General features: G+C 49.7%; 1 protein-coding gene across 1 annotated transcript; it reads left to right on the top strand.

The window, feature by feature from the left end:
• The first annotated feature begins 54,157 nt into the window (after positions 1-54,157).
• SYT6 (synaptotagmin 6) lies at positions 54,158-114,518 on the top strand. The gene is made up of 7 exons (XM_049616521.1): positions 54,158-54,320; positions 65,556-65,904; positions 67,430-67,988; positions 100,723-100,843; positions 105,470-105,641; positions 106,858-107,008; positions 113,019-114,518. The coding sequence occupies exons 1-7, from the start codon at positions 54,158-54,160 to the stop codon at positions 113,088-113,090; spliced, it is 1,587 nt and encodes a 528-aa protein (XP_049472478.1). The 3' UTR covers positions 113,091-114,518.
• The last annotated feature ends 28,593 nt before the right edge of the window (positions 114,519-143,111 follow it).

Genomic DNA, 143,111 nt, shown 5'->3' on the forward strand with positions numbered 1-143,111 from the left:
GCAGGTTGTAATCAACCAAAGCCTGGGAATGGGTGGCCAGTGAAGTAGGAGGAAACCAGGGAAGTGTAGACCACCAGGAATCAAGCGAAGAAACTGTTTCAAGAAGCGTTGCTATCTCACTTGGGGCAAAGGCTGGGAGACATTAGGCAAGATGAGCATTGAGAATTAATTGCCCATTAAACTTAGTAACATGGAAGTCAACACTGAACTGGACAAGAACAGTTTCTGTGAGGCAAATGACAGCTTGACTATTGAGGGTTAAGAGAAAACAGGAGGAAATGTAACCGGTGAATATAGACAACTCTTTTTAGGAGCTGGATGCCAAAGAGGGTGAGAAAGGAGAGCGTGTGGCTTGAGGGGGCCATCAGTCAAGAGAGGTTTCTTTTTGTTTTTTGTTAATTTTTCTGGTTTTGTTGTATTTATTGGGGTGGGGGAGGGTGAGAGAGAGAGAGAAAAGAGAGAGAGAGAGAGAGAGAGAGAGAGAGAGAATCCCAAGCAGAGATTCAGTGCAGAGCCGAATGTAGGACTCCAACTCATGAACCCTAAGATCATGACTTGAGCTGAAATCAACAGTTGGATGCTTAACCTACTGAGCCACCCAGGTGTGCCCCCCCCCCCCCCCCCCCCCCAGGAAGCCAGGTCATGGGCTGAAGTGCAGGGGAGAGGAGTGGTGCTGGAGGTATTTGAAGAGATCTTCCTCCCAAGTCTGTTGTGGGGATTACCTGGCCCATAGGAGAGGCTCATAAACTGAAAGGAATTCCTGTATCTTTGTGATTGTTGTTCAGAGCAATTTTTTTGAACATTACATATATTGTTTTTATTATTATAGTAATATTTCATGTTCAATATAGAAAATTACGGAAAAGGCAGAAAAGTATAAAGAAAAAAGTCATGATAATTATTCTCCAAAGAAAATAGCTATTAACAGTTGGACGTGTATCCTTCCAGCCCCTTCTTCTATGAATATACATTATGGATATCCTGTTTTGTATGTTGCTTTCTTCGCTTCACATTGTATTTCACTGTTTTCTCATGTCCTTTGGTAATGCCCCCAAGTATGATTTTTTTTTTAATTTTTTAATGTTTATTCATTTTTTGATAGAGACAGACATGAGTGGGGGAGGGGCAGGGAGAGAGGGAGACACAGAATCTGAAGCAGACTCCAGGCTCTGAGCTGTCAGCACAGAGCCCGATGCGGGGCTCGAACTCACGGACTGTGAGGTCATGACCTGAGCCGAAGTCGGATGCTTAACCGATTGAGCCACCCAGGTGCCCCCAAATATGATTTTTAATGGCTATGAATTCCATAAATGGCCGTAAGCATTCCATCAGGTGGCTGTTCTACCATTTACCTTGAAATTTCCCTATTTTGGACATTAAAGTTAATACCAGTGTTTCACATGTGTAATTAATGCTGTAATGGACATCCTCGCAGATAAATCTTTATGCTCTGGTGAATTCTTTACACTAACCTCTTAGAAATGGAATTAGTAAGTCAAAGGGTAGGAACAGTTTAAAAACTCTTGATAGATATTGCCAAGCAGCCTTCCAGAAAGGTTACACTAATTTTCATTTCTTCCAGCAGCATAGGAGAATGCCCCGACATGATCCTTTTAAAAACCTTTGCAGGTCAGTATTGATTTATTGGTTTAATTTGTACTTTCTTGATGACTTGCGAAGTCCAACTTCTTTTCATTTATTTACTTCATTTGCATTTCTTTGGAATGCCTCTGTACAGGGGAGTTTGGCTTGAGGAAAAGCTTCTCAGTGGAAATACTGTTGAAGCTGCCGAGAGTTATCTGGGCTGATCCCTTTCCATGACGCTTCCCTGGACGACAGGGACCCTCAGCTCCAGGAAGCTAGTGTGCAGCCGTGACCCAGCCAGCTATCATTGCTCTGTCCCGGTTCTCGGGGAAGGCCCCTCCAGCCCCTTCCTGCCCCGAGATGGCACCTCCACAAAGAGCGAATTTCCTCCCATCCGTGACCTGGCAAACAGGAGCCATCACAGGAGTGAAGACACATCGACGGAGGGCGGCAGGCACTTGTTTCATCTCCGTGTTGGTGCAGTGCCTGAGACTTGACTTGTTTTAAAATTAAATATTTTAAAACATTTAATTTTAAAATATTTAATTAAAAAAATTTTTTTAATGTTTATTTATTTTTGAAACAGAGAGAGACAGAGCATGAACGGGGGAGGGGCAGAGAGAGAGGGAGACACAGAATCAGAAGCAGGCTCCAGGCTCCGAGCCATCAGCCCAGAGCCTGACGCGGGGCTCGAACCCACGAACCGTGAGATCGTGACCTGAGCCGAAGTCGGACGCTCAACCGACTGTAAAATATTTAATTTTAAAACAAACCAAAGGAAACTGAAACCGCCGCATTGTTAGCATTGGTTTTTAAAAAGTTCTCCCGGGCTGCCTAGGTGGCTCAGTTGGTTGAGCGTCCAACTCTAAATTTTGGCTCAGGTCATGATCCCAGAGCTGTGGGATCGAGCCCCATATCAGACTCTGTGCTGAGCATGGAGTCTGCTTAAAAGTCTCTCTCCCGGGGCGCCTGGGTGGCTCAGTCAGTTGAGCATCCGACTCTTGATTTCGGCTCAGGTCATGATCTCATGGTTTGTGGGTTCAAGCCCCACGTGGGGTTATTCGCTGTGAATACAAAGCCTGCTTGGGATTCTCTGTCCCCCTGTCTCTCTGCCCCTACCTCTGCTCGTGCTGTCCCTCTCTCAAAATAAATCAATAAACATTAAAAAAGAAAAAAAGATTCTCTCTCTTTCTCCTTTTGCCCCTCTTCCCCACTCGTGCTCTGTCTCTTAAAAAAAAAAAAAAAAAAAAAATTAGTGAGTGAGTTGTTGGTGAGGCAGTAGCTTTAGTCCAGAGCAAGCCTTGGACTGAGAACTTCTCCCTGCCTGCTCATTACTATGGCTCATGGAACTTGCAATCTGGAATAAATCGAGTCTAAGGCAGATGGTCAGGCCAAGACAAAAGAACCTTGAAGCATCTATCCTTCTAATTTCCCTCCACTTTCCTCATTTAAAGATTAAGAATTTTTTTTTTTAAACAAAGTCTCAGTGGTATGGAGGAGCTACAACCATACAGCTCTCCTAATTAGAAAGAGCAAATCTAATCAACTTTGATGATCAGCTTTGCGGATTATGTGGGATAAAATTTTCATGCCACAGCAGTTCCTCATTTCTGTCCCCCACCCCACCCCCTTCAGAGTCATTGCCTCTTCCACTCAGAGTATTCTCAGAGACCAGGGGCTATTTTTAATACTTGCCATGGAAAAACATCATTCAGAAGCAAATCTGCTATAAACTATCCCAGTTAGGTGGTCCGGAGCCAAATCTCAATGACTTCCTGCATAGTCAGGGTTACCACCCCTGTCCTTTCCATCAGTTTGGATGATTGCAAGTTATTCCCTTCTGACTAGAGGTGAACATTTCCACTGAAAATTTCCCAACTTGCAGTAGAAGTAGTAGATCATAGTTGTTGAGACCTTGGGCTCCGGGTTCAAGTACAAGACTGTTTGAATCCCAACTACACTGGGCCTAGACCCCGAGCCTCAGTTCACAAGTCTCAAGGATAATGCAGGATTTACTTCGTGGGGTGGGTGGGGAGGATTGCGTGAGCTGTTGGTTGCACCGTGCCTGACACTTATCCTGGTGTCTTTCTTTCCCAAGTACACGCTATTATTATGAACGTGCTCTGAGTTTCTGCAGCTAAAATATCTAATAGATGGGCACATCACAACAGAGCTTTACTTGCCCTCATAATGCCCTGCAACAGGAGATAAGGAAGGGAGAGTTTAGCTGCACATTTTCCAAAAGATGGACTGTCATGTCTTAGCTGCAGTGAGAGACCAGGGGGGTGTAGCTGGTGTTTTATCCTACCTGCTCCCGGTGTCAGTGGCGTGGGGTCACCATAGTGAGTGGCCGGGTGTTAACCGTGTCCCTGCCCTTGCCATAGCCCCTAATGAGAGCCTCCTTGAGTTTGCTCACCCCTTTGGAAAGAGGTCTCCCTTCTCCTTTGTACTAAGTTGGCAAGTCATTATTATAGTAATAATACCTGTTATTACCAGTCAATCTCTCTTTCGATACTAAATTATTATTATGTACTTGGCCAAAAAGGTCTGTGCTATTGTAATTTGTAAAGCCCAGACTAAGCAGGACAATAAAACTTGAATAACGACATCTTGCATTTATTTCCATGGTGTGTTTATTTTTCTAGTACATAGTGTGTCAGCAGGCTGCTCCCTGACCTCCCTTGGCCAAGGAATCCTGGCGTTTGCCTTTTATACTGTTCAGAACCCCAAGTTTCAGGGCCACACGTCCCTTTGGAAATCTCCAGGCAGTGCATCTTCGGGCCGTGGCGATAGCTGCATCAGGCAGGGCCGGACCTGGTGGGTGGCTGTTTTTCTGCAAACATGTGCTCCTGACCTCGAAGAGGCAGCGTCTTTATTATGGCCATTTATTATTTACAAAGCACTGCAGGTGTACACAGCATTTTATGAGACACAAAGACAAGGTCCTGCCCTGTGCACTGAGAGGTTTTATCCAGCACTTCATCTGTCTGAGCTGAGCTGTGGGGACGCAAGGCAAGCAGGGCTAAAGGGCTGAGAGCTGTGTCTGGGATGTCAGGGTGGAGGGAAGGACTTCTGATGAGGAATTTTAAATGCGGGACATCAGGCGTGTGATACTTGAAGCGTCACTCTGGGGTCCAGGAGAGGTTTTGTCATGACCTGTGTTGCAACACCACGAAGAGAAATTCTGTTCGTGTGCCTCGGAACAGTTTGTGGGTGGGAGGAATAACTGAAAGACTCAGAAGAGACAAAGACCTTGTCGGTCCCAACAATGTTTTATACCAGCCTGTACCTCCCCACCCCAACTTTCCAGCAAGTTGTCTTGTTTTCTTCTGTTTTGGGGAGTGATCACTGCAGGCAGGAGGATTAGTCACCCTTTAACAAAATGTATTGTTCTTAATTCACTGTGTAGCCTTTAAGGAGATTCAATTTCCTCCTCAAGAAGGGTAGATTTCTGGGTATTTGGACCCCTAATCTTCAGCCATCTGTCCGTTACTTTTCTTCTGTCTGCATCTGTCTGTCAGGGCAGCCCCAGTGGCATCTCCCAGTCTGTGTGGGTTACCATCACCTGCCTGTGTCGTCCTTCTGTCTGACTAAGCAGATAGATACTCATTGAGTGCTCCCAGGAACGGATGCTGGGGTGAAGAGCTGAACAAGACCTCGTCCCTGCCCCCCAGAAACCATGGACTATCAGGACCGAGATGTGAAAAAGCAGTGAGATTGGGACCAAAGCTGCCTCTCCTTCGGGAGGAGACAGAGGCTTGGCCACACGAACACAGTCACTCATCTGGAGATGTTCCTGGGCTCCTACCCTCTAAAGCAAGGGCTCACATTCGAAGAAGGTGCAGAAATACAGACTTGCTCTGGGCTCGGGACAAACCGATCACGTCCTTGGCATGGGATTCTTCCTGCTCAGAGCTCAGGGCTTAGTCTAATACCAGGCAAGTTTTGCAGCCAGAAACAGATATAAATTTGGCTGAGTACCACTAGTGAAAACAAAATAGATTCTGTAATGTACCGACTATGCACCAGATGGCTCTGCTTCCTACCAGCCCTGTAAGGCTGGTTAACAAAGCCTACTGCCCTCCATTATCGCCATCATCATCATCATCACCACCGGCTTCACCAAATCCGATTAAAAGCCCTGTGGTACATGGCACTCTACAGAGCCCTCTGAGTCTGGATGTTTAGTTGAGAATATTTCCTGCCTTCCCTCCCTCCAACACCTCCCTCTGCCTCCACATCCCAGTGTGTTGTGGTCTGGGTTATCATTTCCTCCACAATCCTCCCTCCCCATTCCCCGTCACTCACTCTGCCACTGCCTGGATTCAAGTTAGCATCCCTCCTTCATATTCCCTTCCACTTTTACAGCCGATGTCAGAATATGGACCTCCTGCATAAGAATCGTCTGGGGAGTGTGTTAACAGTGCAGGTTTCTGGGAGCCCCTCTGCCCCTTCCAATTAATTCAGACTGTCTGATGGTGGCCTATGGGCATTTGCATTGTAACAAGCTCCTTCGGTGATTCTGAGTTTGAGAATGCTGCCTTACACTTTCTCCTTTCAGCAAAAGCCAGATACTTAGCCTATCAGCTTCCTAGTTTAGAGGGGCACATACCAGAAGCCAGCTGTGGAAGGGACACCAACAGCCATATGCCAGAGCCAGCCTGTACGTGATGTCAAAAACAACATTTTCAGGAAATTTGCAAGCTGATTGTTAAACCATAGGTTGAAATTGACCATGGGGCAAGTATTTACATCACAGAAATCACCAAGCACTTGTGTGTGTGTCTGTGTGTGTGTTTGGAGAATCAGGTCACCAGCACACCCTTGGACACCAAGTGTCAACCCAGCACTGTGATTTTCACATAAGGGCACTAAGGAGCAGAGAGGAAAGGGACCCATCCAAGGTCTTTGCAGTAAATAAGGTGGAATCACAGCTAGAATCGGAGTGTCCTGTCCCCTGTTCTGGTTTGCATGAGAGCCCTATTCCTTTTTTTTTTTTTTTAATTTTTTAACATTTATTCATTTTTGAGACAGAGAGAGACAGAGCATGAACGGGGGAGGGTCAGAGAGAGGGAGACACAGCATCTGAAACAGGCTCCAGGCTCTGAGCTGTCAGCACAGAGTCCGACGCGGGGCTCGAACTCACGGACCGCGAGATCATGACCTGAGCCGAAGTCGGCCGCTTAACCGACTGAGCCACCCAGGTGCCCCCCTATTCCTTTTTCGTAATGACTTTGCCTCTGTGGGGAGAGTGGTTTGTAAGGATTCTTACATAGAGTTCCCATGAGTGTTTATCACTCTGTGAGTTGGTTGGGGTTCTTCGATTACAAGCCGCAGATTCTAGCTGTCCTAAGCAGAAGAGAAATTCGATTGAAGAGTCTCATTGAGTTCACAGAACTGGAAAGCAGGCTTGCAGAAGGACTCAGCAAGGGCAGCTGAGGACTCCACGCATCAGGGACTGATGGACCGTCTCCTGAGGGAGATGTTGCTGGATTGAATCAACTCCAAACTCTTCTTTCCAACCTAGCTTTACTTTGTTCAAGATACAAACTCCTTAAAGAGAGTGATATTGCCCTGGGACCCCATGCCCCACCCTTAGCTCAGGCTGGACGGGACACCTTGATTGTTCACTCCCAAGACTGCATACAATGGGTGAGAGATAATTCCCCCAAAAGAAATCAGGCACCTTTCCAGTGAGAAGAGGAAACTGATGTCAAGTAGCCAAAAACCCACATGCCTTCTCTGCACTTCAACCAGACAAACAGCACTAGGAAGCTTGGATCTATATCTCCCTCTTTCCATTGATACCCTGTGCGGCGCCTTATGCCCTGGGTACATCCTGCCTTTGGCCTGGTGCTAGGATTGGGAATCAGACTTGGGCATTCTAATGCTTAAATGTGCGAGTTTCCCGTCATCCTCTGCTCTCCCCCTGTGCCCTCTCTTATTGTACTGACTACCATCTAAATGCTAATGATTCTCGACTCTGTGTCTCTAGACCCATAGTTTGGGTTTCCATTGGACGTATCCACTGTAGACGTATTTCCCAGCTCCAACTTCCCCTTCATTCCTGCTGCCGTTGCCTGGATTCAGGTTAGCATCGTGCTCATGTGTCATTTGCACCACCTCTGATCTCTTTCTCTATCGTGTTCTTTCCTATCCAATCTACGCTGCATGTTGTACTGTTTACTTCTTAAAAGCAAGAGGATCTTACCACCCCCATCCTTACGTGACAGGCAATGACTGTTTTTTATGCAAAGCCCCCACTTCCTACCTTGCATACAAAGCCTTTTGTGACCTGCTCTTCACTTGTCCCTCTCAGCCCCTCTCCTGCTCACTGCTGACACACAGCCTTCACCTTCACCACGTGGACCCTCTCAGCAGACATGCCAGGGCTTTCCACTCCTGGGACTTTGCACCTGCCTGCTTCTCTGTGCAGTGCGCCTCCTCAGGATCTTTCCCCAGAAAGTTCTTACTCGTCCTTTATGACTCAGAGGACAAGATGGAAAATGTGGGCAGAATGATTGCGGTAGATGGATGGGAGAGGCAGGGATTCCCTGGTGATTCTCAGTGAATCTTGGTGAAGATCGGCCTTTGCTGACCAGCCCCATTAAGTTTTACTTCTCTGTCCGCTGTATCTCCACAACTCTTTGTTCATATAGTTCATAAAGCACTTACTCCTTTAGTGTATGAACTCAAATGCATGTTTTTCACCTCGTCATGAACACTTATGAGTTTTGTGGCCACCCAGGACCTTTCACATCCTTCCTGTGTCCGGAAAATTCTCTGTTTTACAAACCCCCACATCCTATCGCGGGAGGGATGGCCTCACTGTCCCCGGCTCCCTTGCAGCTAGGGCACAGCACATGACCCGGACCACCAACCACACATGAGCATTCAGAAGCTAGTGCTGCAAAGCCGTGAGCACTGGGGGAATCCATTCTGGCAAAGGTGGCTTGTATCTTCCAGAGTCTCAGAGGGAGTGGCAGCCAAAGATCCTGATGGGAGCCTCTGAGGTCGTCAGTTAAAGCTGCATGTCTGTGTAGACAGGAGAACCAGTTCTGCAAAGCATTTTGGGGTGTGATTTCTAGCTGTGTAGCTTCCCAGAAATTTTGTGATTTCACGAATATTCTTTAATAAGTCTATTTTCTGCTTAAAGTAGCCAGACTTGGCTTCTGATTTTCGCAACTAGAAAATTTGACCTTTTAGTCTGAAAAACCTTCAAGAGCAGGGTCCACTGTTTGTTTATTTCTTCATTCCTCCCCCGCAGCACCCAGCACTGAGTAGCTTTCGTGTACGTGTTTCTTGAACAAACACTTGCTTTCCCTGGGAGGAGGTTGCTTTTCCACAGTGCATGACTTTAATAGCTACAGGCTGGAGTTTCAGAGCTGAGAGCTTATGTTACTGGCCTCAAATACCTGGGTTCTGTAACCTTTTTCAAGGAGCTCAGAACTTCTCAAAGTGGAATGTTAAGATGACATTGACTTTCTTTTTCTTTTATCTTTTTTTAAATGTTTATTTAGTTTTGAGAGACAGAGCGTGAGCAGGGGAGGGACAGAGAGAGAGGGAGACACAGAATCCGAAGCAGGCTCCAGGCTCTGAGCTGTCAGCACAGAGCCCGACCTGGGGCTCAAGCCCATGAACCGTGAGATCATGACTTGAGCTGAAATCAGATGCTTAACCGACTGAGCCACCCAGGCTCCCCAAGATGACTTTGATTTTCATGTTGAATTTCCTTTTCTCTTGACTCTCCCACAAAGCTCCTTGTCTTGGAATTTAATGTGATTTCATTCTTTCAACTCCAATGTGTTCCTGCATTCTCTTTATTTCTTCCCCACACAGATTAAAGGAAGAATGGAATGAATTTCCCTGCCCCAAACGTGGAACCATTTTTCAGGGATAATGTGTGTCATCTTCTTACAAGGCCCCGGAAATAAGTTTATGTGTGTGATAGGGTTCCTAGGCCAGCAGGAGAGCAGAACGCTGGAGGCCTTCACTTTCATAAGGCATTGGGTAGCATCTCATTTTATTTCCTTGGGGACAAGATACAAAATGTGGACTGAATGACAATGCATTTGGTGCATGGTGGAGGCGGAGCTTGCTAGCTGTCCACCAAATTCCCATCTTCGCCTTGGGAACAGGAGCAGAGTGGGTCATGGGTGCCCAGCTGCCCTGCATTTCCCACCTTCCTTACCGTATGGTGTACCGTGCATCTACATTTTCTCCACTGGCATGTGAGCAGACGTGATGCCTGCCCCTTCCAGGCCTGGCCCATAAACCTCTCCCACGTGCTCATCCTAGCTCGTCCCCTCCCCGCTGGCTGGAATGGTGACCAGCACAGCAACAGAGTCACATGCTGAAGACAGGAGAGCTTCCCCCAGCCTAGGTCCCTGACTAATGGCAGGAGGATGGCCTCCTGCCAAAGTGGAGCCTCTCCATACCATTACATGAGAGAGAAATAAACTGTGTATCTGCGAAGCCGCTGAGTTGTTGTGTGGTCTCTGAATACTGAATGCACTTTCTTCCAGTGCCCCGGGATAGCTGGTTGAACAGCCATATCTAAAAAATAGTAACCAATGCATCAACATCAGCTTGGAAGGAGAACACCGGGTGATGTGCCACAGGGCTCTGTCCCGGATGCTGACGCGGGTTATTTTAGGTAACAATTCAGATAAAGCTGTGGAAGCCACACTTACCATATTTAAAGATGACACAATACGAAGAGTATGGATAGCTGGTCAAATTAAAAAAAGATCTCAAGAAAGCTAAAAATAACAGGTGATATTTTCTGAACACTTAATGTAAGCCAAGCTCTGGGTTTAATGCTCTCCACACATGATCTTATTTAATGCCTATGATAATCCTACAATGTAGGAACATTATCTCCCTTTCCAAGATGGGAAAACAAACTTTGAGAGATTAAGTACAGAGCTGGTAAATGGGACCGCTGGGATTTGAAACTGGACTCTGTAGCCCTGACCACTATGCTGACGCAGCCTTGTGTCCAGGCTTGTCGGGGACAGCCCCGGGTATGCCTGCTGTCTCAGTGTGATTGTTAATAACAATGGCAGCTCACTTTCACTCCCAAAAGTGTCCGGATTTGGATGGTAAATTATAGGGTCACCTTAGTGATTCTGCCCGGTCTGAAACTGACAAGGTAAGGTTTAAAGAAATCAGTGTAGAGCTCCATACATCCAATGTTCAAATATCAAAAACGCAATGGGTCTTTGAAATTATGTTCCATTGAGCCAGGAGTGTGACGGGGCTGTACCAATGGCGCTGGAGACTTAGAGGTCTTCACTAGTAGGGGTGCTGAGTCCGGAACAAGGTGCAGATGGTTCTATGGTACTTGGTGCTGGACAGGCCGCATTTAGACTGTTTGAGATGTCTCCGAGGAGCCCTGCTTGCAGAGGGACCACCACAAACTGGAGCACATCCAGAAGATGATGTGCTAGGACAGTATCGGGAGACTAAATTATGAGGATTGGGTGAGGACCATCCCAAGGCAGGCTTTGCCTGGAGTCAAGCAGAATTTAGGGACATGTATGCTGTCCTCATATGTCCCAGTGGCTGCCATGTGGGGGAGGGATCAGGCTGATGCCAGGGACTCCAGATGGCAGATCCAGGACTAGGTGGAATGACAAGGAAACAGATTCCAGCTCAATTTCAGGAAGAACTTTCTAACAATCTGAGCTGTCTGACAATATGCCTGCTTCACAGAGGATGGAGCAGCCGGTCCCTGGGCACGTTCAAGCCAAGTCAGAGACATAGTGGTAGCACGTGCCCTGGGAGTGGGGTCAAGTTAGATGACCTCTATGCTTCCTTCTCAGATTCTGTGCTCCCAAAAACAGGAATAGAAACAGATTGCGGACAGAGAGACAGGGCATAAGATTTATTCAGGGTGTGAGTAAAGAACCCATCATGGCACGATTTTTTTTTTTAAGGCAATTAGTGCCTTAATCTGTGTTTTGAGTGGCCCCATGGTCCTAACCAGCTCTGAGTTGATAGACCTGCTAAGGCAGACTAGGGGCTGGGATGAAGCTGGTCAGGAACGATACTCTTAGTGGGACCAGGAGTTGGGGATTGTGCCTTAGCCAGACAGAAGAGCTCCTATGTCTGTAGGGCTCAGAGGAGTTGCAGGGAGGATGTCTGACCAGCCCTTGAGTAGAATAGGGGAGAAAGAAGTAGACCCAGCCTCTTCATGTACTAGATTAGAGAGAGCTGAGTGCTTTCTAGTCCCTGCTCTATGCCCACCTCCATACTTACTGGTCCCTAGATAACAGAATCTGAAGCAGGCAGCGTAGAGCCTCATGTGGGGCTCAAACCCACAATCTGTGAGATCATTACCTGACCCGAAGTTGGACGCTTAACCAACCGAGCCATCCAGGCTTCCCCCCTCCTCCCCACCTCCCTGTCCCTAGATTTCTTACCCAGAGCAAAGAAACTTCTTCATTCAACCACAACTAAGTTCAAGGCACTGTGCTGAGGGCTGAAGGTACAGTGGTGATAGGCCGAATTTGAAATTAGGGTGTTTCTTAGTTGCAAGTCATAGCACCACCACCAACACCAAACTTTCAAACTGGCTTCAATATAAAGTGGATTTTTATTGTCCACATAACTGACAGGTCTCCAGGTAGCTCTGGCTTCAGGCAATGCTGATCTAGAGGCTCAAATAATTGGGACCAGGAGACTGTTACTTTCTCCCCATTTCTTCTTCAATAGCTCCATTGCTGGCCAGGCTCTCCCTCCATAAACCTCACCCCACCGGTCCTGGGTGGCTTCCAGTATCCCAGGAGGCTACAGGTCCACTAAGGGAGAAAGGCCAGGATGCATCATTTCCAGCCAGAGCCCTAAGGTTCAGTCTGGTTGAGTTGGCCTAAGTCACATGTCAGCCCTGAGCCAAACACTGTGACTGGGAGAATGGAGGGAGGGGGTGCCGGTTAGTTTAGGCTCCACAGCTGAAGCTGGGCCCTGGTCAGTCCCACACAAATCACCTGGCTGAAACAGAGAGGGAGGTTTCCCCCAGGAAATCTGATAAACTCTTACTCAGAGGAGGGGCTATAAATGCTGGGCTGCAAACAACAGATGCTCCGCAGCCATGGTCCTTAATCTCAGGTGACATGTGAATCCAAGGTGGTATTCTCCCATTACAGAGGAGATCCTGGGCGCCAGGAGAGCAATCACCTACCCCGGACAGGAAATGAGGTGGTTAGGGAAGTCTTCCCGGAGGAAGCGGCATTTACAAAGACCCCCCAGTGCAAATAGGCTTTAACTAGGTGGTAAGAGGGAAAGACTGCTGTAGGTAGAGGCCACAAGCATGACCTAAGCCAGTGGGTGAGAGAGCACCGCAAGTTCAGGGACTGGGCTCAGTGTGGGGGAGGGAGTGAGGGGTACCGGGAGGCAGGGTGCTTGCCGGGTGCTGTTGCTGTCCAATGTACCCCAGAAAGGAGGCAAGGCTAAACTGAGGGCTGGGAGCTCCATAAGGCTGCAACCAGCAGCGGCACTGGAGGCTGGGCATTCTCTGCACTGGGGGGCAGGCCTGGCTTGTCCTCTCACCGTCCCTGAGGGACAGCCCAGAACCCCGAGGGAGGAGGCCACAGCGTGGGTAAGTGTGGGGGGAGGAGGGCAGAGGCCCATGGCCGTCCAAGCCTTAACTCAGTCTCTGGGTGGCTCCACGCTAAGTGTCACAGTTTTGTCTAAAGTTGCCTTGAGATGAAATAAACGTTCTATTACAGACTGAGGGAGGCGCTGCACTAATATTTTTCATTGGATCTTGAGGTGCGAAAGAGGATTCTTTGGAGAAAAGGCTTTGATCCCAGCCTGCATGTCAGGATTACCCAGGGAGCAGTGTTAGCAACAGTCCCATGGTATCAGCCTGTGGTGGCAGGGCCCCACCCCTGTGGGTAAATACCTCGGTGGTGACAGAGTGGGCTGTGGAGGCAGACAGCCCTGGGTTTAGATCTCAGCTCTTCCTTTTACCGTGTGATCTCCAGTAAGTTTCCTGACTTTGCCAAGCCCTCCTCTGTAAATTGAGGATGATAGTACCTACCTCATGGGATATTCGTAAGAATTAAACGAAATTATATCTCTAAATTGCCTAGGATATCATAAACCCCCAAAAGGAAAATATTATTCTCACTGTGTTAGAGATGATTTCATCTTTACATACATTCAAATGCCATCATTCATTCATTCATTCTGGCAATATTTACTGACAATCTCCTAAATCCCAGGCACTGGGAATATAGCTGTGGACAAAACAGACAAAAATCCCTGCCCTCATGGATCTTACTTTCTAGTCAGGAAGATGGACAGGAAAATCAAGTAAAATAAAGGGGAGAGGAGGAGGTATAGGAGAATGTTTTATTTTATTTATCTATTTTTTAAGTTTATTTGTTTACTTTGAGAGAGAAGGAGCACATGCTCATGCAAGCGAATGGGGGAGGGACAGAGAGAGAGGGAGAGAGAGAATCCCAAGCAGGCTCTGTGCTGTCAGTGCAGAGCCCGATGTGGGGCTGGAACTCATGAACCGTGAGATCATGATGTGAGCCGAAACCAAGAGTTGGATGCTTAACTGACTGAGCCACCCAGGCGCCCCTAGGAGGATGTTTTAGACGGGGGTGGTCAGAAAAAGCCCCACTGAGAAGGTGACAGCTGAGCAGAGACCCAAGGGATGAGAAGGAAGAGTACCATTGTGGGAAGCGCTCGAGGCAGGAGGAACAACCAATGCAAATTCGGTATGTTCAAGAGAGAGCAAGAAGGCTCCTGTGGCCAGCACAGCATGGGTCAGGTGCGTGGAGGAATAAGGGCGGGAGAACCAGGCAGAGACCAGGACTTGAAATGCGGATGTTAGTCTGAGACATGATGGGGGGTTTCCTAGCAGAGGCTAGTAAGATACTCTCGCCTACATTTTATAAGGATCATTCCGGTGGCTATGGGGAAAATTGACTGGGAGGTGTGGTCCAGGTGACTACCAAAGGGTGTTCTTGCGTGGCTTTGTTCTATTCTTGGGGTGGCAGGCAACCTCTGAGATGCCCCCAATGATCCCCGCCTCCTGGTATTCACACCCTTGTGTCATCCCCTCCCCTTGAATGTAGCTGGGCCTAACGATTCCCTTCCATCGAATAGAATATGGCAAAAATGACAACATACTACTTATAAGATTAGGGTATAAGAAGACTGTGACTTCTGTCTTGTTCACGCTCTTGTTGGCTTGCTATGCGGTGAGCTCCAAGTGGCAGGGAGCTGAAATCCCCAGATGACAGCCAGGGAGGATCTGAGAGCTGCCAACACAACCTGAGTGATCTTGGAAGTGGGTCCTCTTCCAGCTGAGCCAGGGGGTGACTGCAGCCCTGCCCAGCATCTTCAGTGCCGCCTTGTAGGGACCCCGAGCCAGCCATATGCGGGTGCCCGCCCTACAGTAACTATGAGGCAATAAAAAGATGTTGTTTCAAGTCGCTGCGTCTTGGGGTGAGTTGTTACACAGCAACCTATAACTAATACGTGTAGCCAACCCGGAGTGTGAGAATGACAAAGAATCCCTGTGAGTTCTTCCCTTGGATCTGTCATGACTCACTGACCCCCTTCCGATCTTTAATCAATGTCTCCTTGAGGGCCTTCTTGGCCACTCTGTAGGAGATGGCAGCCCCCCCCCCCCACACTGTCCTGTCACCATCGGACACGCTGTGTACAGTTACTTTGTTTATGCCTGTCTCCCCACCGCCCCCCTCCCCGCTGACCTCTAGAATGTAGGGGGCACAAGAGCAGGGCGTTTGGGCTGTTTTGATGACCACTGTATTCCCAGTGCCTAGGATCCTGTATCGCGCCGGGAATGTAGTTTGTGCCCAGAAGGACCTGCTCCCACATGTACTGCTGTGCTCGAGCAGTGAAGGCAGGAACCCAGGACTAAGTTGGCTAGAGACTGTATTATTCTGTCAGCAGCACTCCACTGACACACAGAACAAAGAGCATCAATCAAAGCCAACCGCAGTGTCTGGGAGGCAGTGAGAATTCCAGAACACAGAACACGAGCAGCAAGAGAGGATGTGCAAAAGACGAGGGGATGAAAGGAAAGCAGGACCGGAGGGCAGACATCGCTGCACTGAACAAAGCCCTCTTCTGCTGTGCGCCGGCCTGGCACATCGGGGCCCTGGCCGCCTTCCCTGTGGCTGAGTGTAGTCAGTCCTAAGAGTCACTCCACTGGCTAAGTAGGTGTTACGTGGGGCTGTGGTATCTAGAGCATCTTTGGACGAGCTACTGTGTTCTGTGGTATTTGTTGCCTTACCTAAGCCCTCTTTCTCCCAATTTCACATAAGAAAAATTGGCTCTTACTTTTTTTTTTTTTTGAAACAATGTAGGGGGAGAGGAAAAGAAAGAAGTCAGGTTGGGCAAGTGGGGCATGTCCCCATGGAGAGCCCACCAGGGACCAGAGCTTTAGACTCTTAATCTTTGGCCTGTTGATTGCACGCTGTTAGCTTCCGTTAGGGAATGAGCGTGCTGACTTTTCTTCCATTCACAACCGTGGTAAACTTCTCTGTACGCTCCTTAAAAACCCAGTTTCCCCATCCCACAGCATCTGTTTCAGGGAAGGCTGCTGCCAGCCTATAAAGTGTGTAAATTCTAGAAGGATACTCCTTCTGTGTGGACACACTCCACTAGCAGATGGCTTAGTGGAAAGCTGTTGTTTTTGTGCAAAAAAAAGGCATCCCTTCCTGCAGGACTGGAATTCAGCCCTACCTGCTTCCTTGGCTGGGTGTCTTTACACTGTGTATAAACTCGTGTCCATACACACTGGCTGTCTTCAAGTCCTTCCTTGCCCTCATCTACACGGGTGAAGTGTATAGAGGGTAAAACCCTAAACCATCTGAAGGCAAAGGAGGATGTTGAATGGGTTGTTCACGACGTGCCCTAGAATTTGCATGTCTTTCCAAAGAGAGAGAGCACATTCAGTCTGGAAGTAATTCTTGATACCAAGAATTCCACTTCCCACCCCAGCCCGCCATAGAGTCAGCCGAGCAGAGGCAGACAGATGCTGACGATGGAAGAGAAGAGCATGTAGCAAGTAGCGAAAGGAGCCATTTGTGGGTTATAAATAACCAACAGTAGGCATTTTGCAGAACACATTGGAAAAGGCAGGCTCCCTAGACATCGATTGATATAACCTTTGTTATTTAAAAGCGGAACTTTGAAACACGACTAGCAAGGCGTCGATTACAATTATAAATGAGGAAAAAAAAATCTGAACTTTGAGCGATGACAGATACAGAGATTGAGAATTCCCTGCAATTAGTAACAAGAGGCTTGATAGGAGAAACGATCACCTGAACCTGATCCAATAGGAGCCAAGAATTCGGTGGAACGGAAGAAGCAAATCAGCTCCCCGGACCTGGAGAACATAAAATCCATGGACTCCTCAGTTCCTCACTTCGGATCGAGGGGGAGGTCAGCATCGGAGCCCGGCTACAGTTTCCCCTGCTAACTCTACAGTGAATTGTAGATGGCTCTCATTACATAATGTGAGACTCAGCCATTCTCAATTAACCTTGGTCTTATCTTTATTGAAATCTAAATTAAAGAACACTTCCAAGGACTTGCACAAATGGAATCCGACTGGGAGAAGAGCCTTACCTAACCACTGCTGACGGGATCCCGGTGTCCGGAGTGGGCAGATCAAGTGATACAGCCTCGCTCGGGGAAGGCTGCCTTCACTAGGCTTCTCCCAGTCCGGAAGGACTCCACATCAAAATGACACGGCGTGTGGCTGCTGGCCACGCTGCCTTTCATGCAGCCATGTGTGTGACGGGGCTTCCACTAAGCTGTCGTGGTGCATACCACATCATGGCATCAGTAACCCCGCACCTTCCTGAGTGTGCCTTGTGGCTAGCCTCGGGTGTGGAACCAACTTCCCGTGGCAAGTCTGTCTTTGCCTTGTCTCAACCCTCTAGTGTCTGTAGGGATTAGGCGGGGAAGAAGGCAGGGACTATGAAAATTTAAGTAAAAACCATGTGTTTCTAAAAAGGAGAAGGCAGAACCAACTTCCAGCAACTTCTCTTCCTACTGATAAAACTTCCTTCCAGTGCCTTGCTGCTACCTCACCCAGTCTGTCAATAATGCCCCCTTCACTCCTGTCCTACAAACCATCCTTGACCACCCAAACCCCTGGCTTTGGCCTGTTTATCTTCAGAGGGTTATATGCCTTCAAATTGTTCTTTTTTAATTAAAAATTTTTTCAATGTTTATTTATTTTTGAGAGAGGGAAAGGGAGAGACAGAGCACAAGTCAGGGAGGGGCAGAAAGGGAGGGAGACACAGAATCCCAAGCAGGCTCCAGGCTCTGAGCTGTTAGCACAGAGCCCGATGCAGGGCTTGAACTCATGAACCACGAGATCATGACCTGAGCTGAAGTCAGACGCTTAACTGACTGAGCCACCCAGGTGCCCCTCAAATTGTTCTTTATCTCCATTCCATTTTCTTATGCTTAAGTGTGGGGAAAGCAATCTGATTAAATTCCAAAACTCTCACCATGGTGATGGGTGAGATTTTATTTCAGTTAGCCATAAGCACTCTTGTGGCCAGCAGCATGAAACATTTTTATACCTTGTACAATGCTGGGTATGGTATGGCTGAATTATTTTTGTTATTTTACATATTATTGCAAATAATTCCTTTTTTAGACTATAGCTTCTCAGAGTCGTGCTTCTCACTGTCCCTTCCTCCCTTCCTCTCCTCTCTTCTCCCTTCTGAGTGTTTCTTTTTTGAAATAAATTACTCCATATGGTTTTTTTTCTTGTGACATTTATTCTGCCAGAGAGGGGGTCACTATCACTTTTGACTTCCAGAGGTTCCTAGAATTCCTGCCTCCCCCTACTTTTTTGTTTGTGTTGTTTCAAAGAATGGAATAGCTCGGCCCTAGTTTTCTGGTTGTACCTTTTTTTTTTCCTTTTAATATTAAAAAAATGTGTAGAAAGCACATACCATAAAATTTATCATTGTAATTATCTTTAAATGTACAGCTCAGTCATAGCAACTGCATTCACAAAGTTGTGCAACAGATCCCCAGAACTTTGAAAATCCATACCTGTTAAATGGCAACTCCCCATCCTCCCCCTCCCTCTAGCCTGTGGTGACCATAGTCTACTGCTTTAAATACCTCATAGAAGTGGAATCCTATAGGGACGCCTGGGTGGCTTGGTCAGTCAAGCATCTGACTTCAGCTCAGGTCATGATCTCGTGGTTTGTGAGTTCGAGCCCCACGTTGGGCTCTGTGCTGACAGCTTAGAACCTGGAGCCTGCTTTGGATTCTGTGTCTCCCTCCCTCCCTCCCTCCCTCCCTCCCTCCCTCCCTCTCTCTGCTTCTCTGCCCCTCCCCCACTCATGCTCTGTCTCTCTCTTTCTCAAAAGTAAGTAAACATTAAAAAAAAAAAAGAAGTGAAATCCTATGGTATCTGTCTTTCAGTGACTGGCTTATTTCACTTAGTACAATGTCTGCAAGTTTCATCCATGTTGTAGCCTGTGTCAGAATTTTCTTCCCTTTTAAGGCTGAATAATATTCCATTGTAAACACACACCACCTTTTTATCCATTGATGGACATTGGGGTTGCTTCCCCTCTTAGCTATTGTGACTAATGCCGCAATGAACATGGATGGGCATCCGGCTGTCTCTTCTACTACAAGTACATTAAAATTATTTAAAAAAATTTTTTTAATGTTTTATTCATTTTTGAGACAGAGAGAGACAGAGCGTGAGCAGGGGAGGGACACAGAGAGAGCGAGACACAGAATCCGAAGCAGCTCCAGGTTCTGAGCTGTCAGCACAGAGCCCGACGCGGGGCTCGAACTCACGAACCACGAGATCATGACCTGAGCTGAAGTCGGACACTCAGCCGACTGAACCACCCAGGCGCCCCAGGAGTACATTAGAATTATTATCCAGAAAGCAAAAAGAGCCGAAAGCATAAAGCTCCACCTTGCCACAATGGCAAAAAATCTGCTGCCTACTCTGTCGCTCACTCTGGAAGCTGCTTGCTAGTGTGAAAGTTATTTTGCATAAAATTATCTATTAACTCAAAGCTTTCAACTTCTATTTAAAGCTCCACTTTAAAGTTTGATTTTTTTTTTTTTTTTTTAGTCCTTCAGAAGTTTTTATTATCTCAAAGTACTCAGAAATGTCTCCATTCATCTGGGATCTCTAGAATACTTTATTCTTGAGCAAGGGTATCCTATAATTCACACTAATATGCAAGCGACTGTTGAACACTGTCCCTACCCAGCCTTTGCTTTTAAAGCCAATACATCTCTACTTGGTGGGATTGAAAGTAGGTATTAAAAGGAAATCTGTGGGCAGAGGTCCTTCCTTAAATCAGTAATTCCCAGCCCCTTTTCCAGTAGGGCAGACAAGTAAGAAAATCGCCATGCCAATCCCAGTTAATGACAAATGTCTGCTTGCTTTCACTTCTCTCTCCCACTCAAGAACACATACAATACGAGTGGATACAATGGGCGTTGTTATAGGGATAACCTTGAATTTTCTCCGCTCTATTTTTTTCAAAAAGGTAAATCGTTTGCAAACTCCAGTATTTTAACTATTACTAAAACAAATCACCCACAAACCACCTTACAAATGATTCACTCCACCAGTATGAACACACTGTGGTTGAGAACTTTTGCCTTCAATGGTGATACTGCTGTTCTGGGTATTGCGTGTTCAGCCTTGGAAGGGGTAATGAGAGGTGAGTTTGTGGTTCCCCAATTCCTACTTTCCAACTGGGGAAAGGCAGAGAAAGAGCAACAAGTTCCTTGAGACATCAGGGGTCTTGAATTTACTGTCAGGCTCCCTACAAGTTCAGTTATTTGGGGAGCCCTGAATGACAAGCCCCAAGTATCTGGAGCAGGAATAATGGAACTCCTGGAGATTCTGGAACAGTTTAGATAGAAGAGTCTAGGGGTTAAAACATGCACTTTGGAGGCAGACAAATGTGGCTTCAAGTCCAAGCTCTGCTACTTCTGAAGTTTGTGAACTTAGGTAAGTTAGTTAACCGGTCTGATCTTCAATTTTCTCATCTGTAAAATGGGCTTCAAAAACAATCGACTTGAGGAAATCTGATGTTCTCATCTGTGTAGAATTCCTTCTTTAGTCCCTTCTTTCCCGGGGGCAACCCATGCTATGGGGTTTGAGTGGGGTTCACCTCCTCCCAGCTGGGTGTATCCACTCAAAGAATTTCATCCCCTGCAGGACGGAGTTTGATTCAGGGAGAAGCAAGTGACTCCAACTGGCCAATCAGATCTTTCCGATGGGGCTACTGAGGAAGACAGATATTTCTTGTCTGCTTTAGCTACTGTGTAGATAGGAGTATGGGGGAGGGGGGTGGTAGCCATTATCCTACCATGTGGGAATAAGCTGTCCAAAGCATAGAGCCTAGTAGAAATAAGCAGAGGTTAAAAAGGAGAATGCCCCAATGAAATTGTTTGATTCCTGGTTCCAGCCACGTCTGGTTCCTCAGTTGCCTGAGTCCATAAACTCCCCTGTTTGTTTAAAACTAGTCTGAGTTGGCTTTCTGACATTCGTAATCGGAAGTCTTGACTAGTAGGCTACCTCAGGCTGTTGTGGGACTAGTGCCTGCAAGGGGACCTGAGGCTGGGTCATGGTGTCACCTCTTCATCTGGGTCTCGGTCATCACGAGTCTTAAGGCCCGTAGAAGCCAGAGAGCCCCTCTTTTTGTGTGTGTGTGGGGGGGGCAGGGCAGCAAATAAGAGCCTATACGACTTTCCTTTCTCCTCTCTCCTTGCTCCATCAATGTGAACATGACTGGGGCACCTGGGTGGCTCAGTCGGTTGGGCAGCCGACTTCGGCTCAGGTCATGATCTCACGGTCCGTGAGTTCGAGCCCCGCGTCAGGCTCTGTGCTGACAGCTCAGAGCCTGGAGCCTGTTTCAGATTCTGTGTCTCCCTCTCTCTGACCCTCCCCTGTTCATGCTTTGTCTCTCTCTGTCTCAAAAATAAATAAACGTTAAGGGGCGCCTGGGTGGCTCAGTTGGTTAAACGTCCGACTTCAGCTCAGGTCATGATCTCGCGGTCCGTGAGTTCGAGCCCTGCATCGGGCTCTGGGTTGATGGCTCAGAGCCTGGAGCCTGCTTCCGATTCTGTGTCTCCCTCTCTCTCTGGCCCTCCCCCGTTCATGCTCTGTCTCTCTCTGTCTCAAAAATAAATAAACGTTAAAAAAAAATTTTTTTAAATAAATAAATAAATAAACGTTAAAAAAATTTTTCTTTAAATAAAACAAAATGTGAACATGACTCTTGCTCTGGAGCGAAAAGTACCGCCAGGTGCAGCTCTTTGAATGAACTGCTGACTGTTCATACAGTTTTCAGGAACTGCTATGAGCATCGCATGTCTGTACAGGGTTGGTAAGGTTGTAGGTTTTACATGATTTTTTTCATTAAATTCCATTTATGGAACCATAGAATATTAGAGCCGGGAGGCACCCAACAAGAGGAGGTGTCTGGATGGACCCTCAGGACTGCCCCCTGGCGACCACCCATGGCTGGTTTGGCCACCAGCCCCGGGCCCCACGGCCAACCGGCTGAAGGGGGTCTGTCCTGATTCCCAGTTCTCTGGGGGTTCCACCCTCAAAATTGATCTGGGCCTCTTCTCAGCTGGATATCCAGGCCCCTCCTCCCTCTTGCCGAGCACCCATCTGGGGTGCAGCCCCCAAGGGGCCTGCCTTACTCACATATTAGGTGGGGAGCTGACCCCAGCCAGGTGTTCTGAGTAGCACGGCCGAGCCCTTACCTGCTCTAGCAGTGGACCCCCCGCACTCCCCCCTCCCATTCCTCTCCTCGCTCTCTGTTCTCTACCTATCCCTTTCTCCCCATTGTTCTGTAACTCCATCCCTCTCTACCCCCCTTCATCTCCTTGCCTTCTCCCTCACTTCTTTTTTTCTCCGTTTGGACTCCCACCTCCTTCTCTCGGCCCCTCTTCTCCTCCTTACCTGGTCTGGTTGGCCCACTGCTCCTGGGAGCTTAAGTTCTAGATGTGGGGGCTCATGTTCTGAAGCCAGAATTTCCCAAAATGTGATCCAATGACCAACAATTCCAACAGCTGTTAACAGAGACATTATGTGTTTAAAAAAGATTTGTTATCAAGTTTCATGCGTAAGAACTTAAATTCAAACTTGGGTGTGTAAGAACTGTCATATTACCTTACTTAAAGTCAGTTTGACTCTGAACCTTAGCCTCCAACCCGACAGGCTAATGGGAAATTCTCCTTGTTGTCACTGAGAGTTCTTCCTGATCCTGCCCTCCCCCTCCAGGGTTATGACAATGTCCTGAGGTATGGCCTAGAGCAGGACCCTTAGTGTAGGCACCCATGGGCACATGATGGAAAGTAGTTTTGTGTGCCTGTGCCCGGCTTGGGCATGGAAAGCTTAGCTGGGGCCAGAGTCTCAGTATCTAGAGCACCCCTCAGGTCCTGACAGTTTCTATTGGGCCCTGGTGTCAGCTTCTCCAAGAAGTCTCTACCCTTGCTCCCCTTTCACTCGGGAGAATTTCAAGCTGTTCCCTGTTTTGGCCTCCTCCATTTCCACCAGGCAAAAACACTTACCTTTTCCCTCCGCTTCTGAGAGGATCAGGCAGAATTTCTCCCAAAGTCAGGAAAGGCTGTGTCAACACCTAGCTCCGGAGATTCATTCCACAAAATAACTTTCCCCTCAGTTAAGAGGGAATGGAAGGCTGGTTACTTTCTCAGGGAGAAGGGGTTGGGGGAGGAAAACTAGGGTAAGAACAAAACGCAAAAATGTTATCTTGGGAACTTGCTCTATCCTCGAAGAGAGACAAGTCCCTTCTCGGAGAACTTTGCAAGGCCGCTGCACATTGTGAACCTCCAGGAGGCCGAGAGAAGACCTCTCCTATTGTGTTTGACCTGGGAGTTTCTCTGTCAGCATCTCAAAGGCTCGCTCCCCAGAACACACCTTGGGAAATTCTGCATTAGCAGTTCGCTAAGGCTTCCTAACTCTGGCCTTGCTCTCAGCATGGACCAGTTTGTGACACTGCCTGGGGGACACGTGGAAAGAGAGAGACATTGAAGTGTGGTGGCAAGGCGTGGGCTGAGGGTTCAAGTCCTGGCTCTGCTACTTTCACACCATCCCCTAGGGGAACTTAGCTTCTCTGAGGCTCAGTTTTCTCATCTGTAAAGCAGGGTCAGTGATAATACCTACCTAGTAGGATGGGGTGAAGGTTATGCGAGGTAAGGCCCAGAAGCGTCTAGAGCAGCTCCTAGAATACAGCAGACAGTCAACATTGGGAGGGACGTTGTCCTTGTAAGCACTGTTGTAAGTCAGCCTGAATCCGAAGCGTCTGTGGGTAGCGAAGTGACCATCCAAGTGGGCTTTGGAGAGGTTCACTGGAACCAGACCCTGCCGTCCCCAGCTGGAGGAACAGGGCTCGGGGGAGTGTCATTCCTCCCCAGCATAGTTTGTTAGCATGGCGCCTTTTCCTCAGCCCGAAGAAGTGTATTAACAAGGCTGCTTCCAAGACTGTGATAACAAACAAACTAACAGAAGCAAAAACAGAGATCAGAGACACTGACCTGTCAACTTAGAGCACCGGCCCCAATCCCCATCTTTTCTCCTGCATTAGAACATGGCGCCCCTGCTGTGAGGGGGCCCTTGTGACCAGAGGACTTGTCGTGACCTGAATTAGGGCAGTGTCAGGAGAGACGGGAGAGCGAGGAGAGCTATCCCCGATAATGTGGAACGAGAGCCTCTCCACCAGCTTGCCCTGCCTGCTGCCTGCGCTGCTTTTCTTCATGGGGCGCAGGGGTGTCCATCAGTCTCCCATCCTCCAGCTGCGCCTGACAGGTAGTTCCTGGAGGCAGGGATTGGGCCGAGAAGTGGTTCAAAGCTGGTGTTCAGAGGGATGGGGAACCTCATTCATTTCTGCATCCCTTACACTCAGCACAGGGCTTGAGTCAGTCTTCCACGGCCCCTCAGGAAGGGGTGCTAAATGAACAGAAGCATCCCCTGCTTCCTCATGGCCTCTGTCCCCAGGGCTGCAGGGCTGACAGGCAGGGATGTGGGCGCCTGACACAACACAGCTCCCACCGTCCCCTCCACCCCGTCCACCGCTGGCTAAGGAGCCTGAGAAGGGGGGTGGAGACCCTGAAGCAAGGCGACAGGGCTGTCCCCGCCCCCTTCCCCCCCTCCCCTCTCTCCTTGCGCTGCCTCTGACCCCTTAGCTTCTTTGCAGCCCAGATTAACAGCATACGAAAGGAAGCTTGCTTCCAACATGAAGCCATTTCCACAGGCACAGCTGGTGTTGTGTTTGGCCCCTCCTAACATCGCTTCGGGAATGAAGTGATTTCGGCGGCAGTATTAGGAACAGGCTGTCGAATAGTAATGGCACATTAATTTTGAGCCTGTGCAGAGGTACAAGTGGCAGTTCTGGGCTTAGACATTTTGTTTGTGTAGAATGGAGGCTATGACAGCTTCCTCCCTCCGTCAGTCTTCACTCACCTTTGGTTTGTGGAGCAGCGCCGGGCTGTCTTCAACAGCTTGGTTCCCCTTGACAGGATCTACAAGACACAGGGTTCTGCAGGGTGGGAATCGTGGCCTCACAATCATCAAATCGTAGACGGGCTTTGAGTATCCGTCTAATACCAGAGCCTTATTTTATGATGTCACTGCACCCGAAACCCAAAGATGTAAAGGAACTCAGGAAAGGACGGAGTTCATGCCAGAGTAAGGACAAGCAAAACCCAGGGCTTCTGACTCCCACCTAAGTGCTTCCCCTGCATAGAATCTCTTCCCAGGGCCTGTGTGGTCTGGAATCCTCTTACCTGAACTCTGCAGAAGGGCTGTCCCCCGTGAGTCAGATCTCCCTTGGGCTGGGCTGCACTGAGCCTCCAGGAATCCAGTTCTGGTGAATCACTGCTCTGACACGTTTGGTGCAGCCCTGTTCATACACGGGGCCTTGCTCACTGGATGGCAGGCCCACATCTGCCCTCTGACCCTCCTCCCCTTCATCTGCTTCTCCAGCCTCTTCTTCCTTCTCTTCCTTTAAGAAAGCCATAGCTCCACTCTTGGGGGGCTGGGCTGGGGCCTACCTCAGAAGCCCCCACTCTTGAAGCTGGAGAGAGCCCCAGTGATCATCTTGTCCAGTGCCCTGGGAGGAAACTGAGGCTAGAAACACCAGCCTAAGGCCACACAGCTAGGGAGCAGCTGGCTGAGGTTAGAACCCAGGACTCTGGACCCGGTCTTAGTACCCTTCCCTCCTGAGCCCACCACTTGAGAGAGAAGACCCGCATAGCCTAGGCGGGGTTCCTCAGAGTGGGGCCTGTGGACAAAATGGCCTCAGACTCACCCGGGAAATCTGCCTACAAGGCAGGTTTCTGAGAGCCACCCAGACGGGGAAGATGAGGAGATCAGAACCCTTGGGCAGGGGGCCAGGAATCTGCTTCTGAAACGCCACATCCTTTGAGAGCCACTGAGGCATATGTTACAATCGGTTGTGAAGGGTGTTGCAAGTAATTTGCTACTAATAATACTTGAAGCTTTGAATAGAACGGATACAATAGCAGTGCTCTCACGTACTTGCATAATGATTAGCTTCCTTGACCAGCAGAGAAAGTTACTGAGCTGCAGCCAACCCTCAGGGAAGAGGCAGGCCCTGGAGTCTGCATTTTTCTGCACCCCAGGAACCAGACCTCTGTGTTCTGGCCTCCCCTAAATGGATATCTGAGGGAGAGATGAGCACACAGCTTTGGAGACAAGACAGGCAGAATGAGGTTTGATTCCAAGCTGCACGGCTCACTAGGTGTTCATCAACCCCCTTGACTTCGCTGGGTTTCAGTTTCTTCATGTGTAAATTGGGAATAGTTCCTACCCCTGAGGGGTGTTGTGAAGATTAAATGAAAACATCCCAATGTCTGTGAGTTGGAGCAAAATGAATGTGCAGGGGTCCACAGCTCCCCCCAGCCTGCAGCCAGGCACCTGGGTGTGGCCCCTGGCTTGTTCCTCTTCCCCACTCTCAGGACAAAGGACCCTCAGGGTTGGGATTCCAAAAGAACTGCATTCCCGGAGGCACCTGAGTGGCTCAGTCAGTTAAGTGTCCGACTTCTGATCAGGTCATGATCAGGCTCAAGTCTATGGGTTTGAGCCCCACACCGGGCTCTGTGCTGACAGCTCAGAGCCTGGAGCATGATTTGGAGTCTGTGTCTCCTCTCTCTGCCCCTCTCCCACTTACGCTCTGTCTCTCTTTCTCTCTCTCTCAAAAATAAACATTAAAAAAATTAAAAAAGAAGAAGAAAGAGAACTGCATTCCCGAGGGGGCGATGCTTAACACAGTGCCTACCCCTGAAAAAGGGCTCACTAAATGGAAGTGACAGCGTTAGTCCCTGTCACTGTTATCTTTACTGCTTCCCACCTTGCCTCTTTGGCCTTTGGGGACTGTGGCCAGAGCTGGGATCCCCTTCCTCTCTCCCCGCTCCTCCATTGCAGAAGCTTCTGCCCCAGCACTGAATCCACTTGAGAGAGAACAGACAGACGCAGGGCTGGGCGTCCAGCAGGCGGCTAGCTTTGTAATAAATAAAAGTCACGCCCCTGGCTCTTGAGAAGCTTCCAGCAAAGGAGAGATGGAATGCTAAGCCCAGGGGATTTTTTTTTTTTTTTTTTTGATTCTTTGTACCCAATTCCACCCTGCTCTTATACACTGCCTGCCCCCTTCTAGGATGGACGGGAAGGACAGAACACAGAAGCAGCATGTTGGGGATCCCAACGGGCTGTCTTATTCCCACACAACCCCCTTGATCTTACTCTAGACTGTGGTTACCTCCAGATCTGAGCACTCAGTGGGCTGCTTGGGTGCAGTTTCAATGTATCAATAGGCAACCTTTCACCGATAATGACACCAGGCAAGGAACTAATTTTCTTATTCACTGCACACCAGCCTCATTAAGGCCTGGAGTACATGAAACATCTCAGGAGGACAAGCTCCAGGGCGGGAGAGCTTTCTCAGAGTGTCACCTCCTCAGGGTGTCGCCCCAGTAGGGGCCAGGAGTCTGGTCGGCCCACTTCCTGCACCACAAACAAATTCTAAACAAGCTTCAAAATGGAAATAATGAGAGATGTCGATGCCAGATCGATACCCCTCAGAGCACGCTTGTGAACAGAGGCTATGACAGCCGCCGAGGTGCCCAGGATTCAGGTGTGACCGGGTCCTGGGTGAGCGCCAGCTTCGGTTTCTGGTTGCAGACCCCAGAGAAAGGCTTTGAAAGAGCCTTTGCCCCTTCTCCCCCTATTTTGCAGACGGTGACTGACTCCCCTGCTGGAGACCTTCTCCCTACTAGTCCGGCAAAGGCAAAGGCGCTCATTAGTGCTGGCCAGGCTCACATCAAAGGTGGCTGAAGATACAATTTGTAGGAATCTGGTTACCTTTAATTATCTATACCCTCGGGGTGGGGGCCTTGGGGACAGGATCATTTTTTTTAACTGCACTTTACCCAGAAAGGACCACGTGACTGCAGACAGTCTGAGATGATTAAAGATAAGATTGGTGGTGGGAGGTGAGGTTGGGATAGGGTTAAAGAAGGGGTGGATTTCTAATCTGTTTTAGCTTGTTTGTTCTTAAAAATCCCTTGGATGCAGACAAGCTCAGAGGCAGAGGCAACTCAGATAGGCCCTTGCTATCCATAGGTAACTGGACTTACAGTAAAACCTTGCAACCGACCTGTGCGTGCACAGGAGAGAGGTCCATCCTACTTGGGGGCATTTAGAAGGCTTTACACCTGGCTCGGATTGGGCTTCCCCTTTTCTGGTGACATTTTCCCTTGCAGGGATGACTGTGGCTCAGCCAGGCTAGCCTTCTCTCCGTGGCCGAAGGAAGAGTAGAAGACATGATCCAGAGGAATCAAAACCCCTGCCCCATCATCCCCACACCCCCTCTAACAACATACCACGTATGCCCCTGGAGAACCCTGGTGTTTTGTCCTCCTCAGCAGCTTCCATTCAATTACAACCACAAGACTCTAGGAAGCCTTCCTGACTGTCCCTTCAGCTTCTGAGCGGGTGTCTCTCCTCTGTGTGTCCTTGGCACTCTGGGATCACTTTTGATAATTTTATTTAACAAACACTTATGCAGTGCTCGCTAGCACTTTAGGAATACCTACTCATTGAATCCTCATAATAACCAATAAGGTAGTTACTGTTATTGTGCCTATATTATAGATGAGAAAACAAAGGCATCGAGAGACTGGGCAACTTGCTCAAGGTCACACAGCGTGTAAGTGGCAAGGCCAGAACTCAGATGCAGTGTGGTTGCAGATTCTGGGCTCCTAACTGATATAAGGTGTTGGGGTCCAGGAGCGAATGGTCAAGAAAGAATTCTTGAGCCATCTTCAGTGCAAAAAAGGTGGTTTTATTAAAACACGGGGACAGGACCTGGCATTGTGAGGAGTGACTGATTACATATACTTTCAAGTAGGGAGGGGGTCAGGGATAGTGAAAGTCTCTAAGGAATTTGGGGGCAAGGTTTCCAGGACCTTAAGGGCTAGCTGTTGTTAGGATAAGGTCATTTATTACTGCCTAGTAAACCCTTAGTCATGAGACCCTTCAGATGTATATCAGGGGATCATATGCTTGGAGGATGATTGCTAACATATATCCTGGGGGATGGGGGTGGGGGGTGGGGGTGATAAAGGAAGTTTCCAAAGGGATTTTTATATATTAAAGAAGACTTATGGGATCCTGGAGGTCAGGCTAATGTCAAGCTAAAGTTGCCTTTTGTCTCTAACAAAGTGTTAACATCAAGGCAGTTGAGTTCCTGGAGGAAGGTCACCCTGCCTGTCTTAAGTACTTGTCAATGGGCTGCAAAGGGAATTTAATTTTTTCTATATTTCTTTTGCCTTTGTTCTCCACATCACTAAGCACTTTGCTAAACTGCATTTACACATCTGCAAATGCCTTGTTGAATGGTCCATTTATAGATCTTTGCCCCTCACCAGCCTGTGAGTTCTGAGGGGCTAGATTTCACTGCTGGGCATAGTTGATGTTCTAGACCCTTCTAGGATACCATGCCCTGTGTAGAGTCCCACCTCAAATCGAGGTGGAGCACCCAACAACCAGGAATTGTCTCCTGGATCCAAGAAAGGAGCTGTTATAAGTTGAATTGTGTCCCCTGTCCTTCCACCAATTCTTATGTTGAGATCCTACCCCCCAGTACCTTGGAATGTGACTTCATTTGAAAATAAGGTCTTTGTAGAGGTAACCAAGTTAAAATGAAGTGATTAGGGTAAGCCCTAATCCAAAATGTCCTTATAAAGAGGGGAAGTTTGGACATGGAAACACTGATAGGGGGAGACAATGTGGAGATTCAGGGAGAAGATGGCCGTGTGGAAGCCAAGAGGATAGCCCTGGGACAGGTCCTTTCCTCACAGCCCATAGAAGGAACCAACTGTACAGACACCTTAATTTTAGACTTCAGCCTCCAGAACTGTAAGACAATAAATTTCTGGGTTTCAAGTGGCCCAGTCTGTGATACTTTGTTATGGGAGCCCTGGGAATCTAATACAGGCACTTAAATGAGGGTCAAAGACAGCAGCCCCTAGGATCAGCAGCGTTACCTGGTGCTAAGGATCGTCTGCCCACCTTATGCTGCCTTGTCTGGCTCCTCTCTGCTGCCCTCACTCGGGCACCTGATGTATGTAGGCTTAGCCAGGACCATGTCCTGGCACAGGACCAAGCGACCCCTTAGTCACCCCCATCCTTGGCCCCGATGCTGGTCTTACCCTTCCCACGCACCTCAGTCCCAGGCACTAGACTCTTACTGGACCACATGCTGTCCCACAGAGACAGTACCAGCTTCTGCCTGGTACCACCCTGGGTTCAAACCCCACGGCCGGCGCTTATTATCTCTGCAGTCAAGGGGCAAGTTTTCTAACCAACCTGAATCTTTCTTATCCGAAAACGGAGATAGTGCTACCTGCCCATAATTGACATATGCTGGTTTTGACCGCTCATTTCTATCAGCATTTGGATTTCCTTTGCGAAATTCTTTATTTCTTGCTGGGTAAAATTTTGACAGGATTGTGAATGGAGGTGATCTGTCTTCCCCCAGCCAGGGAGGGTATGGACCCCAAGTTAGGCCAATCAAACTCTTTTCCTGGGCTTTGAATCTGGAATAGTCTGGCGTATGAATGGAAACATGCCTGCCTGTTCCCTCTTGCCTGGTCTGTGTCCTGTCTGGATGTTTGGACTCCATGTCTGTCCATTAAGCTTAACACTTTAGACTCCAATGAACTCGCACTGCCTTTTATATGTACAACTGCCCCTGAGAAGTGACACTTGTTGTGGGTGACACCACCTCCTTGCCTGCTCTTGCCCTGGGCCTTCCATACCCAGCACCTACCTACACCCTCCCCATCCTCTCTTCTAGCAAGTTTCCTGTTTTCTCTGAGCTCCAGGGTGCTACCCTTGGAGAGAGAGACCCTAGAGGCCAGGGGAGAGGCTGAGCCAGGGAAAGCTATTGGTGCCACTTTGTCTGTTTTATATACTCAAGTTCCACATGAGACTTCAGTTAAGAGAAAAAAAGGTCATCTCCTGAAAAAAAAAAAAAAGTCATCATCTTAGATCTTTCTATTGCTCTAACGTTGAAGCTTTCTGTTTGTTCAGAACTCAGTTATTCATTCACTTACTATTTACGTAGGCCTGCTCTGCGCGAGGCACTGTGCTGGATGGTTGGGATGCCAGGTGAGGAGACTCGGCTTCCGTCCTCCAAGGGTTCATGAGCTAGAGTAGTGTCCCTCAAATGCAGTATTCTCACAGGGCACTCAGGGAGCTTATTAAAATAGATCTGATTCAGTAAATCTGAGCTAAGGCCTGAAGGTTTGCATTTCTAACAAGTTCTCAGATGATGGAATCAGGAACACAGTGCTCCTTCATGCCTTCTGGACGCTTCTAAAAATCTTAATGCATGAGCCATGATGAGATCAAGCATCTATAGTTTTTTAAATTTTTGATGTGTATTTATTTTTGAGAGAGAAAGATAGAGACAGAGCATGAGTAGGGGAGGGGCAGAGAGAGAGAGAGAGGGAGACACAGAATCTGAAGCAGGTTCCAGGCTTTGAGCTGTCAGCACAGAGCCTGACGTGAGGCTCGAACTCACAAACAGTGAGATCATGACCTGAGCCGAAGTCGGACGCTTAACCGACTGAGCCACCCAGGTGCCCCTAGTATCTATAATTTTTAAATAGTCTCAGTGAATCCAGTGTTTAGCCAAGGTTGAGAACAATTGATCTATAGAGAGAGGCAGACTGTATTAGTTTTTTATGGCTGCCATAACAAATTGACATAAATTTAAGTATCTAAAACAACCCAAATTGAGTATCTCACAGTTCTGGAGGTCAGAAATTCAAAATAAGTCTCACTATATCAATCTCACGAAAATCAGGGTATAGGTGGGGCTGCGTTCCTTTCTGGAGACTTCAAGTAAAAACTTTTTTCTTGCCTTTTCCACTTTCTAGAAGCTGCCACATTTCATGGTTTGTGGCCCCTTCCATGACTCTGATCTTTCTCACATTGCATCACTCTGGCTTGCTGCCCCTCTCTTTGATTTGTAAGGACCCTTGTGATTATATTCAGCTCACCCAGATAATCCAGGATAATCTTCCCAGCTCAAGGTCAGCTGATTAGTAAAGTAGCATAACATATTTATGAATCCTTGGGATTAGAACATGGACATCTTTGAGGGGACCATTATTCTGCCCACCAAACAGACATGGAATAAGATTAAGTCGTACAATGTCGTTCTGCCTTGAAGGGGATAATGAACAGGTGGGGCGGTTCTTACCCAGGCTTGGAAAAGGGAGAGGAGACATGGTCTGGAAGGATTTTCTGGGGGAAAGCACTGCAAAGATCTGTACTGGCTCTAGAGAGCTGATTGTCAAATGGCCAGGAATACCACCCAAAACAACTATCAGCTTGAAATTAGCCATGGGAGGAATATTTACATCATGGAAAACAACGAATGCTACCAATTAGCCATGTTTTTCCCTTCCCCAGAGAATCTGTTGTTAAACATTTACCAGCATACCACTGACGAGGTGTCCCAGAGTTGACTCTAAAAGAGTAGACATGAACAGATAGGTAAGACACTTAACCTTTGAAGTATGTCTGCTCTTATCAAACACAATATAAATTCCCACTGGACAATACCCAAATTTCAGTGCCTCTAGAGCAAGGCTTCTTAGACCTTGAAATGCACACAGATCACCTGAGGATCCTGTTAAAATGCAGATCTGATTTAGGAGTTCTAGGTGAGGCCAGAAAAGAAAAGTCTGCTTTTCTAACAAATTCCTGGGTGATGGCTGGAATGCTCGTCCAAAAAGCATATGCGTAGCCAGATTCTAGAGCAGTGGTGTCTGAAAGTGATCACAAAGCAATCCACTGGTAGAGAGAAGATGATTCTAGAATTTCTATTCACACACCTTACCTACTGATGATGCCACTGATCGTTATTTTATGTGCGTTAGGGAAAACTTGTAAACGCTACCAATTAAACTATGACATGCTATTAATTGTAAGATGCATCCTAACTCCAGAGATATTACAATGTGACAAAATGCATGTGTTTAAATCGATAAAATGCAGTATCTGTACTTAAAATTTTTTTAAATAAGAAATTACACTTAGCAATATTCACTACATGGACTGATGTCAGAACTCCTCCTGGCCCACATGTACGGTTCTGAACGTGTATAGTCCAGAGAGACCCAGAAGCAAAAGTAGGGGTCCCACACCCAAAGGGAGTGGTACCCTCGCTTGTCAATGCACTTTTGTTGTTTACCCATTATTTTTAGTTTTTATTGAGTCAGAGATTATGTTACCTCGTTTTAACTAAAATAGCCTTCATAAAATAGATGAGTGGTTTAATAGGATTCCCGTGGTTTGAAGTTAACACCAATAATATAAGCCTCAGTAAGCAATAAAAAAGGCAGAACTGACATTTCTCCTCTTCGTGCGAGTTCTGCATCTGCCAGATTATGCAATAAAAACAATGATGGTCTAATCAGACCTGACAAGACATTGGGGGGAATAAAAGAGAAATGATCAGAAACACTTTTTGAAATGTGGCTTTACCTCCATTTTTATTATGGATGCATGTCCCCCTTGGGACCATGAGTATTAGTTATTATGGTGGGACTTGTATATAATTCACACACACACTTAGGGAGAGCGGTCTGCTTACTGCAGGTACCCAGGGACCCTTGCTGATGGAGGTTCCACCAGCTTGAATGCCCTGGGGGTGCTCACACCAGCAATTAAATGCTCTGCTCTGAAAGTGGCACATGGGGTTTTTTCTGTTTGTTTACAATTCATTGGCCTAAGCCAACCATATGGGCCCAAATACAAGGAGACCCAGAAGTGCCACCTGGCAAACAAGACCAATGACAGCCCTGAGTATTTTTTCTTCACGAGTTGTGTGTCTCCTGCTCATCTGGGGTCATGATCATTGCCAAATACAGACAGCGCGTGATGCCCTATGTTAGAAGAAGCTGCCCACATAAGCCTGTTTAGCCCAGAAAAATCCTGTCTGGGCTTTGCACGGCATTTGACTATGAAGATGTCTAATATTTGGAGGAATTGTCCAGTTTATGAACAGATGATAAAGCCAAATCATGAAGAAATCACCTTGAAAACTTGTCTAACCCTCTTCTGTTCTGGAAAGTGACAAGATTCCCTCTCAGCCTTGTGCCAAGAACAGAGTTAAGGAGATCTCTCCTCCTGGCTGCAGTGGGCGCGAAGACAAAACAAATTTGGACTTTATCACCTTGAAGAATGGATTTAGTCAGTGGGGAGGATCATGCCCAGGAAGATCTGGAAGCAAGGGTCATTCAGAAAAACCAAAAACCAAAAACCAAACAAACAAACAACACCCAGGGCAGATCATCTGCTCTGAAGAGAATCCAGAGTTATAAGGAATGTTTTCCACCTACAAAGGTTATATATACGTCCTGATTTTTAAAAAGAGCTCCCAGTGGTATAATAAGCCCCCGAGGAGAGACACTTTGGGGCGACTCTGGAGGAATATGTCAGAGCTGAGTCTTGCATGAGGCAAACTTCATTCACATGCAATACTGAGCAAATGAGTGGGAAACAAAAGATGATGTTGAACTAGGATGTAATTACTCATCTGTAGTGGGCTCCCAGCCTGCATCCTGTCTTCATCAGCAACTGGAGTCCTGTCCCAAGTTTCCCTTCCTGGGAGCAGGTGATGTTTGGAAGGAGCAGTAGCTGGGGGAAGTCACCACCGCGTGCCCCAGGGAGGAGACAGCATGCTAGGCAAGAAGTCATTCTTGGCGTATTTGCTGTGAGGCTGGGGGTGGGGGGCTGCAGCCCTGGGAGCAGATAAACAAGGGAGTCTGCTCTGGAAAGTTGTGCTGTCCTGAAGCTGTGGCTAGTTTGGCCTATTGAATTCATATCAAAGCTGGGATTTTAATAAATTAGCTGAACATGAAAGTTTTTTTTAAATGTTTATTTATTTTTGAGAGAGAGAGAGACCAAGCGTGAGCAGGGGAGGGGCAGAGAGAGAGCGAGACACGGAATCCGATGCAGGCTCCAGGCTCTGAGCTGTCAGCACAGAGCCCCATGCAGGGCTCGAACCCACAAATCACGAGATCATGACTTGAGCTGAAGTCAGACGATTAACCGACTGAGCCACCCAGGCGCCCCTCTAAATATGAAAGTTTCAAAGGGCTTTGCAGTTTCTTCAGAGAAGTCTTACCATAAACTCGAAGGCCAGGTTAGGTGCCTCACCTCTGTGCATGCCATGGTCTAGCATGCTATCACCACGCTAGAATAATTGTGTACATGTAATTGTTGCTCTCTGCCCACTGGACTGTGAGATCCGAGAGAATGGAGACTGTATCATCCCCCTGATGTGTGACACATAACATGTGCTTGGCATATTTGATTGAAAGAATGTGTAGATGGGATGACTCATTTCAAGCCCTCAACTGAAAACACTATTGAAATCCCTTGGAGGGCCTATCGCCATGTAGGTTTTGTTTACAGCAGGGCTCCTTAGCCTGGAGTCTACTCCATGCACCCCGTGGTAGGGGGTTCAGTTCAAGCACGGGATTCAGTGTGGGTTGGGTATGTTTGATGAAACTGAAGGCAATATTTTATGTGCGTGTTCATTTTTCTGGAGAGAGTGCCCACCACAGCTTTTTATCAGCTTTTCAAAATGACTCATGGCCTCAAAAAAGCAGAAGAAATTCATAGGCTTGTGTAATGTTTGGCCTTGGCCCTAGCGGAGGAGGAGGGATGGGAGTGAGTTCTGGTTTTGCAGGATAGCCCCTGCCGTCTGCTGGAGATACGGAGAGGCAGACAGTCATTGCTAGGCCCTGCCTAGTGCATGCAAATCCATGCCTGAATTTGAGTCTTGGAGTTTTGCCATTTTGGATTTTAGAAGGCAATGAGCAGTGGAAGAGACCTTGGACAGCAGCAATCCCAAAGAGAAGCACTCAGAGATGTTGAAATCAAGGAGATAGGGAAGTTGCCTCGTGATACGAGAATTGGGGTGTGCAAGAGACTCTGGAGACCAGAACTGGGATAACAAGGTGAATGTGACAGGGAGGCCATTTCTGCTCTTACGGAGGAAGATCTTTCTCCCAGTTAAAACTGCTTGGAAATGGAATGGTCTTTTCTCCTAAGGTAGGGAGTTCCTCGTCACCAGAGAAATTCAAGCAAAGGCTGAATGAAAAAATAGTGGGGCTACAGTGGAGCAATATCCTAAGGCTCTGAGTTTTCTCTTTTCAGTGTCTCCTTCCCAGTAAGTCCATTCATCTTGAAAGGCAAAATTTCACTTTTCTTCATTTGGTTCCTGTAAGAGACTCTCTTTCACCAGCTTCACCCACGGTGTGTAAGCTTTTCGTCTTCAAGCTGAAGTCAGAGGGGTGTGCAGGCAAGCTGATTCTAAATAAATGGGTGAGATTCTGAGCAAAATCTCTCTGAATAATATACTGAAATATACGCTTCTAAAATGTGAAACAGATAAGCAAAATCGCTTTTTTTCTGATGTACTCTGTTTTCTTGAACATCCTAGAAGCAACCGCTCTTGAAGATTGAACTGTCGGAGCCAAAGGCTCTGAAATTAATGGAATGCAATTTTCTGCCATTTGTGATGAATTTCTGGCCTCTTTATGCACATGAAAGTCTTAGGGATGAGCAGAAGCGAAGCTACTAACCAAGAGGTTATTTCGACAAGCTTCTTCCAGCCATCCCTCTATTGTCTTTTCCTGATCACAGCTTTTTGTTTTGCACTGAATAACAATAAAATAAAAAATGAGAACAAGTGAGAGAGAAAACCAACGACGCAATGTTCAGCCAACAATGCAAACAGAATAAAAATGTTCTTCGATTTTAGACAAAAGGAGAAGAATTTCGTTAAGGGCCAAAAAAAAAAAAAATCGTGCAACTTTACAAAAAGCAGCATTGGGAATACCATAACTTTTCTGAGCCACACAGAGTTTCATCTAGAATGTTATTTTCCGTTCTAATACATCCTTGGGCATTGTGGACAAACGATTCCTGTTTAGATCCTTGTTTCTTCAGGGCTTTGCTCAGCTAAGTTCCTCTTTCAGACTCAGCGCGCAATCCCCTGTCTGGAGGAATCTGATCTTTACTGATCTTGCTTTAAGCATACCATGCTTTTGAACTTGTCTTTGGCCTTCCTCTCCCTCTGCCTGGGATGTCCAATCCTGTGGCCAGCTCGCTTGGACCGCTGGAACTAAAACAGCCCCACCCCCACTCCCACAGCCAGATACTATCCATGCTGTCACCCTTTCCATTGTTGTCATGACACATCTCGTGATCTCGCATGCTTACTTATTTGCTTGCATATTATCTGTCTTCCTCAACTGAGACATAATCGCCTTCCTCCGTATAGAGTTTCTCGGCTGCTTTGAAGCATAGGCTGTCAAACTGTACCTACCCAGCCTCCTCCCTTTTTTTGCAATTATCTGATGTTCTCCTAAAGACTTCTCCATTCACAGGCTACTTCGTCACCTGATTTACTGTTCCTCTTTCTACCTGTCAGAATTCTTGGTGACTTCCACAGCCATAGAAAACATCTCTGATGTTTCAGTTCCTTGACTTGCTCATTGCCCCTAAGCTTACCCGCCTCCTCCTTAGCCATCCATGCCCATCCGTTCATCTTTACCTATGTCATTGTGTACAGAATCAGGACCTCTAAACCACTGACCCACTCACCCCTCACCCTCTTTCCCCGGCTTGTGCCTGCCTCCCTCCTTACCCAGTTCAGACTCCCACATCCACCTGCAGACTTGCTGCTTTGCCTCATTATAATAAGCTATCTCGCCCCTGTCTCACTCTTGGTAGTTGCCTGGAAAAATTCCAATCCTGATTAGATCCAACTCTTTGCCGGCTCCTCACCTGCAATCATGGCTGGAAAAAATACATACCCAGATTGATTTGTCTCATTTTAAATTCATGACCACACACCTCCAGTGAGCCCTCGGTGCTGGCGGGCAGCGAGTGCTCCACATTCCCCTAGTTAATTCACTCTTACTCTCCAAGAGGATTATTTCGTACATTCTCCTCTCTCCTCAAACCCCTCCATACCCATGATCCCCTCACTCTTGGCTGCTAACCTCACGTGCCCTTTCACTGAGAAAATAGGAACTCCCACTGGCATGTCCGCCTGCCTGCCTGCACATGAAACCCACACAAGGATGTGTCCATGCCTCCGTTGAAGGCCAAACCTTCCACCTTAGCACTGGATCTCCTCCCCATTCCGTCCTCAAGGACACTGTACCTTTTTCTCCTGCATCCTCACTTTCCCCTCCTGGATCACCCTCATCAGCACAGACTGCCGTAAAATCTGTCATCTTAAAAATAAAGGGATCCCTTGACACCACAACTTCCTCCAGCAACTGCCTCACTTCTCTGTGCCCCTTTCTAGCAAAACTCCTTGAAAACTTCACCACACTTGTTAGCTCCACACGCTCACCTACTGCTCTCTCTTGCAAGCTCTCCAATCATGTTTTTCTCCCAGCCTTCCCACAGAGCCATGGTCAAGGTCCCCAGATGTCTTAGCTCAGGCTGCTATAACAAAATGTCATGGACTGGGTGGCTTACACTACAGACATTAATTTCTCATAGTTCTAGAGACTGCAAAGTCCAAAGGTGCTGGCCAATTGCCCTGGCTTGTAGACCGACACTCTCTGCGTCCTCGCATGGCAGGCAGAGTACTCTCATTGGCTGTTCTTACACGGGCACTAATCTTATCATAGAGGCCTTACTGCCATGACCTCATCTTAACCTAATCACTTCTCAAAGGCCCAACCATCAAAATGGGGGTTAGCATATCAACCTATGAATTTTGGGGGGGGGGCACAAACATTCCATCCCTAACACCAGTGACCTCCATGTTGCCAAATCCAGTGACACAGGCTCAGTTCTCATTTATTAGATCTCTTAGCTGCATTTGGCACAGCTGATCCTTCTTAAAACAATTTTTCCACTTGGCTCCCAGGGCACCACCCTCTCTTGTTCTCCCACTTCACTGGCTCCTCCTTCCCAGTTATCTTTGTGGGGATCCCCTGCCCAGCATCTTAATGGTGCAGGTCACCACACTCGGTGTTTGGACCTCTTCTCTCTACTGCACTCTCTCCTTGGATGACCTCATCCAGCCTCACAGCTTTAGAGCTGATCTCTCAGATGTTTATCTCCAGCCCTAAGCTCTCTGCTGTACTCCAAACTTGAATATTCAACGGCTTCCTTTTATCTCCACATGACTGTCTAGTGGGCATCTCACACTGGGCACGTGCAAACTGATTACACGATTTCTGTACCACCCTCTCCCCCACCTAAATCTCTCTTTCCCAGGAATCTCCAGCTCCATAAATGATACCACAATTTATCCAGTTCCTCAGATCAACCACCTAAGAGTCATCTTTGACTCCTCTCTCTCACACACCCTACATCTAATTGATCAGCAAATTCTTTTGATTCTATCTTCAAAATAAGTCCAAAATCCAACTAAATGTCACCACATCCACCAATACCATCCTGGTCCATTGGATTATTATGGCACTTTTCTAACAGGTCTCTCTACTTCCACCATTGGCCCTTCCAATGCATTCTCCACATAGCCAGGATGAGCCATTAAAATATAAATCAAATCATGAACACTTGCCCCCAAATTCCAAGGCTTCTCAACACTCTTAGAGTAAAATCCCAAGCCCTTAAGGGTGTCTATGAGAGGCTTCACATCCCCTCTGCCCAACAGTGCTTTCTGCCACAGTGGAGATATTCTGCATGTATATTATTCAATATGGTAGCCACAAGCCACACATGGCTATTGAGCCCTTGACATGCAGCCAACGCAACTGAGGGATTGAATTTTAAATTTTATTCCATTTGAATCCAAGTTGCCACATGTGGTTAGTGCCTACCATATTGTATATTGTACAGCCTACAGCATCCCCGGTTTTGCCTGCCATCCCCCTCCCTTCTTTCACTTGTTTCCAGCCACATTGACCTTCCTGAGGCTCCCTTGAGCATTTTAAGCACATCCTCGCCTCACGGCCTTTGCACTTGCTCTTCTCTCTGTCTGGAGTTTACTTCCCCTGAGTGTTCAAATGTCTTACGGCCTCACTTTACTCTGGTCAAATATCATCTCTTCAGGAAAGTTTTTCCGAATGTCCTATACCAATAAAAGCATCACCTATTATTCTCCGTCTTCTCTCCCTCCCTTAATTTTCCTTCTTGGCACTTCTTACCACCTGACATGATATTATAGCTTTGTTTATTTGCTCATAATCCATCTCCTCCTGTGGGTTATAAGCTTCATAAGGTGGAGAGTTGGCTTTGCTCCCTATTGTGTCTCCTGGGCTTAGTTGGTGGTTTGATCATTAGTTGAATGAATGAATGAATGAATGAAACAGCCTCCTTCCAAACCAAGAGTAGGCACCTGTGCTAAGCATAGTAAGGATACAAAGGAAACCCGAGGCAGGGACCCCATCCAGAAGTCCACATGAGCATTGGTAACAGGCTTTGGGTAAGGTGAAAGGGCCTATGTGGAGTCCTGGGGGCTCTTTGTGTGTGGTGTGGGTGGGCGCGTCTGCAGAAATTGACATGGAGAACAGAAGCGACTGAAGAGATTGTTGAAGAAGAGTGTGTGTGGTATACAGTAGGGTTGAAAGGATCTGGGCAGGGCTCCCGGGCCAGGGTAACACCTTGAGCAAGGACATGAAGGCCACAGACCAACAGGAAGCCTTCCTTTCTCTTGTGTGAGGCACCCTGAGCCCATCCACAGCTTCTGCTGGCCCACACTGTCTAAAGCAAACTTCTCAACCTCACTGTCCAGGGTCCCCTCTAATGGAGCTCTGACCTGTTCACGATAACATTGTACAAGGTGTCTATTTTTTCAGTGTTGCATTCAGTGGTCTGCATCCTCTGTGCTTCTTCATTGCATTTAGTATATTTTAAAAAAATTTCTTTTAATGTTTATTCATTTTTGAGAGAGAGAGAGAGAGACAGAGAGTATGAGCAGGGGACGGGCAGAGAGAGAGAGCGAGACACAGAATCTGAAGCAGGCTCCGAGCTGCTGGCACAGAGCCCGACATGGGGCTCAAACTCACAAACCCAAGAGATCATGACCTGAGCCAAAGTCAGACACTTAACCGACTGAGCCACCCAGGCGCACCCGTTGTATTCAATTTGAAATCACTCAGGATGAGGAGCAGGAAGCCCCTTTGGGCCTTGGATCTAAGCTGTTTACCCCAATTTGGCTTTACTTGTAATGAAGCAGGTTCTGATTTCCGTGTCTGTTTCTGGCTTAAAATCTGGAGATTTGATGCACTGGCCTCCTCAGAAGCCCCAACACCTCCAGAATCAGTTGAAAATGTGGCCTCTTCTGGAAGCCTTGCCTGCTTCCCAGAAGACTCAGAGGCTCCTCTGGCTTCTGTAACAATTTGCACACACTTGACAAGGGGCTTAGGACATTGTCTTGTGGCATCCAGCCCGTGTCTGTTCCTTGCGTGTTCTGTCAGCAATCAGCTCAGAGCAGATGCCCAATTACCTCTCCTTAAATCCATGAATGGAAGAAACAGCCCTAACTCCTGAGACGGGGGCAGCACAAAGGCTCTGGCCAAGACCCAAACCCAGTTTTGGAGTGGTCACAGGAGGCCTATCCCGGGGGATCGATATAATACTGTGCCAAAGACTTCCCTCTATTCTCAAGGCTCCATGGCACATTCCCCCAAAAGCCTAAGCTTAAAACGATTTTCTGGGGTTCAGGCTTTGTCTTTGGAAAGTAGGTTTTTCTCCATGTCCCCATCCCCACCTTACACTGATACTGCCCATGTCTGGCTGCTTGCTAGGTCGTTCCATTGGGTCACCAACTTTGAATGGAGAAAGCCAGAAGCTACTATTAAAAACCAAAACCACTCTGGATCCTAACCAAGACAAGCCAAATGTAAAGAGATGCCTTTCAGACAACTGAGTAATTTGAATACGGACTGGGTAAGACTAGGGGATTATTGTTTTGTGAGTTTTCTTGGGGTGATAAATCTTTATATACATATTTAAAGTTTTTTATCAGAGGTGCACGCAGCAGTATTGACAAGTAAAATGGAATTTGCCTCAAAACACTTTAGGAAAGTAAAAGGAAGAGGAAGAGACGAAACAAGGTTGGGAGAATGTTAATAATATTTGAAGCCAGGTGATGGATACGTGGCATTTCATTTTACTGTCTCTACTCTCGTACATGCATGAAATTTTCTATTAAAAAAAAAGGGTCAACCTCTTGCTTCTCCTCTCTCAAGGCTGCAAACTAACAGAATCCCTTGGAGGCTCCAGAGGGTCACCCCTTCATAGAACGTCCTGTGCACTTTTTGTCTGAATGTATTTCTTTCTAGCTACCCGTTTAAGAGCCCGCAGATCTGTTAGTATGACAGCTTTATTAATAATCCTTGGGTTTGAAACTCCTCAAATGAAATGGCAAGGATATCAAGCTTAGAAGAAGGATAAGGTGATTCTGCAAAGGTCAAAGGGATTAAGAGAGCCCAAAGGGGTCCAGCCCCTGGTCTAGGGCATGACCTTCATCACACTGAGAGAATTTTCCTGCTGTGGAAATGGCCACACAAACCCGGGTGGATGAAAGCAGAAGCTCCAGGCCCTGGGATTTGCTGACTGTGAGCAGAATTTGCCCCCCAGGGCCTAGTGCCAGAGCCAGACCACCCAGCAGTAGGACTAATTAAGCTAGGAAAGGTCACTGATGCATTATTTATGTGTAAATGGCTCTATTTAACCAGCGGCCCCCTCCTCCACTAGGTGCCCACCTTGGCGCAGACAGAAAAGGGGCCATCTGAAGTTTTCCAGGCCAGCAAAGACATCTGCCTATCTTATCTGGGGCAGATCCCTCCTGCTGGAGCTGAGGACAATTTTGGATGTGGGGACATGAGTGCTCCTATGTAGTTAAGGTGTTCACTTGGAGGCCTGTAATAGGGGTCTTTAGCAAGGCCATCCCCTTGTATTTGAGGCCACTCAGTAATCACTTACCATGTCTAAATAACGATCATACAGCCACCATTTATTTGTCACTGTGTGCTAGGTCTTTTTCAGGTATTACCACTTTGAAACCTCCTGACACCTCTAACAGTGGGTCAAATTATCCCCTTTTACAGATTTAAAAAAAAAGAAAAAAAAAAGGAAGCTAGGAGATGGTGGTGTTATATATATTGAATTAATCAGCCTCCCAGGATGAATATCTATCTCTGACAGAACTCTAAGGCCCATACCCTTCACTTCCCCTGGGCCTCACCCACCGTCCGTTGTCTTGAGCTGAAACGGCGGGTCATCCAACTCCCTGGGCGACAGTTCACTATGGTCTTATTTCACGCTTTTATCACAGAGGTTGGTGTGGCTCGACTACTCATCTGAAGACTGGCAGAACTGGAAAAGAAAGGAAGCTTTCCGCTCTACCCTAAATTCTTTACTCTCGCTCAAGCCACTCAACCGCACAGCAAGCCAACAACCCTGAGGGCCAGTTTGAGACGTGTATAAATTTTGGTTGCCTGGGGCCTGGCCTGCCTTGTGTTGACGCCATCCCTGTTGGCCTCGGAAATTCTGGGTCTGCAGCTGGGACCTCAGCGCTGGCCTCTGGGCCCGATGGCCTCTGGCTTTGGTCTCTCTGGTTTTGCACAGGTGGCCACTTGGCTGCCTCCGCAGAGCTTATGGTGAATGCCCGGACTTCCTCATCCCCGCTATTTAGCTGGTGACCTCTGGCAACCCAGCGACGGCCCTGCCCTTCTGGCTCAGCCTTCCCGGGCACCTGGTGACTCTCCAACCAGAGGCTGTGCTTTGGGAATCTGACTATCCCCAACTTATTCATAGGATCTGTAATTTCTTCCTGGGTAGTGCCTGAGGTTCTTTGTAAAACTGCTGATCTGCCATTGCACACTGAGGAGAACCAAAGAAGAGGGGGTTTTGTCTTCGCTTGGGTGGGAGCATTAAGGGGTGTGCCGACTCCCCTGGAAGTAGACCGTGGAGATGGCAGCAGCCGCTCTCAGGTGAAACTGAGACCAAGAAATGAGGCCCTTGGTTCAAGAGAGAGGATTCCCAGGGGCATGGGGCCAATCAGGCCCCACCTGTCCCGAACTTCTCCTCTAGAGGCACTTAGCGTCAGTGCCAGGATGATCAGAGAAGGGACACTGAGGCTTCCCTGGAGGGTCGCCCTGTGGCCCTGGTCCAGGTGACCGAGCCCTCTGGGAAGATGTCAGTGCTGGGAGACTTTAAAAACAGATGTTCCGACCGTGTGGCCGTTTTTAGGTATTCCAGTTTGCGGACAGGCCCCTCTCCCTCTCTGTGGTCCGCTTCCGTTTGCCTTTAGACATTTCATAGTTATTCCTTCCCTCCCTGGCAAGGGGGAATTGGTCAAGTTAAAAACAACTGCCTCCCCCCCCCCAATTTGTATGCACAAGAATCATAAAGAATTGGCTATGAGATGAACCAGGCCATCCAATCCACCTCCTGCTAGGGCTGGAGGAACTCTTTGCTCTCTCTGGGGCTTCTCCAGAGCTGTGGAGCTGTGGCCTGGCTGTCACTCCCGTGTCCATTCTATCTGGAAGTCTCCTCTGCATCCAGGCCCCTTCACTCCAGCAACCTCCTGTCCCTCCTCCTCCTGAAGCCATAGGCTTCACTGTTTTCCTCCTTCTTCCCTGTTCTGCCCACCTTCTTTCCCTGGGTGGTGCGGTTGGCCTCCCCTCAATGGACTCTGGGTGTTCCCTCTATGATTTTTTCAGTAGTTTCAAGACTTGCTCTCTCCACCCGACAGAGATTGCTGTGAGTTTCTAAAATCTCAGTGGCCTCCCAGAGGGAGAGGGTGTCAGAGAATCTGTCAAGTGCTTCTAGGAGTATGCCTAAAAAATCCCCCTGGGGGGTGTGAGTCTGGATGTGGTCTATACATGTATCTCTAACTGCCTGAATTTGTGCATGTGCACACTGTGTGTGCGCATGTGTGTGTGTGTGTGTATGGGTGTGTGTGTGAGGGGGGGATAATTATTCAGAATGAAACAAAATATGTTTCCATTAAGCTTAGCTGCAGTTCCTACCAGCAGCCTAAACAAATACAGCATCACCCACCCACAATCCCATTACCTGGCCTCGGCAGTGGGCTATCTCTCCATAGCTGGGGCAAATCAAATCCCCCTATCACCAGGGCATTAGATAGGGTCCCTGTGATGGCAGATCACAGTTCCTTATCCCAAAGGGCCAGTTGCCCCAAGGGCTACTGGGTGCCTCCCTCTTTACCCTTATTGATGTTCTCCCAGGCCAAGCTCTCCCTCCCCTTCATCCTTGTGCCTTTGTTCTCTTCCCCTCCCCCAGCTCCCTAGGCACCCTGATAGTTTGGGAGGCCTGGGAGTCAAAACCCAGTCTCTGACAGAGCCACCCTGGGCCCTCTTCTCCCACAGCCAGTGGGACGCTGGGAGGGAGAGGTCAGAGAAGAATGTGCGTGCAAGGGTGAGGCTGAGCAGAGAGAGGCAAGAAGGGAGGGAGAGAGTGGGAAGGGAACTCCGCATTCCCCATTAGCAGTGCTAATTGCACAGTAATGACTTCGTGTTATTATCAGAAATTTATCCTGGAAAACAGTCAGCTGCCCCAGCAGACACACACACTTCCTCCACAGCAATGACTTAACACTTGAGAAAAACGAGCAGTTTCTTCTCATAAAGAAACTTTTCGTGGCCCAAACTCTGGTGTGTTCACAGGGGCACTGGAGCTGTTCCCTCGCAGCTGCTGCTGGTGTCATCAGAATCTCTTGGAGGGCAGGGGCGGCACCTTCCTCTGCCTGCCTTCCAACTGCCTTGAACAACTGAGCTCACCATAGAAATCCGCTGAGACTGAAGCGGTGAATGTGGAGATGCCTGAGGGCAAGGCTCCTCTCTCTCACCCTGGCCCTCGTCTGTGCTCCAAGAAAATCTGCTCACTCCCCTTTTTGAAAACTGCAGATTTTTTTTGTCCCCAAGTCTTATCACGGGCTGTTCCTGTGTTCTTCAATTCCTTCCAGTCTCATCTGCCTAAAATCTCAAAACTCTACTCCCCCAGGAAGCCTTCTCTGACTTGACCCATTTAACTCAACTCCGATTCCTCTAGTGTTCGGATTCCGATACTTTGTACTATGTTATGTTCACACATTCACCTCTCTTCAAAGCGGTGGACACTCACTGAAGGTGCGTTAGATATGAAGCACTGAGGACATAAAGATGAATTAAATACAGAGCCCAGTCTAGTAACAGTCAACAGTGTGCTGTTGCAAAACTCTATGACAAAGGTAAGCATTGCATGCAATGAGCTAATAAGAAGAGGGACATCTAAGACAGCCTTGAAGGTTAGGGCAGGAGTTTTCTGAGTACTTTGTGTAATCAACTCATTTAAACCTCTCAGGAAGCTGATGAGAGTGGTATTTCTATTATCATCTCATTTATGGACAAGAAAACTAAGGCACAGAGAGGTTTAGTAACTTGTCCACTATCACTCAGCTACTACATGACAGATCTCAGATTTGAACCCAGACAACCTGACTCCAAAGCCCACACTCTTAACCTCTAGGCTTTATAGTGTCCTATAAGAACCAGTGGAGTGAGGAAAAGAGGAAAGGTGTTCAGGGCACAGCAATTGCAAAGTTCCAGAATCTAGAGAGAGCACGGGTGGAGGACAAGAGGAATTGCAGGAACATGAAAGTTTGGGTGGGATGTGAGGGTAAGAGATGAGAGTTATCACTCTGTGAGCACAGCACAGGCAGCCTGAGGACACCAGGAGTGTGTGGAAGAGGAGGCCAGATAGGTGGACAGAGGCCAGGTCTGGAAGGGCCTTGAATGCCATGCTCGAGAAAGTCAACCTCACCCTGAAGGCCCCAGAAGTCTACGAAGGATTTTAAATGAGAGGATGACATAATCATATTATCGTGTAAGGCAACCATCATGATCCAGAAGAAGAATGTCAAGTGGTTGACTAGGGCAGTGACAGGGGTGGGGAGGTCAGGGGTTCAAACATTTTAGAGATAAAAACAGGAGGATTCAGTGCCACACTGATAAGGGGGATAAGGGAGAGGGAAGAGTCAAGGAGGGATCTGAGATTTTTTTAGTTTAGTTTGGTTTAGTTTTGTCTTCCTTTAAGGAGGTAGAGCAGGTTCGTGAGGGAAAATATGAATTCTGTCTTGGACACAGGGGATTTAGGAGGTCTGGGGTAAAGGTGATTGAATGAGAATTTAGAAATGCATGTGTAGAACCACAGAGAGACAGAATCTGGAGTGCTGACGGTCTGGGCTCTGGACCGCCTGGGTTCACATTCAGCTCTGTCACTCGGTACCTGTAGACTGCAGATAGTAATCAGAGTCGTTGCGAGAAGTAAATGATATAGTCCCTATGAAGCAAGCAGGGAGGTCCTGGAACAGAGTGTGTGCTCAGTAAATGTTTAGCGGTGCTACTCTTAGTATTGGCATTATTTAGTGTTTGAAGCCCTCGGAGTGGCTAAGATCATTCAGGGAGTATATGAAGAGACGGAAGAAAGAAGGGACGAGAGCTGAACTTGAGAGAAAATGGAAAGGTGGGGAGGGGGCAGGGGAGAGAGTGAAAGAATCAGGAAGGGAGGGAAATCCATGGAGACTCATGTCACAGAAGAGAATTTCACAGTCGATGGAGGTGTGGGCAACTGCAGCAAAGAGGTCAAAGAACTCATTTGAGACCAATTCCACGCGTGGCCTCTCTCCACGGCCGATTATGTGCACTCCCCCAGGACAGGCCTGCGTATTGAGGGCTCTGCACAGTGCATGACTTGAAGGCCAGTGCGGGAGGAAATCACACAGGGCTGTGACTCAGGTGCCTGGTGTGGACCCGGGTCTGCACAGGACCAGTAAATGCTCCATGAATGAATGATGTGAAAATGACAGGCTCAAATTCTGGCTCTGCCGCTTGCTAGCTATAACCCCAAAAGAGTTATTTGTAGCCTCTCTGAGGCCTCACCACCCAAGTTAGGAGAAGAATATCCAGTTCTCAGGGTTATTGTATGAAGTGAGGTAGCAAATATGAGAGTGCTGTGTAAAGCATAACACGTCTTACAAACGTATGGGAGTATTAATAAAGGTTGGGAGGCTGACTCATTCAAACCACTTACTGTACCTCTCATAAACAGCAGAGATGGAGATAATTATGTCTTGGTGGCCAGGATGGAAAAGGATTTTTGTTGTATAGGACAGACAGAGGCTAAAATTGGGGGAACAAATTTATTCTCTCTAGAGGCTTCAGCCCCTCAATTCCACTGAGGGCTGCAGGCCACTGACCCGAATATATGTTCTGTTGATTCTTCCTGCTTGCCTACTACCGAAATCAAGGATTAAGACTTCCTAGTCCTGACAGTGCCCTATTGGAATTGTTGTTTTAATTCGTTTGGGCATTTTATCTGGTTTCTTTTCATTAGTGCAGCAGCCAGAGCCCTGAGACAGCAAACCCTCTCTAGGCTCCTTGAGGAGAATTCTAGTCTTTGGGGTCCTGGTCTTACAAGAATCTTGGCTTGGCTGTTTCCTGGAAGCTGGACTCTGACCATGGAACACAATCCAGACACAGCAGAGGCTCCCTGAGCTGCCTTCTGAGCAGCTCTCTGTCAAGAGGGAAGCAGCCAAACATGTCCCAAGCCATGAAGCTGCCTGGCCCCAGCCCTGTGTTTTATCAGTGATGTGATCTGCCCTCCAGAGCAGCCATGGGGCCCCACGTGCAGCTGGGGTGGCTCAGGTCAGAGGGCCAAGAGCTTTGCCGAGAGACACAAGAGTAAATTTTCCACTGCTTTGTAATTTATTTCCAAATACTTTTTATTTATTATAAAGTCAATTTAAAAGTATTATAACCTTTTTTTTTTTGTTTTTTTTTTTTGTAGAAGAAGAAAAAATTATGCCCACCCTCCTCAGTACAAAGCAGTGGTACTAACCAGGAATCAGGAGGCCTGGATTCTATCTCTCTGCTGCCTCCTTGCATGTGTGACCAGGGACCAGTCACTTAATTTCCCCACATGCCAAATGGACTTTGAGCATCCACCCATTCTGCCTCTCGGGATTGTTATAAGACTAAATGAATCAATTCCTTTTTGGCAGTGTTCAGGGACTTGTTCAAGGGAAGAATATGGGTTAACCTCTGGACAGTGTGTCTCATGGATGTCCTTCTGTGACCTGAGAGACAGAGAGAGAGAGAGGACAAGAACTGTCATTTGTTTTGACACCTGCCATGAATCAGTCGCAGTATATTAGGTGTTTAACTTAACTCATATAACCCTTGTGCAGTATAAAGCAGGCCTTATATGTCCCATTTTACAGATGAGGAAGTTGAGGTTTGGATTGCTACAGTACAGCACCTAAGGTGTGACACTTGGTCAGTGATAGAGCCAGGATTTGAACACAGGTCTCTGACTCCAAAACCTGTGCTCTTTCTTCTACACAAGGTCAGTCTGAAGAGGAGCACACCTGGATTCCCTTCTGGCTCTTCTCTTCCAGTTGTTCTCATGTCTCAAGTAGTACAGGGAAAGCCTTAGGCACACCATGGTTACTTAGGTACAGCTCTAAAACTTTAAGGGATAATGTTGCCTTCTGACCTTGAACTTATCTCTGCTTCCCCCAGGCCCAGCCTGCTGGATGCAACTAGTCCTGTCCAGTCTTCCCAAGTCTGATCAGGAACACTATGCTTGAACAGAGAGCATGGAACAGAGATGAGACCTCTGAGATGGGGAAGGAATAAGAAAGAGGCAAATGTACCCCTGCTTGGCTCAGGAGGTTTGAATTGTCAGACCTTTCTTAGAAAAGCAAGACTGGACTCTCAAAAATACCTGGGCACATGTGCAGGGCTTTGCAATGTCTTCTGCGTCTTTTTCAGAAATTCCTGAAAATTCTTCTGATGGCTTGGAATGGCATGGTTTGCAGAAGGCACCCCGCTTCGGCTAGAATTGGCTATGTTGGTGTGAAGGATGAGGGCAGGGGGTGACATCTGCTGGAAATACTGATAAAGCTGTCCTGACAGAAACCCCATAAGGATTCCATAGCACTGTTTGTTTTAAATTGTAGTGTAAAGTGTTCCCAGTCCCCAATATAGGGCATCAACTTAATTCTCCACCAGCAGTAGAACGGGTTCAAGTGATAATCTGTTTTCTTAGAGTAAATTTAGAACCCTTGCTCAGAGTGTCCACATGCCTGGCTAGGCAGGAGATGGGGGAGGTGGGGAGAGGAGACGGGCCCCTCATGGCTGGGTCAGAGCCCTCTTGGCTCCAATCCACTTGACAAAGCAGTGAGTACATTTGTATCTATCTCTCTCAGTCTCTCCCTGGACGTCAGACAATGGGCTATGAACGTCAGGCTGCTCCCTTCACATCTCTGCTGGGGGCTTGGAGAGGAGGAGGGGATGGGGAAAGGGCTCCCTATTTAGAAATTGCATTGAGATGGAAAGACAATGTGACACATCGGCTCATGTCAAAGGAGCCCATTCTTCTCGCCTACGGCATTAGCAATTTCCTACCGAGGTTTAATTTTTCTTTTTTTTTTTAGAAATTGTTATTTTGTTTTAATATATTTTATTTGTAGCACAACTCAGCAGGCTTTTACTGCTCAGAGCAGCGTGGGGACCTGTCCAAAGGCAGTCACACCACTGCCTGAGAGACTTGGGGTGGGGGCAGGGCATGTGCACTTTGGCTATTTCTGAGGAGAGGAGGGCATAGGAGTGGAAGGCTGCTAGTTTCTGCCTCAAACCTCCTCCCGTTCCACTTTCCATCCCTCCTCCAGTCCCCCTTCCTGCTTCTGAGCAGTCGGGGAGGTGTGTGCGGCAGACTCAGAATGCTCCGGCCACAGTTGCAGATGAGATGAGAGCACTGGGGGAGGGGAAGCCCAAAGTGAGTCTGGACACCGTCTTCTTTAGAGCCAGAAAAACTGCTCTTCTGCCCCTCTTTCCTTTCCCCATTCAGCCTCCTCCTTTCCCTTCATGTGAAATCCTAGAATGTTGTTGCTGGAAGGAGCCTCTGAGAGCTCCTCATCTAGCTTCATCATCTGACAAATAATGAAACTGACACCCTGAGAAGGGACGTGACTGCCCTGTGGCTGGTTTAGTGCACCAGTTCTGGAACTGGCCTCCCAGTGCCCAACCCAGTGCCCTTGTTTGCCATTATGCCGTGCCGTCTCTGCCCCTCCTTCTCTCCACCCACCCCTAAATCGAAACTCAGATGGTCTTTCTCTGAAAGACAGAATTGAGGGGCAACAATTCTACTTCTTTCTACCTCCTTCCCTCTTTATGTCTGAGTGGCACCCTGGGAGTCTGAATTTGGTCTTTGCCTGTGGGAGTGGGCTTGTCAGGGAAAGAGGTTTTAGAGAGGAAAAGTTCCCATCTTTACATGTTTTTTGTTTGTTTGGTTGGTTGGTTGGTTTGTGGCTGGTTATGTGACCACAGGTATCAGCATTAACTTGTTAGGGGCAAAGAGAGAGAGCATGAAGAAGACAACTAAGGCAGGGGTTTTTCTTAATATAAGAAAAAATTATGTTTCTTTTTTATCTCTCTTTCTGAATGAGTATGCCCTCATAAGCATATCTGTCCCTCCATCCCTCTTTCTCTGTTCTCTGTATCTCTCCCTGTATCTCCTATATTTGTTTCTATATGTCTCAACCTCTGCCTCTCTTTCTCTTGTCTCTGTGTCTCTGTTTCTCTCTGTCTGTCTCATTTCTGTCTCTTTTGTACACACAGATTCACGCACTGCAAATTCAATAGTTATTGACTGACCTGGGAGCCCCAGCCCCTTCCCCCAGCCCTGTCAGAGCAGAAACTCCTCCCTGTTCTGTTGAGAAATGCCAGGTCCAGAGCTGCTGCTGGGGTGCCAGAGAGGATGCAGAACCATTTGCCTAGTGTGGAGGCTGAATCCGGGAACAATGAGAAATTATCTGCTAATTCTCGGCTCCTGCCACCTGCTCTGCTCCAAACAGGCTCCTTTGCCTTCAGTTTAGATGTAAATTCCCCCACTCGTTGTAAAGCAAAATATTGATTTCCCTGCATCACAGGCCTGGGCCCTTGGAAGGTCCTGTGCTTTTTCATTCTCTGCAAAGGCAAAACAAGGCGCTTTGTTCTGTGAATTTTCCCAAGAACTCAGGAGGGGGAGGGAGAAATCGCCCGCGGAGTGGCAGAGTTGCCATAAACATGGGTAGAGAGCAGTTCTTCTCCATTTGTATTTTACACAAACACAAAACTGCTGCCTCGGAAACTGCTAGTGATCATGTAACAAGGGGCCTCCCAGGAACTAAGCTCTGCATTGGGAGGTGGAGAGGAAGATGACAGGGCTTCTGGGCTCCTCAGGTGGGTTCCAGAACCACTGGGAAGCAAATGGGGACTCCACAGCCTCACCTGTTCTTGGAACAGCAACCGAGTACCTCCTTCAGGAAGGCGGCCTGGATTGCATAGTGTCTCCGGGATCAAGCCTGCTCAGTCCCCCTGGCCTGAGTTTCTAGCCCTCTCCTATCGTAGGCTCCTGAGATCAGGGTGAAAGGTCTGAACCCGCCACAATTGTCCATCCCTCCCCACCTCCTTAACGCTGTGCCCACGCTACGATTGCAGCAACTGGGTCTTCAGCACCGTGGACAGAGCCAAGGAGCGCTTTTCCAAAGCAAAAACCGCCTGGTCCAGCCTACGTCCTCGCAGGCCTCTGCTTGGCGCTCTGTAGCTGCCGGGGACTCTCAAGTCCACGGGCCCGCTAGCACGGCTGGCGCAGATGGCGCATGTGGAGACCGCCAGGAGCTGGGGCTCCGAATCTCCTCCCTCTGGAACGTGAGTCACCGCCCTAGCCACTTCCAATTAGCGTGCTAATTAGGAGGAAAGACCCTCCTCCCCCGTCCGCCACCCGGTACACACCAGGCCCGCGGCTTCCGGAGGTTCCAGCTAAAGTTTCCTTCCCAGCTCCGGGGAAGCTGGAGCTTCGGGTGAGCCGCACACAGGAAGGGGCCCATCCGCCGACACGCCAAGGACGCAAGATTTTCGTGACAGGGCCCCCGCAGGGCCGCACCCGGTGGCGGCCCATAGATCTCCACGGCTGAGTGCGGTGCCTCGGAACCCCTCAGCCAACCTGCTCCTGGACCTCACGCCATAGTTCCTGGAAGGGAAGTCTGCCTTAAGTCTAGCCTCAACCCTCCCGTTTTGTTTTCCGTCTTTCTGGCCCTTGTTATGCTTCATAGTAAGATACATTATCTCCGGTGGTGTTCCACAGCTGCGGGGAGGTGGGTCTGGCGGGAACAGAGCGCTCTCTTGAAATGCCCCCATTCCTATTTGCCAGAAACTTTCCCCTCCCGTTGCCATGGAGAGAGACGGCCGCTGCCTCCCGTTGCCATAGCAACGTGCGGGTATCGTGGACCGCAGGATTGCGGGGCTCAGAAAGTCTTTCTGCAGTTCGAATAGCCCCGCAGTCTTGGGGTCTTCTGCCTCCAAAGCTGAGGACCTGGGACCAATCTAACTTCTCCCGTTAGGAACCTTGACCGAGGTTCTCCCACCCCCAGCCAGGTCACCCATCTTTCTGTTAATGGGTTTATCTATTTCGTTGCCACTTGTGTGGCATGTGGCGATTTACCCAGGCAAACCCTATCTTTCGCAAACCCTATCTTTATATTCCCAGGCAGCCTGTGCTGCACTCATTATCGTTATACCCCTTTTACAGAGTGGGAAATTGAGACTCAGAGAGGCCCAAGGTCACACCAGGCAGTGAGTGTGGGGTCAGATCCCAGGCTCCACTCTCCAGCGTGCTGGACAACCGGGCTCCCCTGCCTCGAACCCGCGGGGACTCAGACCTGTCCCCGGGTGTGGAGGGGGCGGCCGCGAGGCGCCAGACTTGCCAGCTGCCGCGGGATACCACGTGAGGGGCGGAGACCCTGCAGGGAAATGATTAAAAGCTGAACGGAGCCGCAGGGGGCCGCTGCGGGGAGGGTCTTCTTGGGACCGCCTTGCCCCGCCCCAGTCCAGCAGCAGCAAGGGTTCAGGCGGCTGCTTGGAGAGCCGGGGTGTCCGGGGCATGAGCGGGGTGTGGGGGACCGGGGGGCCTCGGTGCCAGGCGGCGCTCGCGGTCCTGGCCTCTCTGTGCCGGGCCCGGCCGCCCCCTCTCGGGCTGGACGTGGAGACTTGTCGGAGCTTCGAGCTACAGCCCCCAGAGAGGAGTCCGAGCGCGGCCGACACAGGTAACGGGAACCCCGAGCCCCCCTCTCTTCCTGGGTTCTCGCCCCGACCATCCTCTGTCCCCAGAGCCCCGGCACTGGGAGCCCCTTAATCTAGACAGAGAACTCCAGCTCAGGATCCTGGATTCGGAATGAGTCTCAGCCTGTGCCCCGTTCCACCGCCCACAGGGCAAGCGGAGAGACGTGAAGGGGACCCGGGAGGCAGAGGATCCCTGAGCTCCCTCCCGTGTGACTCTACAGGACTCCAGCGCAAAGCCGCGCTCCTCGGGTGCTGTGCCCCTCGGGGGCCTCAGTTTCCCTGGTGTCTCTCCGCTCACCCTGCGGGCTATCTGCCAGGGAAGGGGTCTGTGGAGCGAGTAGGAGACCAGGAAGTAGCAACTCGTCTCTTGGGTTGTCAGGGTCCCAAGGTCCGTCTGTCGGTCTGCGCGTCCGTTTGTCTGTTCTCTCGGGGAACCCGTCCGAGCCCCCTGGTCTCAGGGAGAAACTTAGGTCTGCGAGCCGCACGAGGTCTTTGTGTCCGGACGTCTCTCCGGCTGCGAGTGGCTTTCTGCGTCTCCGGGGGGGGGGGGGGGGGGGGGGGGGGGGGGGGGGAGGGTGTCTCGGCATCCTCCCCCACCCTCGCCCCTATAACTCGCTCCCTCGGTCTCTCTCTGACTCACTCGGACTCGGGGCCGGTGCGCGACCGAGCCGGTGCCTCCCGCCGACTTTGCCAAACGGGCGCCTCCTGCCCGAACGGCGCGGACCCTGCGCTGGACGCAGCCCCCGGCGGCCGCCGAGCCCAGGCGGGAGCCCGAGCCGAGGCGAGCTCGCCGGAGCCGGTGAGTCGGGAGCTCGAGCCCCACGCCGGGCCCGGCGCGCGCGGCTGCGGGGTCTCTCGGGAGTCGCGACAGCGGGAATGGCGTGTCGCGCCCTGGCGGCGGGAGCCGCGGGAGGATAGGCGGCCGGCCAGCCCGGGTATTTACTTGCCGCACCAGCGCCGTGCGGCCGCGCTCGCCCGCCGCAGCCGGGCTTCTTTGTCCGGATGCCGACGCCTGGAGGGTCCTGGGCGGCAGGGAGCACCCGGTCGTCCTCCCTCCGGAGGGGAGGGGCTGTGGGGCAGTGCGAAGCCTCGAGAGGATGCAGAGTGGGGGTGGGGAGATCCTGCAGGGACCGTGGCGCCGGGATTCCTTTGGCTCCGCAGACATCACCCCTCCTTGTCCCCCGGACTCTGACCCCGGTGGCGCTGGGCCTAGGGGTAAGCGAGGGTCGCCCCTGCGGTTCCGCACCAACAGCGCGGGAAAGGGAGGAAGGGGCCGCGGGAGGCGGGAATTTCGTCTCCAGGCGCGTCTCAAGGGACCAGAAGCCGGGGACTGGAACGGCGGTTCCTGGAGCAGGTACAGGTGGGGTAAGCTCCCCGAGGCTACAGCTTTCAGGGCCCTGTTTTCAGTTGAGGTTAAAGGTCAGAGCTCTTGGTAGGTCCTAGGTTAGCAACAGGGCCGCTGAGGGAGAGAAGGAGTAGATGGAGGGTAGTGGCCCAGGGGAGGATTGTGTGTGTGAGGGGGTTGTGCCCAGCCTTGGGCGCATCTCAGCCCTGTGGGGGTTGTAGGGGGCGCTGCTGTCGCGCAAGCGCTCTCTCTGGCCTTGGCAGTGTTTGATCAATGGGTTGATTACTGCAGCAGAAGGGACTGAGGTTAGACATAAAGAAGAACTTTCAGAGGGTGTTACAGGGATGGATGTTGGAGAGGTAATTCTCCCTCTTTAAGAATCTCCGAATAGATTAGGCCCAGCAAGTATTAGATTTTGGTTCTCTGGTGCCATCATCTACACCACCCAACTCCCCATACCCCCCAGATACACAATTTTCCCCAAGTTAAGGAGTCTCTTCCTGCTTGCCTATCCAGGTCCCTTCCTCCTTTCCTGCAATAATTCATTTCCAGTGGGGCCCTCTATGTTGGTTCTGACCCCTCAAACTCTAAAGGGGATCATTCAAGGTGAGAACACACCTGTGGAGTTCCACCTGGGGTGGAGGCTGCCCCCCTCTCCTGTCGGTCCAGAGCAGAAATGCCACAGAGGGCAGGGGGCAGTGTGCGTTGTGGGGAGGGTGTATGTGTGTGAAACATTCTGATGCAGGTGTTCTGGTGTTCTGACTCCAGAGGGAAACCCCATAGTCTGGAATGACAGGTACCTGTGGCCAGGCTGAGGGTGAGAGAAGGTTGAGGAAGGTGAGCAAGCAGGCCCAGATGAATCAGTGTGCCTTCCCTGCAGGCTGCTTGAGAAAGTGAGCTTGACTTGTCAGCCCTGGGGTACTTTAACTTTGGCTGCTGAGTCACAAGCCTCAGGAAGCCCCTGGGGGGCCAAGTTAGGGGGCTGAAAGGAGGAGGCAGAAGGAGACCCTTGGTCATAGCAAAAGAAAATGGTTGAGAGTGGCTTTGAGTTCTTGGGGTTTAAGTGAGCACAAGGTCTGGGGAGATGCTGTTCAGCTCAGGACCAGGCCCCCACGTATCCTACTTCCTAGCTTAGTCTCTGCATCCCAAAGCCACTGCCTGGGTCCAGATTCTACAGTCAGAGAAATGCTGGATCTTTTCATTTGTATTTTCGTGAAAAATGCAAGTGACTAGAGCACGCCTAGTTCTCTTTACCTCTGTACGTTTTCCCCTGCCATCCTCCCACTCAAAGTCTCTAGCTCACGGGATCTCTAGTAACACCCCGAGATTCAACAATTGAGATTCAGGCTCTGCTGTCATTTACTGGGACCCCCTCTGTATATGGTCCGTGCTAGGAGTTGCACAGGAAATCTCAATCAGATCTCCTTAGCTTTCATGACTTGGAAATACCTCTACACAAACTGTCCCAGATAAAAGCAAGTTCCATTTTTCTTTAAAAATTCTAAAGGCAAAGTGTCTGCTTTCTTCCTTAATACACACCCCCACCCCTGCCTCAAGTGGACACTGACAGGCAGTTCCCTACCTTCTTCATGCCATTTGCCTTGTGGAGATGAATGAGTTTGCTCCACAGGCCAAATTGCAGAGTGTTGGATGTGGGTAGGGAGAGTTCTGGATTTGAGGTAATAAGCAGAGGTTCAGAGGTATTCCAAAAAATTCAGGGGCCTGATGGGAGATCCTGAGCTGCCCTGCCCCTTCCAGGCTGGCAGCCAGGAATGGTTATTCTCTAGGTTATGTGTGGCCATGAGATGTATGTAATGTTTGTTCATTTCTCTAATGACTGGAGATGTTATGTGACTCAGCTACCTGGATTTTAAGTTGGTCTTTTGCAGCACAGATACTATTATTTCTCCTGCTTGTGATGGGAGGTTAAATGCATAGCACTTAATCAAAACAGGAAAGTCCTGTTTCTATAACTAAATAATCAGTTACTCCCTCACTCCTTGCTGGAAGGAAGAAATTCTGAGGATTTCGCCTTTTTTGAGGAAAGGTGCAATGTACAATCCTTTAGAATGTACATCCTTGAGATAATGTTCTGATTTTATGGAGTGTCTTGAGCTTTAAGATTCTAGAACCAGGGGAAAGTATCTAGGAGGTGCAGAGTGCTTGGATTTACAGTTCTAGAAGTTTTCTTCTACCTCTGACTATGTTCTCTGTCCTCCATGTCCACAGAGTTGGGGGTATAATGTGGCTGCAAAAAATTAGGGCTAAGACTGAGCCATCTGTATCTAGCCAGGTTTCTTTAGGGTCTGTGGAAGGCTGTCTGGAGTGTGCAAAAAGCAGGGTATGAGAAAGTCCTGCCCGAGCTAGCCAGCACCCCTGCTGGTCCTGCTTAGGAAAAGAGGTCTCTGAGCCCTGAAGGACTGAGTCACACTTAGGAACTTTAATCTGAGAGGGCTTTGAAAGCAGAGGTGAACAGGACTTCCAGCTGTGGACGCTCTAGGTATATGACAGTGTCATCCTTCCCTTCTCTCTTTGTTGATCTGTTTTTCTTGCTCCATGTGGACCCAGGCAGACCTCGCCTCTCAGTACTTGCAGGTATAAACAGGAGGGGGGGTGGGTAGAGGGAAAGACTCTTTCTGGCTTTCTGTCTGTCCCCACCCCAATCACCCCAGCCTTGATCTCCACACATCTCAGAGGGGCCACAAGCCCTGACCAATCAAGCAAAAAGGTACAGTTACCATCTGCCAAAATAATAATACTAATAATCGCTAAATTAATGCCAACGCTCTGTTAGCTATAGCACTCCGCATTAGCCTCCGATTTATCTCTGAATCCCCTAATGATGGTGGAAGCCGGTGCCCAGTCATAAAGCTTGTGCGGCCATAATTAGCCCGGCATTGTCTCTCCTCATCACAGCTTTTTCAGGAGCGTTAATTCCTTCTCTGTTTGGACTCTGCTAATTATCCCCATCGGTAGTTCAGCCTGGATCTCTGAAAGAAGGAATGGAAGCACAGGTTCTCTGCTCCCCCCCTCCCCTAACCCTGAATTTTAATTACAGCAGGTTCTCCTAATAAATTTACAAGCCACGGAAGAGTTTATTATTAATGGACCACGTCTGTAAGCCTTAGAACAGAATAGCTCCTGTTCCTGCAACACACACACACACACACACACACTGTCAGGTATTTCTTTGCTACATCTCTGGATGAGGTGTTTCCAGGCGCCACTGGTTATTTGCCTGGTGCCTGGTGGGTAACCTGTAGTGTCTATACTTTCCAGGGAAGAAGGAAGAGATGGGGGATGAGGAGGTTGTTCATAATCCTCGTCTCCGGGTTTTTACCCAGGTACAGAGGATCAGGCCAAATAGTTGAGAATGCCTCCCACAGTCTCCTGGTTATAACAAAGAAGTGCCTGTCCCCCCTCCCCCACAGCTTCCCTGCCCAGCTTTCCACTCAGCCCCCAATCCCTTCAGGGGCCTGGCTCAGAAGCTTGGACTTTGGCATCAGAAAATCCCAGGTTTAAATCCCAGTTCTTCTGCTTAATGTGATGTATCCTTGAATAAGTTACTTAGTTAATACCTCTAAACTGAGTTACTTTATCTTTGTGAGGTGCATGCTCATATCTTAGGGAGGCTGTAAAGATTAAATGAGAGAATGTAAGGGGCACAGTGCTAACCATGTAGAAATAAATAACAAATAATTATTAATATTAATATTAATGTATTAATAATATTAATGGTTACTAATATTAATTAATATTAATGGTTCTGCCGAGAGTCTTTTCCATTCCCAGACGTGACACTATTCTTTCCAGTCTCTTGGGTCTCTGCATTTCTTGCTGTTTGATCTCTGGGTTGTATTTGTCTATGTCTCTTTCTGTGTCTAAATGAGACCCCCTCAGCCCAGGCAGCCTCTGCTCTGCACAGGCCAGCCCTTACACCAAACGGTTTCAGCAACCCCAAGCTCGGAAGCCAGCTTTCTCCAGCTCTGGAGGAAGCAGAGAAAAGGGTCCTTTCTTTTCGCTTCCTCTCCCCAGTTTATCTTTTCAATTACAGTCTGTTAGCAAAACTGCCTGTTACTGTTACCAAATGGGTTTTCCTGACATGGAAACACATTAGAAAAATGGGAACAATAGCAAGTTATAAGAACTGCTGATGAATCTTAACACTATGGGTGGAGAGAAGGGGAGGGGGCGCCAGGGCTCTGTCTTTGGAGAAAGAAGCGTCAGTGAGGAGAGATAAGCAAGCCCTGGGTTGCTAATTAATAACCTAGCATTTTCCAGGGAGAGAGGGAGGCCATGAGCCATTACCGCTGCTGGACAGTCTCACTTAAGGTGACAAGCAGTTCCTGCCCTCATAGGCTTCAGGGAGATCTTAACTTCTCTGGAGAGAAGAGGGGCCTGAGGTGTCTTAGATGCTTTGCCCTGTGGTCTGGTGTCCCCCTTCCCTGTCTCCGCAGGCCCAGCTTTGGGTTCATTCTGCATGGAAAAACAAAAAGCAAAACATGAAATAAAATAGTTGACATTTGGGGAGCATTTACCATATACCAGGAACTATGCTCAAAGTCTTAGTTTATTTCATCTTCCTAATGACTCTGTAAAGTAGGAATAATTAGAATCCCCATCAAATAAAAGAGGAAACCAAAGTTTGGAGAAAGTGAAGTAACTTGCTCAGGGTCACACAGTTAGAAATGTGGATGAATGCTCTCTGTGGTCATTCTGGTGCTGGCACTCACCTAAGCTATCTGCCCAGTGTCTGAGCCCTCAGTGAAGTCAGCTTCCCTGCCACGGTTAGAAGCCACACGCACCTGTGCCACGCCAGGTCCAAGTGTGTTTCCAAAGCCTAGTTCCACGGCTCCTTGGTCTCCCAGAGGCTGCTGGGTAATTGGCCAGTCAGATTTCCCAAACCAGGTGCCCATGGAATACTGGATTCTTCTGACACCTGAATAAAGATGTTTCACACCTAATGTTGAGTAATGGACCAGACTTCCTTTTCCAAATTTCCAAGAAAACTTTGCAGAAGCATGGCATGTTCTTGCAATTGCTGATTTTTCTTCCATGATTTTCTTTTTACTCCTTTGGAGCTCCCACCTGTGGACAGTAACAACGAAATTGGACACATAGCAAGCAAATGGGTATTGACAGAAAAACTTGGAGATGTGAGATCTTTAATATAGTACATGTTATGTCTTGAGATCTAGCTATATATGAAATATTTATATTCTTTCTGCTAGTAAGATCGTCCCTAGTTTGTAAGGATAAAGTTAAAGCTATCTCTATTACCGTTTGTGACTTGCAGAATATGCCTCATGCAGTTCTGCCAACGAAACTTTTCCAAATTAGGGTATATTCAAAGCTAGACTTGGCAGAATTAGGTGATTCTAATAGAACAGCTAATATTTATTATATTTTTTACTACTTTCCAGACACTGTCCTCAGCACTTTTGATCTCTCTCTCTTTTTTTTTAATGTTTATTTTTAGAGAGAGAGACAGAGTGTGAGTGGGGGAGGGGCAGAGAGAGCAGGAGACACAGAGTCTGAAGCAGGCTCCAGGCTCCAGGCTCTGAGCTATCAGTACAGAGCCCAACGAGGGGCTGGAACCCACTTACCGTGAGATCATGACCTGAGCCGAAGTTAGGATACTTAACTGACTGAGCCACCCAGGCACCCCTGATCTCTCTCTTTTTTTTTTTTTTTAATTTTTTTTTAACGTTTATTTATTTTTGAGACAGAGAGACAGAGCATGAACAGGGGAGGGGCAGAGAGAGAGGGAGACACAGAATCCGAAACAGGCTCCAGGCTCTGAGCTGTCAGCACAGAGCCCGACGCACGGCTCGAACCCACGGACCGTGAGATCATGACCTGAGCCGAAGTCGGATGCTTAACTGACCAAGCCACCCAGGCGCCCCACCCCTGATCTCTTTTAAACTTCACAATGACCCTATGAGGTAGATGCTATTATTATACCCATATGACAGAAGAGGAAATTGAGGCTTCATTGAGAGATTAAGTGGCTTGGTTTAAAGCCGGTGGAGATGGACATCGAATGAGCCCAGTCTGACCCCAGGACCGTGATTCTTTCCCTCCAGGCTAAAGAGGAAATAAAGAAGGAAGGAGGGAGAGAGGAAGAATACAAAGATTTAGGAAGTACTTTCTAATTTTCAGTGCTATAGTAAGGGCTTCCTCCCTTACTGGAGGGTTGCCTCTCTCTGGTCGTGAAGCTAGTGCCTGATAGTGCTATGAAATATGAAGAACACCGGATCGGGACTCAAAAGATGGCTGTGTTGCCATCAAAACTGCCTCACAGTGTCAAGGTTCAAACAAGATGAGTAGGAAAAAGGCTTTGAAGGCTGCTTGTGCACCTGCGATTTGCTACAGAGCAACAAGTCCTGGTGGCCTGACCCCAGCAGGCCTGGAGTAGGAAGGCACACATCATAGCTGATCTGGGCCTTGGCACAGTCCTTAGACCATACGGGAGACTATGCCTCCCAGCCCCAGTGGACCTTCAGCCAGGGTATGTCGGCTGGCTGAGCTCAAGGCCACGTATAGTGATTTTACAGGGGCTAAATCCTGTTCAGTCACTCCCTGCCCTGGCCTAATTCTGCTCTTACCAGCCTTGCTAACCACCTCGTATCGCCAGTGAGGGTGAATCCACTCAGCAACAGGACCCGGTTCTCCTGCAGTCAGTCCTGCCAGCGAGGCATCCTGGAAGGAGCTTCTCCACGAAGAGGGAGGGCTTCTTGGTCTTACATAACCGGTATTGAGCACTGGGTGCTGATTCCCAATAATCCATACCTCTGCCTGCCCTAATCACAGCTCCGAGGGAACTACAGCGGGGGTCACGTGCACAAGTATTCAAAATAGCAACCACACCGAGGAAAAACTGATTCCCTCGGCCCACCCCCTTCCCCCACCTCTCTTCTCATTTATGAATTCAGTTTTTTGTCAGGCTGAACATTTAAATGCACTCTATGCTCTCTGGATTCCCCCATTTCTCCCCCTTTCTCATTAAAATTCTAATTATTACCAGAGCAAGTAAGATGTATGATCAAAGGGAAGCAAAGCCTTAGAAATACCTTTTTTTGTTTTAAGGTGACTCATAGTGTAGAGAATGCCTCCAGAACAGCTGTAACTGAGAACAGGTGTGAAGGGGTCTAGAGATGGCTGGATACTCAGAATAAGGACCCGTAGGATCTGCCGTAGCTTTCCTGGTGAACCCCAGGGCCATAAAGGCCTAAAGAAACAGTCTCCAAACCATTTAGGTAATGAACTCATAACAGCACAAATTATTTCATTTAATGCCTCCAATGTATATTTGTTCCCATGTTGCCTACACATCTGGGCTGTAGCTCCATTCTACGGCTTCCTAGCTGTGTGACCCTGGGCAGTCTAATCCTCTGTGCCTCACTTTCTTCATCTGCAAAATGAAAGTAATAATCACATCTATTTCACTGGAGACTGTTCAATGAGCAAATGCATAAAAAGCACTTTGTACCTTGGACATAGTAATGTTCAAAACTAAATCCAATAATAAAATGCTATCATTTCTATTACTATCAACCTGTATATTGCAGTTGTGATTTATTGTTTTTAAGATAATAAATAAATATTAGAACAATCTGGTATTTTTTCTCTTGTGCCCTCATGACGCACGCACACACGCACACTAGAAACCTTTACTTTAGAAGCTAACTTAGAATCAGCTTTCTGGATCCCTGGCAGTCTCTCTGTGGAGGACTAACCCCGGCTCCTTTGGCCAGGGAGAGGCCCCGATGTCTCTGTGCAGGGGCCTGGGGTAGGTGGCTGTAGTAGTTGGTTCAGGCCAGTACCCTGCATCTGGGGAGTCAGGAGGCAGTGCCGGCTTCCCAGAGAGGGTAGCTGATGTTCTCACTTCCTTCCCAGGTCCCTCTGGATGGGCGACAGCTTGTCCTGGTGCCTGTGTGCATGAGAGTACTCTGGATGCCCCCCCCCCACCCCAGGAGGGACTGGGCATCTCGGTACTCTAATCTTAGCTTAGCACCTGACACATGCAGGTTGCTCAGTAAATGCTGGTTGAGAGATCATTATAGCCCTTTTATGCGCCATTCATTCTTGCACTCACTCATTCATTCTCGCGTGCGTTTCTGTGCTAGGCCATGAGTCAGACAAATATAAGAACGCAGAGTTACAATGGCCTACAGTTTAATCAGGGACAGACAGGCTGGGACAGTGTGAAGAGCCCCATGCTGGGCGGTGGGCATCTGCACCCTGGTCCAGGCTGTGTGTCTGAACTGTGAACCCAGGCAAGTCCCTTCTCTGGACCACTGCTCTTGTCTGCAAGAGCCCAGCCTGGCCCCAGTATTTCTAGGGTCATTTCTCACCTTCGATCCTAAGATTGCTCGGCCACTGGGCCAGGATAATCCAGAGCCTGCAAACCCACCAGCCTGCAGGGGCCGTGCAGGTAAGGTCATGCCCCTCCAAAGGCAATGCCTGTTGCCACCAGCCAGGAGCACAGGTCTAGTGACCAAGCCAGCTGGCCTCCCCCAGAGTTTCCAGAAATTTGATGTGATGATGATGGCGGTGGAATTGCTCAACTATTCAGTTGCCACGCAAGCCATGCAAGACTCCTCGGCTGGCTTGTTCACAAGTTCACAAATGACCTTTGTGCACACCCTGCCAAGTGTGCCACTGGTTCAGAGCCTTCTGAGCTCTCTAGTCAGAGTGAGAAGAGACCTTGGGCTCTAAGGGTCATTCCTTAAGGAGGAGTAAGAGATCTGCTTCTTCATTTCTTCCAGAGGGAGGCATGGCCCACAGCTCTCCTGGGATGATGGGCATCCTTCTGGAGGCAGGGTTGGCTGGGGCCGACGCAGTGAGCGCTTGCCTCAGAACCAACCACAACATTGAAAATTACCAGTTGTACAGGGGCTCCTGGGTGGCTCTGTCGGTTGAGTGTCGGACTCTTGATTTCGGCTCAGGTCATGATCTCACAGTTCGTGAGTTCGAGCCCTGCATCGGGCTGAATCCCTGCTTGGGATTCTCTCTCTTCTTCTCTCTCTCTCTCTCTGCCCTTCTCTTGCTTGCCGTGCTCTCTCTCTCTCTCAAAATAAATAAATCACCTTAAACAAATTACCAGTTTTACAGCAGAGCTCTCAAATAGCTGCGGGATGGGAAAAGACAGTTACAGGAATCACTTGTATGTAGCTTTGAAATACACCGTGTGGGTCAAATTCCAACTTAACCCAAGTATTTATTGAGCCTACTGTGTGCACAGTTGAGCGTACAGAAGGAACAGGAGACCCACTCCCGGCCTCAAGGAGGTTATGCTCCGTCTGTTCGCTTCAAGCTCCCGACTGTTGAGCTCCTGCTCTGGGCTCGATGGGGGTGGGGGAAGGGAAGAGATTGAGTTGGCCGAGCCTCTGGTCCCCAAGGCCGCACAGCCTGTTGAGGGAGAGAGCTGTATACCAAAAACGACTCCGCTATAAGTCTGGCCATAGTAACAGCTCTAATAGAAATTCAAACAGCATCCAAATGTGAACGCTTCACGAATTTGCACATTTGCTTAGGCTGCTATTTAAATTACTTTCCCTTCCCCGTGCACATGCCAATAGGCAGTAGGGGAGGCAGCGCAGGTGCTCCCCAAGCTGGCGGTGGGGGAGGGGGCAATGCTGGGGGGCGTCAGACCGAGGTGGGCGCCAGGCTGCAGATACTACACAAAGTGGACTGTGGAGCGTCAGCCCTAAAACCGCCTCTCCCGGCTGGCAGCTTTCTCATGACCATTCTTTTCTCTTCTTCCGTCTTTGTCCCTTCTGTGTGCCCCCTTCTCCAACCGCCCCTTCCTGCTTCTCCGCCGCCTCTGTCTGTCTCTGTCCCTCCCTGCCCTGGCTCATGCCGCGCCCAGGCACCTCTGTCAGCCTCCTCGCAGTGGTAGTTATTGTGTGTGGCGTGGCCCTGGTGGCAGTTTTTCTCTTTCTCTTTTGGAAGCTGTGCTGGATGCCCTGGAGGAACAAGGAGGCCTCCAGTCCCACTTCTGCTAGCCCTCCCCCGGAGGCCCCCCAGAGCCCCAGCTCCGGAGGCAACATGGCGGACAAGCTGAAGGACGCCAACAGCCTGGGCTTCCTAGAGGCGGCCGTGAAGATCAGCCACACGTCCCCAGATATCCCGGCCGAGGTGCAGATGTCGGTCAAGGAGCACATCATGCGTCACACGCGGCTGCAGCGACAGACCACAGAGCCAGCATCGTCTACCAGGTGAGGGCGGACGTGTCCCTTCCCTAACCTCCACGCCTCCACATTCCCTTACCCAATACATTGATGTGATTCCAGCCTGTGGGGTGCAGAGACCGGAAATGAGAACACCTATGGTTGGACTGGACACTATAGCAGAGGATGTGCTCTGTGATGGGTAACCGACAAGGGGGTGGGCACCGGGAAAGGCTGCAGGCAAGGGGAACCTTTGAGGCAGGGAGCTGTGCTCTGCGGTGTGCACTGGGACGTGTGTGGGTGGGGGGGTGCTGGGTGTTGGGAGCGAAGGCGAGATTGCCGGGCAGAGGGAAGAGAAAATGCAAAGGCCCAGAGGCATAAAAGTTCGTGGTGTGTCTAGGGATATGCCAGCAAAGCCTCACAGAGTCTGCGGCGCATGGGAGAGGAGACAAGAGGTTCCTAACACTTTGAGAATGAGGATTCCTCTGTGACCTTCGACAGAGTCCCCTGCAAGACGGCAGCTGTATACGCGGCATTCTTTAACTGAAAACAGAATAAAACGGAACAATAACAAAAAAAAAGCCACCACCACCACATAATGACAAACACCTCTTCAACATTCAGAAACAGTTTTAAAAGAAGTGGTGTATGTAGTATGAGGCATTGTACTTATCTAGGGCTCTGGTGGGCTCCCGGGTCCCTGCATTTTCTTCCCAGGCTCCCAGGCGACCAGCCGAAGGGAAGGAGACCTGGTCTTCAGATGGGAGTCCAGGAATGAAAGTGATGGGGGTCACAGTTTCAGAGTTTATCATCTGACCTTGGGCAGGTTGCCCACCTTTCTTAAGCCTCACTTTTCCCAACTATACGGTAGGGCTAAGGACGCATAAGGTTGCAGCGCGGGGCCGATGAAAGAATCCGTGTGATCATGAGAGCTGACGATAGACGGCTTATTCTACACCTGGCTGTGTTCTAAGTACTTGTTGTATGTATCAATCCAGTTCGTGCTCACAGCAATCTTATGTAATTGCTACTTTTATTATCCTCATTTTGTGGCAAAGAGAAGTTAAACGACCTGACCAAGGTCACATGGCTAGACACTCACAGAGCCAATCTGTGCAGTCCGGCTCCAAAGCCCAATAAATGTTAACTACAGTGGCAGTGGTAGCGGTGGCGATGATGACGAAGGACCAGGGCAAGCAAGGATGGTCCTTCTCCTAAGGGATCTCGTGGTGTCAGGGGGGAACCAGGGTCACATCTGCTAGGAAAGAAACGTAGAAAACAGCAAGCAGAAAAAAGAGAAAAGAAAATAACAGCAAAAGGCAGCGTGTATCGAGCTTACGATATACGAGGCCCCATTCCAAGTACCTCACACATGCTAAGACTTGGGACGCTCACCGCCACCGGCACAAAGTGTGTGCAGAGAGAGAAAGGGTCGATGAGCAGGAGGAAAAGGTCCGCCCCTCCCGGCCCCCTGCAAAGGGTAGGATGAGCCAGGGCCGCCGGAGGTGTCGGCTTGCATGCCCTTCCCCCCGCCCCCGATCCCTGACCAGGCCATCTCTGCCCCCTCCGCCAGGCACACGTCCTTCAAGCGCCACCTGCCACGGCAGATGCACGTGTCCAGCGTGGACTACGGCAACGAGCTGCCCCCCGCGGCGGAGCAGCCCACCAGCATTGGCCGCATCAAGCCCGAACTCTACAAGCAGAAATCGGTGGACGGGGACGATGCCAAGTCCGAGGCTGCCAAGAGCTGCGGGAAACTCAACTTCAGCCTGCGCTATGACTACGAGAGCGAGACCCTGATCGTGCGCATCCTCAGGGCCTTCGACCTCCCCGCCAAGGACTTTTGCGGCAGCTCTGACCCCTACGTCAAGATCTACCTCCTGCCTGATCGCAAACGCAAGCTGCAGACGCGGGTGCACCGCAAGACCCTGAACCCCACCTTCGACGAGAACTTCCACTTCCCCGTGCCCTACGAGGAGCTGGCAGACCGCAAGCTGCATCTCAGCGTCTTCGACTTCGACCGTTTCTCCCGCCATGACATGATCGGAGAGGTCATCCTGGACAACCTCTTTGAGGCCTCCGACCTGTCCCGGGAAACCTCCATCTGGAAGGACATCCAGTATGCCACCAGTGTGAGTACAGCCTTGCCTCCTGGGCTTCTGGAGGATTCCTAGTGCTGGGTTGAGTGGGGTGTGTGCCCGTCCCCCTCACCCCTGGAGGTAGGCGGGCCTTTGCCCTTCGGGATGTGAAGCGGGGACTCTGGAAACTGAGCAGTGACTCAGCCCACTCTGGGGAAGTCCTTGCACTCCGTCCCAGGTGGGGTGGGGGCAGCTGAGCTCCCATGTGGGTTAGCAAGGAAGACAATTTTTGTCCATTGCTTCTGATTACACGTTCTGGGGCGGTTCCCTCTACCTGCTAGGCCTTAGGTCTACCACCCGTAGGGTTATCTACCTCTCTGATCATGGGTAAGGACTGGGCCATGTCTCTAGACTGAATCAGACAGCGGCATCTGCCAAGGGCATCCATGTGTACGAGAAGCCTGGAACAGGCAATCAGGAACAGGGCATATTAATCAGGGTGCACGACGTTATGTTGCAGCAACAAATAATCCTAGGATTTGGTAGCTTAAAGCAACCGAGATTTAGCTCTTGGTCAGGATACACACACTCTGTGGCTCGGCTGGGCTTCTGCTTTACCTTGTGACTGAGGGGTCCAGGCTGACAGAGGTTCTGTTTGGAGATGTGCTCCCGTAGGAACCATATCAGAGCAAAGGAGGTGGCGAACCACGCACTATTTCTTAAAGCTTCCGTGGCGAAGCGATCCATGTGACTTCTACTCACATTTCATTAGCCAAAGCAAGACACACGGCAACTCGGGAGGGCAGGGCAAAGAAGTCCTACTGTGTGCCCAGGAGGAGAACTTAGTGACCAACACTAGTGACTGCCACACAGCCCCTGTTCTCAGGCATTGCCTGCCCAGCCCAGTGTGAGCGATGGCGGAGGCCAGCCTGGAAGGGAACCCAAGTCCACACGTAGGACGGGGGTGCCAAGCTATTCACAATCAACTGCAGTTAACCAAGGAGCTGAGGCTCAAGCTGGCTTTTCAGAGGGAGGACAAGTTTGGCACAGAGAATGAGGAGGGCATATCCAGAGCCCTTTGGTCCACCCAGTGTAGATCCCACAAGTGTGGGTGATGTGCCTCTCTCTAAGCCCATCCAGGCAGCTAAGAGCCAGGTTGAGTGTACCCATCAGATACCAATGGCCTTACGTCTGGGTCTTGAGTGCTAGCTGGTTGAGTGTCTCCCAGGATACTTCTTGCACTGTTTCTCTGGGGCAGGGATGACCCTACTCGGTCTGCAGACTCTCCCTTTGAACAGCCAGTTCTCAGTATCTCTATGTGTTGAATTTATGAGGAGAGAGGCCAGGAAAATCTGCCCTGCTCTGATGGGAAAAGTATAAGAAAGTTGATTTGTTCGAAGCTTGGTGGGCTCCGTTTCTGCCCTAGGGAAGGACTCTGAGACACCCCGTTCTCCCAGCTGGTGCTGACTCTGACCAGATCAGTCCGACCCCCCAGTGCATCCCCCACCTTTGCTTTCATGAAATCCCCAAGAGCAGCACCAGCAGCGGGGCCTGGCAGACGGGGCGGGCAGACGGGGCGGGCTGGAACAGCAGCTGCACGCCGGCGAGCCCAAGAGCTCTGCTCTATAAATCACTATGAAGTTTACATCTGGTGCAGCTCTTCCCTTGTGGTCTCATCAGGCAGCAGCTTCATTATGGTGACTGCACAGGTAGAGAAAAGCAGCGTGGTCCTTCCCACGCTGAGGTGGAGGCCCAGAGGTTCCGAGAGAGGGAGGAGTGAGGGCCAGTGGCTGGGGAAGCAAGAGCTTGACTCAGCCTCTTACCAGGGTCCTCCCCTCCCTCTCCTGGGCTTTAGCTCCAGGTATGATGCAAGACCTGGGCCTGGAATAGACAGTTGTTGCCTTAAGCCCACTCCTCATAGGGAAGCTAACTTCCTAGACACTAGAACTCTCTGGCTATCCTTGCCCTCATCCCCTCCCCTCCTCTCCCGGCCCAGCTTTAGAAAATGGCAGATCATTGGGTGCCTGGGTGGCTCAGTCGGTTAAGCATCCGACTTCAGCTCAGGTCATGATCTCACCATTTGTGAGTTCGAGCCCCACATTGGGCTGTGTGCTGACAGCTCGGAGCCTGGAGCCTGCTTCGGATTCTGTGTCTCCTTCTCTCTCTCTGCCCCTCCCCTGCTTGTGCTCTATCTCTGTCTCTCAAAAATAAATAAACGTTGAAAAAATTTTTAAAAAAAAGTAAGAAAGAAAGAAAATGGCAGATCCTCCAAAAGGTGTTGGGTAGATAGTCACCATCGTCATCATCCTCAGTTAGTACTGGTCCAGTCCTCTTCCTAAGCAGAACACTGTGCCAGGCACTGGGGAGTGAGTGGGGCTGGGATCGAAGGCAGCCCCTTCGAACCACACGGAAATGTACAATCGAATTAGGGAGACAAGAGACGTCCCTGCAGCAGTTAGTAACGCTAAGTAACGAAGAGTGTATTCTGTGTGAAGTTGGAACTGTGGGTAGGGACAGCCCAGGAATATTTCCCGGATAAGGAGGAATGAAGATAGATGGGGAGGGGAAGTATGTCTAGTTTGATTGAAGAAGGGCTTGCATCGTCACCAGGAGCACAGGGAGGCCGGGCGCGGGAGTTTCTGAAGGTGCCTGGACTCACACACCCTGTCCTGCTTGCAGTCTGAGCTGATGTTCTGCCAACAGGAGGCCCTTGGGGCCCTCCAATCCACAGCCCCTCCCGTGGGCCGGCGTTCGAGAGTAGGCTCATCCTCCTGGAGGGTGAGGAAAGGGAAGTAAGAAGTAAGAAGGTTGGTGCTTTTACCTGTTTTTTGGAGCTGACTCTGAAATTGTAATTATTTGGGGGCCAGAGAGGCACAAGTCATAGTCACTGTGAATGAGCGCTGAGTGCATGTGAAATCCTGCAGCCAGCGTGGTGGGGGCGGTACAGATGAGCACAGGGACTCCCATGTCCCCTGCGTGCTGGATTCCATTCCTAGAGCGGCGTTCAGGCCCTGCTCTGCTCAGAACTCTGGCAGCACCTCTGCCCTGCAGGCTGCTCCCCTGCGCGTGCTAACATTCCTGCGTCCTGCATTTGCTCACAAGGTTCCCACTGTCAGGCAGGCCTTTCCCCACTGCTCTGCCTGGCCCAGACCAATCCCCCTTCCAAAGTTCTCTGAGTCCTTCCACTCCTACCAAAATTGCTCCTCTAGATATGTCCCGAATCATATTCAGTCTTGCAAAGTCCTCCGCATGGCTCAGGAATACCTTTTGCCCCCCATTTGACTTTCTCTTGTATTTTTCCTCAGGGCTGAGTGTGTCATTTTCTGCAAACGTGAGAATCAGCACTTTCTTGTTGAATGACCAGTGGTTTAGTTAATTCCATCAAAGCTATATACTGGTACACCCACCAAGAAAGGATTCTTGAAGAAGCAATGGGAATCGGGTATGGTTAATCTGGGAAGGCTTCCTGGAGAAGGGCAAATAGTATTTTGAAAACTGGGTTAGAGCCGGGCTTGGTGGGGACAGAGGCAGCCTGTCCAGCCCTTCAGAGGTATGGTTCAGGGAGATGGTTTGTGTCTGGAGCGGCAAGTTGATTAACCTGTTGAATCAGAGGGTCTGGACTGAAGTGGGGGGGTCAGTGACCCGCGGGTTAGGGAGGACAGGCACTGTGAGAATCGGGGTTTAGGAGGCTGCTCTGAGGTCGCGTGAGTCTGTGAATGCTGTCTCCTTGCTGGTCCTTACACTTGCATTGGGGTATCACATTCAGCCCTGGCAGGTGTGTCCCTCGTTTTGGCTCCAGCCCAAGTTGGTGTGAAGTAGCAAAGCCTGGAACATTCCTACTGTTTTCTCACAACCGCTGAAATAAGAAGTTTCCAGGCTAGTGAAAGGGAGGTGTACTTCTGGGGAATCTAGATGTTCATTGCACATCTTAAGCCACGAGGGACATTTGCATCACCGCCCCCACGTTGTTCTGGAGGGAAGCTTGGGAGCAATGGAGGTTGCACACACCTCGCCAGGCTGGAGAGTGAGAAGCCAGCAACCCGGACGTGCCAGAGTCATTGGAGGCCTCTTCTGTTCCACTGAATCGAGGAGCTCAGAGGGGGAAGGAAATCGTGGAAGTTCATTAAATCCACTCCAGCCCCAGGCAGGGGTCTCTCCCCCCCCCCCCCCCCACGCTCTTGCTGCCCCCCACTCCTGCCTGGCTTGACTAAGCGCCCCTGGTGGTCTCCTGGGTGTTCCCAGCGGCTTGCCGGTTTCCCTCCACCTAGAACTTTGATTGGCTGAAATCCCTCTGCCCTTCCCTCCCCCACCTTCTACCCCAGTCTCATTATTTCTATATAAAGCTGTAGATTTATCATTATAATAGAGCCGCCGTCACCCGGGTTTGCTAACATCCCTGTAATCTTGTAGTTATTGCTACAGAGGCCTCAGACCCCACTGCACACAACTGTTCTGTCGCTATTTCTGCTCCTTGGTGGCGGGGGAAGGTGAAGCCTGTAATTGGGGCCATAAATATGTGTTGTGCTTGGTGGCATTAACGGACTCAGCCATCTTCCTGCCTTACCAGGTCCCTGACAGGCCGGAGAGAGCAGGTCTGGGTGTGTGTGCGCATGGGTGACGGTTGTTTGGGGTGATGGTGTGCTCTCAGGGACCCTGGGCTCAGAGTCTGCGGGGAGGAAGAGAGGCCATATGTGGCAGAACAGTCTCCAGCCTGGGAATGAGCAGGGCTGTACAGAGTGAGCTCGGGCTTTGGTGCCAAACAGACCTGGGTTGTATTCTTGCTTCTGCTCTTTCTGGCTTTGAGACCTCAGGGACTTTACCTAAATTGTGCCTTGGTTTCCACATCAGCAACACCGGGATAGTACTGGTAGGTAGATCGCCTGTAGCGATATTTATGTAGAAAAGTCGGGGCGCCTGGGTGGCTCAGTCAGTTTCTTGATTTAAGCTCAGGTCACCATCTCACCGTTTGGTGAGTTTGAGCCCTGCGTTGGGCTCTGTGCTGACAGCGCAGAGCCTGCTTGGGATTCTCTCTCCCCTTCTCTCTCTGCCCCTCCCCCACTTGAGCGTGCATGTACATGCTCTCTCTCTCTCTCTCTCAAAATAAATAAATTAACATTTCAAAAAAAGTAAACATACCTGAGATGCCTAGGTCAACACTGTCACAGAGCCCCTAAGCCCCATTGTCACAGTGACTTCCCTTCTAGCTCAGCCTGTGGGTCACTGTACCACTCTCAAACCTGACCCCCTACTTGGGTCCAGACCGCCTATTCTGACAGGTTGTTGGTTATTCTCATTCTTATTTCTTGTCTTAGCCGTGCCATATGTGTTCTGTGTGATCTTGGAAAAGTGACTTGTCCCCTCTGAGCTGCAGTTAACTCAGTGTTAAACCAGCTTCAAATTTCCGAGATTCTGAGATTCTTGGCTGGTCTTACTGAGAAGTGTGGGGCTCTCTTGCTTTCAGAGCAGAGTTACCCAGTCCCTGGGAGTGTGCCCGTAGGAGAGGCCTCAAGCTCAGGTTAACAGGCCACTGGGCAGAATTTCCAGACAAATTCTCCTCCCTGAAGTGTCAGTAAGAGTCAGTCCTCTCTTCAAGCCCCTGGGAGACGTCTTTCCTCCAGGGGGCTCCTGCCACAAGGAAGCCCCACTCCCCACCAACAAGCTGTCTTCCTCCTTTTCCCACGAGGCACAGTCCCGTGGAGGGGACTTAGCTCCCTCCTCATCCACCTCCTTTCACGTCCCGGTTTACCGGGGTGGGGGGTGGGGGGTGGCCCTTGACTTGAGCTCCTACCAGGGGCCTAGAGCACAAACAACTTTATCACATTTTATCCTCACCACAAGACTTATTATCCCCTTTTTGTAAACAAAGAAATGAAGGATCAGGTTAAGTGACTTACCAGCGTCACCCGGAGAGAAGGTGGTAACCAGCCAAGATTCAGATCGGGATCTTCAACCAAGCCTGTGTTCCTTGCACAGCTGGAGCGGAGCAGGATTACTTTGCTCCCTGGGGCAGAAGACAGATCTTGAGATTGTGTAGCTCATCAAGGGATCTGGAAGAGAGCTTTGTTTTCTCCTTGCCCTGGTTAAGTTCTCTCCTTCCTCTCATTCCAGGGGGCGACTTTTGTGCTGACACTGGGACTCCTTTACCATCTCCCCAGGATTCTTCCTGTGGGAAGTGGCCTGACATTCACGGCTCTTTTGTTCAACCAACATTTATGGAGCTTCAAATGTGTGTGGTCAGTTACATCACCGAGCAGTTGTTGGGTGTAGAAGCTTGACCTGGCTGTGGAAAGGGTGGCAGAGAAAGAGCCCTTCGCCTCGGAGTGCCCAGGCTAATGGGCACCTTAGAGCAAACCCAGTGGCCCTTCAGCCCCCTTGCACACACGGCACATGCTTGGGGACAGACAAGTTCAGGACACTTGCAATAAAACTATGCTCTACTACAAGCCCTGTGCAAAAATGTTGCGGAGAAGTGGAGAAGAGAAATCAGAGTCAGAAAAGGAGAGTTTTAGGCTAGGCCTTGATGGCAGTGAGGGTAGGGCGTGCTAAAAAGTGGGGGTAACAGAGGTAGGGGAGTGTGTTTCTTTATTTTCTCCAGATTGGGGGAAGGATCCAGAAAGAACTTCTCTCACATCAGATTGTTGTTGTTGTTTTTTTTTTTTTTTTTTTTCCCTTCGTGCCAGACTACTTGTGTAATTAACTATATACCGGGCACCAGCTTAGCATTGGGAATTCGATGACTTAAACTCCAGTCCTGTCCTCAAAGCCTCATAGTCTGACGGGGGAGGCAGCTCTGCCATCCCAAGGGACGTGCAGGTCCTCACTAACCCAGCATGTTGAGGAAGGCTCACCTCCTGGAATGCAGTTGCCTCTGGCCAGAAAAGAGTTCAGTTGTATCCCCTTCTCACGCCCACGTACTCAAGTCAAATGAGATCCAAGGGTAGCCACAAAAGGCCTTTTCAAGTAGAGCTAAAGAATCAGCGAAATTGATCCACAGTGACTCATTAAATCACCGTGGGATGAAGCCTCCCCAAGGCTCATTGACCAGCCGTTGGATGCAGCTCGCACCTTGGATCTCAGGCCCACGGGGCCATCCCGGCTGGAAGGTGGGCGGGACAAGAGGGAAGCATGATGAATCTTCATCTGCTCAATGTACCTTCAGGGATCCCTCACAGAACTTATGTGGGTCCAAGAACAACTGAAAGGGCAAATAGAGGCCTTGCTTTCAAGGAACTTATCGCTTGCTGAGTGAAGGAAGGTGTCAGAGCAAGTCGATGTAATCAAAAGAACACAATAGTTTGAAGTGATTATGGAGGGCGGGTGATTGGGATGAGGGTACAGTCGGCAGAAGTTGGGAGCAAAAGCTGAGCTTTGGGGACACCCACAGTCACAGAGGAGGAGGCCAGCAAAGGGCAGGAATCAGGAGGAGACCCAAGAGAGAAGAGGACTAAGAAAGCAAAGGGAAGGACAGTCGGGCAGGGATCTGTCCCCACTGTGCATGAGGCACCGAGCGTGGTCCAGGGCCCTGGGGCTGCACTGCTAAACAAAGTCCTTGCTCTCAAGGTGATTACACTCGGGTTGGGGGACACAAATGGGTTGGTGAGGCAAACAGTACGTCAGAAGGATAGTGTGGAGAAAGCAAAGCAGGGAAGTATGGTGGGGAGGGTGGTCTGAAGAAAGGATTGTGGGCGGGGGAAGAAGGGGGGACAGGCTGGTCAGGAGAGACCTCCCCGAGAGGTGCTCTCTGAGTAGATCCGAACGATGACCAGGAGAGAGCCATGCAGATATCTGGAAGAAGAGAGGTCCAGGCAGAGAGCAAGGCAAATGCAAGGAACCTGAGATGGGAGGGCACCTGGCTTGGTCAGAGAGCAGTCAGGGGGCCAGTGTGGCTGAAGCGGAAGTGGGCGGGGAGGGCGTGGAGCAAAAGACGAAAGGAGAGGAGTAAAGGGGTGGGAAAGCTTAGTGGGGCTCCACAGTCACACATTTTTAACTATCCCTGTGGCTGGCAGGTCAGGCGCAGACTATACAACCAGGGCAAAGACAGAGAAATCATTGGGGAGGCCATTGCCGTAAAAAAGAGACAGCGGTGGCTTGCGCAAGAATGGTGGAGACCTAAGACCTGGCTTGACTCTGCATATATTGTAAAAGCGGAACTGGCAGGCAGTATTTGCTGGCAGATTGGGCATAGGGTTTGGGGTATGGGGAAAGAGAAGAATCAAGGTTTTCAGCTTGAGCAGCTCGGGAGGGACTCACCATTCACAGAGTCGGGGAATCCTGGAGGAAGGATCCATTTGGAGAGAAGATCAGAGGCTCAGATTTGCACACATTATATTCCCAGATATATGTCCCAGATACTTCTGGGACATCCAAACGGAGTTGTTGGATAGGAACTTGGGTATAGAGCCTAGGGTCCAGAGAGAGGTCTTGGCTAAAGAAATAAATGTAGGGGCACCTGAGTGGCTCAGTCGGTTGAGTTTCGGACTCTTAATTTCGGGCTCAGGTCATGATCCCACAGTTCATGGATCAAGCCCCATGTCAGGCTCTGCACTGACAGCACGGAGCCTGCTTGAGATTCTTTCCCTCCCTCTCTCTCTACCCCTCTCCTGCTGTCTCTCTCTCAAAATTAATTAATTAATTAAAAAAAATAAATGTAATGCATATAAATGGCATTAAAAGCCATGAGACTAGTTGCGATCCCACGTTTAGAGACCCACATTTAGACTGAGCCTTGGGACTGTCCTCTCTCGTTGTGGGGACTGGGAGGAAAAATCAGCAAAGATGACAGACCCCTAAGGGCCAGTGAGGTAGGAGGAAAAGCGGGGAAGAGTGGTACCCTGGGAAACAGAGAAAGTGTTTTCAGGATGAGAGGGAAAGACCAACGGTATCAGGTGGGCCCAGTAAGAGACACGCTGAGGCCTGCCCGTTTTTCCCAACATCACATGACAAGGGCCCACCTGGGGAAGAGGTCACGTGTGGAAGATTGGGACATGGGATGTACCATTTTAGGGGAATTTTCCAGAGCGACTGGCCCTCCCAATGTGATTTAAAGGACTAAGAAGGTTTGGCAGTGTGTCGTCAGGCTGGCTCCAGGCATGGGTCATGCCTTGGGGAAGGCCAGGCTGGGATGGCGGGTGGGGTGAGAGGCGTCAGCCCATTCAGGGCAACTCGGGCCAAGATAAAACACTCCATCAGGAGTTTGCGACAAAGGCTCAGTATCCCTAGAATTCTGCCTTAAATTCCCAGGTGTCTGGACTCTTGCAGGCAGGACGAAGCCAGGCTAGAAGCAGAGAGGGAGAGCTTTCGAAAAGAGGCCCATGGGGCAATTTGGGGTCACAGAGAAGGCATGGGAAGTATGAGGGAGCAAGCCTCGGCCTGGGCTGCCTGCCCAAACCGCGAAGACTGCTCCCCAAGCCGTTCTGCCGGAGATGCTCTGAATAATGTATGAAGCCCGTCATCCCTGCTTGCTGTTTCAGCAGCCAGGGCCCCAAGTGAGCCCTCCAGGCTGCCTGACCTGCGCCTGGGTCAGAGGTCACCCGGGTCGAGAGGGGCTGCAAGGCTCCCTTGTTTGAATGCTGCTCCCTGGGACTGCTAATGTTCATTTACCCCCACACTCCCTTGGGCCTGGCCCCATTATCCTTACTCTTCTCTGGAATGCTGAGCCCCGAGCTCTTGACCCGCACTCCCTCCCTCGGGCAGGTGCGCAGAAATGTCCAGACCTCGCTCCTGCGTGCCAGTGCAGAGGACAGCTGGGTGGGGTCTTTCCTTTGCTCTCCTCCATGAAGAAGGGAGGAGAGGCAGGGCCTGGCCTCCTCCCTGGAAGGATGTCTTGATCAGATGAGGGCATCAGAGCCAGGAGCAACATTTCCAGCTCAGAGCCAGGACCGCAGCCCTACCCTCCCAGCTCATGTTGGGAGGACACTGGAAGGGCGTGCACCCAGGGGTCCTCCATGCTCAGAGCTCAGATCCTGAGAATGTGGCTCACCCTTCTAGGTCCCAGGTTCTGAGGCCAATAGGGCCGAGGCTTTCCTAGACAAGGACTGCTGAAAATCCATCAGGAGCCCAGCCAGGGGAAGAGGTGGGGTGTGGGGTCCGAGCTCCATTGCACAGGCAGCATGCTGGGGAGACGGCACACACTCCCAGAGCAGCAGCAGGGCCCCTGCATGCCCGTCAGTGCTCCAGGTCTGTGAGTTCTTCCAGCAGAGGTGCTGGGCGCGCACTGCCCCTTCCACACCCCCTCACTTAAGCCAGCTGGGACCAGGAGACGTTCTCGGGTACATGGGGTTGAAGGTTTCCCCTGTGGTGCTGCGAAACAAAGCTAATTGGTCCAGACAGGGCCCTGACCTGGCTGTAAGCAGAGTTGCTCAATAACCGCTTCACTGGCCTTGGGTGTTCTCTCTTGGTAAGAGAGCCTTCCCCGAGGCTTCAGAGGATACGGCCTTAAGAGGCTGCCAGAGGCTCAGAACGGTGGAGCTCACCCTTGATAAATTCCTAGCATCCAGACAGCCCCACTGCCCACTCCACTTCCTGCAGAGCCCAGCTCCCACTGGCAACTGGACTGGAGCCTTGCTCCGCCTCCCTCCTCTGCTCGCGGCTTCACCCCTGCCCTGCCACAGCCCCTTGTGCACTTCATTAGTATGCTGCGCATCTCAATAGTATAAATATCTAATCTTTGCTTTACACGAGAATGAATGGGAAATCATTAGGCAGCGAGCTCATGCATCAACCAAAATCTATTCCGCTAACACTGGAGCACTTTCTGCGCTTCCCCCACCTTGCCGCACAGAGCATATGCACTGGTCTTGTCGCTTCTATCACCTGATAACCCACAGTGACATTTTCTCCTGGAGAGAGATTATTTGGTCACAAAGGAAGCAACAGCCAAACCTTCCCTCTGGACACTGTCAAGGACATTCAGACTCCAGAATTTGTTCAGGAGGAAGGGACTGTGCTGGATCCTCTAGATCGGCATAAGTGCAGAGACTGGGGTCACTGGATGTAACCATGAGCAGAATAGCAACCATCTTGGGAGAACTGGGGCAGTCTCTGAGGGGTTTCTGTGGACCACAGTGCTAGCACTTCATGTTCTCATGGACTTGGGGAAGGTCAGAGTTGGAAAGGTCCTCAGAGATGACCTATCTGGCCTCATGTCCTCTTCCTCCAGATGATCAAGTCATGACCAGAGAGGTCATGCTTGTCTGGGGTGGCTTGGCGAGTCCATGCAAATCTGGACCCCAAACCCAAGATCTCATCCTGTGCTCTGGCTACTGCCCTTTATGGGGAATTCTCTTGCCCTGGTTTCTGTTACTCACTCGTCATCTCTCCCCTTCCCTTCCAAAGTCATTGCCTACTGGCTGTCTTCATTCTATGCCTGTGAGTCTCTGAATCCTGCAAGGAAGAGGGTCAAGAGATGACCAGGAGTCCAAGGCACGAAGTGTCAAAGGGCACATGGCAAAGACCACATTCTCACTGCCGACAGTTAGCCTCTTGCTTGGAAGAGACCTCTAGTCTCCACTGAGACTAGAAATAGGGCAAACCAACAAGCAATGTCAGTACAAAAACCAAGGAGGAAAGAGAGGCCATTTATCACAGTGCCTGAGACCCAAAGTCAACTAAGCCCAACTTCAAAGCCTCCCCATTGCACATAAATATTTATCCTTTGGAGGAGGAAGGAGGCAGGGCTAGCCGTAGGGGGTCTAGGTCAACCTTGTCCAGTTGCTAGCGTGTTTCTAGGGTATTTTAGCATCAGCAACTATGTAGAAATATGTGGCCTCCCAGCAGACAGCATTCCTCACCCTCCCTCCCCCGCAAAGCCCGTGCCCATCTGGCCCCCATTCATCCTCATCGGTTGTCCCTGTAGGCACATTTTCCTCTTATGTCTGAGTTGACACCTACTCATTCTCCATGAATATTCAATGCCTTCCTCTCTGGACAAAGTCTCTGAGACCTTGAGGGTCTCTCTAGGGCTGTAGCGAAACTTGGGATTGAGAGTTTCCGGCACAGTCCACTTGGCCTAGAGACAAGAACTCAAAGCAGGGAGAGCACCCCGGGCACAGCCTGGCGTTCAGGGAGTGCACCAGCATCCCTGACTATGACACTGGTTTCTCGGGGAGGTAATTTATATTGTGATCAGAAAACATGTGTTTGAGTCTGTGCAGTGGGGTCGAGGCTCCAGGAGAAGGGACAGAAGAACAGGGCTCAGATTACTGTCTGTGGGGAGTCCGATTACAGGTGTAAGCGGGCATCAGCTAGGGCTTCTCTGGCTCTTATGTGCCAGGCTCCGGGTGACAAAGCTTACCTTTCATCCTCACCACGCCCCTGCAGGGTGGATACTGCTGTTGTCCCCAGTTTTCAGGAGGGGAAACTCAGGCAACCTGCTCAAGAGCAAAAAGCCAGGGAGACACAGAGCCAGGAGCCAAACCCAGGTGACTTGGCCATACTGTATGTGCCCCAGTCCTCCCCTCTGCTGCCTCTCAGGAGCTGGCTAGGGAGGGCTGTCCCCAAGGTCCTGCCTCTTCGGGGATGGGGAAGCAGATGTCCTCCCTTTCACTCTAATTTCCTGCCTCTTCTGAAATGTCCTCCTCTCTGCCTCTGGTAGCTCTTCCTTCACTGACCCAGTCATGGGACATAAGCCCGGTCCACCCAACCCCAGGCGAAACAAAGTGAGTAGCCACACTTTGGTTGGAGGTTTGCTGTCATGGGAACTGTATCTCTCCCCCCACCACCCAGTGGAGAACCCGGCAAAACCCTGTGGACTGCTGGTGAGCACCCGCTCCGAGGGCCTCTCCCACCAAGCCTCCATAGACTGCCGGCTCCCGTCCTTCTCTGGGCTCCCCTCCATCTTCCTCAGCTTCCAAGACTCAAAGCACAAACAAATAAACAAAGGCCCTCTTTAAATTGCCCTGGGCAATTAGTTCTCTCCAGCTCCTATGCCTGGGCCGGATTCCAGCTCCATCTTCAAACATTCAAAACCGTCAGAGTATTCAGTTGAGTAATGATGGACCATCTTCTCCAAGAGCAGTGGAAGCCTGAGACTGGTTTATTGCCTTTCCTAGGCTCCACCCTCCAGAGAAGGCAATTGTGGTTTTCAGTAACGTTTGCTTTCTCTTGTTACCTAACAACTGCTGTGGCCACTGGCATTCTGTGAGCCCATAAAATGGCATGTGGGGCCCTCCCTGTGTATGCGGAAAGAATTCCCTCCTTAGCGGGCTAGGCAGAGGGACCACCAAGATAGGAAAGGGGAAGACACGCTCCATATCAGCCCTCCCAGTTCTGCCAGTGGGTTGAGCTCTTCCCACCAAGGGAGGCCCCAGACTGGCAGATGGCTTGGACGGGGTCTCAGCCAGGAAGGATACGGGCTGTTAGGAGACCATAGATGAGTGTTGAGAAAAGAAAGGATGCCACTCCCCAGAAATGGGCAGAGAGTTGCCAGGGGAAACCCCAGGGATGGGCCTGCGAAGCTGTCCCAGCCCTTCAGGGCTAGAGCCCAACGATTAAAGACTCCAAAAGCATTCTACCTGCAAGCCTTTTGCATTGTCTGTGGTTATTTCCATTTAACTCTTAGTATTTAGAGAAGTTCCTATAGGCCATTTCAGGGATGCTGTGGGAACCAGGAGTAGACAAGATTTGGGTCTGCACTTGAATTAGAGCTTTATTTTTAAAATTTTTAATTAAGTTTATTTATTTATTTGAGAGAGAGAGCAAGCAAGGTAGGGGCAGAGCAAGAGAAAGGAGAGAGAGAATCCTAAGCAGGGTCCGCATCATCAGCACAGAGCCCAATGTGGGGCTCGAACTCACGAACTGTGAGATCATGACTTTAGCCAAAATCAAGAGTCGGACGCCCAACCAACTGAGCTTTAATGAGAGTGCACAGGCAGAACTCGAGGGGGCAGCTAGACCCAGAGAAAAAACCCGGAAGAAGGGGGAACTCAGAGGGAACGAAGGGAGCTTCATTCCCTCCTCGCTTGGCAAGTCCTCTCCAGAGCCCCTTTCTTTGAATAAGGGAGTCCTGTCTTTGTGGGGCAGGATGGGGAGAGATTGTTCCTCCCACCCCCTAGAAGAGCACTGCGTGGGGCTCCTTCCCTAGGGGGCTGAGTGAGTCCATTCCTCCCAAGAGCCTTTGGCTGACTCACGTCTTGGTAGTGACACATTGGACCGTGTGCTAGGAACAGTCCAACATCCAGAGAGAGAAAACAGCTCTGGTAGTGTATCTTGCAAACATGATGAGCATTGCCCTTCTTGAGAAGCTGGGGACAGGCTGGCTTTGTGATTTGAGGCACCTGCTGGAAAACGCTTCCCCCCCGCATCGTAGAAACCATCTCTGGCTGAGTCACCACCTGCCCCAAGGTCCCCGCTGAAGTGACACTCGGAGGAGCCCCCTCACCACGTCCTCAAATGTATCATCAGATGCATCAGATTAATCATGCGTCAGATTAGCTGCAAGTTAGCAGAAAGTGGAAGAGCAGGAAGGAAGGCCGTAGAACAGCTGAGTTTTGAGAGCCTCGAGGGCAGCAGGGAAAGGGGGTGTGATTCGGTACGTTGTCCTGGGAGGGCAGACCCTGGACCAACAGTTTGAAGGTAGGGGTTAGGGCTCCAGGGTGGCTCTTAAGGGGGAGAAACAGAGGCACTAAACTTCCGTCTTGCTTCTGGGCCTTTTTGGTAGGTCTGAGGAGAAAAAGAGGCCAGGGGAAAAGGCAGGCAGCGAGTGCCTTTGTATTTCCAATTCCTGCTGACAGGACCTTTTTTTTTTTTTAAATATATATTAGTAAATCCTATCCAAGTCTGGGCAGACACACAGCTCTCTTTAGGGAGTGAGTGTTCCCTAAGGAAAAGTAATCACCCAACACTATTTGGGCGCTGTTTACCAGAGAAACTCTGGCAGAACAGTTGTTTCTTCTTGCGTGAGATGGGAAGGAGATTCTCAGCAGTGTCCTGCCGCCTCCAGTGTGGCCAGCTGGTATCAGCAGGGGCCTCCCTGGGCCCCACCACAGCAGGCAGCCCTGCGCGCACACACACACACACACACACACACACACACAGTGTGGGTCCCCGACACGAGCTTGTTTGATTAGCTTTTTGTCATTTCCCCTCCTCAGAGGGCTCCAGCTGCCCAGAACAGGACACTTCCTGTTGCCCTAAGAAACTCCATTTGGAAAAGAATATTCTGGGGAAGACCTTGGGTCCTAAAGATTATGCAGCTTACTAATCAATGCCCATACGAGTGCTTATAATAAGCCCACAACTGCTCCAGGTTGTGTCTCACACACGTCGAGAAAGGAGGATAAAGATTATTTCTTGGTTTCACTCGTGGGGAAGCTGAGGATAAGGGGTACAGCTGTTTTAAGGCCACACAGTCAGCTCGGGGTTGTCGGGCAGGCCCCACGAGGCATTTAGCAGATATGGTGTCAGCCCTCAAAGACTTGCAGGTAAGCAGGACTTGGAGTCGGGAGATCAAGGCTCGAATCCTCCTGCCTCTGCTGTGTGGCCTCAGATGGATCATGTCCCCTCTCTGTTTCCTCATTAGTAAAATTGCAAAACAACCTGTATTTCACAAGGTTGTGGTGAGGCTGTATTAAGTATCAGTGAGAAAGGACCTTCACAGCTTCTTGCCATAGGTGATTGCTCCTGATGCCAACGGCAATGATACCTAACATGATTATAAAGTACTTTCCAAGTTTATGACCGCATTCCAAGTTCATGACCCAGTAAGAAATCAGTATTTCTATTTTCTAGATGAGGCAAACTGAGGAAATTTCTGGAATCACATTTTTTAAACTCTTTTTTTTTTTTATAATTTCTAGAACAACGTTTATTTATTTTGAGAGAGAGATAGAACATGAGCAGGGGAGGGGCAGAGAGACAGGAAGACAGAGCATCCCAAGCAGGATCTGAGCTGTCAGCGCAGAGCCCAACATGGGGCTCGATCCCATGAGCTGTGAGATCATGACCTGAGCCAAAATCCAGAGTCGGATGCTCAACCGACTGAGCCACCCACACATGGTTTTAGAACAGAAAACCAAAACAGATCCTTTTCTTTAAAAGGCGTATGGCTGTAATATATTTCATCCTTCCTTGCCTCAAGGCAAATTATTACAGTTGTGTTTTAGATATTTTGGAAAATACAGAAAGCCGCGCAAAACAGAAATACTATTCACCATAAGCCCATTGTCCTGAGATAACCGCCGTTACTATTTTGATGATCTCCAAAGTCCTCCTGTTGCTGAGAAAAAATCACATGGATGCGGCAGAGACTCAGACAGTGCTGATGCATTGACTAGACGAGGCCTGGAAGTTCTGGGGTTAAGTGATTCTGGAAGAATGCTGGAAGGAAGGGAAGGATGTGTGTGGAGAAGAAAAGGAAGGGGATGGTTGGACGTGTAGGTCCGAGGCTCAGAGGTGGAGTAGTCAAGCCAGACTCACTGGTCTGGTGGGCCCCAGGGCTGCCTTCTCACCACTCCTTATCTATTATTAGCGAACCCCTGAGCACCCTGAGGTGTGAGCAGGAGGAGGGGCTGCTGGTCACGAGGCTGACACATCCCTAGAGGGTTCTGGGGAGACTTAGAACCTCACAGTGAACTGCTGACCTTCCCATGGGGGACCCCAGGCAGCTCCTCCATGGGCAGTGCAGCAGGGACAGCTTCTACTGAGGCCTGCCTCCAGATGTGACAGGTGTGAGGTCTGGTATAGGTCCATTCCCCTACCCAGGAAGCATCAGGCTGCTCTGAGAACACAGGATGGCTGTGGGAGTCTTCCACCATGTTGGACTGGGTGCCATCCAGCTAGACCCTCTTCACCAGTCCCTGGGTCCAGACCATACGTGGTGCAGGTGCCCCGGGGCACGGGCCCGTCTTGTCATTAATAATAATGTTACTGACAGGTCTTGCTTGCCTTTATATGGCACTACTGGATTTAAAGAGCTTTTTGCACACATTGTCTCATTTAATCCTCAGCAAGTCTTGGTAGGGGCATTATCCTAAGTCTGCAGATAAAGCAAATTAAGCTAAGAGAGACAAAGTGAACTGTCTGAAGTTTGCACCCCGAGTAGCAGAAACTTTCATTTATTTTTGTCTGTTACTTTGTGTTGCTCCCAAACGGATTTAGCTAGCTCATAAGACCTGTACCGTGATTAAAACTAAGTTTAAAACATCATACAAATATAGCAAAAGGATCCATGAAAGACAGTCAAATGAAGTTCAGAGAAGCCGCTACACAGCACAGCAGGTCCTGCTGTCCACTGTCCAGAGTAGGCACACATTTGACCTGGAGTGTTCTAGCAGCTAATGCAAAGAGGGAAACATAGTCCCAGAATTCTGTGTCCATGAAAACAGACCAGGTGCTTGGGGGAAAGCAAAGCTATTCCTGGCCCTAGCACAGGAAAGAATAATGAACATCATGGGGGCTGTTCAAAGCGTGGCCTTCGAATTCCAAAACTGTAGCCCTGTAGGCCTCAGTTTCTTCATCTGCAAAGTGGGGGTAATCATAAGACCTAGTTTTGACTAAATTTGTTTTGACAAATGAGATGCTCTTTAAAAGATTGATGAAAATGATTAACTGGGGGCGCCTGGGTGGCTCAGTCGAGCATCCGCCTCTTGATTTTGGCTCAGGTCATGATCTCATGGTTTGGTTCATGGGTTTGAGCCCTGCATAGGGCTCTGCACTGACAGCTCAGAGTCTGCTTGGGATTCTCTGTCTCCCTCTCTCTCTGCCCGTCCCCTGCTTGCGCTCTCTCTCTCTCTCTCTCTCAAAAATAAATACACATTAAGAAAAAAAAGAAAAGAGTAACTGAGATAATATATGTAAAGCTCTGTCACTACTACTTAATCAGGAATCCAGAAGCATTTGGGGGAATCCCAAACATTGGGTAATGAGTGTGACGAATTTGATCCCTATGGCGACCTTTCGGAAAATCAAGCTGGTTTGACTTGGTGATTAAGAGGGTGTGTGGGTTCAAGCCACATGCCCCTGCTCTTTAGTTGATATCTCTGGTTTATATCTCTGTGACTCTCTGTGTGCTTGCTTCCTCACCTGTAAAATGTGGGTAAGAATAATTCCTATTTCATAAACACACAGAAGGCTTAGCCAGTGCCCAGCGCATGGCAAGCTCTCAGTGAATGCTGGCTATGGGTAGTGGGTTGACTGTTTTTCCTTGTAATCATCCTTAACTGCGGTAGAGGTAGGCAGTCCCTGGCATCTGGGGATTTTGACTTTCTTCCTGCCACCCATTGGTCTCGTTTGTTTGTATGTCCCTTGTAGCTCGTAACCCTTAGCCCTTAACCAGCATCTAGTAGGTACTCAATTTATACACGTGGGGTGAAATTGGAAAGTGAGAGAAAGGGGTTCCAAAGCGGTCTAGGAATTGGGGAACTCCCTCTAGTGTCACCTGGGCCACACAGCCTTTCAAAGCCTTGTTTCCCTGATCTGTAAAATGAGAAGAGATCTTTGTAATATCTAAGGCCTCCCGAACTCTTACACTGATTACCACAGAGAGGGCTTTACTCTGAAACTACTCACTGCAGAAGGTGCTTGGTCAGGAATCCTTTAAAGAGACCCAGCTCCCACCCTAGTCTTGAAGAAGGCACGGGGCTAGGGGAGTGGCTGGGCGCTCTGCAGAGCCAGGGGCCATGTGGACGTCAGTGAACATGGGTTCTGTCAGTTCCCGTTGCCTGGCCTGGAGGTCAGGGGCCTGGGTCTGCCTGGGAACATACTGTTTCCACTCTCGTTTGGGGCCTCTCCCCTTGAGGAAGAGTGGCTTCCTCCGACAGGACAGGAGATGCTCTGTGTGGTGTAAGAGGAAAGGCAGATGGGAGTCGGGTAGGGAGGAAGGGTAAGAAGGAAGCATTGGCTCCTGGATTCCTTCTGCAGTGGAGCCGAGGCCCCCACTAGCCGTGGCTCTGTTACATGAGCAGATGGGAGCCTGGGCTCCCTGGATCCCCTCTCTCCAAGTTGCCTCCCAGCCCAAGCCTCATCCTGTTTTTGCCCACTCCGCACTTGGTGCCTAAAAGGGAGGAAACACCCATTAGTGTCACCTGCTCATGGGTGGGAGACATTAGCTGGCTCTGGTGGAACAAGCGGCCTATAATTTGTGGAGTTACAATAATGGAGCTAATTTGGTGTTTCATCATTGTACTCCTGGGTGAGCAGAAGGGGAAGAGAGGCCTGGGGCCTGGTTCAGAACAACCACCGGCGCAGAGCTCCATGGGCATCTTTAGGGGCCTCAGAGACGTGCTCCCTGGTCCCTCGGCCTCCTCCCTGCTACCTGATTCTCCTTCCAGTGATGCATTGTCAGAATGCAGCTTGAAGATGTCAGAAGCCAACCCCAGTCAGCTGCCAGAGACAGCTCCACGGCAGGACAAAGCAGAAAGGGGTTTGAAAGTGTGCGGAAATGCTTGAAGAGTCGGCCTGCAGCGGGTAAAGTGCACACAGGTATTCAGCCGCACAGTTAATCCTGTTTTATGATGAGAAGGCAAAGTCACCCGGTACAATGCTTTCATTTTACAGCTGAGGAAACCGAAGCTCAGGGAGCCACAGTGACTCACCCTCGATCATTCTGCTGGTTAGCATCAGGGTTGGGATTTGAACCCAAGCTTCCTGGCTCTAAGTTCATCCTAGTGCTGGGGATACCCAAGCTGGAACCTGCAGCCTGAGAAGACCTACGAGATGTCTTCCCCAACCCTGCTTGTTGAAGGTGCTTATGGGTGGGGAAGACCAGGCTGGGATACAGGATAAAGGCCACCTACAAACCAGCACAGCTTTCTGTGGGCCCTGGAGCCAGGAGCTGGTCTCTAAAAGCCAGGCTAAAAGAAGCCCTCGTTGTCGCCCTCCACCCTGGGACGTGGCAGCCCTCCTTCTCCTCTTGCTGACCCAGACATTCAGGGGGCACACCTGGCCCTTCCGGCCACCAGGTGGGTTTTGGTCAGCCTGCCCAGAGGCTGCAGGGCTGGGAAGTGAGGTTTACAGACTGCATGCTTACCTCATGTGCGTCGTGGTGTTTCTACTAGCAGCTGGTAGTTCTACTGTGTGGTCTCCTCATACGCCTCCAACTCAGGGACTCAGAGCAGCTGCCCTGTAGGAACTCACCCTGAGGATGGCTGATGCTCATGGTCAGACAACGTCAGAGAAGTTCGATGACTTTCACAGTCATGCAGCTGGAAAACAGAAGAGCGGGGACTTGAACCCAAGGTTCTACCCCAAACCCCATGTATTCCCCCACTCCCCCACCCCCACCAGGGCTGTTTATACGAATTCTCTTGAAACAGACTAGTGATTCCCTCCCCTCTCATTGGATGAAGAGCCAAGACCCCAGCTTCCCACCAGACCCCCAGTTGAGAGTTCTTTGTTGATTATTGTGGGTCTCCATGAGGAGCATTAAAATGCCTGGAAGCTTTAGAAGACCGAGGAAACTGAATTTCTTGGCTTTGGAGAAGAGAATTCAGTGAAAATTGAGATAATCTTCCAGACTTTGAAGGTGTAATGTCTGCATCATGGTGAAATAGTAGGTGGGAACTGGGAAGGAAGGGCATACATGGATTGGACATCAGGAGAATTTCCTGAGTTCCAGGATGGTGGACCACTGGGAAAAGTATGAGTGATATTTTTAAAAGAGGGCTCCATTGTTCAGTTTAGTGTAGTCCTGTTTAGAAGCTAGGACTGGATGAGTTGACCAATCACTTGTGGTTTCTCTTGCTGCCTAGAGACATGTGATTTGGGTTGTCTTCCTTACATCTGCAAAGATTCCTCATCAAGGGGATGAATCCCCACATAGGACACCTGCAACTCTCCCAAGAAGCCCACAGGGACTGCAAACCACCCCCAACCCCCGCCCCAAAACCTAAGGAAGCAAGAAAATGAAAGTGAAGAAAATACCTCCCATTCTGCAGGAGACAAACTTCTTCATATAAAGGTTTCCCCCCACCCCCACCCCTTCCACCAGTCTTGGTGTCTGCACCCTGGAGAAGCTCAGGTGGGAAAATCTGTGCAGAGAGAGTGTAGGGTCCTTGCATGGAGACCAGAACTTCCGGCCCAGGGGTTCTGCCTACACTGGCCCAGCTCCCTCCTCTCCTAACCTTCTCCCGGACACGAGACAGTGTCCGCAGGGGCAACTGAGTACCTCATGAGACGTTGACATACAGGTACATTTTGTGAGGAATGGCAGGCTGAGGGCAGGGGGCAGCACTGGCTGGTTTAAGTGCTCATGAGATGGAGCCCCTCACAATCTGTAATGTTGGCTGACACCACCCACTTGTCTCCTTTCTAGAGGAAGCAGCAGAGGGAGGTACCAGAACAACTGGAAATTTCACGTTCAAGGCCCAGATAGGTCCTTAGCCCACCTGGTCCTTAACAGCCCGGGGCAGAAGGTAGGGTGGAAGGGAGTTAGTGGTGCATGCACAGTTCCAGAGGAGGCTCAGTGACATGGTGGAGAAGAGCAAGGTCGTTAGAGTCGACAGACAGAAGTCTAAAATCCAGACTTGGTCAATCACTCCAAGAGCTTAGGCAAGTTACTTAACCTCTCTGAACCTCAAGATGGCAATGATTATGGACTTCTCCGAGGAATGTGGTATGAATGAGATGAAGTAGATGTATGTTAAGTATCCAGGGGCTCCATATCTGTTAGTCTCCTTCTCTCTTGACTTTGGTTTTGATCACCAAAATAAGTAGGTTAAAGGAAGTCGAAGCAACTTCAAAATCCTGGCCAGAGTGTGCATTCTCAACTGGTTCTTGTAAATGGAAAAGGCAATGGTTCTCACCCTGGTGAGGGTGGGGCCCGATAATTTTCCATCTCTGGCAAGTTCCTAATGGTGTTGATGCTGTTGGCCAGGGAAACACACTTGGAAAACTACTACAATTGGAGTATTTACAGAATAGTGTCAGACATTTTTAAAACCCTACCCAGGTTTCCTAAACTCTCTAAGTTTGGGGGGAAGCATCTTCTTGTTAAAATTTAGCTATCCAGTGTACCTATGGTGCGTCAAGAAAAGGTAAAGAGGGAGAGCGAGCACGCCACCCCAGGAGGATCTGGCATGGCTTTGCTCCATCAGAACCCTTGTTTGCACCCAACAAAAGAGAGCCCTTTCGTCATCCTAACTTTAGTTTGGCGGCATTGATATTGAATGACGCTGGCTATATTCCACGCCACCGTGATTCTACTAGGGTTTGATCCAGGGCAGCTTCAGAATCCCCTCAATTGCCTTATGTTGCAAACTGAGGATACGTAATAATCACCTGGGAAGCTTCTCGGCCACTCACACATCCATGCCCCAACTTCGGAGGTTCTCTCAGTAGGTCTTGGGCACAGCTCAAGAATCAAGCCTCCACTTCCCCCAAGGGAGGTCCAATACAGGAGATTCCCGTGGTTCCTCAGACCACACGCTGAGGCTCAACCCTGGAGCCATCTCGTCACCCGCAGGGATACTCCTGGACAGACCAGAGGCTGAAGTTAAAAAAGGGTCCACTCCTCACACCAGCCCTTTTCACCACCTTCCTAACCAGGTGCATCCCACACAGCTAGGTTGTTCATTCATTCAACAAATATTTGGTGAGTGTGTGTTACATACCAGGCGCTGTGCTCAGTCCTGGGAATATAGCAGTGAGTAAAATATAGAGCCAAGACTAGGGTACGGGAAACGAGGTACCTAGAGGGCAAAATTTAAGGAGGCCCGCATTCTTGGAGGCATGCATGAACCTCCTTCACTTTTCTATCCTGGGCACCTGGTTTGCCTCACTCCGGTCCCACTCTTGGTAAAACAGATCCCCTCCCTGTCCTTCGGGAACACACAGTCCAGAGCCGGTGTGGCTTTGGAGGAAGAGGCCTGAGGGATGCCATGTGAAGAATTGAGGGAAAGAATGGTCAAATGGAGAGAGCAGAATACACAGTCCTGGGAGCAGGGAGACCCTGGAATATTTCAGCTCTTCTGGGAGGGTGAGGAGGAAGGCTTGAACTCTAATCAGGTAGGGCCCTATGGGTCTTGGCAAGTGTTCTGGATTTTTTTTCCTAGTGCAAGGGGGAGCCATTGGAGGGTTTTAAACAAAGGAGTGACGTGCTTCACCTTATAATTTTGAAAGAGCACTTGCCGCCATGTGGAAAGTGGGGCAGGTGAACACAGGGAAGCAGAGAGGTCTGTTAGGAGGTCGCTGTGATTAGGCAGATGAGAGCTGGTTTTGCCCTTGGAGACGGAGAGAAGGGGCAGGCTTGAGACTGAATTTGGAGGTGGCATTGGCAGGGCTCGGTGGTGAGCTACTTGTACAGGAGAGAGGAAGGCAAACATCAACAATATTGCCTCGTTTCTGGTTTGAGCATCTGGGTGGATGGAGGCGCCATTTGCCAAGTTAGGCAGAAACAGAAGAGGATGTAAATGGCAGATCAAAGTCCACCTTTGAGCATCTGAGAGATTTTAGATTTCTGTGAGACATCCACATGGAGATGTCAGGTGGGATGTATGAGTCTGGAGTCTAGAAGAGAGGTCCATGAGGGGCCATACATTTGGGAGTCCTGAGAATAGAAATGGGCATTAACATTATGGTTGATCAGAGAGAGAGAGTGTGTGTGTTTAGAAGTGCACTGTTTAGAGGCAGGGATGGGAGGATCCTGCTGCTACTGGGAGGGAGAAGCCAGAGGAGTGGGAGAATGGAAGGAAGTGGGTGGTCCAGAGCGGGATGGCCAACCGCAGGGAAGGCTGCAAACAGAACAGCCACACCCTGGTAAGACCAACAGATTCCTGCGTGTTGGAGCAGGAGGTGGGTGAAGCCCTCAACCCTCCGGTCAATGAAGATAAAGCCCTTGTCACTGGCTCTTCAAGTATGTGACCTTGGCTGCGACCAAAGCCCTGCCGGTTTGGCATCCCCCGGAGGACCTATTTACAGACATGCCCCTCAGCTGCTCCAGGAGACTAACCCCCTGGGACCAGGGCATCTCCCTTCCTGCTGAGAGCCCCTGTTGCCACTGCCCTGCCCGGGGCAGAGATCAGATCATTCACTGCTGAGATGCCCACCCTTCCCGGGGGAAACTGACAGCTGTTTGACAGCCACACAGCAGGACAACTGGAGGCAAGAAATGAAGACAGATTCTCATCGTTAACTTCATTAATGTGCCATTTATTCCTCGTCTCATTAATGAAGTGCCAGTGGAAGGACCAGAGCGGGGGCCCTGGCCTCCCATAGACAAGCACCCATGGAGCAGACTTTCCAGCTTGACCAGGCATTGCCTCCCTCTCTTCTAGAACTTCCCCAAATTCTGCTCTCCTCAAGCTCCTTCCGCCCCCTCGCAGCCCCTCTCCCTCTCCGCCCACCTTTTAAAAAGTCATTAGGAAGAGATCTGTACCTCCCAGTGTGATTCTGACTCACGGATATTTGCCCAAAAGTAATGGTGCATGTGAAACACTAAACCTCTTTTCAAGGGTAGGTTCACGAAGGAGAGGCTGAGAAAAAGTTTGCTAAATAAAACCATCTGTTTCCCTGAAGATACGCAGATACAGTAACATTTGCCTCCTGCTGATGTACTTTAATCTCTCGAAGGTCCCAAAGACCCAGCCCAGCCCACGGATCTCACCTACTTCCTCCCACGTGCCCCACGCAAGCTGGAGAGTCTCCCTCCTCCCGGTGGCCATCCCTGGCTCTCAGGGTCTATGCCACAGGCTGTAGCTGGAGTCTGTGGAGTTCATTTAAGGCACCTCTATCCTGCCAGATCATTTATTCATATCGCTGCAAAGGCCTTGGAGCAGAAAGCACTTGAGAGAAAAAGAAGGCAGGGATGGAACCCAGAACAAATGGACCCTGCCCCACAGGGAGCTGGTGCATCCCAGCCCTCACATCTGCCCTTCCACCTTGGCCACCCCCAGCATTCTCCCCAAAGCCCTGGAGCCCAGGCCTGAGGAGGGCCAGGCCCAGCGCTCACAGCGGGAATCCTGGCAGCACCAGGAAGAAGCGCCCCACCCCCTTGGCTTCCAGCAGAGAGTGGAGTCAGCCCTGGGGTGCTGGGTGGCACGGTGTCAGTCTCCGCTCTCCTCCCCTGCAGCCGGTCACTAGAACCTGCTGACTATGTCTCAGAAACGCCTTGCCTTTGCTTCAAGGCATTTGTAACACTTGATCCCAGGCCTTTAGACCCAGGGGCGATGGGGACCCCCAAGCCAGACCAGGGGAGTGAGGGGGAAGCAATGCAAGAGGAGGGAACAGAACAGCTGGCCAGGAAAGACAAGTGTCATCCAGGACCATCAGAGGTAGGGACAGATTGTTTCAGGCAGTGGAAAGAACCTGGCCAAAGCATGGAGGTGCAAAAGCATCTGGAGGGTTTGGGGCAGTAGGGAGTCATGGGGAGGCAGGATGGTGGGGTGGCTAAAACTGTGGACTCTAGAGCCCGGCTGCCTGGGTTCAGACCTCAGTCTGCCATTTACTGGCTGTGTGTCCTTGGGCCAGTTGCATAGCCTTTCTGTGCTTCAGTCTCCCCGTGTAGATAATGGGGACAATAATGGTGCCTATCTTGTAGGCTTACATGAGGATTATATGGCTTAATATGTTTAAGCACTTGGGACAGAATGGCCCATATTACGGCACCTGAACCAGAATGGCTGGCACAAAAAAAAAGGCAAGGGCCAAATCATGAAGAAACTTGAATGCTACTCGATTCTGCGTGATTTTCAGGCTGATTCCCAGAAGCTCAAGGAGGTAGGCTGAGGGGTCGAAGGTAGGAGCCCTGTGTGCCCAGGCTCCAAGCCACTGTTTATCTGTTGTATATATTTGTGCTTCTGGATAAAGAAGAGGTTTTCCAGTTCCAGAATGGATTGAAATGGGGAGCCATTGGAGGATTCGGAGCAGGTGAATGGCCCCCCATTTACAGCAAGGAGGCTATCAGAGGATAGGCAAGCGGAGGTGGGGGTCAGAAAGCTTGGAGGTCCAGGCAAGAGGTGGCGTGGGTCAGAGCGAAGGTTGTGCAGAGAGGCCCCAGAGTCTGGGGACACTTGGAAGGCAGAACAGCATGTACAACTGGATACGGATCCTGCAGGAGGGCGTGGAAGCTTGCTCTCTGGCTTGCTCTCTTCCCCTGCGCTCCTTTCTCCAAAGCCTCCTGAGGTCTCTGCTTTTCTCAGGGAATAAAATGCAAACATCTTTCAAGGCCTCTGAGATCTCTCCCTGCCTCCCTTGGCTCCCCCCCAACTCTTCCCCTGCCCTGTCCTGGTCCCCGCTGCTCTCCAGCTCAGCTGCCCCGAACCAGTGTGTCCAGACCCACGGCATGCCTTGCTGTCTCCTCTTCTTCCTCGTGGCTGGCCACCCCCTCCCTCTTTCAGGTCTGATGGCCTTTCCAGCCACTCTGTCTAAAGTGCCCCCCCAGCCCCCATCATGTCACAGTTTCATTCACCGCCCTCGGAGCCTCTCTTGCTTAGTTTCTTTGTGTCTCCCTCTCCTAGAATACAGACTCCTGGAGGGCTGGGACCCTGTATGTTCATATCGCGTATCCGTGAATGTTTAGTAGGTGGGTAACCAACGAATGACACCCATGAAATTGGTCTCCGGTGTGGGTGTCTGGATGGAAGGTGACACTGCAGACTAAGTGGGGCAGGAGCCAGGGCGGACTCCTAAGTGGGGGCCGTGAGGCAGATGGGCAGGGCCCTGCCCTGTTCCCAGCCTGCCCTGGGCTATTCCAACCCCCACCCTGCGTCTCACCCTCTAACACACAGACACTCTCGCACTGCCTCCCTCTGCCTGGAATGTCCTCGCTTGTTTTTCTCTGCAGCAAACTCCTTTTGCTCACTTGCCAGACCCTGTGGAATATCACCCCCTCTGGGAAGCCTACCTATAACCCTGGGCAGTTTATTATTCCTTCCTCCGCTCCCCCACATCTTGCCCACACCTCTCTTAAAACACTGATCAAAGCAACATTTCTCTCCCCTGTCCCTACCGCAAGACTGTGAGGTCTTTATCATATTTGTAATTATAGAAGTAATAATTATAATAGCAGCTAATATTTTCTGAGAGCCTACTCTGTGCCAGGCACCATGCTAAGCACTTTACACAAATTAGTTCATTTAATCTTAACAACAACCCTAAGAGGAAGGTACTGTTATTTAGCCCCATTGTACAGATCAGGAAATTGAGACTTTGAAAGACTTTCAATTTAATGAAAGACTTAAATAAACTGCATTGCTCATAAACATCAGAGCCAGAGTTTGCCCAGAGCTGCCTGACTCCAAATCCATATTCTCAACCTTGTGCTCATCAGCCAGTATTTATTGAGCACATACTGTGTATCAGGCACTGGGTAAGACATGGCAGGTATGATGATGAGGAAGACTAGACCATTTCTGCCTCCAAAGAGCCCACAATCTAAAGAGAACACAGGATTCGTCACATAATCCCCACAAGCAACAGGAAAGTTATGGCGGTGACATGGGCTATGGAAGAGGAGGTCTGTGGTACTTTGGGGGCAGATCCCAGAGGAGATGGCCCAGCCCCAAGTGCCCGCCTCCACACCTGACTCAGCTCTCCCCCTCCTCCGTCCCTGATTCCCCCACCAATTCCAAGCCTCAGACCTTCGAGGAGGGATTGCTCACTAGATGTTATTCTCTACCCATCAGAGCCAGATTGGCTTCCACCCTGTCTCTCTTCCAGGCCCCCCTGCCCAAGGGTAGCTTAACAGCACTTCCTGCCCCATGCTTCAGAGATCCTTTTAGGTCTCCTGTGGCTTTCCTGAAAGGGTAGCGGATGCTTCTCTGCTGATGATGAGAGATTCAGACAAGGCACTTAATGATTAAGAGACTAGAAGTGTTCTCTAAGAGATGGGGGAGCATGGTTCTTACTCTGCCCAGCCTGGATTCCCAAGACAGACGTGGAGGCATTGACACCACTCATTGCCTCTTTGGGAGGAAGAGAAGGAGGGTAGCCCTGGAGAAGAACAAAAACACATGGGGGCAGCAGGGACTGAAGGAATGAGAGCATTTGGATCTCAAAACGAAGTTGCTGGATTCCTTGAGGCTGGCAGTGGACACAGTCAGGCACCTTTGGACCCTCCCAACTGGCGATACTGATGTTAGGTCTTTCAGTGTGAATCCTTGGTCTTTTCTGGCTGGCAGGGACAGATCTGAAGGCTAGAACATTTAGAACAATCATCTCATCTTACAGATTGAAGCCTAGAGATGTGAAATGACGTGCCCAAGCTCTTGTGGCTTGTTAGTGGCTGAAGAATTAAAGCCGGAGTCTCCTGACTTGTGCTTTTCCCCAGGGCAGCCCACAGATAGGAATTCTCTTCTATGCCTGGGGCTATGTGAGTGCATCAAAGGGAAGGGAATCTTCAGTGAGCTGTTGCAGACAAGAGCAATGGTGTGCAGTGGACGGGACTTTGAGAATCTTACTGCCCAGACAGTTTGCACCTAAGGACAGACTTCTCCAGGAGCCCACACCCTGGCTCTCCCTATGCTGACAGCAGGTCTGCTCTCTCCAAACACCAGCCAGGACTTAAAGCCAGCTGCTACTGGGTCCGGATCTGCCCTATCGGCCCATAGGTTAGTAGTCGAGAGAGCCAAGTCGGTCTCTGCCAATTTCTGGACAGCAGTGACCTCTCCATCACTGGGGAGCGCATTACCAATCAGGGGCCCTAAGGCAGCCTCCCCTGACAGCAAGTGAAGATGAAAACAATAAAGTGTGAGCTGTTCCACAGCCCCTGGTCACCCTGGTTTTATTAAAGCCAAAGTCTCAAGCATCACTAATGAGGATAAAAGGCTGGCGGGGAGCATAGGATATGGGGCTGAAGCCTCCAGAGAAAGGGGGTGGGGCAGAGCCAGGATCTGGCAAGGTGGCCGAGGGTCCAAGCTGGGGCCCCAGCTTTCCAGAGAGGGAGGTGGCTGCCAGGAGGTGCTGACTCTGTTTGCTTGGCCCCCATCCCTCTATTTACTCAAAAGTAACCTATTTATTTTCATATCTCAGATAAGCCAGTCCTCTGCAGTGTGTGTGTGTGTGTGTGTGTGTGTGTGTGTGCAGGGGAACAGTATCTCCCTTGATCCGTTGAGCCAAGAGCAGCCAATGTGCGGTCAGGCCCAATGAAGCTCAGTCACCCACAGCAGAAGGTCCTGGAACTAGCTTCTTGGCTTCTCTTTTCTCTCTTCCTGCAAGTCATGGGCGGGGGGGGGGGGGGGATCTTAGCCCGTTCCCTTTACCAGTGATGGAGAAGGAAGTTCACAGTTGGGAGCAGGGACCAGGGTTGGGGTTAGGGGCCCCCACAGCATGCCGCAGACTCAGCCCCCCGCATGCTCCCCAGCTGCCACAGTCCTGTCAAGAAAAGGCACCCCTGCCGAAGAGGGGCACCCTGCTAGGTTGGTGATCCCCAGGAAGGAGCCATCCTTGGGACCAGTGCATAGAGCCCCAAGTGATTCCATTTACCATGAGAGATGCCCCACACCCCAGGCCATAAACAAATCCACTTGGACTCTCCCAAACAACACAGCCCTCGAAAGTGCCACTTTACATCGTAGGGGAGCCGCTCCCTTCAGAGGGGCCACAGGATTCTTTCTCAGGCCCTGCCTTTATTGTAACATTGGCACTGAGGACCTCTCCGTCTGGGGCTCTCCTGGCTGAGATACAACCATCTGTTTCTACATGCATTCATGCAGCTCCTCTCATGCTTGGCCACCTCTGAAGCTCGAGTAGGTGTAAAGCAAAGCCTGGCCCCAAAGGGCCTCCAGTCACTAGATGCTAGTGGGAGGGCACGGTGGCAGCAGAGGGGGACTTGGTAATGCGTCTGAGGGGCTCAGGGGCAGAAGGTGCTGCAGGGGTGTGTTGGGGGGACAGAGGGGAGAGATGCTCTCTGTGGGCTGGACCTTGGACGAGGACCCCTGCAAGATGCATAGGTTTGTCCACACAGAGACAAGAAGAGGCCCACCAGTCTTGTAGAGCAGGGGGAGTGGCCTAGAAGAATAGGGAGAAATAATCAGGTGAGGAAGTAAGACAAGACCCCGTTGTTGAGGGTCCTTAATGCAAGCTAAGAAGATGGGCTTTGATTCCAGAAATGGAACAAGGGGAGCCACTGGGGGTGTTTGAGCAGCAGCACATCTGTGTAAATCTGGCACCAGAGCACTCACTAGGCATGTGACCTCGGGCAAGCTACTTAACTTCACCAAACAGTCCTTTTCTCCTGTTTGCAGTGGGATAATAAGAGCACGCACCTCGTAGGGCTGTGGCAAGGCTTCCTGAGATCATTTGGCTTTGAAGGACTTGGCGCATGGTAGCCACGCAGGAATGTTAGTTCTCATTGCTGTTGCTGAGTCGGAAAGGCTTCTCTAGCTTTGGGCAAGAATGAACTGAGGAGGGTTATATGGGACATGAAGAGAACTGGGGGCCCCCTCGTACCTCAGCGCCTTGGTCAGAGATAGGACTTTCAGCCAGGTGCACTGGGGACCTGCTGCAGGAGGGGACCATCACGCTCCCTCAACACCATGTCGCAGGGCCGTTTCCTGTGTCTCCCTCCCTCCCTGGACTAGAGGGCTAGGGAGACAAGAGACGCCCCTGAGGGAGGTGGGGATCCTGGCACCTTATTTTAACTGGTGACACCCTACTAGACCGTGTGCATGTTGAAGGGGGGGACTTTCTACTCTCCACAAAGCACAGTGCCTCCGGCAGGTTCTTGGTCAACGTGAACTGACAAACAAATGGACAGCTGCAGGAAGCTGTGGTGTAAGGTCTAGAGGAGCCAGGGTCACCCTGAGGTGCTTCCTCAGTGAGCTGGAAGGTGCTCCAGGATGGAGCGAGTGTAAGGAGCACTCTCCTAAGAGTCAGGAGTCCCGCTGTGTCTCCCACCAGCTGTGTAAGCCTGGGCAGAGCTCTGAGATGGGAGTTTGAACCCTGAGCTCTCTGTCTGCGAAGTGGAGGGGATGGTGACGGCACTCCCTGCCTTGCACAGTTCCTGCAAACACAGGAGCTGGTGGGTGTTAGTCTGGGGTTGCTGGGTCCTTGGTGCCACAGGGTTCTGTGTGCTGGAGGGGGTCCCGCCTCTCCAGGGTGTCCAGCTCTGCCCCAGGCAGACCCCCTCCTTCTGCTACTCTGGGATTTAATTGTGGGGCGAGTAAAATTACCAAGACAAATCTTGGGCTAGGGCAAGGTTCCATCTAGAGGAGGGCATGGGGCCCACAAGCTCGGGAAGGGGTTGGGAGTGTCTTACATTATTCTCCAGTTGGGCCCAGGTATCAGGTGTCTCTAGGAGTGCACAGTCAAGGGGAGTTCTTTGTCAGAAGGGACAAAAGCCTTGCTGTCATCCTTGACTGCTCTCCTTCTCACAAGTGCCCTCCTCAAGGAGGCCCTCCCTGGCCAGCCTGTCTAAAACGTCAAGAGCTATGGCTTCCCCCATGAACATTAGCTATCTCCTTTACCTGCCTTACTTTTTCCTCCTTGATACTTTTGTTTTTAAGTTTTTATTTATTTATTTTAAGAGAGAGAACACATGCATGACTGGGGGGCGGGGGGGAGGGCAGGGGGAGCGGAGAGAGTGGGAGACAGAGAATCCCAAGCTGTCAGCGCAGAGCTGGACAAAGGGCTCACACCCACGAACTGTGAGATCATGACCTGAGCCGAAATCAAGAGTTGGATGCTCAACCCCCTGAGCCACCCGGGCGCCCTTCTCCTTGGTACTTTTTACTGACTTATTTACCTTTGTTTCTTGTCCTTTACCCAAGTAAAAATGTAAGCTCCGTGAGGGCAGGGGTTTTTGTGCATTTTGTTCTTTCCCAGAACAACACCCCGCACACAGCAGGTGCTCAGCGAACATTTGTTGACTGAATGAATGACTGAAGGAGTGGATGGCCCCATCTGAGATCAGAGCCACCCCCCCAAACCCTGCCTTCCTCCTCCACCTGGGGCGGGGGGGGGGGGGGCACCAGGCCAGCCCCCGGGCCTCAGGGCAGGTTTCAGAGCAACAGCATTCTCCTTCATCAAGTGGGGGGCAAGAAGAGGAAGCAGTCCAGAAAAGAACTGTGTAACTGACAGGCAAACGTCTTTACCCTGTTTGAAGTTTTCCTCTTCCCTGTTGCTCAGAAACTTCCTAGGATTAGGACCCATAGGAGAGACAGGAGAGCGTGTACTCTGCTGGGGTCGTTTTTGAAGGATGACCACATTTAAGGAAAAAGGACAAGGTGGATCCAAGACCTGGCACAAACCTGGGACGGGGAGTGTACACCCCTCGGTCTGCAGCATGGCCAGCTCTGGGCTCGAATTCCAGAATTCCCAGAAGGCCAGAATAGCCAGAGTGAGGTCGCGATCCCTTGTGTTTCCACACTGAGGCCTGGAGGCGAGAGAGCTGAGTGGGTCTCCAGAGAGGCGAGGAAGCGGAGGGACTGGTGAGGAACAGCTCAGCTGAGGGCTGGAAGCAGACATGCTGGGAGAGAGCACCGGATGGCCGAGGTGGGTCTTGTGCAGGACACCGTCACGACCACGAGCCAGGCAAGGGGCTGGGGTGTGGAGTCAAGGGGACCAGTGACTCAGAAGGGCGAGCTGGAAGGGAACAGGGCCGGGCCACAGAGGGGCTGCTAGTCCCGAGGCTGCAGCTGAGGGGCACATGCAGGGCCGGTCAGGACAAAGCAGGACCCTGAGGTCCTTCCAGAATCCGAGCAGAATTCAGAAGGGACAATGAAGGCGGCAAATTCTACTGAAGAGGCGATATCGTGATCGTTTAGTCCCAGCTACTCCCAGCATGGAGGCCAGACCCTTGGGTCCGACAGACATGGCAGTCTGCCTCGAAGAACATTCTCCCGGGCCCCAGAGTGGCCTGCAGCAACTTCCCCAGGGGCCTGTGCACCCCTCATCTGCCCTCTCGTCTGCTTCTTTGCAGGAAAGCGTGGACCTGGGAGAGATCATGTTCTCGCTGTGCTACCTGCCCACTGCAGGCAGGCTCACCCTCACGGTGATCAAATGTCGGAACCTCAAGGCGATGGACATTACAGGCTATTCAGGTACCTCTCCTACCCAAGTCGTCTGCCATGTGGCCTTCCAGCCACCCAGACATTAGGACTTGGAAAGGTGTTTAGAGAGAAGGGAGAACTATCAGTGTTCTTTTTCTTAAATGTTTCTTTTTGAGAGAGAGACAGAGACAGAGAGCACAAGTGGGAAGGGGCAGACAGAGAGGGAGACACAGAATCCGAAGCAGGCTCCAGGCTCTGAGCTGTCAGCACAGAGCCCGACATGAACCCTGAGATCGTGACCTGAGCTAAAGTCAGACGCTCAACCTACTGAGCCACGCGGGTGCCCAGAACCGTCAGTGTTCTTAGAAGAGAAGCCCCAACTCTGGACTTGAATTCCAGTTCTGCCACTCCTTTGCTGTGTAATGCTTTGATTTTCTAATCTGAAAAAAGAACTTACACAGTTTGCTTTCAGGATAAACGTGTTGATTCATGTTAAGTCCTTACAGTTGTGCCAGACACGCAATAAGCACTCAGTAGATATTAGCTACTCCCATCGCTCTTTTCCTCAGAGGAGGCGGAGAATAAGGAATAAACACAGTAGGAGAAAAAAAATAAATAAGGAAAATTTTTCTAGTTATAGGAGGCCCCAGGACTTTGAAGGGTTATGTCAAGTTTGAGTGTGTAAATGTTTGGAGGTCCGCACAGCCCTGTGGCGGCCCCGAAGACCTAGTCAAAGGAGCGAGGCCACTGAAAAGCAAAGTGCATTTGTATTTGAGTTTTTCCTGCAGGGCTCCTGGCCCCAGCCTCAGTGCCAGGAGAGCTGCTAAGAAGCGCAGGAAGCATGAGTCCTCTTCCAGAAACCGAGGAAATGCTTGCTTGGGGCAGCTATAGAGACAGGTCCTTTCCCATGACAACGTTGTTGCCAGAGAAGGTATTTGAGTTTTGATAAAGCAGAGGAGTAGCGTGGGTCCCAGGAGCCTCCTTCCCCCATCTGCTCAAATTAGCCCGAGAAGCGAAATGGGGTGAAGTGTCCCAAAGAGCAGACTTACAGAACAGTCTGAGCTGCGCTCAGAGTTACAAATGGAGGAAAAGGCTTGTTTTCCAAGACCCATCACCCAAGAGGCGCTTGTGATGAATCTGGTTTCCAGTGGAAAACCACTCCAGAGGTGCCTCTGAACCTGGGTTGGGAGTATACGGGAGGTTTTTGCTTTTATCCATTAATTATTTGTTTCCTGGAAAAACTTAGTATTGTCACAGGGGCCATAAAGAGGGGACAGTCCAGCTGCGAACATCTGTGCCCAGGTGCAACCTGGTGTAGGTGGAAGAAGATGAGGTATTAGACCCCAAAAAATGAGGCTTTGAGGAAAGACGGTTGGAAAACACTGAAGTAATGTGTACTTCTTGCCGCTCTGAATCCTTCGGAGCCTCTGCTCCCAGCCTCCACTGTCTCTGGGCGGCACTCATGTCTTCCAGACCAAAAGCTCCCCAAGATGGCACCCACCCTAATGCCTCTCCTTCCACTGAAGCTACCACTGCACTTTGCAGGGCGGGGGGCGGTGGGGGGGGAGTTGTGGTGAGAAGCTTAAAGAGCCTCTCCCGACATGTGAAAAGCTCTTAGGTCCCAGCAAGCCAGCTTCCTCCAAAAATACAGCCCATGTAGATTTCATTTTAATATCAAAATAAGTGCGTGCCAGGGACAGGAATTCACCGAGGACTCTCCAGCCTGCTGAGGGAAATAGGATTTTGCTGCCTAAGTCCCCACACTATCTTCTCTGGTGTAATTAAATTGATGTGCTAGAGAGAGAGCTTATGCTGAAGCCACTGAGGTAATCATAACGGCCGTTCCACATCAGAAGGTTGTGGGGGAGAGATTTTTTTCTCACACCAAATCCTAATCCCCCTCTCGCAACTGACCCTCTTTTCCACCTGGGTTCAGAATCTGGCATTAAATCTCAACTTGACGCGGAACATTCAGGGGTCCTCCTTTTGTCAGAGATTTCTGTCTATTTGGTTCACAGATGTAAGCCAATGTCTGGAACGGTGCATGGCAACACAATAGGCATTGCATAAATATGTTTTGAATGAGTGACTGAATGAATATGTAGCATGAGGAGCCTTGTCAGCGGGTGATACCGTGGGGGCATACGTGGCAGGGGCCTCTCAGACTAGATCTCCTGTTTTTGAGGATGAGTTTGAGGTTGCCGTCAGCTCAGACTGCTTTGATACTGGACTAAACCAGGGGGCGAATAGAGCTTTTTGCCTGTTCTTGATTTCTATGCCATCGACCCCTGAACCCATGGGTCTTCCTATTCTCCTTGATTTAACCAGTCATGAACCAATTCTCTAAGCCCATACACTGCAATGATGACAATGAAAATAACACAATAATAATAAGGGTCCGGATGCCACAAAACCCACCCATCTCCACCACATCCGGTCTGTACTGATTGGAGTCTAGTGGTTTAAAATGTAAACTTTGCAGACAGACAGACCTAGGTTCAAACCTGAGGCAAGTTCCTTAATCTCTCTCGCCTCAATTCCCCTACCTATAAAAGGGGGTGAAGATGATAAATATTTTATGGGGGTGGGGGGAAGTTTAAAACACATGATGTACATAAATCTCAGCACAGTGTCTGGTAAATGCTGGACTATGATGGCCCTCACGACAATGAGGCTGAAATACACTGCCAGCCTTCGTGCTCTCTCCCTTAGCTGCACAGAACATCAGAGGCTGCTAGAGAGGAAACAACTTCCAAGGTCTTGTGGAGCCAGCACTCCACTAGAAGCCACAAATTTTTGCCCCAGAGAATCCAAAGGAACAGTCATCTCTCTGCTTAGCCTCTTGGACGGTCATAAGATTGATGATTTCTTCAAGGGAAATACACCCACTGAAATTTGTAAATGGACATACCTCAGAGGGGTAAACAGAGTTGGGGAAAGAAGCTGAGAATCTCCCAGTCGGTAATAAGCATTTGCCAAGTGGCCATTGGGACAGGTGGCTCTGCCATATTTTTCCAAGCCTGGTGACATGGGAATCTGTTGTCTAGGAGGTACATGGAAATGGGCGTGGCGGGCAACAAGCCAGCACTTGAACAGCCTCAAGCCTGAAGACACTTTCCAGGGCAGCATATACCTTATGGAGTCTAGAAGTTGCCACGTTAACAACAGGTCTTGGGGCAAGCTTTCCTACCTGACTGCCTGGACCTGAACACTGTCCTGGGCACATCCCTAGACAACAGAGCCTATAGAAACCAGAAAGCTGTCTCACAGAGGTTCTAGGAACTCTGCCTTCCTTTTTACTGAAAACATCCCCAAGAGAGGGCCCTTCCAAACGGGTCACTGGAGACGGCAGGTTGATTAAACACCTACTGTTTAATCATGGTCCCCCCAGAGCCCCCATAAACCTAAGTGCCCCCAAGGTTAAGGCATAGCTGCCGCTGTCACATTGGTTAGTCGGCTCTCTCAAGCTTCTGCATGGTGAGGTGCCCCAGCTGCCCCCTGAGCGATGCCCGGGGAGCGTGAGGGCCTGGTGGGTGCTCAGGTGCCCATGAGATAGAACTGCATGCCTGTGCATCAAGGCGCCAGGCAGTGGCTGGTTGGCCCACAGCTGCTGACAGATTCACATGAACCCTGGCTTCTGGGCAAGAAGGTGTCTCGGCACATCAGCGTCTCAAAAGCTGTTATTACCTGTGAGTTGCCCTCCCATTTCTTGAGCTGTGCGGCATAAATAACAATTATGATGGTGTCTAAGACACCTGTGCTATGAGATACAATAGGTGTCGCTTCACTTGGATGAGTTGAAAATTTCAGGGTAGAAGGATGACCACAAAATACCTATTCAGAAAACAAAAGAAGAGACAGGGATGGGAGACACATGGAGGTTCAGTAAAAAGACATCTCCTCTGGGGATGGAGAGAATCCAAGATCCCCCTGAGAAATGAAATGTCAACTGGTTGCCCTGAATCTCAGGAAGCCGCCTTACTCACGGCCCCTGCCACAGCCCCATCCTCCTCCTCTGCCCAGAAGTAGGCAGGAAAGGGCTTCCGGGGAAGCAGACAGCAGGGCCTTTCTTGATGCCAGCTGGAAATGAGCTTGTTGGGACAATGAGACCCATAATCCTGTTGTCAGGTGGGGAGGACAGGACCAGCGTTGTGATTGTCGCTGTTCATTTACTCTGACATGCTGCTACTCCTTGGGTGTCATCGACATCTATTTTTACTCCCTTATCCTTTGGCTAATAATGCTGACAAACCCCCAGAGAAAAGGACTCCAAGTCGGGGAAAGGAACCGAGTGCCTCGTTCAGCTTCACCACCCTTTGGAGCAAGCCGGCCATCACGGAGCTGAGATTTAGGGCCGTGATCTGCATACCCATGGGCAGGTGTCCTGTCTGATTTGAGGCCAGCTTCACCATTAGTGAAAGTCCATTAGGCACTCTCCCAATAATCCTGAGGTCGCTAAAGACTCTGTGTTTATTAAGCACGAAGTGCCCTCAGAGACAGGTGTGCTACATAAATACAAGGTGGTTTAATTATCTTAACAACCCACTGATACCATCTGATGAGCAACAGTAGGTCTGTGGCTTCCATCTCTCTGCTGCAAATGATGTTCGAGGACATCTGGTTAACATGCTCCCTAACATGCCCCTTTCCCTTCCCATCACCCCTCCACTGGCACAGATCCATATGTCAAAGTGTCCCTGCTTTGTGATGGGAGGAGACTGAAGAAGAAGAAAACGACCATAAAGAAGAACACTCTCAACCCTGTCTACAATGAAGCCATCATCTTTGACATCCCCCCAGAGAACATGGATCAAGTCAACCTGCTCATCTCGGTTATGGATTACGATCGGTAGGTGCTGGTCCCAGAGGGCCACGATTCCCTGCCCCTCACGCCCACACCAATGCAGCACAGGGTGTCCTGACCTTGGACCCTGTGGTTCAGGGCTCGGGATCCCATTGGCCTCAAATATGGCTCCACCCAAGAAGGGTGCAGAAGTTTGAGGAAGAGTGTGGATTCCACTGAGCAGAAGCTCAAGTTTTGCTTCCCAGCAGGGCCCATTTCCATCAAGGGCCAATCTACCCGTTAGTTTCCCTGAATTTGCCCCTGACTACTCCTGTTGCTCCCCCTGCCACCAAGTCCTGTCATCTGTCCTCTAAAATGCCTCCCTCCTCTCCATTTCTGGTGCTGCTACCACTCCCACTCAGGGATGGCTGTGCAGCGTCCCAGCTGCCCCCTGCCTCCATCACGCCCTGGCTCAATCCTGCCAACACACTAGAAGCACGCCTTCCTAAAAGACTACTTTCTTTGGCACCTACCCTTCTCAAGAACCACCAATGGCTCCTGTTATATAGGCTCTTCCCCTAGCTTCTCAAGGCCTTCCAGAATCTGGACCCAACATATTTATCCAACTTAATTTCCCCTTTCTTGGATATATTTCTTCTCTTCCACTTATCCAAATCCTCTCTTCCATCAGGGCCGGCTCAAAAATATTTTCCAACCACCCCAGCCACCGTGACACCTTCTCTCCAGGTGTCACTCCAGCTGAAGGAAGAAAAAAAAAACATGCAGTAAACCCTTCATCCAGGATTTTTAGCACAAGTTCTCAGGCATAGTAGGTGCTCGCTGAACATAGTTGAGTGGTGATTAATGTTCTTGCTGAGTGAATCAATCACATTCTAGCCTTTGGGGGTATGGAGAACGAGTACTCAGAGCGGGGTGATTTATTTCCAAATGCTGAGATCTCAAGCAAGGCTGTGATGTCCTAGCAGAGTCCAATAAGGGACGAGACTTAAACTCTCCCATTCCCTAAAGTCCGGCCATCTGCCCACCATTTCCTGTGATTCCAAAGCAGTTTGTTACCTTTTTCTCATCTCTCTGTGTCAGTGTCCACCCAAGGAGGGTGGGCAAAGTTTCACTGCCGCCGGCACCCCGAGGCCCTGCCAAGCATCTGTTTTCAGAGCTCAGCATTCTGAGTTAGATCTCTGGGCAGAACCCCAGCCCCCAGGACCCCCCTTTCTGACAGCGTGTCTGGTCACCAGCGCCAGGCCCTTTCTTTCTCCCTCAGAGTGGGCCACAATGAGATCATAGGAGTGTGTCGTGTGGGGATCAATGCCGAAGGCCTGGGCAGGGACCACTGGAACGAGATGCTGGCGTACCCACGGAAGCCCATTGCACACTGGCACTCCTTGGTGGAGGTAAAGAAATCCTTCAAAGAGGTGGGTGAGGTCGCGCTTGGCCCTTGGCAAGTTTGCCGCATGGCAGCGTGGGCTGGAGAATGGCAGTCGGCGGCTGTACGACCTCGCCTTCGTGGGTCCTTCCCGGGGTGTGCGGGGGCTACGTGCTTCTCACCCAGTGCGGAACAGGCAGGAAGGAAATGGAGGAGGACAGTGGGAAGCTACCTGACAAAAAGCCTCTGATGTCGAGCATATTGAAAGCGACACTGAGTTCTAAACGGAAAATTAGAACTTGGAGGAAGCCTTCCCAGCAGCTCCACTGTGCCAGGCCCAGAATGCTTTCACGAAGCCCCTGGGGCCGAGTCAGTCTTTTGGGAGAAAGCCCCAAGAGGCTGAGATCAGAACGTGGCCATGGAAGCACTAGGTTCCCTGAGGCTCTAGCCAGGTGGTCCCAAGGCAGTCTTCATTGCCTGGATGCAGATGGCCAGAGATCAGATCCTGCCACCACGAATGCTGGTTCTCCCGTTGTTGGATGGAGTGTGGCTTCAAGGCGGCACACTGTGTGACCGCATCCTAACAGAGATATGATGGATGGAGCACTGCCCAGGAGTCCTGAGCCCTGGGCTCCAATCTTGGCCCCTTTGGCCTTGCTATATAATAATCTGGAGCCAATCATTTCTCTTAACTGCAAAGAAAATGTCCCTTCCAGTGACATTGACAGTTGGCTTCCCCTCCGCCAAACTCTGCCAATGTAAGATCCTGCTATGTATCACCCTGATGGCTCCCAGGCCTGCTTTTTCTCAAATGGGTTGAGATGTGGGGGTCGCCAGGTGAGCTTTAAACCTTATTTTGAGTATCTCATACCCATTCCGTATCCTAAACAGCAGGTGATTGCTTGTTCATCCTAGCCTTCAAGCCTAGAAAGTCTAGAGCATAAAGTTGGAAAATCTAATGAAAAAAATAAAGCTTTAACCCTTACACCATGTGGCCCCTCAGCTGAAAAGCAGTCACCTTAAAAACAGTACAGTTGACCTTTGAACAACACGGTTTGAACTGTGTGGGTCCACTTAGGTGTGGACTTTTTTTTATATATACAAATACAGTACAGTACTGTAAATGCATTTTCTCTCCCTGATGACTTTATTTAAAAAAAATTTTTTTTTTAACATTTATTTATCTTCAAGAGAGATGGAGAGACAGCAAGCAGGGGAGGGGCCGAGAGAGAGGGAGACACAGAATCGGAAGCAGGCTCCAGGCTCTGAGCTGTCAGCACAGAGCCCGACGTGGGGCTCGAACTCATGAACTTCGGGATCATGACCTGAGCTGAAGTCGGATGCTCAACCGACTGAGCCACCCCGGAGCTCCACCCAGATGACTTTCCTAATAACATTTTTCTCTCTAGCTTACTTTATTGTAAGAATACAGTATAGAATTCCTATAACATACAAAATATGTGTTAATTGACTGTTTATGTTATCGGTAAGGCTTCCAGTCAACAGAACGTGAGTAGTTAAGATTTGGGGGAGGAAAAAGCGATACTCAGATTCTTGACTGTGTGGAGGGTCAGTGCCCCTAATCCTGATGTTGTTCAAGGGTCAACTGTAATCCTTTCTTTAGGCTCTGTGACACAGGAAAGGTGTGGGAGCCAAACCCAGAGGAACTCCCAGCTCCCTTTTCTTTTTGGGGTGGACAGGTCTGTTTCCACCTATTTCCACCCCAGAGCAGTGTGAAGTATCTTTTTTTTTTTTTTAATTTTTTTAAATGTTTTATTTATTTTGAGAGACAGAGAGAGAGACAGTGCAGTGGGGGAAGGGCAGAGAGAGAGGGAGACACAGAATCCGAAGCAGGCTCCAGGCTCCAAGCTGACAGCACAGAGCCTGACTCAGGGCTCGAACTCACAAACCGTGCGATCGTGACCTGAGCCAAAGTGGATGCTTAACCGACTGAGCCACCCAGGCGCCCCTGCAGTGTGAGGTGTCTTAAGAGAGACTGGGAGCTGAGGGTATTTGGACATGTGGAATCATGTGGGGGATAGAAGGTTCTAGGAGCCAAGCTAATTGATTTACCTACTCAGGTAGGCATGTCTTCAAGGCCAGTGTGGAGAAGTAAGTCATAGACACAAAGTTCTTGGTCATCTGAGGCCTCATGTTTCTGTCTTGTGGTTTCCTTGATTCTACCACAGCTTCTGTGAAGCTTAAATGACTGAGGCCAGTCCCATCCCTCACCTCCCCGGCTCCTTTCCCCCAGGAGATCTTCTGCCTCCTCTTATCCAGAAGGCTCTGTCTGCAGGGTGTAGGTGCGGTACCCACGACCAGCCTCTGCCTACTCAGGAGGCAGCTCCTAGACAGAACAGTAGGTGCCCAGAGACCACACCTGGTACCTCACTTGAATGCAGGGTTGAATCAACCAAGGGAGGGTGCCTTGCCCCCTCCCCCATTTTTAAATCCATTGGAGATACGTTAAGAGTAGAATAAATACACTGAAGTGTTCAGAATGCATTAGAGGGAGGGACACGTAAGCTGAGAGGTCCCTGATAGGCTGCAGGGCTTCAGGCAACTCACTGCCTCTTCTGGTTTCCCGTTTCCTGGTTGGTAAATGAGGCGGTAGGCTCCTGTCATCTCTGCTCTTCTGGAAACTCGGACCCTTAAATGATGACTAGTGGAGCCAGTGAGCCCTCACGTCGCACCACCTCAGAAAGATAACCGGCATTATAACTGGGCTGGTCTGTCCACACAAACCGGAAGCAACCGGCCAGAGGCGGCTGGAGTTGGGGGTGGGTGCAGAGTGGCACGGGGGTGCCGGGACTCGGTTCCAGAATCACTCCATGATGAATACAACCTAATTAAGCCAAATAATTGATTCCAAGTCCCGTTTCTTTGAAAACCCTGACTCACTAGTCCAGACTACAAAAGAAAGAAAGATAAAGTGGAATCAAGACCTTGAAAATGAATATTTGATGAGACAGTGAAGGAAAGGAAAGTAACAGTGTATGGAAAACGAAAAGAGAATACATTGATTCCTATCCTTTGGGCTTACTTTTTTCTTGACCTCACACACCAAGCTCCTGAGACTGCCCCTCCCCCACTCATTATCCTACCATTTTCCGCTCAGCTGATCAGTTCTCTGTATGAAGAAGCTGAAAATGACATTGATCTTGGCAACTTAGGATTTCACCTACACTTTTAGCACCCACAGTTTGAGAATCTTTAACAAAAATGCATCTAAAAGCCTACCGGGTACATATGAAGTAAACCCTCTTTGGGCTCACGTGATGCATCGTACTTGAACGTTTATCCCCCTCAGTCATCCTTAGAGCTCCCAGCTCGCCTCCTCGGTTCTGTGCTAGACACTGAGCAAGAACCTTGCCCCTGGAACCTGTTTCTCCCATTTGTATAGTACATAAAGAAATCTTATTCTCCAGCTCCCGGGCAGATAAATGGCATCGTCTCTGTAAAGCGCTCTCTATTTATATTGTACCTTTCTTAGAAGAGTTTCAAGCGCTGTGATCGTTCCTTATTTATTAATGAGAATAAGAGGGCACCATACTTGCTCGCTTGTTTGGGGTTTTAAAATAAGGTTGAGGGGAACAAACTAACTGAAAAGGTATTTTTCCCTGCTGGGATGTTTTCCTGAGTAGAATTGATTAAGCCACAGCGAGCATCCTTCTCTGGCGGGGGCTGTGGCCCTCTTCTCTCTGAGCACTCCTGCCCGGTGCTGCGTATCATTGATTTCACCACACACAGAGCCCGGGTTGACCAGCAGCCTTCTCCAAGGCGTTTTTATCATGGAGCACCAAGTTTAGATCAGCTTCCGGAGATTTTTCAATCTGTTGGAACGTGACCCATTTCAGAACAATAAGAGGGCTTACTGGAACACAGCCGCCCTGTGTGCCAGGGTCAGTTCTTTGCTATTTCAGAGCCGCCATGATAAGCCTGCTAGAACCATTCATTTTCCCATCGTCCACGGACCCCATCTCCCTCCTCTGTTTATCTTCATAGAAAAAATCAGGGGCTGGCAGGGGAGCGAGCGTGCCTTCTTCATTTGTCCCGGATTAACAGTTACGCTCCGTGTGACTTCTCTTTGGGGTATTACATAGAGAAAAAAAGGTACTCCTTGTAGCCATTTCGTTTTTCTCCTCTGAACTGGCCTACCAATCAGATTGTTTAGGTGGCATGCTTCCCCAGGGGAGAAGCCGGAAATTACAATGTACCTTGCACCGACATCAAAGGTCCTGGCAGAAAAGAGTACAATTCCTAAAGTAAAGGTGTGTCGAATGCAAGCATTAGTAATCATCTCGTGTCACCTTCTGGTTAGGAAACACTTGAGTCAGAGGTCACAGCGGGCTCAACAACCAGGCATTCATGTATTTAAAATATTTCACCAGGGAAACCCTCGGTTGTGATTTCATTCACGTGGATGCTGCAAGCAGAGAGACTACCACCTGGAGTTAGGAGTAAGTACCCGGTGTGGACCCAAAGAGGTTAGGTTTCTTCTCACAAGTCGCATCTCCTTCCCCTGGCGTGGCCAGATGCTGAGGCGGTGGCGGAACGGAGCAGAAAGAACGCCGAGCTGGGAATGAGGAGACCTGGTTTCACATCCTGGCTCTGTCCTTGACTAGCTGTGTCTTGACTTCTCTGTGTCTTGATTCTGTTATCCGCAAGGACGAGATTCCGGGCTGGATGACCCCCTGGGCCCGCCTCCAGGTCCGGCATGCTAAGCTCACTCAGATCTAGGACACGTGGCAGTGGTCATCAGTACCGGATTGTCCGGTGTTTGGCTAGTCGTGAAGATCTGCTGGTTAGCCAGCACAGGGAGCACTAAGTGACCAAGTCCAGGGAAGGTGGCAGGGGCTTTCTGTAGAATTGGGAGCATGGAGGTTCTCCACTGGTCTGGGTCTCTCCTCAGCACGGTGGGTTTCCAGTAGGAAATGCTGGCTGGCAAATGGTCTGCTCCTCAGGCGGCTCAGCTCTATCTAGAAATGGCTGCGCTGTGGGGAGAACTGCATCCTTCTCCAGCCCGCCCCCGCTTCATGCATAAATGCACAGCATAGCTTCTACTCAGCCCATCATTCCACGGTGGAGACCCCCAAAGTTCGGGGGAAGTGGAAGGGCTGTACTTCAGTGCCGAAGGGCCATCTCGACCCCCTCCCTCCCTGACTCTCTGGAGCACTGTCCCACGGGCACCTGGGAGAGGGCTGGGTCTTCCCAGCTCACAAGAAAGATGGAATGAGCAGTGGACACTGCCTCACTTTGAAGTTACACAGCCGTAAGACAGGTCAACAATATGCCCGGGGTCAGATCTTTGCCCAGAATGCACTGCTCCAGCATGACTGGCTTTTCAATTGAAGGAAGGGTCGAATGGCTCAGGCACGGGTCCATTCATCCTCAGCCCTCTCCTTCACTCCATTATGCCTCATTACATCACCGACTTTGACAGCAGGGGCAGGGTGGGGCTGAGAGGGGGCAACCTGTGAGATGGGAGAAGGAAGGGGATGCCCCGGAAAGGGGAACTGGCTGCCCCCCTCACACTGCCACCTCCTCACAAGGTGGGTGCGAATGCCCATAGGAAGCATTAAGCCTAAGAAAGAGAGCACAGAGCTAAAGCAATATCAGGTTTGTAGCTGTGCTAACAGCCCCCAGACAAATTGCTAATAATTCATGATCGTGGGTTCTTGGCAATAAGGGCATACTCTGTAGACTGCCTTTTTTGCTGCTAACATAATCTGATTTTCAGTGTGAGAAATGGCTGAAGCACTCAGAAATGGCCCAGTCATAGCACCTCATTAACACACACGCACACACACACACGCACACACTGCACAGTGGAGAAAGCTTTAATTATCTCTGCAGTAGGTCTTTTCTAAAAATCAGGTATTCCAAACTAGAAGCCCTACAGCTCTTTTCCTTCTGTTTTTGCATGGCTGACAGCAAAATTCCAGAAAGCTTATGAAAAGCCGGGAAAGGTGAATTCAGTGCATGGGCCAGAGAAGTTTTGAAAGTTGAAATGCAAACCCCCCTGGCGATCAATAACCAGCCTTCTCCCCTCTCCGCAGTGGCAGGGCCGGGCTGCCAGCTTTGACAGTGAGAGCTCGTGCCCGTCCCCGAAACCACCTCCCACACCATGAGCTGCGTGGCCGGGCGACACCGAGGGGACTCCGCGACGTTCTTTTTTGCACTTGTTCAACTGTCCAAACACAGTGTTACACAGGAGCAGCGGCAGCGGTAGCACGAGTCTTAACCGCTCCTGTGTAAGTCAAGGCCAAGACATTTGTCGAGCGGCCGGACCTGTCTTAGTCGTTTTTGTCTCCCAAGGTGATGTTTTCTGTGGTTTTCACTTTTTATGGATCTGCTGCCAAGAAAAGAAGGGGGAAATAGTAGGAAAGAAAGAAGAGTGGAGAGCCCAGAGGTTGGTTCATATAAAATACAATGTAAAATAGTCGCCTTTTCGGGGGAGGTGGTTTGAGTTCCTGAAGTTTTGTGTCTCCACCAAGCTCCACAACCCTGGAGACGAAGGAAGCGGACTGGAAGAATGGCTGCTTCTGCAGCGGCCCATCGAAGGATGCAGATCGGGCCACGAGCCTTTACGCGGCGAGCTGTGACCCTTGGAAGCTCTTCGCTGATGTGGCACAGACTGAGATGAAGACTCCTGGTCCTGCGCTGAAATCACTGGGGCTCCGAGGTGTCTGTGCACCTTCCGCTGGTTGTGAGGGCTCCTTCCCCCACTTCCTTGTTGACTTTCCTCATGCATTGAACGAATGTCTTGATTCCTCATGGGAACTTAGCCACTTTCTTTAGGAAGGATTCTGCCGACACTAAACATGCCCTATGTTTTCTGGCACACCACAGTTAATGACCACAGTTGTTTGAAAACAGATCTTTGTTCTCAGAAATAACCTTCATGGTAAAGAAAAGAAGGCACCCAGGTTCCAGAATGACTTCTGTGTTATGCATAGCTTTAAAATGCCATGAAGTATCAAGCAACTGTTTCAAATGCCTCAGTAGATCAGAGAAGAACCTGGATAAAATGTTCTCTGGAAAATGGGGAGTTTTAATCCAAGTCAGAGCTGGAATCCATTTTTCTCTGAAGAGAATCTTCTTGATTGAAACAAAGTCAACTTAAGAGTATATCAGCGCCCTCCACCCCCTCTTGACTCTGGGACAATGTTCATCTTCAACTTTAGTTCTATAAATTACTAAGTACTTCAGTGTTTGTTTCAGTGGTAGTGAAGGTTTCGGTTTTTTTCTCCTTTAGACCTCTACCTTAGGCCAAGTTCAGTTTAGGAAAAAAAAAAATGTTTCAAGTGTTCTGCATTGTCATAGTACGTTTTTGTTGAGTTACTAGTGGCCTTCCCACCAACCCCCTATAACTCAAGTTGGTTTGCTTAATCTCAGTCTGTATAGCCCTGGTAAATTCCTGGAGGTGAGTTGCCACTGTATCTTGTGAATACACAACGCCAACTTCCAGAGTCGTGTGTGTGTGACTTTCAAGAGGCAAGTCTGCTGAAGAGCCCCTTCTTCTGCCATGGGAAGGTCAAGAATGGAAAAGCTACTCACACACCTTGTGTCTTATTCTTTGTATATGTCACGTGCTTTAGGAGCAGAAACTCAATAAAGTAACCCTCACTTTAAGCCAAGTTTTCAGGTTTCTCTGCTGATATGACTTTGGGCAGTGTCTTCTACCCAGAGTTCAGACTAGACATGAGGATGACCAGGATATTGTGGCCAGAGAAGTTTTCAGCTCATAAAAGTAAAGGCAGATAAACCCAAACTCTACTCTGTACTGAGCCTTAGGCTAAGAGCTAATGTGAGTCATTGTATAAAGATAAGCTTTCTCCCCAAATGTCTTGTGATTGATAGGCCGTCCTGGTCGGGCAGTACTGTGGCTGGATGTTCTTTCCAGAGGGAGAAAAAACCTCATGTCATGACAAAAAAGGACAAAAAACCTCTTGTCATGACAAGACTTCCAACAGGCCATGAACTTTCTTCTGCCTCTTGACTCTAGACTGATTCCATCAAGAGGGCCATCTCAATCACTGGGCAGATGCTGTGGGTCCTGCAACTAGGAAGGGGACAGCTGAGTTTCCTGGGTCACAGCCCAGAAATTAGTGTGAGAGGATCCTTCCAGAAGTGAGCTCAAAACACATGTCCAGCTGCCATCCTCATAACCCTTAGACACATGAGAATGACCACTGGACCCTTTCGGAGGAGGGAGTGTGATCGGAGTGAAGGGTGGGATAGTGACTGCTCTCAGACATTCCTTTTATGTCCAAGCAGCTGACCCACACAAGCGAACCTCCCCGTGGTTTTGGGAGATGGTTTCCTGAGCAGATTGTGGTCTGCCCCCCACCACCGACCCAGTTGCCACTTCCACTATCGCAGCCTTGGTAAGTTTCTACAGCCTGGGAAGCCCAGGCTAGGGAGGCTCTCAGCAGCAGGAGCCTCACCCCCCAAGCGTCTTCTGGGGAGATTAGTCCTCAACCCACAGCATGAATGAACCTGAATGTCTGCCAATGTCATTATCTAGCCCAATACCTCTTCCTCGCAGATGAGAATAAAATGAATTACAAGTTTCAGAACAAAATGAAATACAAAGTTGATTCATTTGTTAGCTTCTCTGCCAGGAGAAACCTCTTTTCTGTCTTGGCGTTTTGAGCTTTGCTCAAGTCATGATAATCAGGGCCTTTTGCATATAGAAGTGTTTTGTTTTTGTTTTTGTTTTTGTTTTTGTTTTTGTTTTAAAGCAAAGTTCCCTTCTTTGCTTAGCAGTGTTTCTGGGCTAAAAGATGCCTCTCCCCCTTCCTTCACATATTCAGGATGTTAACTAATTGCATCGTCATTTAAAAAATTATGTTGTTCATTACTGCTTCGTGTCTCCCCACCCCTGTCACAGCCTGGAGTTTTTATTCAATTAAATATCCGTCTCTCCCCCATTTCTCTTGTCATTGTATGTTCCTGAGGTTTAGCCGTCTGCATGCACACAGGACACTGCAGAGCTTTTTTACCTTTAAGCTTTGTTTCACAGAGATAACCACTTCCCTTCCATCCGAGGTACAGCGGTAGGGCTTGTTTGGTTTTTGTTCCGCCCAAGGAATCCCTGCATAACCCAAGAGCCTGGAATACACCTGCGTTTTGTCAGGCTGATGGCTCCCAGAGCATTTGGTGCACGGGGCTGTGCTGTCTCCTGAGCTGTTCAACTCCACAAGCGAACGGCCCCTCCAGATGCCCAGGGAAGCGGGTTGTACGCTCGAACCTGGAAAGTGCCATGCTTTTGCCCACCCAGAGAGGAATCCTGCTAACTCTCACAAAACACCACTTGGCTGAATGAGGAGAAAAATCCTACTGCAGGCTGGAAATTTTAAAAAGAACATTCTGAATTAATAGAATATCCTCTCCACTCACCCCCAGCTTTTAATTAATTTAGGAAGCAGCCCACAGAGAGGAGAGTGGAAGGTACTGTCCTTTCCTGCGCATCCACATCTGAATTACTGGCGCTCCGCAGTGAGATGCCACCAAGGGAGCCGAACTGCTGAGAGAAGCACTCTGCTTCCTAAACGCACAGCCTCCCCTGGCTTCTGCCTCCCGTCAGGTCACCTGTCAGCCGCGGGGTTCGGTGATGTGTAGCTTGGCTCGTATCTAGAGCAGATCAAGCGATGGGGTGAATGTGTCTGGCTGGCTGGGCTGGGTTATGCAGCCATAGCATCCTTCAGACCTCAGTGGCTGGAAACAACAAAGGCTTACTTCTCATTCGTGTTCCATGCCCGTCACAGGTCAGCAAGGGGTTGGGGGGATGTTCTGCTCATCAGAGGTATTCAGGGGAACTTGGGACACCAGAGCAGCCAACATCTCAAACATTGCCTGAGGGAAAAGAGCTCTCTGAAGGCTCTCCTATTGGCCTCAACACTCTGGCCCAGAGGTGACACATGTCCCTTTCCTTCACGGTTCATTGCCCAGAACTATTCATGTGGCCACCCAAATTGTAGGTGTTCAAGTGCCGAGGGGATGAAGAACTGGAAATAATCGGTTTGCACTCAGGATGACCACAGTGAGGTTAGCAGACCCGTGGGGGGGTGACAGCTACTGAATATCTGATTCAGAGAAACTCATAAAGAGAAGATATAGTCTATTCGTTGTCAAATGACATCAAGGACTATATTGAGCCACATAACTGTGCTAGCCTCAGACTTGAATCTTGCCCACAAACAGCTCCAGTCTAGTAAACTGGCAATGTAAGTAACTATAGTCCAAGGTGTGTGCAGAACAGGAGGTGTGGACTCCGTTTTGTTTTTGTTTTTGTTTTTTATGTCCATTCACTTTTGAGTCAGAGAGAGAGACAGAGAGAGACAGCAGGGGAGGGGCAGAGAGAGAGGGAGACACAGACTCCGAGGCAGCTGCAGGCTCTGAGCTGTCAGCACAGAGCCCGATGCGGGGCTTGAACCCACGGACTGTGAGATCATGCCCCGAGCCGAAGTTGGACGCTTAACTGACTGAGCCACCCAGGCGCCCCAAGAGGCGTGGATTTCTGTGGCCACAGAAGAATATCATAGCTCGGCAGAATGACGGCTTCGAGAAGGAAGGCGCATCTGATCTAGAGCTTTAAAGGATGGGTAGGATTTGGGGATGTGGAGGTTGTGAGGGGGGAGCACATTCCAGGTGGAGGGGTCCATACTGGTGAAGGCCCGGAGCTGAGGAATCCCCAGGGCCACCAAGCACCCTGAATCTGGGGGAGACAAGGAACCCCTGAGCACAGCCACCACCTTGCTGGTGCTGGTCAGCCCCAGCCAGACGCTGGACGCCTGCCCAGGGAGCTTTCCCTTCCCCTACTCTGAGCCCTGCACCACCAGGCTCTAGACCTGGCCCCTGCCTCGTTCCTGCCAGCTGCCTCCACAAAGTGGGCTCGCTGCCCTCCTTCCTCCACTGCCGGCTTGGCCTCCACTCTCAGACGGGCTGATCACCCAGAACTGCAAGATTTGCCTGATTTCAAGAATCTGTCTAGCTGCCACACCTCATCCCCTCACCCAGCCTCATCGCCTCAGGCTGTTTTGCAGCTACAGGCCACTCAGGACTTCAGGATTTGTCCCGTGTCCCACCCCTCTTTGCAGTGAGCCCCATCCAGATGTCTGATGCCCTGGTGCAGGGCACGGGACTGGCCTCCCCCAACTTTCCTCTGGCTGGTTCACAGCAGCGCCACCGGCAAGGCTGTGGCAAGCCCACAAGCAGAGCCTGGAGGCAAAGGGGCTTCCAGGCAGTCGCAGCCATCCATCAAAGAGGGGGCGAAGGGCCAAGCTAAGCCTAGGCCACACACAGGGAGACAGGGGCACCTGTATGGGACATGGGGAACAGGATGGACAGCATGGCAGGGCGGACAGCTGAGCAGATCTGGAAGGCAGGGAGACGAAAAGGGCATTCAAGAGTGTTGAAGGCTTTCACACTTGAGGCAACAGAAAAATGATGGAGGCTTCCATAGAAACCGGAAACTCTGCAGAACAAGGGAAAACGATAAGTCTGGTTTGGCCAGCTGAATTTGAGATGCGGGAGGGATGTGCAGCCGACAGCCGTAGTTGGAGATGCGGCTTGGCAGAGAGGTCGGGCGTGAGATGTTAATTTATAGAAAGCTTACACACCCAAATGAGATGTGGACAGGAGGCTGACACGGCCACGTGGGTACAAGCAGACAAGGAGAGTCTCAGAGAGGGCTTCTTCGGGAACCATCAAGATTTAGAGGTCAAGGAAAAAGAAAGCGATGTGAATAATAATGGAGGTGTGCCCAAGCAAAGCTGATCGATGAGGCTGCGGGTGAACAAAAACAGATCAATCAAGGCCTCATAAAACGATTCTTCACAAGTTAATCCAAAGCGCTTGAACCTAACTTGATTCGCAAGTCTATTTTCACCCACATTCGCAGGGACCCGCCTCTTTTTTCCCCCTTGCCTGTGCTTGCCTTTTGTGTGTGTGCGTGCATGGTAAAATACATTTACCTTCAGTTTACCCTTTTAGCCCTTTTTAAGCGTACGATGCAGCGGCTTTAATTATGTTCACGCTGTTGTGCAAGCATCACCACCAGCCATCCACAGAACTTTGTCCATCCTGCAAAGCTGAAGCTCTGTGCCCATTAAACAGAGCTCCCCATCCCAACCTCCCCCAGCCCCTGGCCATGCCCATTCTACTTCGTGTCTCCATGAACTTCACCACTCTAGGTAGCTCATATAAGTGGAATCGTGTCATATTTGTCCTTTGGTGCCTGGCTTATTTCACTTAGCAGAGTATCCTCAAGGTTCATCCATGTTGTAATATGTGTCAAGAATTTCCTTCCTTTTTAAAGCTGAATAATATTCTATTGTATGGATATACCCCATTTGATTTTTCCATTGATCTGTCAGTGAACATTTGGGTTGCTTCCACCTTTTGGCTTTTGTGAATAATGCTGCCGTGAACATGGGTGTACAAACATCTCTTCCTGTCTCTGCTTCCAATTCTCTGGGGTATATATCTGGAGTGGAATTGTTGGACCATGTAGTAATTCTATTTTTAATATGTTGGGGAACTGCCTTACCCTTTTTCATAGTGGCTGCACCATGTTACATTCCCATAGGCAGTGCACAAAGGTTCCAATTTCTCTCCATTCTCACCAACACTTGTTATATTTTTTTTATGTATTTTTGATGGTAGGCATCCTAATGGGTGTGAAGTTGTATCTAATTGTGATTCCGATTTGTATTTTCATAATGATTAGCGATGTTAAGTATCTTTTCATGTGTTTTTTTGCCATTTGTATATATTCTTTGCACAATGTCTATTCAAGTCCTTTGCTTGTTTTTTTATTTTATTTTATTAAGCTTTAAATTTTAATTCCAGTATAATTAACATACAGTGCTATATTCATTCCAGGCGCACAATATAGTGATTCAATGCGCATTTCTGAATTTGTTTTGTTGTTGTTCTTTGGATTCTTCTATATTCAAGGTATTGATCTCTTGTCAGATTTACGATTTACCAATACAGTATTGTCTCCCATTCTGTGGGTTGCTGTTGATGATGTCCTATGATGCACAAAAGTTTTAAAATTTGAAGTTGTCCAATTTGTCTATTTTTTCTTTTGTTGCCTGTACTTTTGGTGTCATATCCAAGAAATCATTGCCAGATCCAATCCCATGATGCTTTCCCCCTATATTTTCTTCTAAGAGTTTTGTAGGGTTTAGCTCTTATACTTGGGTCTTCAATCCATTTTGAGTTAATTTTTGTAGAGGTTGTAAGATTAGAGTCCAACTTCATTCTTTTGCACATGGATATCCAGTTTTTTCACATCATTTGTTGCAAAGACTGTCTTTTCGACATTGAATGACCTTGGCACCCTTGTTGAAAATCATTTGACCATATATGTGAGGGTTTATTTCTGGACTCTCTATTCTGTTTCATTGGTCTATATATGTGCCTTTATGCTAATACCACATTAATTTGACTACTTAGAGCTTTGTGGGAAGTCTTGAAGTAGGAAGTGTGAATCTTCCAACTTTGTTCTTTTCCAAAATGTTTTGGCTACTCAAGGTCCCTTGAGATTCCATATGAATTTTAGCATGAATCTATTTCTACAAAAAAATGGGATTTAAAAAAAAAGCTTGTTTTGTGTGTGTGTGTGAGAGAGAGTGCATGAGCAGGGGAGGGGTAGAGAGAGAGGGAGAAAGAGACTCCCAAGCAGGCTCCATGCTGACAGTGCAGAGCTCGAACCCACGAGCCGAGAGATCATGACCTGAGTCCAAATCAAGAGTCAGACACTTAACTGACTGAGCCACCCAAATGCCCCCCAAAATGGAATTTTGATAGGGCTTGCACTGACTCAATACATACCTTTAGGTAGTATTCACAGGGATCCAACTTTTGAGGGCACTGTAAAGTGTCCTATAGGAATTACCTGTAAGGTGCCATTTGCTGACATTCTGTCCACAAACCTATTCTTACCTCCAGGGTTTTGCTGATAAACAAATGTTTGGTTACTTGGTGCAGGACCAAGCATGGTGATGGAGGCTTAACTGGCTAACCAGACCTTTTACCCAATTCTTGCCAATTTCCTGTGGAATTCATCTCCCACAACTGCAGATGTCTTGGACCAACTCCCAACCTGCTAACCAAACTCAACCCCACAGCCCGACTTCTCTCTCTTGCCCTACTCAGCCCCAGAACGCTCAAGAAATTCAGCTGCACTCACTCCTATGAATGCAGGTTAATCTCTTTTCCTGCATGCACGTAGGTATTCACTCAATTAACATGTTGAGCACCTAGTATACATCAGATAACATGCTAGGGCTGAGGGCACACACATTAGTAATAACAACTAACAAACACTAAGCACTTCTCATATGCCAGGCACTGTCCTAAGCACCTTCCATCCATTGTCTCATTTAATTTTCTCTTTAACCCTATGAGGTCAAGAAACTTGGCCAAGGTCATACAACCGAACCCAGATAACTAAACCCCATGGTTCACATGCTTAAACATGATGCTGAACTGCCCTCTAATAAAACACAGCTCTTCAAGGGGCTCACAATTCAGGGGAGACACACACATAAATAGAAAATTACTCTTAAATGTGGTAAGCCTGGAGAAGATTTGCCTAACCCATCTGTCTATTCATATGCCCTTCATGATGCAATCCTCAATGTAACCTCTGAGACCTCAACTTCATTCCTTCCTGGAGAGAGCCCTTCAGTGGCCTCTTTGTGAACCAGCACTCGTGCACATGCATTGATCCCTCACATCAGTTCCTCCTCCAGGAATAGCTAAAGAATTGTGGAGTCCGCTCATCACACCCAACCCCAGTCAGTCACCTCATAAACGTGTCCTGTGTCGGACAATGCCAGGAAGAGTGAAAGCTTGCTGTAACTTAGCAGCTCCACTGGGAAGCTCAGAAACGGCAAGAGGGCTCATCGCTCAATGATACGCAGCTCCAAACAAAGCCTGTGCCATCGGACTTGATGAAAAGGGAAATCGACGGTGAGCTGCCACAGGAGAGAACAGATAGAAGAACTCAGAGGGTTCAGAGGAACTCTACAAACAGGAACGCATCCGGGCTAGCTCAGCTCTCTTCCCTTCTTACGTCTTTTCCCGTTCAGTACCAGAGGGGTGAGCCTCCTGCAGAGGCCCCAGCTGAGGACAGCTCACTGGCAGTAAATTAGCACCGGGGGGGGGGGGGGGCAGACTGGGGAGATGTGTGACTCCTTTACCCGAGGGGACTCTCTTTCCTGCACAGACTGGGGGAGTTTGGTGACACATCAAGGACTATCCCGAGAGACGCAGAGCACCGATGTGGGCAGGTGCCTCAGGCATCCTGAGACATGTAGCATTTCTTCTTTCCTCTGCCGCTTTACCTTGTGGTCTGTGTCTGAGCCAGGTGTGTGGGGACCCTTTGGGCTGTGACAATGAGGAATGGAAACCCATGGCTAGAAATTCTCAGTGTGTTTGGAAACGCGAGTCTCTGAGATGACAGAGGATTTGCTAATCACGGTGGGAAGGCCTCCTGCCCCTTGGGACCACAGTCCTTCATCTCCCTGGAGACATTACTGACAATGACACTGCACAGTTAAAATGGATTGTGAAATCAAAGAACCAGAGAGCTTCCCAACTGTCTTCCTTAAATGACCGCCAACTCTCTCTTCCAGATGGTCCAAACATGCCTGACCTCTTACGCAGAGAGGCTCTTCCTGTGCCTCCTGGTCTTGAACCTGTGGCTTCCCTGATGCTTCCGGCTTGCTCTCTCCCTGGCCAGGAAACTAAGGGTAGAACTGTCTTCTCTGTTCTCTTCCATCCCAGTGGCTCCCCGACATGCCGTGCTGCCTCCTACCAGATGCGCCACGTGAGGACGGAGTCATCTCTTCACCACCATCACATTTGGTAAACTCCAGGGCCAGAAGATCTGGGTTCAGCCCGGTCTAACCCGGGCAGGTCTTTCAACCTCTCTGAGCCTCTTTCCCCCATCCGTAAGCCAGAGGTGGAGTTGCATCAATTGCGGTGGTCAGGCTCAGCTTCCGGTCTGCAGCCCGGGAGCAAACCGCAGCCGCCAGCGTCGCCCGGACCCCGTCCCCCCTCCTTGAAGGCCTGCTCACCTTTCACAGCTGAGTAACTTGAGAACAAAGGGAGTGACACTGCATTGCCTGCCGCTCCCAAGCCTGGAGAGGGTGGGAGGGAGCGGGGAGGGGGATGTACAGAATAAATCAAGTGGCTGGGTAATTAATTTAGAACAACGTAAGCACTGAGCGTTGAGGAGAAACAAAAGTGGTGACATTTAACGAATGTGTCCGTTGATATCTCACTCATTCCAGCGTCTTTTGAAATGTCAGAGAACTCACGATCCCTTTTCCTTGCAGCTGGAAGGTCTGTGCAAACAACCAATTCTGGTTGCTGCCCGGTGGGTTAGCACGGGCACATAATTTCAGAAGCGGGAGGTCCCAGAGGCTGAAGGAACGGGAGACAATGCCCGTCACCCTCAGAGAGCCGGCCGCTGCAGCTGCCCCTTGGCCCCCAGCCCCGGGTTCCTTTCTCCTTGCCTTTTGCCCACGTTCTTGCCACTGACTATGAAAAGCACACCAGGTGTCCATGCCAAGAGAAGGACAGTCCGTGTTTTCATGGAGATCCTCCATTTAGGTGTCTTCAAACTCCTCAGAGCTTACAAGTTTGCAAGAGAAAACCTTAGCTGAACTCCAGGGAGAGGGAAAGCCAAGAGCCAGTTCCTCCAGAGAACTCCAGGCTCAGGAATTTCCATTCTGAGCTGATTGGCCCTCGGTTCGGTCCTCTATAAATACCAGATCTACTGCTCAGAGACAAACCCGGGGAACAAACCAGCCGGATTTGCGCTTTGGGGAAGAATGTAAAGCCAAGCAGCACGGAGTAGTTTTCATCCCAGACTCCATCTCTAACCCCCAAAGTGAGTTTTCCCACCGTCATCCACAGCTCAGCAGCCGGTGTCCACAACCTTATGGGCACCGAGGTGCAAGGAGACGGAGCAGTTAAAACCCGCATGGAAAACCAGCCGGTGGAAGTCTGAGTGACCGAGGCAGACTTGAAAGTTCCTGCAAGCCCCGCTTACCTCGCAGAGCTTGAGGAGCAGAGGAGGGCCACGGCGTTCTAAGCTGCCTGGGAGCAGGACAGGGTGAGCCAGCCCAGAACAGCGACAGCTCAGCTTTGGCCAACCCCAGTTGCACGGAGAACGCACAGGGACGTGTCAGAGGAGAGCCACCCTTCCACGGTCCGGTTCAAAGCCAGGTTGCACATGGGGTCCGTGCAGCCCCGGGGCGAAGTCAAACACGGGAGCCCCACCACCTGAGGGTGCTCTCGCTTAGAGCAGAGCCAAACCACAGGGACACTGTCCCCCTGGCCCTCCCACCAGTACACAAAGCCACAGCTCAGTACAGCAAGCAGGTGTTCACAGTCCATCTCGCAGAGCGTCTCCTGTGTGCTCGCCCTCCCTCCTGGAGGTTCTCTCCTGACTCCGGCATCTGTCACGGAGCCAGTTTTGCAACCACCCCAACTCTTAGGCATATACCCATAGAGAGGAAAAGCCCCCAGGCCCAGTCCTTGGCCTCCCCCCAGCTGTCTACACAATTTCATCCACCCCCAGCCCCATACGACTTCCAGCTGCTGCCTATCCGTCCCCAGCTGCCATTACTCTCCAGAGCACCAAACTGCCACCTGCCATACACAAGGCCCTTGGACGTCCTGCTGCAGCCCAGCTGGCTCTCTTGCTGTCTTTGGACTTCAGTAGCCTTCCCCCACGTGTTTAATCCTGGACTCCCTTCTCTCCCTGCGTGCGCCGCAATGCCACATTTCTTTCTTTCTCTGTGTTGTCTCACTGACCCCACTCTAGACCATCGCTTCCCTCGTAGATTACTGCCATAGTCTCCACTGCTTGGGATTCCCACTTCTCTCCCGCCTCTGTGCCCATCTAGCGATTGGAAACACGAAGACGTCAGGGGCTAAGCAGGTGGCAGAAATGTGTAAGGCTGTAAATCAAAGGTAGAGTGGCAGGTTGTGGGCACCAGAGGGGGCAAGCTGTATCTAAAGACATTCAAATTGAAATTAAAAAAAAAAACAACAAAACCCACCAGGCATACTGATCAGGTTTGGCCCCTAGACAACTACTTCTCAGCCCCTAAAACGCCAGTCTTCACCTCCCTGGTAATTTCATTATCGTCACACCTTTAGAATACATTCCACCATTACTCAGAAACTGTTACTGACTCCCCTTTTGCCCATTGGGGGGGAAGGAATGATTACTGCTTGCATAAAATGTTAAATATTATCAAGGACTTTGCTTTACATGAAACTGGTAATGGATTAATCTGGCGTTCAGGATGCCTCATGGGTCCCCACTGCCATTTCCAAAGGCAACCCCGCCTCTCCTCAGGCTTTACTTATGTAGATTCTTTCATCAGGATGCCCTCCTCTCCCCTGGGAAATATAAACATAAACATTCACTCTTTAAGGCCACCTCCTGGAAAAGCCTCCCCAGCCTGGGGCAGGGGAGATCCCCACCACAGTCCTGAAGCAGCTGCTGGCCCATAACTATGTGCCCGGGTGTGCCCTGCCTTGTCTCCACACGTGCTCTTGTCCTCCACCCGTGGCGAGGTTTGAAGGTCTTTCCTTGTTTGGTTCCCTCCCACCACCCTACACATTCAGGTGCCCCATTGCAGTGGGCCTGTCAGAGAGGAAGCACCTGCCGCCAGGGAGGGGACACGTGAGCCAAGACCACAGTCAGGGATCCAGATTCAGAACGGCAAGTGTGTGGTTGAGAAAATAATCTCTAGAAGCCCAAGCATAACGCTAATGGCAATGGTTTCCAGCAGCGGCTCTCAAACCTTACTGCGTACTTGAACCGCCTGGAGCCATTGCTCCAAATGTCAATTGCAGACCACAGAGATCCTGGTGTACTGCACCAAGGGTAGAGCCTAGGCATGGGTGCATCAACAAGCTGGCGGATGATTCCGATGCCAGTAAATTCCAGACCCAGGCTCTGAGGAACAGTTGGTCCCAGGATTTGAGATTTGGCCCTACCTGGAGTGGGACGGTTGTTCCTAATCATGAAGACCTTGATCCAGACCCGGCTCACAGGGTGACCATATTCTGAATTCCACACGGTGGGTAGTCACCGAGGGCTGTGTTCCTGGGCAGTCTCGGCATGGGTGTATTCCCACCCTGGATATCTGTCCGGCAGCCCTATGGACCACACGCCGTCAGTCTGAACAGGAGGGGGTGTTAGCAGCAAAGGCACCCAAGGTGGGAGCCCTGCCCGGTGCCCTAACAGTCACCCCCCCCCAACCCATGACACTGCAATTCAGTCCCTACTGCAGCAGGGCAAGCCATCTGCTTCCCTCCCTGCACCCTTGTTCTGCGTCACCACGGAGGAAAAGCCGAGGCAAACAGGTTGATCATGACTGTGAGCATCTGTTCTAAACTAGCTGACTGCAGACTGGGCACAGGCAGGGACAGGAGGCAGTGGCGGAGTGGGAGTGCTGCCCCGGCCTGACACCTCTTCCAGAGCCCCCACCCCCACCCCTCTCCCTAACCCAGTCTTTTCCAACAGACAGATCCTAGAGAATTTTAGGGAAGTCTCTGCAATCAGGGACTGACTGGAGCAGAGGGTGAGAGGGGTGCTAGTCCCACCTACGCATGGGGTCCCACCTATGCATTGGGTCTGAGGACGGGAGGTCAGCTGAGTCTGTTTTCCTGCCATGAGAAAATGTCTTGAGATGCCTCGCAAGCTCCCAAGATCCTGTGGGAGAACTCCAGGTGGGTGACTTTGGGGACCTCAAACTCAGCACGGCCTACTCTCAACTGTCCTCCCTCTGGCTGCCAGCCCTCCTGGGCCCCCTCTCTTGGTGATGGCACCGCTCATATTCTTACCACCAGGCCCAGGGCCTCCGAATCGTTTTCTATTCCTCCCTCTCCTCAGCCCCAGTCACTCACCAATTCCTGTCCATCCCACCCAGTCGGTCTCATACCCGTCCTGACTTTCAGCAACCACACCTCTGCCCCTTCACCTCTGGCCCCGGATGACTGCAGGCATTTACTAAGGAGGCTGTATAGCTCTGCTCCTTGACTTCTCTACCCACCTGGGTTCCCAAAGTGACATTTACAGATTATCCAGGGATCCTGGATAAAAGAACTTAAAAGAACTACTAGGGTGCCTGGATGGCTCAGTTGGTTAAGCGTCCGACTCATGATGCCGGCTCCGGTCATGATCTCCTGGTTTGTGAGATCGAGCCCTGCATCCAGCTCTGCACTGACAGCACAGAGACTCCTTGGGATTCTCTCTCTCCCTCTCTACTCCCTCACTACTCACACACTCCCTTTCTCTCTCAAATAAATATTTTTAAAAAAAAATTTTTAACGTTTATTTATTTTTGAGACAGAGAGAGACAGAGCATGAATGGGGGAGGGTCAGAGAGAGGGAGACACAGAATCTGAAACAGGCTCCACGCTCTGAGCTGTCAGCACAGAGCCTGACGTGGGGCTCGAACTCATAGATCGTGAGATCATGACCTGAGCTGAAGTCGGCCGCTTAACCGACTGAGCCACCCAGGCGCCCCTCAAATAAATACTTTTAAAAATTTAAAAGAACTACTAGAAACTGTACATTTACCTCAATACAGCCTCACGGATATTAATAAATATGATTTGTCACACGGCTGAAATCCAACGAGATCTATGGGGGTAAATTAACGGGAGGGGTCCCCTGGTCATGAAAGGTGGGGACCCAGTCTATGTTCACACAGTCCTAGTTAGCCAGCTCTCTGGAGCCTTTGTCCACTGTCCCTTCTCTTTGGCCCCGTTCCTTCAGATTCCTTTCTATGGCATTCTGGTTCAGTGCCACGTGACCCTACCCATTCACCTTCTCTCTTCACACAGGCAGCATTTCCAAACACCTGTGCTCACGCTGTTCCCTTGCTCTGGAGTATTCTTCTACCCCTCCTTTGCCCCTGGAAACCTTTCTCGTCTTTCACGTTCCTGCTCAAATGTCCTTCCCCCATCTTCCCTGAGTTCGGCCTGTCCCAGGTCAGCTCCTTCTTCTCTGTCCTGTAAGTACAGTGTTCATTTCTTCTTTTAGAAGACATTTCACTCTGATGCCCATTATAGGGAGGGTCTTCCCCAAAAGGGCAGAGGCCACTTGAGAGCTGATGCCCCTACTGTACCTTGCACAGTGTCGGGCACTTAGTAGGTGCTTGATAAATGTTTTTTGGATAAATTGGGAATATGAATGAATGAGTAGATGACCTCTCTCTCCTACAGGCTAAAATCAACATCATCACAATGTCCCAGAATCATCCTACACCATCCACAGAACCCAGGGTTGTTTCCGGGAGAAATGGGCTAAAGAGAACGCATATTTGGAAGGTTCTTGAAGTCCTTACACTGCACCTATGGTCTAGAGTGGCCACTTAGGACTGCAGTGACCACTATTTTCCAATAACACCAACATTAATCATAGCAGCTGTCATCCGTTAAGTGACTGTAATGTGTCAGTCTCCATGCTAGGTTCTTTTCATGCACGACCTGACTGGTTCTGACATCAGTCCTATGAGGTAGGTAGCATAAGTACTGTTTCATAATACACATAAGGAAACAAGCAAGAGAAGTCAAGTCGATCGCCCAAAGCCAAGGAGGAGAGCTGAGATTCCAGCCTAGGTGACTCCGACCCTAACTGCTCTGTCCTGACTCCGTAAGGCTCAGGCACTGCCTCCACCTTCTTCCCACCGGCTGTCCCTGAGCCATCAGTGCAACAACATGTTTATCTCTTGCCAGAGAGGCTGAGCTCCACAGGCAGACTGAGCCCAGGCCATGAGGGCCAGACCACTGCACTTCCTTACCTAAAGCATAGGTTCCTCCAAGGTCCCCCAGACTCTGCTGGGGAAACATCTTCCTTCCTATCCCAACAACCTGAGCCCATGCCACTGTGTCCCCAGAGAGCTGTCGCTGTGCCGTGCCGGCCTCCCTCTCTCTGCGAGGTGGTACCTGGGATCGGGTGCCTCTGATGATGGATGCCTTCAATATTCTGGCCAGTCCCACTAAGAAGGTTTGAAAATAAACTGGGCCAGCAGGAAAAGGTAATTAGGCAGCACTTTCCTGATGAGGTGGGAGGATCAGCAGGTGTTAAGGTCAGGGATCTGAGTCCTGGTGTGCATTTAATTAACTATCGCTGTTCTGTTCACACATGGGATGGCAAAGCTTGAAAAAGTCCCTACCAACCTCTTCCCTTGTAACTCCAGGAGGGGGAGAGGAAGGAGGCCAAAGGTGCCCCCCCCCACCAAAAAAAAATAAAGAAAACAAAGCCAAACCACAAAACAGAGCAGCCAGAACCCAAAGCTTCTTGTACACCAGCCCTTGATTAGGAAAAGAATAACCAAAGGGAACAGAGAAAGCCCCCGGGAGACAGGGCTCTAGATATCCCAGTGGCACACAAAAGGGTTGGAGGAAAGGGCCGGAATGCTTAAAAAGCAGTTAACCGATATGCAAGGCATCCTATTTAAATTCTAACAAGGCCACTACTCAGAGATAACAAAGGCCGCTGTGTTTAATTAAGGGTATAAACGGTAGAAATATGAGACAGGAACTCTTACGAGCTGTTAATGAGGTGGATGGGAAACCTCTAAAAATAAGCCATGGCAAGTTGAAAGGGTAATTAGGGGTGCAAAAATAAACAGAGAGTGTCAATTTGAGAGAAGTCCTCTGCAAAGGCTTCTCCCAACCCATCCTCAGTAGGCAGGGCGGTCCCAAGAGAGAGGCCCCAAGGGGTCAGGGCTGGCAGTAGGGCAAGTGCCCTCCTCACTTGGCCCGTTCTCCTTTCTGGCCTTGGAAGAATAAGCCCCCCACCTGGCCCCCGCCACATTCCAACCAAACAGCCCAAGAGAGGCCTTATGTATGCCTTGTTGAACAAAGAGGCCTCAAAGAGACCTGAACAAATATTAGGGGATAAGAGACCTTAAGAACTGTTAAAAATCAGTCTGGTTCCTGCCTCTGAGCTGAGAGCCAGGAATTATGCCTATGTGCATGGATGCATGGATACACACACACACTTGCTCAACACACACATACACACATGCACACACACGCACACACACGCACATGCACACACACACACACACACACACACACACACACACACATCAGTGGAGATTTCCAGTCAAGGCCAGCCCCAGCATGTAGGGAGTAGGTGATTGCTAACCCTGAAGGTAGGCATGAGATGTTCTTGTAGGCCTCCAGCCTCCTACCTCCGTATTGTCCTTCTCCCCTTCCCCACGATGGCTTTGAACACCACCACTTTCAGAAGTCATTCTGTGGTCAAGTAAGTTTGGGAAATTCTTCCAATGATATGCCCCTTGGGGAGATGCACATTAATACATTTAATGCTCTGAGAAGAATAAAGGAATTTTTGTGTTTATTTAACTTGGGATTTCCCAAACGATCTGATCATGTAACCCTTTTTCCACAAAATACTACTTACCAAATCTCTCCCCCACTACCCACCCCCAACCAGTAGAATTTGGGAGCATTAAATATGGCCCTGGGGGACTGGGAATTGACCTTGGGAGGGATAACTGGAGCACAGACCCCTCCCTGCTCCGATGATGGGGCATCAGTGGTCTCCCCAAGAGGTGCTATAGAGCAGTAGGCTGGTCACTGGGGCCAGGGAGGAAGAACCCCACAAAGGGAAACAAGGGGGCTCTGGGCATAAATGTCCCTCATTTCATTTATTCTCTCACCAACTTCTCTGCAAATATCTGGCAATGCCGGTTCCTCGAGTTACCATGTGTTGCCCACCCAAGGAGAGAATGGACCAGCCAGAAGACAGGACCCATCGCTGCTGTTGCTAAGGCTGTGTGACCTGAGCAACAGGACTTCATCCTTTTTATCACCTGCCCTTATTTGTAAAATTAGGATAGTAATACCAGCTACCTCACAGAGTTGTTTAGAAGGGTAAGTAAAATAATACATACACGCATTTAGTGTCTTTTCAAGCATGAAATGTATTTACAACGAACAGAATGGCAACATTTTCTGCTTCCCTCTATACATTCCCTGGGGCGACTTCATCCACTCCCAAAGTCTTCATTCCATGGAAATGTAGATGGGTCTGGAAACCATATTCCTATCCAGATCTCTCTCCTGAACTCTAGCTTTCCACTACAGTTTGAGACTCATTGTAAGAAGACAGAAATCCAATGAACTTCAAGGACAGAAAGTAAAACCTTGTCAGATCTGAGAGGATCTACACTTGAGATCCGGGCCAACCCATTAAGAATGGAAGCAGCAACTCTGTCTCCCTGGATTTAGGGTCTGCTCTGTTCTCTTGCCCCCCACCACCTACCTCTGCCTACTTATCAGCCCCCAAGGGTTTAAGGCCCAAGCCCAGAGCCCACTGCAAGTGGCAATAGACTCCGTGTCTCCTGGTTCAAGTGTTGGGAGAAAAAGTCTTCTTGGATGAGTCTGTCCATTTGATCCAGACAAGGAGTCAGAGGATGGCTGCCCAGGGTTAGGTGTCCATTGCAGATCCAATAGAGAGCCAACTATTGGCTCTACGAGAGGGAGGGGCTCGTGTTGCATATAGAGCTGTCCCTTGTGGCCTCACTGGACAGGACAAATAATAAAAGCCTGTCAATTGTATTCTTCTGCTTGCCCTGCCTGGCACACATAACTTTCTCCCTATTCAGATATTTTCTTTTTTTTTTTTTTTAAGGTTTATTCATTTTTCAGAGACAGAGAGAGACAGAGCGTGAGTGAGGAGGGGCAGAGAGAGAGGGAGACACAGAATCTGAAACAGGCTCCAGGCTCGAGCTGTCAGCACAGAGCCCGACGCGGGGCTCGAACTCACAAACCGCGAGATCTTGACCTGAGCTGAAGTCGGACGCTTAACCGACTGAGCCACCCAGGCGCCCCTATTCAGATATTTTCAAGGATGTTCTTATCTAACTTGATCACATCTACAACTATAAGTCAACTTTACAGTCATTTACAACTATAAATCATGCGTCTCCCTGACAGAATGGAAAGTCACATTCTGCTCCTCATTCAGAGTCAGTGAGTGTCCCGAGGCTGCTCTAGAGGTTGCTTGCTGGCCTCAGAATCCACAATATTCAGGTTCTGTCCATTCCTCTTCCAGTTCTGAGGGGTCCTGTCCAAACATGACCCCTCACTTTCTTATAATCTATGAATGAAATGGTAAATTTAACCTCTGCCATTCCCCCAATATCCTGCAACGGACAAAAACGGAATGACAGCACAGGGTGTTGCTGGATGGGGGGTGGGGAGGCAGGGGAGAATCACTCAGAAAAGTAGAGGAAAGAAAAAAAAAATAGAGGCAAGAAGAGATCTCTGGGGCAAGAACCACACAGTGGCTCCTGGTCCAAGCGTATGTCAAATCCTATAGCAACAGAGGACCCCTGGCTGACACAGTAAAGCCAATGTCCTTAGAAGACCGCCTATTCTAAACAGCCCAAATGAATCCTGAGGACCAGGCTCCCAAATCTTTTGCTGTTTAGAACCCAGGATTAGCTTCTTCCACCTGACTGTCCTTTTCTTAATAGCTGATGCCTCATGGCACAGAAAGGCTGTAACTGCGAGTGGAATGTCTTTCCTCCTCTGTCTTCCTTATCCGTACTCCCACCCTCACTGTGAGACTTGCCTCTCAGTGGGAAGATTCTCCTTGTTTTGTGGGGAAGATGGGGTGAGAAATGCCTGGGAGGGACATTGAGGGGCGTCATGTTCCCCAGCAACTCCTCCTCCCAAAGAATTCTTTTCCAATGGCCTGGACATCCATCTTTGTCAATCAGAGCTTTAACTTTGGCACTAGAAATTCAATGAGACGGAAAATTAGGACCAGACCACAGTTTGGCAAGACCACGGTTTGGTTTCTGGACTTGGCTGTAAGCAATCAGAGAGCTCCAGCTACAGGCAAAATGGGCTTTCTGCACCAGAGTTACATAATCCCCCTGTTTTTCTTAGTTGCTCACAGACAGGCATTCTTGACAGAAACTGCCTCTTTGCTGCTGGCCATTATCTAAGGTTGTAAGCAATAAATAATCTGCTTCATTATCCTTACATTCAGGCATCAAGCCTCCCAAAGCTTCACCTTTGGTATGCATACAGCCTGAGTCTCGAGGGATAGCAGATGCCGACCTAATTAGTTGTTTTTCCACCAAAAATCACAGACTGCAAATTTCCTATCCTATAATGAAAACAATTTTTTATCGTATATCATCCCGATAATACCATAGCTAGTCTCCTGTGTTGACGCTCTATCGGTTTGAACCCCACTCCTGGTACCAATTTCTATTCTAATTGTGACTTCTCTGGTTACACACTTAAAAGAACTAAAGTAAAAAGGTTAAATGCAAGCTTATTTAACATTTAAATATTTACTACCCTCTCAACAACTGACATGTGGCCCCAGTGGCTGCTACCACGACCCCGACTCTAAAACTTTCCAACACCAATGTCCATTAATGACTGGCAAGACTCGGTGGCTTGGTTGAAGCTGATTGGCAAAATCTGAATGGCAAACAGAGACAAAATCTGATTGGCATAATTCACTCATTTGACCACACACAAAAACTTACCGGTCAGCCCTTGTATTCACTGCCTTTGTGTCTGACCTGTATTACATGTCTAGTCAGCATTGGCAGTCATGTGAGACCCATGTGGTCTGTAATTCTGTCCCTTCCTGGAGTTACGGGCAGGCGAGCATCACGGAACAAATGGCAGAATATCCAAATACTGTGTATATCTCTACATGGAATCCATAGGCCCTGAAAACGGATCATTGCCCACATCAAAATGATCACTGTATATGGCAATCCTTCTTCCTTAATCCTGATCTGAATGAATGGCACCACCATCCAAGCTAGAAATCGGGGTGTCACCCTTCACCATCCCTTCTACTCCCATCCCCAAATCAAATTCAACAACAAACGCCATTGATTTTACCTCCCGAATATCCCTGAAACTCATCCACTTCTCTTCAACCCTCCGGCATTATCTTAGATCATGCTATTAAAATCTTTTAACCAGCTTATCCCAGTAGCCTTCTCACTGATCTCCCTCAGGCAGTCTTTCCTCCTTCTGAAATGTTCCCCGTATGGTTTGCTGACAAAGCTGATCATGCCTCTAGCGAGACCTTTCAATTATGCCCTGATGTCCCAAACCCTCCATAACTGAGACTCTACCTACTTCTCCAACCCTCCTGCTTGACTGCACTCTAAGAGCCAGACAGTTCCCAGTTCCCGGAAGCCACGATTTTCCAGTCTCTCTTTTGGCTCAGGTTTGCACACGCGCAACACCTTTTCCGGGGGGGGGGGGGGTCTCCTCTGAACTCTCTTAGTCCAGGTTAGATGTATTTTCTGTGCACTCTCATCAGGGACTCGGCATTACCATAGATCTTATCACTATGGATTGTAAGCACCTATCTTCTTAGGTGTATGCAGCACAGTGCTTGGCACATTCTCGATACAGGTTTGTTGAGTAAAAAAGACACGCTTATCTGTTGCTGTATGTATACGTCCCAACTCCTGCCGACAATTCTTCATTATTACGATTGCTAGCTTGGTGCAGGGTCTTGTATCTTGTAAAGGATATTCGCAAGTCACGTCTCATTGGGTCATTCCAGCAACCTCCGCCCATACCCGCCTCCTCCGGCCCTAGCACAATGCCGAGAAAGGAGGAAGGGAAGAATGTTACTCTTAGTTACCTGAGAAGGAAATATGATTCAGACGCATTAAATGATTCGTCTGAGGGCAGGTTGCTAGGGCTGCTTCTTAATGGGGTATCCTTAAGTGACAGCTGAAAAGCAGGTGCCAGTCTCTGGTGGCAGAGAAAGCACAGGAGTGAGCAGGTTCTAAAGAAAAATGCGCTATGAGTAGTGAGATGTGAGACTCTAACTCTGAAGACTGACGTTGTTAAGAAAACAATAGGGGATCTATTCTAGGAGCTTGCCGCTGCCACTGGGTCACAAGGGAGAGGGCCACTCTGTGTTCTAACCATTAGAGTGGATATTATGGTCCTTAAGTGATGATTTATGGCATCCTCTAATGGCAGCACACATGGATAAGCTGAGCAAGGATTAGACACACCACCAGCAGCTCAATAAGCAGCTAAAAATTATTGGCCAAGGGCAAGTTAGGTACAGGGTGACTTGATTTTCTAGAGATCAACATGACAAGGACGGCCAAGTGGAGGGAGGCCATCAAGGATCGAGTAGGATGATAGAATAGGCCAAGCAGCTGCTGCCCTTGGGGTCTGGCCTTCCCACCCAACACTGTCCCAACTCTATTCCAAGCACCATTCAGAGCCTCTGCTCTTAACGATCAATGAGAGCACCTTGCACTTTGTGTGTGCGTGTGTATTTCAGTGCCAGGACATCAGACTGCTTTAGCAACAACAACAAAAACTGCTTCACACATAGGCGGAAACACACAGGCGAAAAAGGGCTGGCCCCATTAGACAAGATCATATCCAGAAAACCCAAGCCGTTGATAGATCCATAGGGACAGGTGCACATCTCCATTTGTCTTACTGGTTGTAGAGAAAGGAAAAGGAAAGAGGGACACCAGAAACAAATGCCTACCCACAAACAGCTTTGCCTTGAGGCAGATCGCAGGCAGTCAGGAGTTCATTTGCTGGGACCAGCCCTTGTGGCTGAGTCAAAGCTCCCTAGTGTTCTAGCAGCTAAACGGGTGTTTGCATAATTGATCCAACCAAGAGTCAATTTGAGATCTGTGTTTCTGGGCTCTACTGCTGAAATGCAGTATGGCCCTAGTGTGGAAAAAAACATTCATTCCAGGGGTGGGTAAACCAAGGGATTTACCTGACGGTTTAGGACTACAACTCCTAGTGGGAAGTGATTTCTTCCCATTGCCCACCGTGTAGAATCACAGAATTCCCAACTATTCCAGACGCATTAGCCAGTCCTCCTGTTCTGCCTGCCTCTTTGCTAGCTCCCCACACTGGCATTGCTAACTTGGGCTCAGCCCAGCCCCAAACCCGAGAACATAAATTTGACATGAGACAGAAATAATCCGAAGAGACTTAGTTCCCCATTTCGCCACTCCCAGTCTCGTGGGGATGAATTTGAGAATGCAAGCCGTGGTGTGGAAAGACGGGCACCCTCATTGTCCCCAAAGTCACTTTCTCATTATTCTTACCCACGCTATTCCCATTTTCCTCACTCCTGCTCTGCAAGTTCTGTTGGCTCTGTCTCTAAAATCTCTGGGTCTTTATTTCCACCTGCACCCGCACCCTCCCACCCTGCTCTAATCCACCACCCCCACTCTCCCCTCTTTGGATTTACTGCTTCCTAACTGGTCTCTTTGCTTCCCCTCTTGCCTCTGCAACCCATTCTCCACACCACAGCCAAATTATTTTCTTTGCAACTTTTAATATACACTTTTGAAAACATACCTAAGTAGAGAGCAACGTATAATAAAGCCTCCGTGACTTCTGTGCGTGTAGGATTCGTCAAATCAAATCTTAGATATCATGGCATCTCACCCTTAAACCCCTGTGCATTATACATCTCCAACTAATACAGACTTTCTTTTAACCTAAGAGTCATGCAACTATCACACTTAACAAAATTAACAATAATTATCTAATATCAATTGATACCATGTACGTATTCAAATTTGCTAAGTTGTCTCAAAGATCTCTTTTCACAAGTAGTTTGTTTGGATAAGGATCCAAACTAGGTCTGTAACCCAACTTTTTTTTTTTTTAATGTTTGTTTTTTAGACAAAGAGACAGAGCAAGAGCAGGCAGAGACAGAGGGAGACACAGAATCCGAAGCAGGCTCCAGACTCCGAACTGTCAGCACAGAGCCCTAAGTGGGGCTCAGACTCAAGAACCATGAGATCATGACCTGAGCTGAAGTCAGTTGCTTTAACCTACTGAGCCACCCAGGCGCCCCAGTCTGTAACCCAACTAATGTGAGTTTGCTCTTTTGTGAGTTATAGACAGAGACTACACCAGGTGGGCTTATCCCCACAAAGGAAACTTTGTTTGCAGCAAATAAAAAGATGCAAAGCGTGACTCTCGGGAGAAAAGGTGAACCGGTTCCTTTTATTTAGGGTTAGGATGGATATTCCGACAGAAAGGGGAGTTTTCTCACCGCAAGTCAAGGCAGACAGAAAACACGCCTATGCATGCAACCTATGTTATGTTAATGAAATTGTGCTCCTCCTTGGGCAGAGATTTTGACATTATAATGAGGTACAGGTAACTGTTCCGAGAGTCATGGTCCATCGTGCAGGTTTATGTGGTTGAGCTCAAACTAATCTAGGCTCTTTCTATTGTTTTTTTCTCCAACAGATAAGGTTAACATTTCTATGAAGAAGAAGGAAGCGTCAGGTGGGGGGTCTTGCTGGTGAGTTTTACCTCATTAACCCTATGGGGCAGGGTTTCAGGTCTATACACTGTGTTTCATTTGGTCCTTTTTTTTGATGTTTATTTTTGAGGGAGATAGCAAGTGGGGGAGGGGCAGAGGAGGACAGAGCATTCAACGCGCGGGCTTGGTGCTGACATGGGGCTTGAACCCATAAACCATAAGATAGTGACCTGACCCCGAAGTCAGACACTTAACCAACTGAGCCATCCAGGCGCCCCTCATTATGTCCTTTAAGGCTCTTTTATTCTATAATAGTTTCTCCTGCTTTCTTCCAATGCCTTTGATTGCTCTCTTTAAATATAAATCAGATTAGGTCATTCCCTGGGGGTCATTCCCTGCTCAAAAACCTCCAATAGCTTCCCCTGGAGTTAGACTAAAACCCAAAACCCTTACCACATCCAAGGCCCTGTGGGATCTGGGTCTTGCCCACCTCTCCGATGTTCTGTGTCACTTGCTGATTCAGTCCAGCCCCAGATCCTTCCTTGAACACACCAAACTCATTCCCACCTGGGATTCTGCACTTGCTGTACCCACCACCTGACATGCTGTCTCCCACCCCCCCACCCCACCCCCCACCACACACATACCCAGATCTTGGCGAAACTGGTGTCCTTCAGGCCGAAGCTCATCTCAGAGCTAGATGCCTTCTCAGATCACACATTCTAAATTAGCTCTTCTTTCCCTGGGCCTCTCTGTCCCATCAACCCGACCTCATTTCTTCATGCAGCTGATTACTATCTGCAATTTCCTTCTCTTTCATTTGTTTGTTTACCTGTTAACATGACTTTAAAGTAGAAGTTTCTACTGAAACACCAAGAGACGATAGATGTGAAATTTCAAAGCTCGATAATCGTCTACAAAATCTACAAAGGAAATGGTCAAGAACATTTCCATGATTGTAGGTTCCCTCGGCCACATGAAGTATATGAAAAAAGAGGTAAGGTAATGAAAAAGGAAGGATTTGTAGAGGATTTCTTTGGAAGGAGTTGTTGGAGGAGTTTTGAGGAGTCACTAAGAGAGTGGACTCCTCCCACCCTTGGGAAGGGGGAAGATGGGGAGAGCCACCCCCCACCCCCAAGCCCAGAGAGAGGTTTTAGAGGACCACTCAGAGAGCTTCCTATGCATCCTCTCAGGTTGGCAAGAGGGGAGGAGAGGTGTCAGATATTGGACTCGTGCCTGACTCTCACCTGAGAAAACTAAAGTGCTTAGTCTGGGAAAACAGGATAGAGGGTGTTCTTCTGGGTTCAGTCTGCACTTCCAAAACCTGCTGGTTTTGGAAACACATGAGAGATGCTCGAGTGTTTCCTGGGGACCCATGTAAACCACAAGAGAAAAATCAGAGAGGGGTTGTCTTGGGTTCTGCCCAGTGGGGGTTTCTAGAATGTTCAGTGATCCATTCCGGCAACAAGAAGCTGAGGAAGAAGACCAGTTTCCTAGAGGCTATGAAAGAGTAGAAAATAACCCCTCACAGTTAAGATGCATCTTCCTGGGCCAAAAGAATGGCATTGATTGGACTCTCCAAAGAAAGAGTAAGCTTTAAACATCTGCCAGACTCAAAGAACACAAACCTCCCAGTCTAGAAAGAACTGCCCCATTCCCTTACCACACACACCCCTGCCCCTCACACACACAACCCCTGCCCTGAAAGGAGCAGAACACTAGCTAGGAAGGGATGAGAAGTTGAGACTGTGTAGAAGATGAAGGAGGAGAAAGCAGGAATTGGCCACACCCCTTTCCTTGCAGTCAGGAAGCCATCAACAGGTCAAAACTCAGAGGTTTTAGTTCAACCGTTGGGTGAAATTGAAACGTTCCATTTTTATCTTGCACCTGAAATTCCAGTTCTTAAACTGAGGCTGTTTTACAACTTAAAGAGGCAGGAGAATTGTCTATAACCCAGGCGTGGGCAGAATAATCGTGAGATCTGCGCACGTTTCTATTGTAGGAAAATCACCACCGCTGAGTTTACTTTATGGGCAGGAGAAGGCAAAGGCAGTTATGTTTTGATCCTCTAAGTCATTCCAAGAGGATGGACTCCTCCCACCCCAGCCTGTTATCTGTCTCCCTCCACCGGCACGTAAGCCTCACAGGACTGTGGATTTTGTCATCCTAACACTGCATCCCCAGAAGGGACAAAGGGTCTGACCTGTGGTACGCTCTCCATAAATAAATAAAATAAATATCACCCAGGACTGATGAGCAGGCTCAATCTTAGGTTCCCCAAGTGGTGGGTCACCAAATAGCTGAGCTTTGCCTTGGGGCTTATTGGAAGTTTCTAGTATAGCTATAGCAGATAGACTAAGTGCCATGACAATGACCCCAAAATATGATTGTGCTAACGCAATGCAAGTTTATTTCTTGCTCCTGACAAGTCCAATGACAATGTTCCTGGGGAAACAATGTTCCTCAGGGATCCAGGCCCCGGCCCTACTGTAATGGTGCCATCTTTAACACGCAACATTCAGAGGCTGCGGAAGGGAAGGAAATTGGAGGAGACACAGTGATCATCAGTCCCCTCAGCTGGGAAATGAGACACATCATTTCTCCTTAGGTTCTTTTGGCCACAGCTAGTCCTCTGGGCCCAGCCAGAGACAAGTGGGTTAGAACTATGGTGTTTGGCTAGATAGCCGCATGCCAGAAGTGCCTCTACATCATGGAAGGAGAGCTTGAACCTTGGGTGGTCAGTTACAGCAGCCACTGGAAGGACTGGCTACCTCCTGTCTTGCTTGCAAAAGTAAGTCTTCCTCCAGAGGATGAGCCCAGCCAGCTCTCTGGGCCCAAATAGCCCCAGCCTCACGTCCCCAATACCAGCTGTTACTTAGTCCAGCTTCCCCTCAGGGGTCCCTGTTCTTTGTAGAAACCCTGCTGTTTCATCAGGGGCCCCACACCTGAATATCTGCCTGCCACATCAGTAAGATGACCACTCCTTGTCCTTGCAGGGTAAAAAGGCCACCCCCAGTGGTGTCTGGGTGGCTCAGTCAGTTGACTGTCTGGCTCTTGATTTCAGCTCAGGTCATGATCCCAGGGTAGTGGGATCGAGCCCCACGTCAGGCTCCGTACTGAGCGTGGAGCCTGCCTGGGATTCTCTCTCTACATCTCTCTCTCTCTCTACCTCTCTCCCTCTGCTCCTCTCCCCCACTTGCACACTCTCTCCCTCTAAAATAAATTAAAACAAAATTTTTTTAAAGGACTGCCCCACCCCCCAGAGCTGGGTCAGCTGCAAAGCTAGTGAGGCCCCTCAGCTCTGACACATCCTGCTGTGAGCAAAGGATCCTGAGAGCCCTAAGATACCTCCTTCACTTTAGAGATAAAGACCTGGGACCTGGCATTTGACTTGCCCAAGGTCACATAGCTCATCAACAGCAGAGCTGGCATCAGGGCACGGACACCCGCCCGCTCTATCACACCACATGTCTTCAAACCCTCTACCTTTAAAGGCCGCCATCCCCACTCAGTCCCCAAGTCACCTGCTGTTGTGCACAAACTGAATTTTCCTTGTCCCCACATCCTGGGAGCCTTTGCACCTCTTCTGTCTCAACTGCCCCCGCCCTTCCCTCCCCGGATGCACCTTCCCCAGGAGGCCTGCTCCTCCCTGCCAGTCTGCTATCTGGCCCATCCTTTCCCTCAGGTCCCGTTTGGAAGTTCTGTTCTCTGTGGAGCGTGGGCCCAAGGGGCTTTAATGATGGAGTCTACTGCCTCATCTCCCCACCCCACCCCTGCTCCCCTGCCTTCATGGATGAGGACTCTAAGCCCTGAGGCCTCCAGTGACCCTTCTGAGCTCACACCACTGGTGGCGGCAGCTCAAGGAAGGCGGGTACCGCAGGCACACCTCTCTGGAACTCTTGGCCTTACCCTCACTCGTGCGGTCATCAGTCCTCTGTGGCCTAAGACCGTCTTCAGGCTCAACCTGATAGCTGTCACTGCAGCACTGCTGGCTTCCCAGCTGGCACTTCCCTACCCACGTGACGGGGAACCTGTATGTGCTGGGGGGTTAACCTTGGCCAGCTGGTGGAGGGACGGACCAGAGAGGATGGAAGCTGATGGGTAAGTGCTTTCTCTTTCTCTCCTCCTGATAGACAGCTGTGACCCCTCTGTCAGTGGCTTTACCGGCAGCCCCACACAGTCAGGCCACCAGGAGGCCGCCCGCCTGGCAGTGCGAATCGGCTCTGAATTCGCTCTCTCCATCCCTGCTCCACTCCCTCTGACTCTCACTGAGGCTGTCTGTCCGGTAAAATCTCCCAGTTAAGCCTTTGTCTCTGCCTTATCTTTTAGGGGGTGTCAGATTCTGGCAGAGACAGAGAGGGTGAGCCCTAGGAATTCCTGACTGCCCAGACGGGTCCCCTGCAGGACGTTGGTCTCGGTCAGTTCACCACTCTCCATGTCTGGCCCTTGACCTTGTTGGTTCAGTGATTTGATTTTTTTTTTTTTTAGAACAAAATAGGGGCTATCTCCCAGGGGCAGTTTGTGTTACCCAGGCTCATCAGGGCAGGAAACCCATTTATTTATTCACCACGCAAAATGTAACTGTCAGTCAGGCCAGAGACTTGAGTGCATCCTCTCGCCTTGAGAGGCCACGTAGTCAGAAAGTCCTCGGTGAGCGGTGAATCCCCTAACAGTTCTAGGGGATCTCATCATCTTGGGACAGATCTGTCAGCCAGGTAGCTGGAGGACCTCTCAAGGCTCCAGAAGTAGCTCTTGTCAAGAAGATCTTAGCAGTATGCCTGCTTGGTCAAGAGATCATTTCCCAAACCAGTGCTTAGACGGGTACCGTCCATATTTCCCCATTACATTACTATTTTCAATGCTTCTATGCCCTTATTACCATTATTCTTATTACTAGCGAGAAGGCAATCTTTGGAAAAGTTATTAATGTGCTTTCCTCTTTCGTTGCAGAGGATCTGTCCTTCCTGTTGCTAGCCCTAAGCACCCATCAGCCTGCAGAAAGATTAAATTGTCACAAAAGAAGGCAAAAAGAAATAAAGAATTAATATTCTGCTATTGACACTTAAAATGAGATTTCTCAGCAAGACATTTATCTTTAGATCCAAGCTACCGTCTTGAGAGAGTTATAATTGCCAATTGGCTAAAATGACAGACTCCAGGGTACAATATCTGGGCTCAAATCCAGATCCTGCCATTTACCAGTTATGTGACCTTGAGCAAGTTACTGGATTTCTTTATGACTTATTCTCCTTATCTGTAAAATGGGAGTAATAATAGTACCTACCTCAGAAGATTGTTTTGAGAATTTAATCCACTAATACACATAAAGCATGCATTCAACAAATTGGATTGCTTCTAAATACCAAGCATTGTTAACACTTAGAGGTAGTTAGAAAGTGCCTGGGACATAACAAGTATGGTATTCAATAATCATTTTCAAAATTCCTTTATCTTCTTCTTTAAGCCTATCAAAAACCAGCTCTTAGAGTCTCAGTGGAGCCATAAAGCTCTCTCTGTGATAGATGAGGGATATGTCAGACAGAAAGTGATAAAAGCCTTTCTTTTCAGTCCTAAGGGATTATGGGAAGAGGAGGTGAGAAAGAGAGAAAGGAGAAAACTACCCCCCCCATGCACACCTTACACACATACATGCCCATCACACACTCCACACACACACACCACACACCCCCCACAACACACACACACACAGCCAACTGTTGAGGCTGACCTTCTGAAACATCCAGAAAGTGAAAAGCTCTAAGGACATAGAGACCTCAGGTGGCAAAGCATA

The sequence above is a fragment of the Panthera uncia genome (genome assembly GCF_023721935.1).
Source record: "Panthera uncia isolate 11264 chromosome C1 unlocalized genomic scaffold, Puncia_PCG_1.0 HiC_scaffold_4, whole genome shotgun sequence".
NCBI classification, from domain to species: domain Eukaryota; kingdom Metazoa; phylum Chordata; class Mammalia; order Carnivora; family Felidae; genus Panthera; species Panthera uncia.

What these genes read in the sequence shown, in the direction of transcription:
- SYT6 (XM_049616521.1), top strand. Translation starts at nt 54,158, where the DNA reads ATGAGCGGGGTGTGGGGGACCGGGGGGCCTCGGTGCCAGGCGGCGCTC. An exon ending in GAGCCAGCATCGTCTACCAG is followed by an intron (nt 65,905 to 67,429) that starts GTGAGGGCGGAC and finishes CCCCTCCGCCAG; the next exon opens with GCACACGTCCTTCAAGCGCC. An exon ending in GGACATTACAGGCTATTCAG is followed by an intron (nt 100,844 to 105,469) that starts GTACCTCTCCTA and finishes CCACTGGCACAG; the next exon opens with ATCCATATGTCAAAGTGTCC.